General features: G+C 38.6%; 1 protein-coding gene across 1 annotated transcript; it reads right to left on the bottom strand.

The window, feature by feature from the left end:
- Positions 1 to 37,045: 37,045 nt before the first annotated feature.
- EDNRA (endothelin receptor type A) lies at positions 37,046 to 125,532 on the bottom strand. Its single transcript, XM_027866913.1, has 8 exons — positions 125,193 to 125,532; positions 120,100 to 120,583; positions 78,126 to 78,253; positions 59,453 to 59,651; positions 48,446 to 48,598; positions 43,097 to 43,230; positions 42,283 to 42,391; positions 37,046 to 40,214 (listed from the first exon to the last, which is right to left on the bottom strand). The coding sequence occupies exons 2-8, from the start codon at positions 120,517 to 120,519 to the stop codon at positions 40,074 to 40,076; spliced, it is 1,284 nt and encodes a 427-aa protein (XP_027722714.1). The 5' UTR covers positions 120,520 to 120,583; positions 125,193 to 125,532; the 3' UTR covers positions 37,046 to 40,073.
- Between the last annotated feature and the right edge of the window lie 18,647 nt (positions 125,533 to 144,179).

The following is a 144,179-nucleotide window of genomic DNA, read 5'->3' as shown; positions in this document are numbered from 1 at the left end:
AACACCACAAGGCAACATTTGGCTCCAAGGACCCATTTCTCTTTTTTCTCTGCACCCTTTGGCATACCCTTTGAAGTTGAAGAGAGCTCTGCCCTAGCTTTGCTTCTTAGGATGTGAAATCAGGATGAGCAATGAGCCCAGTGTTTGCTTGGGTTTTGTTGGTGTAAAAACAGATCCAGAATCATGGAAAATAAAGATAGGCGACATTATTCTAGGAGCAGTTTTGAGATTTGGGGAATGTCTCTCGTAGAGGTTTCACAAGTCTTATTTCCTGGACACATCTTTTTCTAGACATGTCACTTTCAAAACTTTAGTCCAAGTACAATGTTTAACTCTTTCCTGTGTACAGCATTACCATAGTATATTGAAAAAAAAAAAGATGTTAGAAAAAATCTGGAGGTGCCATTATCTAAAAAATTTGGCTTCAGCCAAATGCTATTCTCTCTTGCTGCTTTTGAAAAGGAACTTTTTAGAAAATTTGTGGAATTATTCTTGATTTCGAAGAAACAAAACTACTGCTCAGTGTTGAGTTGCAGCATCTTATTTTTAGTCTGCCCTTACTTCAAAGTATCAATCATTAAGAGCCAAAAAGGAAAAGAAAACTTTGAAAGTGAATGAGAAGAGGTGGGAGGTCTATGGATGTGAAAAACTGCATATATCTTCAGGTTTTTTTTTAATTATAATGATTGACTTTGTTGATTTTTTCCCCTCTTTAAAAAAAAAATTTTTTTTTTATTATGTAGGATGACTGTCTTCGAGGGAGAAGGGAGAGATATGGGGGAAATTTAATTCATATAGAAACAAAAGATATCAAAATTTTGTTTAAAAAATAGAAAAGTGAATGAAATTAACTATAGAGGGAGACTATGAAATGGAATTTCGAGAGTTCTAAAAAAGGTGACAGTTCATGGAAAAAAAGAAATTAAAATATGGCAAACATCAAAAATGACTCCTCAAACACCAATGCAACCCAACACAAACAAACAAAAAATCCCTGAGGAAAAGTGTATTTCAAGGTTTAAATTGAAATGCTATATAATTTTTAAAATTAAAAACTTCCCCTTGTCTTCTATTTTGTCAATCTCCTTCTTATGTTACCCTTCTTGACTTAAATGTGAAACCCATCATAACAAATGGGAATATAGTTAAAACCCAATGCACAGTTGAAGGAGAATGGAGTTAAATTTCTCTTTCATATCTTTCAGGAGTCCATTATTCAGGTAGATTTGTTCTTGACATTTCCTACCCAAAGTGGGCTTAAATACTTACTAAAACATCTAATAACCCTGATCAAAACAATAACATAGAAAACAGCATCCTTTCACTTCCTGGATTTGAGGCTATTACTCTACCTCACTGAAATAGGATAAAAGTAGAACTCTAGTTGGCCCAGTGGATAGAACACTGGGCATGGAACCAGGAAGACTCATCTTTCTGGGTTCAAACCTAGACTCAGACACTGACTAACTGTGTGACCCTGGGCAAGTCACTTAACACTATTTGTCTTAGTTCCTCATCTGTCAAATGAGCTGGAGAAGGAAATGGCAAACCACTCTAGTATCTTTGCCAAGAAAACCCCAAGTAGGGTCACAGAGAGTTGGACACAACAGAACTCTTGGGAAGAGGAAATGGTTAAAGGCAATGAAATCATCAGAAAAAATATCTGGGAGCTGGGAAAGGATGAGTGGGAAGATATTCTGCTACATTCCCCAGGGAATGGGTGTGGTCTTTTTCTGTTTTTCCCCCAAATTTAGTGGCTAACCCTGATTGACAATTTGTACTGATACAGAAAATTCTACAGAATTTTAATCAGGAGGGAGAGAGGAAACAGCAAGTGGGTGTGGAGGCAACTTATCTGGATGAATCACTTCTGAACAGTAGGGTGAAAACCTGTTTCAACTAATGTTTCTAGCTCCTATACTTTCGCAAATTCCATATTTGCCTTCAGCAACCCACAGGCAGCCAGCTTAGTGAAAGAGGCTTTAGGAACTGTGATGATGAAATCATGGGTTTAAATTCTGGTGGGCATGGTCAGTTTTTCATCTTTTGACAGCATACATATTTTGGATGTGTGATAATAATAGCTAGCATTTATATGACACTTTAAGATTTGCAAAAATGTTTTACAAATGTCATTTCATTTTATCCCCATTTTATAGATGAGAAACTGAGGCACAGAGAGGTCAAATGACCTGCCCAGGGTCATTATGGCTAGTAATTCAATTCAATTCAAGAGACATTTATTAAGCGCTTACTATGTACCAGGCATTGTGCTAAGTGCTGGAGATACAAATAAGAAAAAGAAAGACAGTCCCTGCCCATAAGGAACTTACAGTCTAAGGGAGGAAAACAATATAAGAAAAGAAGCTTCTAAGTATCTGGGGCTGGATTTGAACTCATCACTTCCTGACTCCAGGCCTAGCACTGGATCCACTAAGCTGTTGTTGAGTCATTTTTCAGTTGTGCCTAACTCTTCATAACCTTATTTGGGGTTTTCTTTCTTTCTTTCTTTTTTTAGGCAATTGGGGTTAAGTGACTTGCTCAGGGTCACACAGCTGGTAAGTGTCAAGTGTTTGGTCTGAGGCCGGATTTGAACTTGGGTCCTCCTGACTTCAGGGCCAGTGCTCTATCACTTCGCCACCTAGCTTCCCCATTTGGGGTTTTCTTGACAGAGATACTAGAGCAGTTTGCTATTTCTTCTTCAGCTTATTCACAGATAAGGAAACTGAGGCAAACAGGGTGAGGTAACTTGCCCAGGGTCACACAGTGAGTAAGTGTCTGAGACTGGATTTGAACTCAGGTCTTCTGACTCAAGACCCAGGTTCTATTCACTGCACCATCTAGATGCTACTAGACGCTCACCTACCACTGAGCTACTAGTGCATAACAGAGACGGTGACTCCCAGACTGTTTGTTTAGCTGTGAAGAGGTCTTTTGAAAAGAGGTCATAAAGAGTAGAATTCTGTCTGCAATATAAACAAAGCTGTAACTGGGTGGGGTAGCCAGGGCTTAGCTCTAGGGTGATGGGTTTGGAGGACCGGCAATACTTTCAGTCTCTTAGCTGTGTAGAAATAATTAAGCTGAGCCTGTAGTTAGAATAATTCTCTAAAATAGTGAACTGGAGAGAGCTCCTTCCTGTCTTCCCTGCTTCCTCCCTGTCGTCTCCACCTCATTTGGTAGGTGCTTACCCCAAGTGCAAAAATTTCTAGATACAGCTCTGGATAAGCACTGCACACATGTTGCAGGCTTTATGTCTCTTTCCATTAACTAACATTTCATCATACACTTAAGCAGAAAATAACCAGATTCTCTCCTCTATCCACTAATATTAATAATAACTAGCATTTATATAGCACTCAGTTTACAAAGTAATGTTATATCATTTGATTCTTTTTTTAGTATCATTTGATTCTTAAAACAACCCTGGGAGGTAAGTGCTATTATTATCCCCATATTACAGATGAGGAAACCAAGGCAGATGGAAGTTAAGTGGCTTATCCAGAGCCACATAGCTAGTGTCTGAGGCTGGATTTGAACTGAAGTCTTTATTCCAGGTCCATCGCTCTATACGCTGCATCACCTAGCTGCCTTGATGTACCAGACTCTATGAAATATGATTTAAAGTAATGATACCAGCTTTTTGACATACTGGAATCTGCACACCCAGACAAGAGTCAGTTCTTCAGAATGGTCCTCTGGGAACATGAGCTATTTATTTGGATGGTATATACATAGTGCCTTTTCACAATAGGTGATTAATAAGTTTATTGAGTTGAACTGAATGCTACCATTGTAGAACACATTTTTAGAAAGTCTATGAGAATGGCCATCAGAATCAGTTGAGGAGTTTCTCAGATCAGTCTTAGGACTTTTCAGTTATACATCATTCATTCATTCATTTATTACCCAAAATTACATGACCCAATTTGTTCATTCCCCTGGTTTACCAGACTTTTGATTGCTACTAAATGCTGAATCCACTGTCACAGGATAAAAGGTGAGCTTCTTGAGGACAGGCACCATATTTTGTGCCTAGCACAGTGTCTTTCATATAGCAGACACTTAAAAAATGCTTATTCAACAAAGATTTATTAAGTGACTACTATGCATAAGAAACTGGAGATAAAAACAAAACAATCCCTGACTTCAGGGAACTTATACTTTTACATTACTGGGGGAATACAACATGGATACAATTACATGTATATGAAATAATACAAAGCTAATTAAAGAGGGAGATAATGCCAATAACTGCTCATGTTGAGGTTTAGGGGTTCAGGCGTGCTGGGACCCCAATATCACAACACATGGGTCCTGCCTAAAAGAATTCAACCCAAGCCTTCTTTCAACCAAAGACAAGGTTTATTAGAACATCCATCATATTGGGCAGACTCTTAAGGAGTGTGAACATTAGTGAGTTATTGCCTAGATTTTAAGAATCTAAGCATCTTAATGGAGACAAGATGGATCTTATATACAGAAAGACTGTGGGAGGGATCTAGGAGTGGCCAAGTAGTTTGGGGTGACTGGAGGAAGGCTCTAAGGAAGATCTGAATGGGAGTGGCCAATAAGCTGGGATGAATAGAACTCCTGGGACCTGGATCACCATGGCCAGGGGAGAATGGAGCCTAGCTAGGATTAACGGTGGGAAATGGTGGGGCCATAGAGAGGTAAGGCAATGGAGGGCTAGGCTAGGTTAAGGGTAACAGAATTGGGCGATTGGGTGTAGCCACAGTGAAAGGCCAGCTGATGGCCTCAGGGGAACGCCAGAGATTTGGCCATGAGGGAAAGTCAAGGGTTTTTCTTTTCTGTGGTCTAGATTCCATCCTCATCACTAAGATCAGGAAAGGTCTCATGTACAGTCACCCCGAGCTGTTTTCTTTTTTTTTTTGTTGTTGTTGTTTTTGATGAGGCGATTAGGATTAAGTGACTTGCCCAGAGTCACACAGCTAGTCAGTGTTATGCATCTGAGGCCCGATTTGAACTCAGGACCTCCTGACTCCAGGGCCGGGATACTCTATCCACTGTGCCACTTAGCTACCCCTTCCAAGCTGTATTTTGAAAGAATCTTGGGATTCTCTAAGACTGGGGTGAGGAGGAAGTGTATTCCAGACATGAGAGATCACTTGTGCAAAGGAACAGAAATGAAGAATTGAACTGAAGTAAAAGGACCAAGATTTGTCACCTCTGAGGATATTCAGAAGAATGTGCCCCTGACTCTGAAGGCAATTTAGAAAGAGGAGTTTAGATCCCCAACGTTTTCAGAAATTTTATAAATTCTAGATTTTTTTTTAATTGCTAACATTACTTTATAGTCACACATCATACATGTGAATATATGTGCTGGCAAGTGGGAATCTGTTTGTGCTGAAAGGCTTAATAATATAAGGCAAATGCTGGTATTTAAAAGGGAATCATTGTGAGGTCTTAACTATGAATTCCGCGGTGCTCACTCTTGGGCTCCAGAAGGTACTGAAAAAAAGAAGGAAAAATAAAAAGGCCTTTGTTACTCAGACCATGGCAGTGGTTTCCCACATGGCTTTGTTTAGCTAAGGTTACTGCAGCAGCTTATGTATATGATTAAATCTAACCAGTCATCATGGAATAAAATTATAAAGGCTGTGGCTTTAGTCCATTTGGGAGAAGTAGAAGCAGAGAGAAAAGATGGAACTCATGCAGGATGAATCCAGACCTTGACATCAAGCAAACACAGACATAAATCACAAATAATTGATAGGATTGCTAGGATAGGATTAAAGAGATAAGAATAAAGACTTTAGTCTTTAAAGCCTCTGCCCCTCTCTGTCCCTTTTGATCAGGGGAGGACTTTGTGACCTTTATAGAGTAAGTGGATTTGGACTTTTCATGATGTCCCAGTATGTCCCTGGAACAGAAGTGACTGGTGGAAGTATACACAGGAAGTCGAGGACAAACTAGACACAATGAGTAAAGGCATATTCAGAACTTCTATAAGGAGCCCAGCAGAAAGCTATACTATGCTTCAGGGGAGGTTCATGAGTACCCTATGAGGGTCTAGCACTCCTGAGCTGTGAGCTACTCTTCTGTTCCTTGTGTTCTCTAAGCTGGAGCCCACTTTTCCTTGGACTTCATATATTGGTGAGAATGTGTCATAGACTTTTTGGGGGAAATTATTCTTACTCTACCACAATAGTAAATACTACAAAATAAAAGCTAATTAAGTCTGATGGGCTAATGGGTATCAACTGATAATCAATAGGGGCAACAGTAAGTTGCTAGGGGCTCGTGTGCTAAAGTGTTAGCTGGTCCTCAACTCCTCTGGGTTACCCCTAGAGTACTAACTAACTTCTTCTTAGTGACCTGACCTGGGATTGAGATTGGGGGTTGGAAGAGTAGCTTCTGAACCTGTGCTACACAAGGTACATTATTTTATCATTTCAACAACCACTTTCATACATGAAGAATCTCAGGCTTAGAGAGATGAAATGACTTAGGATGACATAGCTCATAAATGTCAGAGGCTGGATTTGAACCCAGAACCACCTGACTACAATTTCAACCTTCTTTCTGCTATATCACAACTGTCTTGAAATAGAATGTACTTTCTAAGCTAGACCTGTGAGGGAGAAAAGCTCCGGACTGGGCCTTTGGAGGAGGAAGACTTATATTTTGTAGTGTTTTTTGTGCCTCCTGAGTCTTTCTGGCATACCATTCTCAGGCCCTCATGGACTGGGATTCTGCCAAATTCTTTTTCCCATAAAACCTCAGTAAACTCTGAGGCAGGGCTGGCTATCAGAGTGTGGTATATTTCCCAATAAAACAATATAATATTTCAAATGACCCAAGTTATAGAAAAAGAACTTATGGACATATCCAGGCTCTGTGGTGGTGCTTCCATAAAGGATAAACTCAACATCTTTGTCTTATCTCATACTGGTAATTTTCTCATTTCTGTTTTGAAAATGATTTTGGAATTGATTTTATATCAAGTTATTCTCTATAACTAGGAAGTCTCTTTAATAAAGCCCATGAATAATTTAGTTGGCACCCAGAGACATGTTTGCTTTGATTTTTATCAAGACCTAAAGGGCTTTTTTTATGGGTAATTACACTTCTATCCTTCAGGGCTGCATGACCTCCTTCCTGGTCACAGCCAGGGGCCCCAGCATGTCATTTCAGTAAGTTGAGGAGTAGGCCAATCTTTGGAAGAGGAAGGGCAGTCTTTCTAATCCACGCCACTGATAATAATAGCTAACATTTATAATAACCTGTGGCCTCGAGGCTACATGTGGCCCTCTAGGTCCTCAAGTGTGGTCCTTTGACTGATGACATAGGGCAGAATGTCTGGAGGAAAGATGTTTTTCATATAAAAGTTGAGTTTTGAAGTTCCCTCTTCCTGGCCATATCACAGAATCATGGATTCTCAGAGCTGAAAGAGATCTCTAACCCTTTCTTCCTCTTTGGGGTCCATTTGTAAGTCTCCAGACTTCTTTCACTGTTATGCCACATCCATGTTCTCACCCTGGAGGGTAACTCTTCCCCTGTGGCCCTTTCCTCTGCTTGGTCAGTTTTTCCTAAAGCCTCTGTTTTAAAGAACAGATCAGCCAAGTTCACTCTTTCATTCCTCTGCAGGTCCCCTCTTCCTGGGCCCTCCTCTCTCTTCAGTTTCCTTTTATGGGTTCTCTTTCTCCTTTAGAGAAAGTTCCTTGACAGCAGGAATTGCCTTTTTTTTTTTTTTTTTAAATTGCTGGTATTTTTATCCTCAGAGTTTAGACCAATGCCTGGCACCTAGTAAGCACAACAACCATTTGTTGCATAGGTTCCCAAAGTGGGCAGTACCGCCCCCTCGGTGGTGCTGGAATGATCAAGGGTTTGGGGTGGGGTGGGGTGGTAGTAGCCTGGGGGGCAATTGGAGGGTGTTGAATAAAAATAAGGGGGTGGCAGAAGCATAGGGAAAGAAGAGAAGAAAATTTTGAAAAACCTTTGATACGTTTCATCTGTTGCGTAACAGAGTTAAAGTCGTAGTGATTATATTGTTTTCCAAATAAACACAAAATGCAAGTTATAAATAATCAGTGGTCAAGTCCACCCATGGGTCTTAACAATCAAGTGTTGGCAGGTGTGCATGCATCGGCAGGAATATTTGCGTGTAATGACTTGTTCATAATACGATACTATAGGGTTACATGATGCAATATTATGTCATCAAAATTTCTATGCAGGAAAAACCCCACAAATTTACAATAAATTATTAAATTTAAGATGCATAATTTTTAAAGAAAATTCACATTTTTTTGAAATAACTCATATTTTTAAAAAAAATTGTTAAAGGATTAAAGAAAGATTTCCAGAAGGGTGTTGAGTAATTTTTTTTTTTCAAAAGGGGGTAGTAGGCCAAATAAGTTTGGAAACCTTGGATTTGTTGACTTCTCTAGCCCAACCTGGACCTGACTAACTAAACAATTAAGAAGCATTTATTAAATTTTTCTTATGTGGTAGGCACTGTGCTAAGCAGTGGTTGTAAAGACCAAAAAAAAAAAAAAATCACTGTCATAAGGGAACTTGTATTCTATTGGAGCAGTTCACATGTACACATATAGACATATACAGAATAAATACAAAATAAATACAAGGGAAGGAGGGAGGGGATTAGTAGTTGAGGGAATCAAGAAAGTCTTCAAGCAGAAAGTGATGCTTGAGCAAGAATACATCTGAACCAGTAATCATTCATCCTTCAGGAAGGGGGAACACAGGGAAGTAGGGACAACCTCTTGTGTCATGGACCCCTTTGGAAGTCTGATAAAGCCTATAGACTTTTTCTCAGAATAATGTTTTAAAATGCATACGACAAACTTTGGTTGTTGATTGTTGTCCTCTATTCTGAAAGAGTACCAAAATGGCATCACTATGCTAGAGTCAAGTTACAATGCGATTGACTATGACTGATCAGACCAATACAAGCTCAGACTGCTCTACCACAGGTCTGGAACAAATAGTCCGTGTGAACCTTTGGGGTGGATTCTTTAAATTTGCACATCTCGGGTTTCTTTTGAGCTACTTCAGTTCTGCTTTGCTCACGGAGCACACACCTTCCCTAAAGAGGGCATGTCATGTTAAGCGGTCCTGTGCTTGTCTCCCATGTCACACAATCAATTCCAAAGTTCTTAAGAGAGACCTCGAGAGTGTCTTTTTATCGCTTCTTCTGGATCACCATGCCAACACTTGCCCTGTGTAAGTTCTCCATAAAATAGTCTTTTAGGCAAGCATACATTTGGCATTTGAACAACGTGACCAGCCCATCGGAGTTGGGCTCTCTGCAGTAGAGTTTGAATGCTTGACAATTTAGTATGAAACCAATAATATACGTTTATTATAAATGTATAAACATTATAAACGCAGTATGTTTATCAACGTATTTTTTTTTAAATTTCCCAGACCCCAGGTTAAGAACCCCTGTGACAAGAGGCAGCTCATGTCATCTTAGAACCTCTTCACTTGTTAGGAAGTTTCTTCTTACACATGAATCCTATCTATAGCTTCCTCTATGCAATTTCTACCCAATGGCCCCAGTTGTGTCCTCTGAAGCCAAGCAAAACCAAACTAATCCTTCTTCCACACAATAGTCCTTCAAATACTTGAAGACAGCTTTCATGTCCCCTTTAAGTCTTTTCTTCTTCAGGCTTACCATTTTCAGCACCTTCAGTCTATATATTATGGGAGGATCTCGAGGTCCTCACCTACCTGGTTCCTCACTCCATTCTGGGCACTCTCCAGTTTATCAACATCCTTTCTAAAATATGGCACCCTGAATCAAACACTATGTACCAGAAGTAATCTGACCAGGGTACTATTTATTACCTCCTTCATTCCGAATTTCTACTTCCATTAATGCAATAAGCAGTTAGTGGTATCCCTCCTTCTAAATTGCCCTTTCCCAATATTTAATTCAATCCCATAAATATTTATTAAGTACTTACTACATGCCAGGCACTGTGCTAGGCACTGTGGATAAAAAAAAGTCTCTACCTACAAAGAACTTACATTATCCTGGGACATATTGGACAAAATGGACATTTTCAGAGCAAATTTGGATTTTCTACAATGCTGCTTGTGAACCTGCCTTTGTAAACTTTGGGGACTTGTCCCAAAATAACTTTTTATTTATTTTAGATACATAGGCAGATCCCAGAGTAGTGCAGAAAGAACACTGGATGTGGTTTTCATGCCTTGGCCCTGCTACCCACTCCCTATGTGACTCTGAGCAAGTAAACCCCTTTCCTTTCTTGAGTCAAGTTGGTTGATATTTTTCCCACTGGTTACTCTCTTTGGATGAAAACTTTGAAGGCCCTTGCCTTAAGAGGAGAGTATCACTTTCAGTATCACTCATTAACACCTTTACACTAATTAGTTGATCAGACTAGCCTGCTTGTCACTTAGCACAGCCCTGAGGGAACTGGGTAGGAGAAATACTTTAGTAAGAGAGCTATGAGGTTAGTAAAAGTTCAGAACAAGGGATACTGCCTGAAAGACCCTGCAACTCGTGTGTGTGTGTGTGTGTGTGTGTGTGTGTGTGTGTGTGTGTGTGTTTAGGGGGCATTGCTGCTCGGGGAAGGGGTGAAGAAGACCCTACTCAGGCAGCTTAAGAGCATCCTGGACTGAATCGGATAAAGGGATGAAGGGGAGCTGAGGACAAACCCTGCTCTCTTCAAACGCGTAGGCTGGGTGCGGCTTTGGGGCAAAGCCTAATTAATAAGCCAACAGGCTTCTGCTTAGCTGCCATCATTTAGGGCTTGTGCACAGGTTGGCAAGGGGAGGAGAAACTAATGAGAGGGGACCTTCTTCTAGTGTGAATGTGCCCCTCACCATGCACAGCAAATTAAACCAAGGCTCTCCTGCCTCAACCCTCCCCTTCCTCCCTCCTCCTTGACATTTAGCACCAAAAAATAAGCAGCCTGACCAGGAATTCTTGCATCTTTCCCTGTTATTTGTTCAGGTGGGCATCAGAGGATCTGTTGGAAAGATGGTGGAGAAGGACAATGGCTTCCAGGCCCAAATTCCTGAGTAATTAATACATCATAAACTATTTGGAGTCATTACAACTACTGGATGTTTACTCTTAATTATGATTGCACAAGGGCACCCTGGTTGTTGCAAAGAAAAAAAAAAAGAAAAAAAAGGAAAAGAAAATCCTATTCATTCCCCTACACCAATTCATGAGATCAACGCAAAAACAAAAACAAAAACAAAATACCAGTCTTGAATCATTCCTCCCCACCCCCATCACACTTTTAGGCAAAAGCTGAGGTGAAATAATTTTTTGGTATTTGCTTCTGAGATCCTGTTCTGGTTTCACATTCTGGGCCCTCGAGGAAAAACTTCAGAATCCCCTACTCCCCACCCTCTTTGCTTTGCTGAACTGCAAATTAGTCAGCTTTCCTCTGAGAGGAATCCCCGCTTTTGTGGGGGTGCCCAGGGAGTCCCTGAAATGCAGGGACAACATGGGCAGAATTACTCTCCAGTCCAGTGGACCACAGGAGACCCAGTCTCCTTTGACCACTTTGACCACTAGCTAGGAACAGCTTTGTGGGGCTTCAGTGTGGGTTTCTCACTGGTTCTTTTCTTTGGGTAGGAAAGAATGAATTGTCTAGGGGAAGAAACACAAACAAAAGCAGCCTGTAGGAGCAGTTGCCCTGAGAGGGAGTTCTGGGGAGCTGACCTTGCTGACTCCTGCCCTTTTGACACAAGGCAGAGGGGAAATCCAGGGAGCCTCTGAATCCAGCAGAGCAAGCAGACTGTAGCTGTCTCACTCTTGAGCCCAGGCATGATGTTTCCTGTCCTGGGCACAGCCCAGAAGAGAGGACTGAACCCAGCTACCGTGCAAAGAAATAGCTGAAGTGGGGTGGGGAGGAAAGCCGTAAACAGTGACAATAAAATGGTGTAACTTGATGTAAAATCAAGTGAGTTATTTCTATGTTTCCTTTTTTGGACAGGAGGAGGCAAAACAATTTTTTTTTTCTGGTTAGGCAATGGGGTTGTAACTTGCCCAGAGTCACACAGCTAGTAAGTGTTATATGTCTGAGGCCAAATTTGAACTCAGGTCCTCCCGAATCCAGGGCCGGTGCTCTATCCACTGCGCCACCTAGCTACCCCACAAAACAAGTTTTTAGTGAGCTGTCTACAGTATTTGGTTCGTTTTGATGGTGGTGCCTTAGAGGGGATGCAGAACAACGTAGTATAGGGATCACTTTGGCTCTTCCTGTAGTGACGAGGATTTGACAGTTCATAGGTTGGGTGGGTCAGGCGGGACCCACCACCACTTTAACAATAGCAGGCATTTATTAAACACCTATTGGGTATGTGCAAGGCACTGAAGATGCAAAGACAAAAAAATTCATAGAATCAAAGAATTGTCATAGACCTCAAGCTGGAATAAGTCTCATAGGCCAGCTGGTCTAACTGCCTCATTTTATAGATGCAGAAAGTGAGGCCCAGGGAAATTAAGCGACCTGCCCAGAGTCACGCAGGTAGTCATCGACAGGTGGGTTCTGAAGTCAGGTTCTTTTAAGTCCCGGAGTTTATATTCTACTTCTAAGGAGTTTACATTCTCCTGAGGGGAGGGGATGGAGGTAGCGAAATAAAGGATAGTTTTGCTAGGAATTGCATGGAACTTAAATTTGCAATCACATTTGTATGGAATGGGAGTATGTAGTGTGATATAGTATATAGCCACTCCTTACAGCAAAGCGTAATGCCATGCCTGAGCTCCCAAAATATAATAATTTAAAAAAGGTTTAAGAACCATGAAAATGCACAGCTAAATAAATACAAAGTCCATAAAAGAGGGATAGGGGCTAGATTTGTGATTTCATTAGTAAAAAGAACTCCCAGATGAGGAAATTCTTTTCACCAACGTAGGTTGGTACCTTCTCTGCAATTAATAGTCTTTTGTTGTTGTTGTTTAGTTGTGGGGGTTTTCTTCGCAAAGATATCAGAGTGGTTTGCCATTTCCTTCTCCAGCTCATTTTACAGATGAGGAAACTGAGGCAAACAGGGTGAAGTGACTTGCCCAGAGTCTCATGGCTAATAAGTATCTGAGGCCATATTTGAACTCACGAAGATGAGTCTTCCTGACTCTAGGCCTGGCACTCTAGCTTACTAGATGCCCCCAATTAATAGTCTTAGAGAGCTGCTTAGAGCAGAGGTGTTAAACATGTGGCTTTCAGGCCACATATGGCCCACATGTGTTCCGCAACACTCCCCAAGTATGGCCTGAACCAGATTGAAATGTAATTGGGAAAGGTTTAACAAAACAAATTAAAATACAATAAAACATAGATAATATTACATTTTAAAACTAAGTCAATATGTGGCCAGCAGGGATTGTTATGTAGGTATAGTTTGAACAGCCCCATTTCTATTTGAGTTTGACTCCAATGGCCTAGAACACCAAGGGTGCTGACACTGGAGCATTTGCCCCTTTAAAGTCACACATCTAGAATGTACTAGGTCAACTCTGTAGCTAGTACAACAGTGGTTCTCAAAATTTCTTTTTTTTTTTTTAGTGAAGCAATTGGGGTTAAGTGACTTGCCCAAGGTCACACAGCTAGTACGTGTCAAGTGTTTAGTCTGAGGCCGGATTTGAACTCAGGTCCTCCTGACTTCAGGGCCGGTGCTCTATTCACTTCGCCACCTAGCTGCCCCCTCAACATTTCTTGTAAATGGATCTCAGGACTCCTTTATACTCTTAAAAATTATTAAGGACCACTGAATAGCTTTTGTTTGTGTGGATAATAGCTATTGATATTTACTGTAATTTGAAATTAAAATGTTATTATTATGGAAATAGTTTTGATGTCTCAGACTCCCTAAAAGGGTCTTAAGGACCCCCACAAGTCCCTGAATCACATTCTGAGAACTTTTGTACTATTTAATGCTACCTCTCAAGAAAGAGAGAACACTAATTTTCCTGGGGGATCAAGAAGGGCCTTATTGTAGGAGGTGCCATCTCAGGTGTGCTTTGAAGGAACCCAGGAATTCTATGAAATGGAGGAGAAAGAGTGCATTACAGATAAGAGGGACTACCCAGACAAAGGCTCAGGGGCAGGACGTGGAATATCGTGTCCTGGGAATAGGTAGCAAGCGAGTATGATGAACAAAGAATGAGGAAAGAACTCACACAGGATTTGTGGCTTTTACATTAAAAGATTGGATGGCTTGGAATACGATATTCCTTAAGGCAAAGGAGCTTCGACTACAATCAAGGATCAACTACCCAGCAAAACTGAGCATAATCTTTCAGGGGAGGAGATGGACATTCAATGAAATGGGGCACTTCCAGACTTTCCAGATGAAAAGATCAGAGCTCAACAGAAAATTTGATCTTCAAATACAAGACTCAAGAGAGGCATAAAAAGGTAAAAAGGAAAGAAGAAAAACCAACATATTATTCAATAAGGGCAAACTGTTTACATCCCTACATGGGAAGATGATACTTGTATCTCTTGAGAATTGTATCTTTATATGGCATTTAGAAGGGGTATACACAGACAAGGGGCGTGGGTATAAAATGACTTTGATGTGATGATAAAAAAAATCTATCCCTGTCAGGTTCCTCCTTTTATCCCTTGTTCTCCTAATTGGATTTGATTTGTCCTGACACACTATCGATGCCTAGGGAGCCAATCTGGCAAAGCAATGAGTGGTAAAGATAACTGGGAAGGTTAGAACAGGGAATTTATAACTAAGGCATTCTAGGTAGACAGTCTCCCCCTTTATTCTCCAATACCTTTGACCAGACTACTACCATTTGATAGAGGCACTGGACAGCTCGGGATGCAGCTGGGTCATCGATGAAAATTCAATAATGTATAATTTATATAAAGCTGCACATTTTCAAACATTTCCATGTATTTCCTGTGAAAACCCAAGAAGTGACAATAACTTTTCTCCTGTAGGAAAGAGGTGGAAAGATCAGAGACTCTTGAAGGATGGAAGGGACATCCAAGGCTATCCTCAGTCCCAGCTCTCTTCATCTTTTGCACCCATGTTTCAAACCTTCCTGTTCCAGCATAGCTGTTACTCAGAAGCATGATAAGTATTTCAACAAAATTTGACACAGAACAGCTGCTCCGTGCAGGTAAGCACAGCTGTTGCAAGCTGTTCTACATAAACATAGAGCACATGGAGTAGTGTGGTTTAGTGCTAGAATATTTCTGTAGTCAAAGTAACATTCCTGGGAGACTGGGAAAATGAGAATAGTCCTAGCTTTGGGTTCTAGTCCTGTCTCTGCCATTAACTTGCTGTGTGACGTTGGGTAAGTCACTGGACTACTCTGGGCAGTTTTCTCAACTATAAAATGAAGGTCTTAGACTACATGGCTAAATCCCTCTCAACTCTAGGGTATAATTATATCTCAGTTGTGAAGGAAACCTATATAGTGATGACTCCTTGGAACCAAGATAATTTTTCCTGAAGTCAGCTTGGCAGAAAGGGAAAAAAAAATAGCAAAAGTAGGTGTTTTTTTTGTGGTTCCGTAAATAAAACAGCTCAGTGCCCAGCTTCTGTTTATTCCTGCCCAGTTGACCATAAGAATGGCTCAGGCAAAACTGGAGTCTTTACAGTTGGTTTTCTGGGTTTCAAGTTTTCTCTCTTTGTGTCTTATCCATTCCCCAACCCCACACCATCCTCTCTTTTATGGACTTCTGGTTTTCATGATTGCTCTGGCTGCTTCCACCGCTTGTTAATCCCAGGGAAGATCTGATAACCAGAGGTAGTGCCTTGGTGAATAGCGCAAGACCTAGGCTCAGGAAGACCTGTGGTCATCATCCTGACTATGACATTTACTGGCAGTCCAACCCTGGGAACATCAGTTCAACTCTCTGACTCCCAGATTCCTCCTCTGTAAAATAAGAATAATATGACTAACCCCACGGGTTTTTGTGAGGAGTAAATAAGATAAAGTGCTCTGCAAATTTTATATTATATTATTATAATATATTATGTTAATACATTATTATTACAAATGTCAACTATTAACATCAGTTATTGAGGATTATTGCTTGACTAATTCTTTGGGTGAGATTCATTCACACAAAAGTTACTTCAAGTTGACCATTGTTTTATCTTTTATCTCTAATTGTAGAATGAAAATTTCCTTGTTAAAGGAATTTCAGATGCCAGATAGTTTGTTAGAAGGGTTTTTATTTTCGGCAGGGGGTGGGGAACGGAGGTCTCTGAAATCTTACTAGAGCTATTCAGCCGGCCAAGGAAGATAAACCTGAGTTGGTTATTTTAGGGTGACTATTTTAGGATCCCTCCACAAAAAAGTTCTTCTTAGATTATGGCATAAAGATGACCCTGAGCTCTGGAAGGCAATGACACAGGACTGCACGTGCTGGCAGGTACTATTGAGTTGGAAAGGTTTCCACTACATGTCTGCCCTCCAAGGGTCAGTCTCACTAAGTACGGAGAGACTCAGCAGGATCTCAGAGTAGTGAGGCCACAGGAATTCTTGAAAACCCCAAGAAGTAGATGGGTTACACCTGTTTGACTGGAGGAGGTACCCCTACCAAGATATGCAGTCAAGTGGCTGGATGTCCTTTTCCACCTCTAAATCACATATTACTAAAAATGAATGGGGTCAGAAGGGCAAGTTCCCCCCAAAAGAGCCCTTGTTCCCTTGGGGGAATAAGCCGGGGACTATAGCTGGGTTCAGGCTTTTGAAGGCCTAGTACTTCTGCTGGAAGAAGATGCTGACTTCCCTTTGCTGGCAGGTTCTTCCAAGTCCCTGACCTGAGGTATATTAGCCTACTGGTAAACCCTCTCCCTGTAGACTCCTTTTTTTTCCTTTCCCTACCTAAAAAAATAAAAAGTTTGGGTCCCCTCCCACATCCCCATGATCTAAATCTAGCCCCTGTCCTCATCTTCCTCTTTCTTATGATAGTTGATTTGCATATTTTATTTTTTCTGATGCATTAGACTTCATTTATCATTAGGATTATCTCAGTCAAAGTCCTATGTTGATGTCTCATTATGGTGTAGAAGCCACTCTGGGTTCTTGGAGGTAATACCAGGGCATCACACATTCTGGTGGGCCTTACCCAACTGGAAAGTCTTCAATTTTGGGCACAATGGTAGACTTTATTGATGCTACCAATACTAGCTTTGATAAGTTTGACAAGGCTTATCATGGGTTGATCTTGGAGGGATGAACTTTTGACCACAGCAACACATGAGCATACTTTCTTGCATATAATCAGGCAAGATATAAGTGATTGATAATCTATGTGTCTGGAGGGAATAAGTCAGGTTATTCCAGGAGCATTTACAGCTGAAACTGGAAGGAGGGCAACAAATAGAAGTGAAATGGAACTGAACGGCCAATGTTTCTGTGGCAGTTATAGGATCCTATCTATATAGGATATAGATTTATGACTGGAAGAACCAATAGAGATTATTTAATCTAGCTCTATCACTTTACAGATGAAGAATGAGTCCCAGGAAGGGGAATTAAATGACTTTCTCAAGGCCACATAAGTAATAAATGAGAGTTGAGATTTGAACACAAGTCTTCTGACTCCAAATCCAGAGTTCTTTCCACTAGGCTATACTAGACTAAAATGAATCACAAACAAAATTTCAAAAATATACTACTGCATTAAGAGGGATTTACCTTTATTTATAAAGTTATTTTTAGAATGCCAGTTAGAAAATTCTATAAAGATTTCTAGCAAGATGGTAGCATGAAAAGTCATAAAGGAACCCATTTCTCTCACAGATATTTCAGCAAAGATCTCAATGGGCACTAAATCAAATAATTATCAGCTAATCAAAAGACAAAAATAAACTCCTTTATTCAGCCTAAGACTGAAGAGAGACATTGAAAAGCCTGTAGGCACTGGGAGAGAGGTCCTGCAAGGAAAGCCAGAGAAAGCTCAGATAAACAGGCAAAAAGCCTGCTATTGCTCTGACCCGAAGTCCCCGAAGCCCGCAGTTCTTGAGAGATCAAGTGCGGCAAAAAGATTAGAGTGCTCTAATAGAGGAGATCTATGTGTATTTGAAACCTGCAATACTCTGTGTGACTAGAAGCCAGCATGTCTCAGCTTAGGATGCCCCAGGGGCCCAGAAGATCACTGTGCTCTGACACGAGGTATTTTAAAGGGTCCTAAAGACCAGAGTGTTCTGACCTAACATGCTTAAGAAAGATTGACCACTACTCTGACCCAGGATGATTCAGGGAGGGCCTGAAATCAGCTAGAACTCTGAGCACTGATACATCAGGGGAGGGGGAAGCCAGTAGCAATGTTTCAGGAAATTAAGTTTAAGACTAAACAGGGTTGGAGCACCCCATTGAAGAATACAAGAGGGGGCAGAGCCTGATACTGATGCAAAGTCCCAAATTCTAAAAATCAAAGAAGAGAATACAAAAAGAAAAATACCATTCTTGTAACATATGCATAGTCAAGTGCAGTGTGGAGATAAAATCATTCTAGCATATTTTAGCCTTGATATATATACTATATGAGGATATATTTCAATTAATCAATCATTCATAGTCCTTCGACTGAGTGCTAAAAATTTTTTCTTTATAGTGTTGTTATTAATAAGTCAATTATTCTAGATCCTATTTTCTGAGGGGGAAAAACCTTATAATAATTCAACTGTTACCTAATGTGATTGATTGTTTTAAAAAGAGAGGAAAATGAAATTGCTAATATCAAAAAACAAAAAAGGCAGATTTCACAACAAAAGAAGAAATTAAAGAAATTATTATGAACCATTTTGCCTTTTTATATGAAACTAAACTGATAAATAAATTAAATGGTTGAATATTTATAAAAATACAAAATACCTAGATTAACAGAACAAGAAATAGAGAATTTAAATAACCTAATCTCGGAAAAAGAAGAAAAATTCATAAATAATCTCCTGAGGAGAATAAAAACTGCAAGGATCAGATAGGTTTACAAGTAAATTCTATTAAACATTCAAAAAACAATTCTAATATTATATAAACTGTTTACAAAAATAGAAAAAGAAGGGATCTTATTAAATTACTCTTGTGGTACAAATATGGTCTTTATACCTAATCCAGGTAAGAAAAAGCAGAGAAGGAAAACTACAGACCAATATCTTTAATGAATATCAATGCAAAAATTTTGCATAAAATGTTGGCAAGAGGCCATAGCAACATATTGCGGTTTATGAATTAATGGAATACTATTGTTCTATGAGAAATGAAAGGAATGGATTCAGTAAAGCCTGGGATATTTCTGTGAACTGATACAGAGTGAAGTGGGTAAAACCAACAGAACAAATTTAGGTAATTTATATACAATATACAGTAACTACAACACTGTAAAGAAAAACAACAGTGAAAGACAAGAAATCTGATGCAATGATCAACTGTGACTCCAGAAACCCAATGATGAAGAATATTTCCCTCTTCTTGACAGAGATATGATTGATTAGGTGCAGAATGAGACATAGATTTTCAGAAATGGCTGAAACATGGATTTGTTTTGCCTGACTCTGCTTATTTGTAATGTAATAAATAGTCAGATGTGGGTGGACCATCTGAGATACACATTGCTGACCCATGTGTCTAATGGATAGATATCTCATCTGTAATCTGATATTTCCACCTTTGTGGGGGCCATAGCAGAATATTTGCTCCTTCACTGTCTTTTCTCCTAGAAGATTATCAGACTAGAATTATATCTATACATCGAATATCAGTAGTCAAGAGATACAATTCTTTTGAGATTTGGGAGAAATGCCATTTTCCTTGATCACTCTCAAGAAGAGGGTAACAGCTTACTCTTGATAGCAAAACTCCCACCAAATACTCGTTATATGTAAGATAATCATAAATAGCTTGTAAACCTCTTTATCAATTTAAGCTGCAAACAGGAATTAGGGAAATTACATAGATTGGAATGAATGATAGAATATATAAATAAATGATCTGTTCAAATAGGAATAAGATCTCAGCTCAACCAAGGAGATATCTCCCTACGAGGAGTCTGCTTTCAGTAGCCTCTAGGGTTACAGAAATCAAGAGGGAGGCCACATAATGTTGGGGGCCAGATTCCCCACATGTTTGTAGCCCTGAGGAGATGTTCAGCCCATTCTTCAAAAGGTTTCAGTTGATTTTTTTGAATTCCTGCAATTCCTTCAGTAGTTCCTTTGAATCTGAAGAAGTACCTTCTCCAATTACACAGGTACAAAGTATCATAGATTCAGTGGTCTTTTACCCTATCAAGAGCCATATATATAGCATGCATTGCCACTGGGCTGGCCTTCAGAAAACAGCCCCAGGTTGGGCAGGGAATGGGATTACATTCACAAAGGAAAATTTGTCCCCTGTAGTGAAAAGAGGTGGGGCTAATGTTAGTGCAAAAAAAACAAAAACAAAAAACCCAAATACAGAAAACAAAGAAATCAACGTGTATATGTGTGTATATATGGGTATATATATATATATATATATACATATATATATATGCATACACACACACATAAAAGGATAGCAATGAACAGAAGGAACTTTAAAGGGATACAACAAAGAAGAAAGCTTTGGAGCTGACATGTTGAATTTATTATATACTTTCAAAAACAAGCTAGATATAATAGAAATCCAAGGTTTTATCTCCTATCCCTTTTTTTTCTATTCTTTTGCTTTTGCTGCTGCTGCCCCTGCTCAGCATTCTTTCTTCTCTCTTTCTCCAGACCTATTCAAACTTCCCCAGGTCAGCCCAGAAACCCCACCTCTATCCAGTCTCAGAGTCCAGCATGTATGGGCCAAGTGGGATTGCTCTTTAAGCCACTGTACTATATCTCCGAAGAGTCCATGCAGCTAGTCCCTACAGACTTGCCCTACATGCAGGTGTGTCTCCAAAGAGTGTAATGTTCATGTATGGAAGTGTCCATATTTATGGATATTTGTCAAATTCAGGGCAACTGAATTATTAAATTATTAAAATTAAAACCTTGAAAAAATTCTTTTTATTCCTCATTAGAGGTGGCCTTATTATCCTTGAGGATGAAGTTAATTTGTTTTCATTACAATTGCTATGGTGAGTCAGCATACACTAATGTGATAAGCAACCCTTCTTGTTTTGACTCATTTCCTATGGTGTTAGCTAGGTTTCCAAGATTCCTATTAAAAAGGTATTAGGAGCTTGAACGTTTGGCAGCATTCTGTCATTTAGGACCTGGATGTCTAGTGTAGATCATGTGACCTCTTTGTTCTTTTCTTGACTGCCTATTAGTCATTTTTTTTTTGTTTCTGTAGACAGTTTATTTGAGGTAGGTTTGAATTCTTCAAAAAATTTGTTGTTCAGTCATGTCTGACTCTTTGTGACTCCATTTGGGGCTTTCTAGGCAAAGATACTGGAGTGGTTTGCCACTTCTTTCTTCAGCTCGTTTTACAGATGAAGAAACCAACTTGGCCAGGGTCACACAGCAAATAAGTTTCTGAGGTGGGATTTGAACTTGGGAAGATGAGTCTTCCTGACTCCAGGACCAATGCTCTATCTACCATACCACCTAGCTACCCAGAAAATTGCTGGGAGATAAACACACCTAGGCTGTTTAGCTGACCTGGAGTAGGCTGGGTACATACTGAATTGTGAAGGAAATCTTGCGAGTCTCTTTTTTTTTTTTTTTGTGGTAGGCAATGGGATTAAGAGACTTGCCCAGGGTCACACAGCTGGTAAGTGTCAAGTGTCTGAGGTCAGATTTGAATTCAGGTCCTCCTGACTCCAGGGCGATGCTCTATCACTGCGCCACCTAGCTCCCCCAGTCTGTCCTTTTTTGAAGGTCTACGCTATCCCTAAAATTGAGGATCCTGGGGTTGCTCTGTTCATTTGTCCTATGATTCTGCACTCATGCTTGCTACATGACCTGCCCCACAATGGCCCAGGTCTAAGCCCTTTTTTTTTTTTTTTTTGGAGGCAGTTAGGTGATGTAGTAGATGGAACACTGAATCTGGACTATAGAAGACCTGAGTTCCAGTCTAGTCTCAGACACTTACTACAGTGACCCTATGTAAGTCACTCAACCTCTGTCTGCCTCAACTCCCTCAACTGTAAAACCAGGATAATAATACCCAACTTCACAGAATTGTAGTGAGGATCAAATGAGATAATATTTATAAATCACTTAGCACAGGTCCTGGTACATAGTGGGCTTTTAATAATGTGTGTTCTCTTCTCCTTCCCTTTTTTTTCCCTTTACTCTTTCAGCAGGAAGGCTTCAGTCAGCACAAAGTAAGCTAAGCAGTTTCATCCTTGCCCCAAATATAGGAAATGTACATCCACACAGTACATTCTATACCTTCTGAAGACCTTGGAAGGAGATGAAACCATGGGTCCAAAACCATACAAAACTAGTCAATGGCAGAACCAGGCAGGTTTCTGATGACCACACTGGTTCTTTGATCATTAGTTATCATTCTGAAGCTTAATTGTCTGGATTGGGATACCCAGTCTTAGGATTGCTCTGCTTGGTAGAGGTGATCAGGACTGCCATACTGAATGATGTGTTCTCTCTGTGGTAACCTTTTCTAACAAAAGAAGAAACCCACCATCCTCTTGGTGTTTAACATCATCCTATCCAGCTCTAAATTTGTGATCCTACATTACAACCCTTTTTCTGTTTTCACTATAAACCCATGTCCTATGACTTTCTAGGATGTTTAGCCTGGAAAAGAGAAGACTTAGTAGGGGAAATGATGGCTGTCTTCAAGTATTTGAAAGGCTGTCATTTAGAAGATTGATTCTACTTGTCTCTGGAGGGTAGAGTGAGGAGCAAAGTTGGTGGGGGTAGAAGGTGGGTCAGGTAGTTATCAAGAAGCAAATTTAGGTTTTTTTTTTCTTTTTTGGTCAGGAAACATTTACTTCTTAAAAAAATTACCTTTTTTGGACAAAATTAGGGTTAAGTGGTTTGCCCAGGGTCTGTGTGACCCTAGTAAGGGTTTAAGGCTGGATATGAACTCAGGTCCTTCTATCTCTAGGGCCAGTGTGCTATCTGCTATCCCTTACCCCACTTAGCTAACCCAAAGGAACATTTTCTAACAATTAAAGCCATTCCAGGGTGGAACTGGTTGCCTTGATAAGTAGTGAGTTCTCTATCTCTGGAGGTCTTTAAGGAAAAAGCAGATTCCCACTCATTGGATGTTAGAGAGGAGTTTCTTGTTAAGGTATGGGTTTGACCTAGATGGTCCCTGAGGTCCCTTCCACCACTAAAATTCTGTAATTTTCTGTAAGTCTATGAAATAATCAGCACAAGCAAGAACTCGTCAGAACTTCATGCTGCTACTGCTATAATTTCCTGAAAGAGAGAAATCTGGCTTGAAACCATAGCTCTGTCCTGGGGTGGTGCTACAGCCTGAGGGAAGGAATGAGTGAACAATCCATTCAAAGGGTTGCTTTGTCATTTTATAGGGCAATTCCTTGGACTGGTTGTGAGGTTAAGCCCCTATGACCCTTCTCCCTTTCCACTGAAAGAGACTCAGAACATTGGCTGACATTGGCTGATTATAGAGGTGGTCAGGGCATCTGGAAATGGTGTAATTGGAGGCAGAGTGATTGATTCCCTTTTTTTTTTTTAAGGACAAACTTGGAAAACATAGTAGTTATGGAAAGAATGGTGAACTTATGAGATTTATAAATCTAGATTTTGTGTAAGGGACAGAATTGGAACAAAGTAAAAAAAAAATGAAACAATCCTTGCTCTCAAGGAAATTACATTACATAAGGTGTGGGGAAAACAACATAGACATTAATAAATACATATAGGACAAATACAAATTTTTCAAGGGCAGAACTAGAAAGCACCAGACTTCAAACTCGGGCATTTGAGCTGAAGAAACTAGGCAGAGGAAAGATGGGCATGTGTCCTAGAGGTAAAGGGCAAAGAGACTGAAGATGTTTTGTATGAGGAACAGGAAGGAGGCCAGTTTGGCTGAACCATCAATTGGCTGTGCCAGTTATAGTTAATATAAAAAATGAAAAAAGGAAAATTCACAACAAAAGAAGAAATAAAAGAAATTACTAGAAACCACAAGAACTAAACTGAAAAGTCCCTAGTTAATAGGTGGTACAGTGGATAGAGCGCTATGCCTAGAGTCAGGAAGACCTGAGTTCAAATGTGACCTTGGACACATGCTAGCTGTGTGACCCTGGGCAAGTCACTTAATCTTGTTTGCTTCAGTTTCCTCATTTATAAAATGAGCTGGAGAACAAAATGGCAAACAACTCCATTATTTCTGCCAAGAAAACCCCAAATAGGGTCAGAAAGAGTTGGACACAATTGAAACAACAACAACAATAGGGAGCCATTGGAAAATATTGCTTTCCTCCTTTTCTCCCCTCCTTACCTGCCTACACCAAGATCAGAGAGACTTGAACAGAGGGAAAAGAAACAAGAAGAGGGAGAGATTGAATGTGCTAAAGAAATAGAACACTGTTGGAACACGGTCCCAAAGAAAATAAGAGGGATAGGATCAAGAACACAGGTGGAAAAGTTAGCCTTGGAAAGGAAGGTCACCAGTGTAAGTGGCAATTGGGGTTATAGCTCTAGTGCTTATGCTATAATATGCTCTAATCAAAGTTCAATCCATTATAGACACAATTGATGATCTGATAGTTTAAAATGTTATAGTTCAGCATCCTCTTTTCATTAGAGAAGTGGTGAACTGTGGGGTAGGAATATTGCATTCACTGCCAGATGTGGTTGCTGTGGTGTTTGGTTTTGTTTAACTGTCCTTTGTTATAAGAGAAAGCTTGTGTATGTTTGTGTGCATATATGTATGTATGTGTTGCATAAGCTCTTTTCACTTCTTCCTCTCCACAAATCTCCCTACTTATACCCTTAAATTCCTTACTTTCCTTTTTTCTGGAGAATTGATTGCAAAGTGAAAGACTTAAGCTTCTAGGAAACTTCAAGCCATTACCAGTTCTGGCAGAATCAAATTAAAAAGCAAACTATGATGATCAGGCTTAATGAATAGAGGCTTGGCCTTGCTATTATAATCTTCTCAGTTCTTGAATGTTTCCAGGACATCATCTGAGTGTAGTGGCCTTTCTCCTTTCAGCTTCAGACAGCCAGAGTGAAAGAGCATAAACCCTGACCAAATAAAGACACTAGTACTGCTTAGAATAAAATCAATGACAGACAAATTGTAGGATTAACTAAAATCCCTTGATTTTGCAAAGTAAAGAAGTCATTGGTGATGCTGAGATGGAGAAAGGCGCTCATTTGTGCTGTGACCCAACTTTCTTTAATGTTGAAAGTCTGTAAGAAACATCAATAAACACAGCATTGGACTCAGGCTAAAAGCGAAGAGAGTTGAATGTAGGATGGAAAAGGTCATTCAGTCCATTTCTTTGCCTCCTGGAGGATATGCTTTTTTAAATGGTCCAGTACAAAATTAAGAAAAACATTCACAGAGTGTGCTGTTGAAAGATCCAGATATATTTGAGTATGGCCTGATCTTGGCTTCCTGAATCACTTAATGTTTTATAATATTCTGAATGATGTTTTAGAGCAGTAGGACTACGGAAACATATGGACTCATTGACTTTTAGAAATAGAACATAATGTAGAGACAGTGTTCTATTTACATTCTGAGGCTACTAGGGAGCCATAATTATTTAGAAACCCTGTTAATAATTTAAAGGAAGGAGATTCAAATAAGGATAAGTCTTCATGCTTTGGCAATGAATGGAAACTAGTTGGGACTTAAAGATTGCCGATATGAGATACATTTGGAATACTTAATATTAATCATTTTGTATATAGCAAATATTTATTAGGCATCTACAGAGCACTGTGGTAGGTGTTGGAGAGACACAAAGTTGAGGTAAGACATCATTGCTGCACGGCATTGTAGTGGAAAAACAATCTTGAAAGATTTTAGATTTTACATTTTAGATTTAGATATTACAATACAACGATACACTGTAAATCCAGAAGACTGAACATAAAGCATACTTTTCACCTCCAGCCACAAGGATGATGAACTTAAAACACAAAGAGAGACATACATTTTGGGGCTTGGTCAAGGAATTAATTTTTTTGGACTATGCATGCTTATGAGGAGATTTATTTATTTACTTTTGTTCAATGAGGGTGGGGCAGAGTACTGGGAAGGACAAATTATAAATGCATGTAAAAATAAATAAATTTATTTTTAAAGAAAATATGTGTTTATTGTCCTCAAGGAGAGATAGTAGGGGGTTAAACACTAACACAATTTATTAACTCTTATTATCATCATAATGAATATATATTTATATAGCTATACTATATATGTAAATGTAACTTTAGGTTTGCAAAGCAAATTACATTATTTATTTCATTAGTTTCCAGTCTCCTCCCCAATTGTCTCTGTGATCGTCTTCAATTTATCTTGTCTGTATCTTGTTTGCATGTTGTCTTCCCTATTAGAATTTGAGCTCCTTGAGAGCAGGAGCTGTCTTTTTGCCTTTCCCTGAATCCCCACAGCTCAGCATAGTGCTTGGCTGTGTGTCCCTGGGTGTATCACTTAACCTCTCACTGCTCTAGAGAGTTCTCTTAAGTCTTTAAGTTCATATGCCAATGAAAACCCAGTTCTAAGCCCTGTGCCTCGCCTATGGTGTTTGTAAGGGTTTTTGAATGACATACGCCTTGAAAGAAAAGTGACATTGAGTTATCTCCGTATATAGCTGTTTGATGCTCTATAAAGGATCATTGAATATAACAACTGGAAAGGGGCTTTGTTGTTGTTTAGTCATTTTTAGTTGTATCCGACTCTTTGTGACCCCATCTGGGTTTTTTTTGGCAAAGATACTGGAATGTTTTGCCATTTCCTTCTCTAGCTCCTTTACAGATGAGGAAACTGTGGCTTGCCCAGGGTCACTGAAGGTGGGTGGGAGGCTTAGAGTTCATCTAGCCCAGCCCCTTCCTTTTAGAGGTGAGGAAACTGAGGCCCAAAGATGAGAAGTGACTTGCCCTAGGTCACACAGGTAGAAATCAGCAGATTTATGCTTGAAACCGAGTGTTTTGAATTCAAATCCTATTCTTTTTACACTGAAGCATACAGATAGGGAAACTGAGGCCCAAAGCAGGGAAGTGACTTGCCCAAGATCTGGTTGCTTTACTGTCTCAGGCACTTTCATGAGGAGTCAGTTTAAGATAATAGTCTCTCAGAGTACCCCTTTCTCCAAATGTAGCCTCAGAGTTGGGTTGGTAAATGTCCAGGATGAGTCAGGAGAACAAAAATGAATGGCTGAAAAATTAATCATATGTTCATAGAAGGTCAAGACTTGCCCTACAATTACACTTGGCACACAGGTACATGGTGGATGCCTGGACATCCAGGTTAGACCTTAAGGAGCTGCTGCCTCTGCAGAGAACTAGTGGAGCTGTTCTTTAAAATGCCACAAAATCTTTCTTTTCATGTTAGGATTTGGGTTAGATATCCCTGCAAATTCCAGTTCAGGAAGGCCTAGAATGAGATGAAAACAAATGGAACATACAAAGGGCAACACTGGGTCACACGAATTACTGCTGTAGCAGAAGAACAAGAAATGATTTTATTTTATTAGGCAGTTGGGGTTAAGTGACTTGCCCAGGGTCACACAGCTAGTAAGTGTCAAGTATTTGATTTGAGGTCAGATTTGAACCGAGGTCCTCCTGACTTCAGGGCTGGTGCTCTATCCACTGCACCACTTAGCCATCCCAATGATTTTATTTTAAAGGGAGAAGCCAGTCTAGCCCAGAGAAGTAGTCATCCTGCAGTAAATGGAATTCAGATCACGTGCAGGCCCTTGAGAGTCAGAGGGGTCCTTTGGAGAGAGACCTGGATTTGGAAGAAGGGTCCTGGATTGAAGCTCTGCCTAAGGCACTTAATAGTATAGGCAAATTGATTTGCTTCTCAGATCCTCAGTATTCTCACCTTTAAATGGGCATAACACTACTTGAACAACTTGCCTCATAAGGTTGTTAAGAAAGTACTTTGCAAACCTCAGAATGCTATACAAATGTGAGTTATGTTGTTCTTTGAAATTTTCATTGTAGCCCATCATTAATTATTAATTATTATGCCATGGACCAGTATGGCCCTGGCAAGGGGTTGGGGAGGGCCTTAATAAATCAATTATCAAGCACTTATTAAGCATTTACTATGTGCCAGGCACTGTGCTAAGTACTTGGGACACCAAGAAAAAGCAAAAAATAATTTTGCTTTTAAGGCGCTTACATTTTATGTGGGACCCAACATTCACGTAATTAAGTACACATAAGAGCCATAGAGAAGAGATGGAAGGTAAGCTTGGAGGGCACTAGCATTAATCAGTTCAATTTGTTAAACATTTCCTAAGCACCAACTAAGTTCCAGGCATCATGCTAGGTGCTGGAAATATAAAGACAAAAATAAAAGCAGTCCCTGCCCTTGAAGATGCCCTTACGGTCCATTAGGGAGATTCATCATTACACAGACAAATAAACACAATATAATCTGAGAAGGGAGAGAGTGAGTGGTAACCACTAAAAGGAATCAGAGAAGGTGGAATGCCCACCAGTGGTGGCTGGTGACTGTAGCTGAGCCTGAAGAAGGCAAAGGATTCTAAGAGGTATAGGTGAGGAAGGCAAGCATTCCAGGCAGGTGGGACAGATCGTACAAAGGGCATGAAACCGCATATGGAATGCTAAATTGAGGAATTAGTAAATTTGGCTGGAACATTGAGGGATGTGTAATTAGCTTGGAAAGGCAAGCTGTAGCCAGATTGTTGAAGAGCTTTATATTTTAAATCCGAGAGTTTGTATTTAATCGTGGAGGCAATAGGGAATCTCCAAGGCAGGGAAATGATCAGATGTACCCTAGGAAGTTTATTTGGCGGCTACTCTGACAGTAATCAGAAGTGGAAGAGTGAGGGGGCTGTGGGAAGGTGGCTTTGTGCTAAGGGATCTTAGATCCCTTACAAACATAGGGATGCACCATTCCGCAGAGAAATTCACCTCTAGACTCACCCACCTAATGCAGAAATCCACAAAGTGAACACGTGCGAAAATCCTGGGAAATATAGTCCTGAGCCGAAGCTCAGAGACTAGAAGGCAGAACACAGTGCGCACGCAGATATCCCTGGAGAATTAGAGCGGTCCCAGCACTTTCAGCTGTTGTTCGACACATTGTAGCACAGCCAAGCCTGAGGCTTCCCCAGGACCCTGAGGCTGCAGGAGACTGATTTTGGGGCATTCTGGGTGGAGAGCTAGGTCAGGCCGGGTCCCCAAACCCTTGGCTTGAGGGAGCAGCCTTGAGGCGGCCCTGGTCGGTCCACCACAGTACTCCAGGGCCAGCTTGAGGCCAGCTCAGTTCCCAAGAGGCCCGCCTCGGCCTCAGCCTGGCTGAGAGAGCAGCCTCCCCTCGGGGAGTTCCGAGAAGGATCCTGCAGGGTCACAAGTGGTCTCAGCCTAGTAGCAGGAAGAAGGCCTCAAGTAAAATCAGCCTGAGAAGTCTGAGAAGCCTGTGGAACTCCATACACCCTGAGCCCAGCAGCTCATATCAGGGAGAGGTCCAGGAGCACTGTGATAAGAGAGAGGCCCCAGGCAGAACCCTTGAAGGAGAGGCCTAGTCTGGCCCACTATACTCAGAACTGGGCAAATACCACCAAAACCATTCAGGGGCAGAACTTTACCTTAGTTTGAGCCATACCCAGTCGATAAATCTCAGAGGATAGCAACCTCCCAAGTCTAGATGAAGACAGGGACTACAGGAACAGGAGTACTTGGAGAAAATGAAACAATACAGAATAGATAGAAAATACAGATACAGAATAGAAAAGTTAGGGAGAAAAGAATGGCAAAGAAAAATGACTGAATGAAACCTTCACTTAAGAACTGAATACCCTGGAAATTAAAATGAGCCAGGCAAAAAACTAGTTGAACTATACAAGAAGAAACATAAAAACAAACAAGAAATTAAAAAAAATTAAGAAATATAACATGAAAAACAGCTGACTTGGAAAACAGATAAAGGAAGGACAATCTAGGAATTACTAGATTCTCTGAAGAATTATGATGAGAAAAGAAATCTGGTTACCATATTTAAAGAAAATATAAATGAAAATGAAAATCCTAGAAACAGGGAAAAAAGGAAGTGAAAACCAAAACACTTTTAGGGGAAAAATCAAAATCCTAATGAAAATTCCTAGGAACATCAGAGCTAAAACCCAGAATTTCCAAGTCAAAGAAAAATTACTTCAAGCAGCCAAAAGAAGGAGTTCAAATACCAAGGAACTACAATAAAGATTATGCTGGACTTAGCAGCTGCCATTATAAAGAAGGGTAGAGTTTGGAGTATAATATTCCAAAAGGCAAGAGATAAAGACCTACAACCAAGGATAACTTATTTGGCAAAATTAAGTATAATCCTACAGGGGAAAAAATGGATCTTCAATGAAATAGAGGATTTCCATGCATTCCTGATGGGAAGATCAGAACTGAGTAGGCATTTGGAAATTGAAATTCAGGAAACAAGAGAAAGGTACACATATTTATATAATTGGAAGGGTATATGTGAGGATGAATTGTTTACAGATTATTGGAGGATAAGAAACAAATGTCTTCTCAGAATTCTAAAATCTTTAAGGGGCATAGAGAAAAGTTGAAATGACATGGATTGTTTTGTTCTGTTTTAATGGTCTTAGAAGACAGAAAAAGAGAAGGGAAGGAAATCACTATTGCATAATAGAAGTTCATAAGATGAAGAGTATTTAACAATGGGTGGGTGGAACAGGTATCCTATTTGGATAATGCAAGATTGAATATAATTACCCACTCCTCCCACATGCACTCAAAAGGAAAATTGTAAGGAGTGGGGACTAAGAAGGGGTAAAGGAAGTTTAATAGGGAGGGTAGAATAGGTAAGGGAATAATCATAAACAAAGCAATCTTGAATGTTTGAGAGAAGAATATGAAGGGAAGATTAAAAGGAAAGGAAGGAAGAGTGAAAACTTGTGTTCAGGAACATGGTAAGGAGAAGAGAAGAGCTATAACTGAAGAAAGAGGTTATTTCTCTTGGATCTCAAGTGTTGGGTAAATTCCTTCTCTACTCCACCTGCTTATTTATAGTGAGAGAAGTTAGGATAAAAAGAGGGGGAACGTATAAGAGGAGAGGATAGAAAGAAATACATAATTGTAAACCATAACTATAAACATGAATGGTATAAATTCAGTCATAAAATGGAAGAGGATAGCAGAATAGATCTGAAAATAGGATTTGACAATTACATCATGCTAAAAGGTTCCACTGATAATGAATCAACATGAATTCTTAATATATAAGCACCCCACAATATAGCATCTAAATACTTAAAAGAAAAAGGTAATCAAATTGGAAGGAGAAATATATATTAAAACTGCAATAGTGGGAGACTTTAATGTATCCCTTTTAGACATAAACAGCTAATAAAAAGATAAACAAGAAAGAAGTTAAGAACAAGTATAGAACTTTAGAAAAATTAGAGATGATGGGTATCTGGTAGTTACTAAATGGGAAAAGAAAACAACTTATATATTAGTCAGAAGTGCCTGGCACTTTTGCAAAAATTGACTGTGTATTAGGGCACAAATACTTCAACCAAAAATGTAGACAAGCAGAAATAGTAAACATACAGTTTGCTGATTATAATGCAACAAAAATTGTATTCAATAAAAAGTCCTTAAAGAAAGAATTGGAAAGTAATTGGAGAGTAGCTAACATAATTCCACAGAACTGGTGGGCTAAAGAATAAATTATAAAAATAATAGAAAATTTCACCAAAGAAAATGACAATAATAGACAACATAACATAACTTGTGGAGGTGTAGCTAAAGCAATTCTGGAAAATTTACATCTTTGAACTCTTTTATCAGTAAAACAGAAAGAATAAATTAATAAATTAGGCATGTGATAAAAAACTTGAACAAAAATAATTTTAAAGTCTCCAACTAAATGACAAAATAGAAATTCTGAGAATTAAAGAAGAGATTAATAAGATTTAAGGCAAAAAAAAAACCCCTTTGAATTGATAAATAAAAGTAGGAGCTGATTTAGAAGACTCTGACAAAATACATCAACAGTTGGCTAACTTGATAAAAAGAGGAAAACCAATTGTGTCAAAAATTAAAAAGGAGAACTTATCACTAAAAATTTAAGAGGAAATGAAAGATATAAATCATTTTTCCCAGCTATCTAATAACAAACCTGATACCTTAGAGGAAATAGATGAATACTTTAAAAAAATATAAAATGTCAAGATCAACAAAAGAAGAAATAGACAATTTAAACAATTTAATTTCAGAAAAAGAAATGGAAAAAGCCATAATGAACTCACAAAGGAAAAAAAAATAATCCCTTCAGGTCCAGATGTATTCACAAGTGAATTCTATCAACTGTTCAAAGAATAAGTAATTCTAATTCTACATAAACTAATAATAAGGAAATAGATACTATTCTACTTTCAAGGCTACAGATATGGTCTTGATACTTAAACCAAGGGGAGGCAGAGGGAAAAAAAAAAAAAACAACTCCAGACCAATATCCCTAATGAGCATTAAGACCAAAATTTTAAACAAAATATTAGCAAGTAGTCTATAACAACACATTGGAGAGATTATGCCCTATCACCAAGTTGGGTTTAAACCAGGAAAACAGGGCTAGTTCAACATAAGGAAGATTATAATAAGTTGCGTTAATATAAATAATAAAAAATTATATCAATAGATGCTGTAAAGGCTTTTGATAAAATCTAACTCATTTTTATAAAACACACTACAAATAACAGAAATAAGTGGACCTTTCCTTAATGTAGAAAATAAAATTTGTTGAAATTGAAGAGCAAACATTATATGTAGTGGAGAAATATTAGAGCCCTTTTCAATAAGATCAGAGGTAAAGCAAGATGGCCATACTTAGAGAACTATGGAGAGCAAACTAAAAGTTAATTGAAATAACTAAAAACTCCAGCAAAGTTGAGGGATATAAAATAAATCCACATAAATCATCAGTATCCATATATATGTATAAAATCAATAAAACCCTGCAAGACGATCTAGAAAGATAAATGTCATTCAAAATAACAGCAGAAGCTTTAAAATGCTTGGGAGTGCATATTCTAAGATTCACCAAGGAACTATATAAATCTAAGTATAAAAGAGTAACTGCAGAAATTGACAGGCTTAATCAGAGAAACATTAATTCCTCATGGGAAGATCAAGCAATTTAATAAAAATAACAATACTACTTATATTAATTTACTTATTCAATGTTGACCCGATCATGCTTTTAAAAGATTATTTTATAGAGCTAGAAAAAATAATAAAAATTATATAAAAAAGGTCAAGAATCTCAAGGGTGATAATGAAGAAAAGTGGGAAGGAAGGGTGGCTATCAATACCAAATCTCAAACTATACTACGAAGCAGTAATCACTAAAATTTTATTTGGTACTGATTAAAAAAGAGAGGTCGATCAATGGAACAAACTAGGTCTACAATATATAGAAGCAAACAAACATAGTTGCACAGTGTCAATAAACCTCCAGTTCCTGAGGGAATGTCTCACTATTTGACAAAAACTGCTGGGATAACTGGATGGCAATCTGGCAGAAATTAGGTCTAGACCAGCACCTCATACTGTATTCCAAGATAAACTCCAGATGGATACATGACATAGATATAAAAAGTCAGATCATAAACAAGTAAGAAGAACAAGGAAGAAATTACTTTTTAGATGTATGGATAGGGGAAGACTTCATGACTAAACAAGTGATAGTGAGGATCAAAAAAGATAAAATAGAAAATTTTCGTCATATTAAATTATATTTTTGCTTGAACACATCCGATGTAGTGAAAATAAGCATGGAAACAGATGACTGGGAAAAATAATCGTTTCAACAAGTTTTTCTTTTAAAGCTCTCATTTCCGAGATTCAACTGAAGTGATTCAAATTTATAACATGATGAGCCATTCCCCAATAGATAGTCAAAGGATGTAAGAGACAGTTTTCAAAGGAACAAATTCAATCTATTAACAATCATATGTTCTAAATCACTAATAATTAGAGAAATGCAAATTAAATCAGTCTTGAGGTTTCACCTCATACTTGTTACACTGGCTAAGGTAGCAAGAGAGGAAAATAAAAAAAAAAAACTATTGGGAAAACAGGTAGACTAGCACACGGTTGGTGGAGTTCTGAATTTGTCTTGTCATTCTGAAAAGTAATTTGGAACTTTAGCCAAAAAGTTGCCAAATTGTGTATACCCTTTGACCCAGCTGTACTACTGTTAGGCCAATACCCTGAAGAAGTCAAAGAAAGAGGAAAAAGATATACATATACAAAAATACTTACAGCAGCTGTTTTCGGCTAGTTGTAAAGATATCTTCCTATTGAAGAATGGCTAAACAAATTGGGGTATTTGAATGTAATGAAATAATACTGTGCTGTAAGAAATGTTGAAATGGATAATTTTAGAGGAAAGTGGGAAGATTTTTATGAAATGAAGCAGAATGAAATGAACAGAGCTAGGAGAACACTTTATAGAATGATACCCAACATTGTAGAGTAAAATACCTTTGAAAGACTTTAGAGCTCTGAGCAACAGAATGATAAACCATGAATCCAAAAGAAAGAAGATGACACATCCTACTGACCTCCTGATAGAGAGGAAATGGACTTAAAAGCAGAAAGAGACATCTTTTTCCTACACATAGTTAATGTGGGGCTTGATTTTGGCAGATTATGTGGATATATAAGGGATTTAAAAAAATCTGCCTAGCTTTGGGGGTCAGGATGGTAGGAGGGACAGATTAAAAACAATAAGGATAAACAACATATTACCTGAAATAAAAAAGTGGTATGGGACTGTGGTATGGGAGATGATGGGAGAGTGGCATGGGAGATAGATTGGAAAGCGGAGATTAGAAGCTGAGATTCCAGTTTGGAAGCTATTATACTTCTAGGCATTAAGGTCCTGAACTAGGGTGACAGCCTTGCAAGTGAAGCAAAGGGTGGTGGTGATGGTGGATTCAGGGTGTGTGGTAGAGATAGAATTGACAAGAGGTGGCATCTGATTGGATATGGATGGTGACAAAAGAAGAAGAATTAAGGATGACTCCAAGGCTGCAAATCTTGGAAGAATGGTAGTGTTCTCAAAAGATATGGGGAAGTTAGGAGGAGCTGCAGATGGGAAGGAAGATGATGAGTTCTGCTTTGGATAAGCTGAGCAGACTTATGGCAAGCAATTGGCCTATGAAAGCCTGCATATTCCTTGGCATCCTGATCTTGTTTTGGAGATAACTTATTTTCTTTCTTCAGCTTAGATGTCACTATTAACGTAAATTTAATATTCTACATGAGTTTTGCCGTAAAGCCTTTTTGGGTTATCTCTCATTGTCCACAAAGAGGGGATGTTTACATGGGGCTGCCATTTCTGATTCTGCCTCCTCTAGGAAGCCTTTCCTGACCACCTTAGCACAAAATGACTTATTACTCCTTGTTTTTAATCAATCAGCAAACACTTAGTGAGTGTCTACAGTGTACCAGGCCCTGTGCTAGGCACTGGGAAACAAAGACAAGACTGAACGACTCCCTGTCCTCAAGTTACTTGTGTTCTACTAGAGAAAACATCAGCTACATTTATAAGTTTATACAAAATCGCCTGTAATGGGGGAGAGAGAACAGTAAAGGCTTCATGTAAAGTTTCACTTTAGCTGAGTTTTGAAAGAAACCAGGAAATCTTAGTAGAAGAGGTAAAACATAGGGCACAGCCAATTCAAAGGCCCACGGTCAGGAGATGGAGAACCATGTTTGAGATACAGTAAGATTAGCTTGAACTCTGTTGGAGTTTACAATCTATACCACCCATTGACTTGCATGATTAGCTGTACTTCAGTCTTCTTCTACCCATTAAGCATCTTTCCATTACTCTTTGTGTTATCCCAGATTTTGGTTCTTTGAGAAACCTTGTGTTTCTTTATCTGTGCTGGGAGAATATTGTACCTATTATATTTTAATGTTAAAAATCTTGGAATTATTCAACATGCCACATATTCTTAAATGAGATGCAACCTGATCTTCTCCTCCTAAGGCTAGGTTCAGGTCATTGTCCATCTCTGACACTTTTCTGAGATGTATATACTGAGGAAATAACTCAGTAGGGTGTCATTTTCTTATCTTTGTATATAAATACCACATAGCACAGTGCTTTGCACATAGAAGGTCCTTAAATGTCAGTTTAAGGAATTTGTATTCATCCTTTTCAATGTTTGTTGAGCTGGAGGCAGGAAATATAATTTAGTATAAAAATTATATATATATATATATACACATATATGTATGTATATAGTATATAATTTAGTTGCATTCAAGACAACAGCGGAGTAATTTTCTAAAAAGTCCTGACCACAGACCAACCAACAGGTATTTGTTAAGCCCCTACTATGTGCCAGGCACTGGAGAGACAAAGACATTGAATTAACAGATTTCACCAGAGAACCACCTGCAGATCACAGAACTTGGGGCAAACAAAAGGAGCTTCTAACAATGATAGAGCCTTGTTCTAATTCCTGATGTGACTGACTCTGTGTCTTGACTCCTTGGTTTCAGTTTCCAGTCTTGTTCTTTGGTCTTCCCTCATTAGGAACCTTATCCTTGACTTCCTTGACGTCACTCCTCCTGGAATGGCAAAGTCAGAGGCAGGACCTGGAATTCTGATTTGGGAAACACTGAGTAAGCCACTTTGGCTGGAGCATAGAGTGCAAATGGAAGTAATGTGGTAAGGAAATCTACAAAGGTGGATCCATTATAGCCAGACCATGAAAGGCTGCAAGTGACCAAGCTGAGGAGTTTGCATTTCTTGCCTAGTAGCAATAGGGAGCCACTGAAGTTTGTATAGTTGAGGAGTGACGCAGACTTGTGTTTTAAGAAGATTATTTTAGCAACTATGTGCGTGTAAAAATGATTGGTGAGGAGAAAGAAGAGAAGCGGGGTATTTTTCCTATGGAGAACAAAGTGGGAATAATCATCAAAATACCAGCAATACTTGTAGGAATATCTGCTTTATTTTACATTTCTGGGCCACTTCCATCATGGGACCTTGGCATCTGGCTCATTTCTATAGGGAGTCACTTTGCTGTATAGATATGATAAATATTGTGGAAATTAGCCTCATCAAAAGCATAATTATCTCCTACTAAGCTTATTGACAACCCACATACTTAAGCTCATGCAATTACTATTTGATGCCAGAAATGTGTGACGTTCTGGATTTATAAAATACATTTTATCCATATGCAAGAAACCATGTATTTTTTTTACAATTATGATTGTCTAAACAAAATTCTTGTAATACTATAGCTTATGTTATAGGCATATGTCGTTTCATGTGCTGTACCAATAAATGAAGGGAATGTGACAGGGTAACACTTGAATAAACACAAATTTCTAGCCTCTCAGTTTCAATGGCAGAACCTAGGATAAGTTTTTAGGGGGAATGGTGTCTGGGATCATGTCTAAATGAAGCACCATAAATAAGCTTAGCTCTGTGTCAGCAAAGCAGGATTCCTGGCACTGTCTTCTAGCACTACTTGGCATCCTCATGAATGTATTGTCCTTTTTTTTTTTTTCTGGTCCAGATGACCTCATCAGGATAGGGAAAGCTGTGTATGGAAACTCCCTCTACTATTGCAAATTGTGTCAATTAGTCTGAAACATATAGTTAGCAAGAAGTTCCTGGGCACTGAGAGGATAGGTGACTTAGTCACCCAGCCATGATACGCTAGAGATAGTACTTGAACTCAGGTCTTCCTGACCCCAAGGCTTATCCTCTATTCATTACACATAGCTGCCTATGTGTGCCTATGGACAGAGGGGGGTGGCAGCAGGAAGTTATTATAAGAGAATGCATTCCTGTCACTGTAGCACAGGAGGTGACACAACCCAATGTTACTTCATCAAAAAAATTAGTTAGAAAAAAAAAAAGAAATCATCTTGTTGCATTGGCCTTGTATATCACAGCCAGTCATTTGTTCAATGTATTGGATCACCCCTTTGGAATGACAAGCCTAGTCACTAACTTTGGGAACAAAGAGGCTTCTGATGTAGAATTAATCATCCTGGTTAAGTGTCCCCTAAGGACATTTCAAGGTCCACTAGGGGGCACTACTCTTGAACAATACTATCAGGTTATGGTTTGGTACACAACAGCATATATTATATGCACACATATGTACATACACAAAGACACATCATGGACATTTAATCTCAAAAAAATTCTGCAAAGAAATTTACAAATGGTGTTTCTATGTACACTTGAAGGCTCTCTGCTGTGCACAGACTGTAAACATCTGGGAAGTTGCCCAGAATAAGTCATTGGAAGCACTTTGAAATGGTGACCTTGTGAGCAGGTTAACGTGAAGAAGGCTCGCGCTTTGGACCCAGGACATGAAGAAGTCCATGTTGGCATTTAGGATGGCTACATTTCAACCTGGCATGTAAAACCCCGTCACTCTTCTAGCAGTCTTCTGTAGCAGAGAGAAGAGGCACTGAAACATAGCATGTCTAATGTTCCATGTCTAAGGATGGACATGGAACACTCAGTAGCTAAGAACTGGTGCCATCACTTAGCCATTTTTGAGAATCACTGAGAGTTAAAGCATATATCCAGATGTAGCAAAAGAAATGCTGCTAGAGTTTGGATTACTAGGCTTCAAAATTGAAAACAAACAAACAAACAAACAAAAACCTCCAATGAAAATGGGATACTTTGCTTAGACTTTGAATTCCATATTTCCTTGCATTTCCTCTTAAGTCAGTGACAGTTACTGAAAATTTCAGAAATAGTTTAAGTGCTTTGTCTTTTACTTCTTAGTACATTCTCTTCATTTTGTAGGAGAAATAGATACTCCCGAAGAAAGGAATGGGCTTGTGGAAAATGACTATTAAATCCAAAAGTAACTCCAGCATTTAGTAAATGCCTGTGGAATTGAAATGTGATTTGGGAATTTATGATGAGTTTCAGTATGCCCTTTAGCTTAGAAAGGACCATTAAAAAATTTCCCCAAGAGGTTTCTTTAAAAGTCCTTAGACTAATACTTAGAGTTGCAGCCTGACAGAACACTAGATTGAGAGACAGGAAGACCTGGGTTCAAAGCCTGCCTCTTATATTTCCTAGCTTTGTAATCCTGAGCAAGTCACTTCTCTCTGAGCCTCGGTTTCCTCATCTATAAAATGAGGACAATTCTATCTGTAGTAGCTACTTTCTAGGGCTGTTCTGGAGCTCAAATGGAGTAACATTCATAAAGCACTTTGCAAATTAAAGCACTAAGTAAATGTCTATTAATAGCACATCATCGTACCTTCTGGCGCTTTCAGTTTGAGTTTTAAGTACCTAAATTTAAGCTGCTTTTAAGACATACATTTTTATAGATTCATCATTGCTTAGTGAAACCTTACCTTCTGACTGCTCACTAAATCTACTGCTTTCTTTACAAAATGTGTGTAGAACAAGAGCAAATGATTGTGACTATGCTACTAAGATATGTAACTTTTTAAGAAGAATACTGGTGTGGACTGACATTTAAAACAAAGGTGGCTTAAACCCATACTGTGTTTTATAAGAAAAACAAATTTCAACACTCAAGAGGCTGGAGATGCACTATGTTGTTCACAGTCTTCTTTCTTGTGGCCCTCACCAGCATTTCATGGTGCCGCTTCCCAGCACAGCTCAGCCAGAAGGTGCACCTTATGCCAGTCACACATATGGGGAGAACTCTCACTTCCTGCAAAAGCAACAGATATGTCCCTGGGGGCAAAGAACTCTAAGAGTTCTTTCCAGATTCCCCCCAACACTGCTGAATGGCATCTCTGAAAAACGTCACGTCAGCTGAAAGCAGTCAGCTTCACAGGACTTAAAAGACATAACCAGGTTACTGGATGGCAATTCTCAAGTGCATTCTTCAGGGGCAGGGGCAGGGAAGAATGAGAAAATTGGTAAACTTCCTGGCAAAACATCTGTGGGGATCAGTCTTTCTTTTTTCATAAGGCTTGAGGCATTGCTGGTATTCTGGGAATCAGTTTATGCTGTCCTTGTGGCTGCTTCTGTCTGTGTTGTGGTGGTTTTGTTCATGGGTTTTCCACTGAATGCTTGTTCCATTCATAGGTACTGAGGTCATGAGGCTTTTTGACTGGTAACAGCAACAGCAGAGGCATGACTGGAAAAGAGGAAAGTATTGGAAAAATGTAATTCTATCAGTTAGTTCCCCCAATGAGTCAATAAGTTATAAATAAACTATAGAATAACACAAGTTTAACTCTTAAAAAATACAATATGCGTTTAATAGCAATAAAATAAAAAGCTGTTCCTTCCAGTTATCCAGTCAACAGTCATCCTGTCTCTCTCCTGATTAATTCTTTCTACTTGCAAAGAACAAAGGAAGACCATGTAGTTTAATGAGAGAAGGCTGAGTAAAAAAGTCACAAAGTATGCTTTCTATTTCTTTGGTCAAGTTAGGGTACCAGCTTAGCTCTCAGTGTGCTGTTGTAATGTAGCCTTTAAAAACCAAACAGAAAAATAGCTGAATTCTGAGCAATGCAGCAGTTAATTATGATGTCAGTGGACTGCTGGTGGTGTATTACCTCTCTCCTCTTTGAAGAGAGATAAGCGAACTAGTCATGGGATGAGGAGCGCACTGTCAGGCACCATCATTGTGTTGATTTGTTTTGGTCTTTGTAATACTCTAGGGGCAGCTAGGTGGCTTGGGTGCTGGGCCTGGAGTCAGAAGACTCTTCTTGAATTCAAATGTGGCTTCAGATGGAGTCTGGGAAAGTTGTTTAATCCTGTTTGCCTCAGTTTCCTCATTTGTAAAATGAGCTGGAGAAGGAAATGGCACACTATTCTAGCACCTTTGCCAAGAAAACCCAGAATGGGGTCACAAAGAGTTGAATAAGAATGAAATGATCAAACAATAGCAATTAGTAGTACTTTGCTACAAGGAAGAGATCTACTGGGGATGTTGGGCAGAGTCATTGGGAAGTAATAGTGTTCAGGGCAAAATGCACATGAATAAAACATTTACAGTATTTTAAAAAAATAAAATGGCCCTTAGATCAATAGATCAACCAAGTGGACTGTCCTCCGCCTCCCTGTCTCCCCAGGATTAATTAATTAGCATTTGTCTAGCCATTAATGTTCCTGGTTAATGGACAGTTTTATGACTATTATAAATATTTAACAATTTGAGCATCAACTCCAAAGATTCAGCTGATGGAGCGACAAGTAAAATTCCATATTATGGGCTGCTATGTTAATTATGATGCTTTCATGCTAAAAACATAATAATTTAATTAAGATTAACTATCTGTAATTCAGATAGGAGTTACTTTCTAGTTTCTGGCTCTATAGGTGCTATGTCATCTATTTGAAACTTTCCAGCCTCCATGTTTTTGTATATAGCACAAATCCCCTATCTGGAATGCACTCCTTCCTCACTTCTGCCTTGGAGAAATCTTCAAAGTACAGTTCAGGTGTCACCTCTTACAAAAAGACTTTCGCTTGATTCAACCAGTTATCAGTTCTTTCCTTCTTGAATTTACTTTGGATTATCTTGTATATGGCTTGTCTTTACTTATATTATTTACTTACTTTTTGTATTTACTTGTCATACTTATTTGTGTACATGCTATATTCTCCATCCATCCATTTCTAGTAGAATATAAGCTCATGAAGAGCAGGGATTATTCCATTTTTGTCTATTAAAGGCTTAACACAATGCCTGGCACATAGAGATGCTTAATAGATGTTTGACATATTAAATTAAATATATATATGTATTATTTTATATATATTGAATATCATCTCATCTAATTTCTTTGCAATTCTTCCAGCTGGTAAAAACAATATTTTAAGGTTAATATTGTCAAGGTCTGCTATTCATTTCCCATGCTCTGGGCAGTTAGGTGTCATGAATAGAGCATTGGATCTGAAGTCAGGAAGACCTGAGTTCAAATCCTGCCTCAGAGACTGGATAAATCACTTAATCTCTGTCTTCCTCAGTTTCCTCATCTGTAAAATGGAGATAATAATACACTAAATTCCCAGGGTTGTTGTGAGGATAAAATGAGATAATGTTTGTAAAGTGCTTTTTAAACCATAAAGCATTATTTGTTAGCTAATATTATTAGTATTAATAATAAAATCAATAATGACAATGTCATACATAATGCCAGCTATTGTTACCTATTTTTCATTTTTCTTAAAATCACCTCCTAAAGAGCTCTTACCTGGAAACAATTTTTAAACTTTTTGCTGACAAAATATAGTGCTATCGGGTTTATACATGAATTCATAGTTGCCAAGTTAATGCTGATGTAATCCATAAGCAATAAGAAACTAGAGCAAAAGAAAATAAAGTAGAATAATTAGAACATACATTATTTTTCATATGCTAACTAGAACATATTCCTGAAGTAAGCATTCTTTCTGCCCAGAAGCCATTTCCAACAAATCATTTCTATAGTCTAATTTTTTTAGGATGGTAGTCTCAGTTTCATAAGGGGTTTTTTTTTTTTGGCCCCAAAAGCTGCTACATAGTTTGGATAGCACCCTTAAACATATTAGCAGGAAGACTATAGACAAGGAGGGAAGAAACTACTCTTTTCGTCTCCTTGCATGTTGTAGTGGGAAGATATTGGATTTGGAGTTGGGGATCTGGGCTCTAAACCCAACTCTATTAGTTACCTGTTTGACCATGAGCAAAATACTTGACCTCTCTGTAATTCAGTTTCCTCATCCACAAAGTGAGAGGATTGAATGACCTAATGACCGAATGACTTAAGTCCCTTGTGCCTTTAAATGTCTGATTCCTTTAGGGAGGTTCTCCCCCAAAGGGATGGCAGCTAAATGATAGGAGCCTTGTGGGTTTTTTTTTCAGGCTTGAAGAGAGTGGACACCCAAAGGGACAATTGAAGTGTGCAGAATAGAGTCATGAGAACCTTAGTCTATTGGGGGATGCCCTAATTTTCTTCTAGGGAAGTTTGTCTAAACTTCATTTTGCTCATTTTGAGTGAGGAAATAGGTAAATGGCTGGTACAATACCTAAGCAATTCACACCGGTTCATGTCCCTTTCGTTGTACACAGTCTTCTTCAAGATTCGGCTGAGATGAAGAGGAAACCAGCAAAGAGCAAAAATCACAACCAAACAGAACACTGTTTTTGCCACTTCACGGCGCTAAAGAGGAAAAAAAATATAAAAGAAAGTTATGCTGAGATAGATGAATCATACCACAAAGTGACTATAGCCATGAGAGAAAGACCTGTCCCAGCAAAGGGTCAGATAAATAGTTTTCTGGAAACCTTGTAAAGAATCTAGATATCAGTCAATATTATAGATGAACTCTTTGGTAATTTAAGAAAAAAAAATAATGATTTTTGTTTTTATGTCACAATCATTCCTTCCTTGCCCAGCTAATGGCCAGAATTGCAAACTCCCACCCTTTGCCCTCCTCACCTTGGGACACAGAAAAATAGTTAAGCAGAAATGCCTGAAGCAGATACTTTGTCTGACGATGTATTCAATATTCTGCTTTAGTAGTCCCCTGCCTCTCAGCCAATAGGAAGGACAAGGGTATATATTTCATTATCTGTTCTCTGTAACCATGACTAATTTTGCATTTACTTAGCATTCAGATTCCTTTTAAGGAACTTTTCATTGGTGGTGTTGTAATGTGGGTTTTTTTTAAAAATTTTTGGGGAGGGGGGGCAGTCTCCCAGAAATGAGGCAGAAAAGGACAAGAGGTGAGGAGGGCTTAGGGGAGATAAGGGCAGTAGAATCAAAGTTGTAAAATGTGTAAAACTCTGGCTGAGAGTGTTATGCTGGGCAAAAAGACTGTATTTGATCTGCGGGCAAGAGGCTCTCACTAACCTCAGGTAGCAGCTGTATACGGAGAAATGTTGTTAATCACCCAAACGAGTCATGCACCGGAGGGGAAGAGGTAAAGGTTACCTATTCTTCTGACACTACATTCTGAAAACCGGCAATTAGAGCTCTTTTGATGAAGACCAACTTTAGGTAGCATCATGCAGCAGACAGAATGCTGGGTTTTGAGTCAAGTGGACGTTGGTTTGAATCCTATTCCTGGGAGACCTGAGCCAAGAAAGTCACTTAACTTCATTGGCCCTCAGGTTCCTTGTTTGTAAAATAGAGATTGGGTTAGGTACCTCCCAAGGTCTGTTTTACTTCTAAATCTAGGATCCAATGATTCTTTCTAATCAGAGAAGTGTAGTGGACAGACCATTAGGCTTGGAGTCAGAAAGGACCTGGGTTCACAGATGTGACTGTGGGCAAGAGAATCATCTCTAAAACAGGGATAGTAGTATCTACCTCTCTGGGTTGTTACAGACCTCAAATGCTATAATGGTTGTAAAGTGTCTTGTTGTTAAATGCTTACTATGTGCCAGGCACTGTGCTAAGAGCTGGGGATACAGAAAGAGGCAAAAGACAGTTCCTGCCTTCAAGGAACTTACAATCTAATGTGGGAGACAACGTGCAAACAAATACATACAAAGCAAGTGCTCTCTCTCTCTGTCTCTCTCTCTCACAAACACATACACTCACACACATAAATAGGAAATAAGTAAGAGAGGGAAGGCACTAGAATTAAGAGGAGTTGAGAAAGCCTTCCTGAAGAAGATGGGATTAAAGTTGTGATTTGAAGACAGTCAAAGAAGCCAGGAGGCAGAGATGAGGAAGGAGAGCATTCCAGGCATGGAAGATAGCTACAGAAAATGCCTGGAGCCATGACATGGATAGCCTTTGTTCGTGGAACATCCAGGAGGCCAGTGTCATTGGATAAAAGAATACGTATTGGTGAGTAAGGTGTAAGAAGAGTGGAGAAATGGGTTAGGTTAAGAAAGGCTTTGAATGGCAAATGCCATTTATTTGATTTTTTATTTTTATTTTTTATTTGAATTTGATTCTGGAGGCAATAGGGAACCCCTGGAGCTTATTGAGTAGGGGTTGTGACATAATCAGATCTGCACTTTAGGAAAATCACTTTGGTTGCTGAATGGAGGATGGATTAGAGTGGGGAGAGTCTCGAGGCGGACAGATCCGCCGGCAGGCTACTGCAAACAGTCCAGGTGAGGTGATGAGGGCCCGCACCACAGTGGTGGCAATGTCAGAGGAGAGAAGGGAGTGTGTTTAAGAGCAATTGAAAAGGTGAAATTCACAGGCTTTGGCAACAGGTTGGATATGGGAGGGGTGAGAGAGTGAGGCGTTGAAATTAACTCTTTAGTGAGTCCCAGGTACCGAGAGGATGGTGTTGCCCATTACAATAACAAGGAAGGTAAAAAGTGGGGGGTGGGTTTAAGGGGAAAGATAATGAGTTTAGTTTTGGAAATGTTGAGTGGACATCCAGCTTGAGATGTCTGGAAGGAAGCTGGAGATGCAGGATGACTATAGCCATAACATGTGGGATTCAAGCAATAAGGTGTGGTTGAAAGAATAGTACCATACATACAGGTCTGTGGCTGAAAGGGCCCTGAGACATCATCTACTTTAACAGATCATTTTATGGGTGAAGAAACTGAGGCCCAGAACCAGCAACCATTTGAACTATTAGGTAAAGGGCTGCTTTATGAAGCAGAGGAGCCAGTGTGGATTGGACTGGCTTTGAAGGTCTGGGCACTTCAAAGTCTATACCAGATTAGGAAAATCACAGGTTGTGATTTTTCTTTTGGCCATTAACTGGGACACATTGTGTTTATTTTCTAAGAGTGTGTACATTTAGAAACTGAGCTAGCCATGTAAAATACAGTCTGTCTGCAACTGGGATTAGCCAACATTAAGAGAAAACTGATTGAAATGGGGATGGGAGGCATAACACTGCCTTGCCCCTAACCACCTAGTATTAGGTGTGTGAAGCCTATAATAAGCCCACATGACTAGTACAACCACACAAAAGGTTTTCAGGAGAGTCAGTAAAGACAGGGTTGCGCCCCTCTACCCAATGAGTGTTTATTTGATTTTCTGGAATTGCCAGTTAAGCTGAAATATGGAGAAACAGTAGTCTCAGGGAGAACATAATAGAATAGAGGTATCTCTTGCAGAAAGAAGATCCTACGTGTGGCCTATTTGTTCTTATTGGTATTGCTTTTTAAAATGACCTAAGGGTGCCTAAGGGTGGGCAGAGTGGTATAACAGAGTATTTGCTAGGTATCAGAAGAAATTAAGAGTTGGGTTCTAGAATTAGAATGCAATAGATCATTTACCAGCTATGTGATCAAGTCACTCAATTCAATTCAGTTCAATTCAATTCAATTCAATAGATTATTTATAGAGTAGCTACAGTGTGGGAGGCATTATTCACCGAACTTCTCCGGACATCAGTTTTCTTATTTGCAAAATGGGGTTATTTTCCCAGCTCTACAAATAACTTGCTGTGTGACATTAACTTCTTCAAGTCTCAGTTTTCTCATCTGTAAAATACTGTTCAGTTAGTATACTGTTTGGGGTTTTCTTGGCAAAGAGATTGGAGTGGTTTACTATTTCTTTCTCCAGCTCATTTTACAAGAGGAAAGCGAGACAAACAGGGTTAAATAACTTGTCGAGAGTCACACGCTACGTGTCTGAGGCTAGATTTGAACTCAGGAAGATGTGTCTTGCTGACTTCAGGCAGGGCACTCTATCCACTAAGCCACCCAGCTAATGGAGAATGAGTTAAATGGATATGTCTTAATAAAGATTTGTTTCTCTCTCTCTCTCTTTTTATTTTTTTTAGTGAGGCAATTGGAGTTAAGTGACTTGCCCAGAGTCGCACAGCTAGGAAGTATTATGTGTCTGAGGCCGGATTTGAACTCAGGTCCACCTGAATCCAGGGCCAGTGCTCTATCCATTGCGCCACCTAGCTGCCCCAAGATTTGTCTCTCTTCCATCTCCTTCCTCCCCACTGGGAGAGAAAAATAAAATGTGTGTTAATTGGAAAAAGAAAAGCTATCATGCTGCATTGTTTTCCATACAGTGGCAAGAAGATAATCACATTTATAAGCTTTCAGATGTGGGATGCATACTGACTGTATGACTCATGTCAATTCACTTAATCTCTTAAACTGAGGTCTCTCAGGCAACTCTCTAAGTCCCTGAGATGCAAAAGAGTTGCCAAACAATATAGGTACAGGGAATTTCTTTACTGGGAGTTGGAGTTTCAATCAAGAGCAAAAAATAAATAAAAAACATAGTGCCTTAAGGGTTTACAAAACACTTTCTTCATAGCAACCTGTGAGGGAGGTGGGGAGGGTAAATATTATGATTTTCATTTTGTAATGAAAGTTCTCAGAGATTTAAATGATTTTTAATTGAGGATCAGGAATTTAGAGCTAGTCAGTCAGTAAACGTTTATTAAGTGCCTACTATGTGCCAGGCACAGTGCTAAGCATTGGAGATACAAAGAAAGGCAGAAGACAGTCCCCTGCCCTTAAGCAGCTCACAATCTAATTGAGGAGACAATAAGAAAACAAATGTGTACAAAGAAGCTATATATGGATAAATAGGAAATAACTAATAGAGGGAAGATGCTAGAATTTTTTTTAAAAAAGGGGGATTGGGAAAGGCTTCCTGTAGAAGATGGGATTTTAGCTGGGACTTGAAGGAAGGCAGGGGAGTCAGGATGTGATGAGGAGGCACATTTCATACTTAGGGATAGCCAGTGAAAATGCCCAGAGTTGGGAAATGAAGTGTCTTGTTGATGAGACAGCTAAGAGGAGAGTGTCACTGAATATTTTATAGATGAGGGAAATGAGTTCCACCAAAGAGGTTAAGTAGCCTGACCGAATTCTAATGAGTAGCAAGTAGCAGATCCTAGCCGTAAACCCCTGTTCTGGGACTCAGAATCCAGTGTTGTTATTATGATGCTTCTCTCTTTGCTTCGGGGTCACAGGAGATGATGGAACTGGGATCCTGATCCAGGAGTTTCCTAACCCCAAGTCCAGTGCTAATGATATACCATGTGTGAAAATGCTTTTAAAACAGCAAAGCACTGTGCAAGAACCTGCTACCATATCCTTCCATGATTTGGATCCATCCAATATGGCGGGAAGCTCTCTAGCAGCTTCCTCACATTGCTAGATACCAATGTGGGCTGTCCATTGGTTATCTCTCTCTCTTGCTATATGAGTAAGTCATCTTTTCCTTAGATCATACTGTATTATGTGACATTCTACATTTGTAAAAATGGTACTAAACTATCTTGTGGTTTGGCTTTTGAGGTCATAGGGATACCTGCTTACTACATCCACAACTTTATTTGGACCATGAAGTATTTCAAAGCATCCTGCTCAAGAAGGAACTCTACTGCCAGCTTTTGGTTCTCTTTTCTGTTTACCTCAAATGGGATGACATTTGTACTGTACTGTACCGTATAAATGCAAATCATTACCATGATTATTACCTGCTTAAGGTGCTCGCTGAGTGCAATTCTCAAACTGCCATTTCTTCTGTTGAGCATCTCACAAGTCATTAGGGTATAAAAGATGGCAGTACATGCTAACGGTACACAGAAATAGAAACCGAAGAGCCACCAGTCTTTTGCATCTCGGTAAAACTGTAAATAGAAGAGGGGGAAAAAAAGAGAAGAATAATCATGCAAATTAAGTGCAAAGTATCCCTGAAATATGCTAATGGCAAGGCTGCAGCAGCAAGATCCTTATAAATAGAGAAAAGTTTGTACCTCTGCTCTGGTTGTGATAATTCGGTGATGACAAGGGAGCAGAAAGTCAATTCTTAAGTCGAAAACTCAGAAAATTATCTTATTCTTTTACTAGCACATAAAAAATGTAGAATTTTAAACTTATCATATGCTAATGTTCCATCATGCTGTAGAGGTGACCCTGGATTCTTGAAGGCTCTCTCAATGGAATGCAAACTTTGGCAGGTGCTCCCAAGTTGGAAGGGCTTCAAGTCCTGGTCCTAGTGATAGAAAATGTGGGAATTGTCCAAGGACCAGCCTTGCCAAGCACACAGAAACTCAGCCCTGGAAGATTAGCCTCCAAGTGATCAAATTTTCTTTTAGCCACAGCAATTCAGGAAATGTAAAGGGACTGTAATTTACACCAATTGTGGTAGTACCTCATGGATGAAATAATGAATTTAAGAAAATACTTTTAATTAAAAAAAAAAGTAGGTTTCAATTGAATACCTTTGGATAAAGACCTCTCTTGGGTAAAAAAAAAAAATTAATCTGTATTTTGAAACATGTAGTCATAGCTGTGTTATGTAGCATATGGCAAGTGCTTAAAGTGTTCTCTAAATACCAGCTATTACGATAAGAGGCAGTATGGCGTAGTAGATAAAGCCAAACTTGCAGTCAGAAAGACCTAGGTTCACATCCTAAGTCTGGCTGTTATTAACTAGGTGACTATCAGCAAATCATTTGACTTCTCTAAGCTTCAGTTTTCTTATCTCTAAAATGGGGATAGTTACTTGACAAGGTTATTGTGAGGCTCAGATGGTATGATGTAGGTAAAGTGTTTTACAAACTTTAAAGCATTAAATAAATGAGAATGATTATTTCTTTACTCATTCACAATTACAGTAGAGCACAAACTCTTTGAGGTCATGCACCGTTTTGTTTGGGTCTTTGTATTTGCAGGTCCTAGCAAGTGCCCAGCATGTGCTAGGCACTTAATAAATTCCTAGTAAATTTTATTGATGCTGGTTTGCTTTTGTCCCCTGAGTGAATGGACTATATGAAGCTGATGAATGGTTGATGTGACTACTTTGGCTTCATAGGCAGTTAACCCCTTGTTTGGTATGTATGCTATGTGACCTCGCTGCTGGAAAATTAGAGCCATCAATAACTTTTTTCCACGGTTTTTTAAAATGCTTACCACCTGGAAGTCATTTGAAGAGAATACCATCTCTAAAGGAGAACTAAGCTTAACTTTCCTACTGGGTTAGGTAATTGGTCATACTAGCTAACTCAAGGATTGTTCTATTTCCTTTCAAAAATGGAAACTTTGATTTTCAATGAAGATGGAGATTGAAACACTATACTTAGAGACTTCCTGCCTCCAAATGATTAATCTGAGAAGGAAAGAAACCCCGTCTTTCCCATCATTTCCTTCCAGATTGTTTATTTAGCAAGAACATACCCCACACTGTCACATCAGTTCCCACAATAAAAAATGATGGGACTAGTCTATGAAGATTTAGGTAATTTCTGATTATAATACAAACAATGAGAGGCCCACTGGGCAGTATTTACAGTATTTCTATTAATGACTTCTGAGTAATAAAAATGTTATGCAAAATTATGAAGAAATTAACTTATTTAGAGCTGTTTATATAAATGTTTCCTTGGAAGTATTTCATTCTACATCAGTTCAACAATGTGATACAGTGGAGAGAGTGAGAGGACCAGGGTTCTTATCCTTTCTCTACCAGTTGGTTCCTGGGCGATCTCAAGCAGGTCACTTCAACCTCTCATTTCATTCATCTGTAAAATGAGATTGGACTTGATGGCTTTTAAGTTTCATTCTAACTTTGTGATCCTATGGTTCCACAAGCAAAGAACTGACTGAGTGCCTTCTATGAGTAGGACACTGAGCTAAGCCAATGACGTCCATTCAAAATCATTCTATTCTCTTAAGCAATAAGCAAGTAAAGAGATGAGTAAATCTAAGATCATTTGCCGAAGGAGCGAATGCTAGGGTATTGTGTTCTCTATCACAATGGTAAAGACTGGTGGAGAAAAGGAATGCCAAAGTGGCATATTTAGGCCACAAAGGATCTCTGCTAAGTTTAAGCTATGTCTTCCAGAACATAAATTACAGAAAGGGTCTTCTTTTCTTTGGACTCCAGTGAATCTAGGATCTCAGTGATGTTAGTATTCTTCCCAATTTCGTAGCTCATAAGCCATCCATGCCTACCCAATATATGCCGCTCTAGTCTACATCCTCTGTAAATGCACTAGAGGAAATCTGCCCAATGTGCTGAGGGCACTCCTTTTGTTCTCTCAACAGCATAAGGATACCAGAGGAGTGAGTGACCAATCGATGGAACTATCAGCTGTGCCTCAAGCTTGTCATGTGACTAGCCCACCTTTTTCATTCATGGATTTCTTTGATGATATCTTTTATTTTTCTTTTCACACAACCTTTTACCTTTGTAATGGTAAAAAAAATCCACATCAGAGAGAGATCTTCTTATTTTATTATCTGTCCTCCCAGAAATGTGAGGGCTATGTATATGGTATTTTTCCCAGTGCCCCCTGTCCTGTTGTCAAATGTAGAAAGCTGGATGTTGACCGCGTGATTTTTAGAGAGTAGGCTTACTAGCTCTAGGATGGGAAAGGCTACATCATGTCTCCAGAACAAGGGTCAGAAACTTTGTCTTATGGGACTACTGCCAGCATAATTAAAATGAATGGAATGTGGGGAGTTGGGTGAGGGTAGAGAACGGCAGGCCTAACTTGTTGGTAGGGAAGAAGGTAAAAAGAGAGTATAAGAAAGAGATGAGAAAAAAGATTAGGAGAGAGGAATCACGGAATCTCAGAGACCAGTTAGTCTAACCCATAACTAAACAAGAATCTCCATTAAAACAGACTCAAGTGGTCATCCAGACTTTTCAATCACTAAACATTTATCAAGCACCTACAATATGCCAGGCACTGTGTTAAATACAGTAGATACAAAAATGGGCCAAAGACAGTCTCTGCCCTCAAGGAGCTTATAATCTAATCTATTGATTGATGGAATTTGAGCTCCTTGAATACAAGGATCATGCTTTTTGCCTTTCTTTTTGTCCCCAAGATTTAGCACAGTTCTTGGAACACAGTGGTTGATTAATAAATGCTTGTGGACCAAATGACATAGTTGGTGTGTCAATTGGTTTTATTGAACTGTTTTTCTTAAAAGGGCTGGGCAAAGTGGGGAGGGAACAGGAAGGGGAGTATTATCCAGAAATGACTATGATGTAAAAACAAAAAAACATCAATGAAACCTTATTTAAAAATTTTTTGAATACTTCTAAGAGAATGGCAACCTACTGTCTGCTGAGGAATCCTATCGAGTGGTAGGGACAGCTCTAAGGGAGATTTCCCTCATATCAAACCTAAATTTTCCTCCTAGCAACTTCCATCACTTTTGCCCACTGGAACCAAACAGAAAAAGTCTGCTTACTCTTCAATATACTCTTCAACAATCTTTAACTTTTTGAAAACAGCTAAGATGCTCTTCATTGGTCTTCTGAAGGCTAAAAATCCCCTGTTCCTTCAACTGATGCTCATATGGCATGATCTCACCATAATGGTTACAGTTCTCAGATCACATTCCAACTTACTATTCATGTCCTTCCTAAAATATGGCACCCAGAACTGAACACATAACACCAGATAAAGTCTAAGGGAGGAGAACTAAGAGAAAGAAGACGGGGAAAAAAAGAGAATAAAAAAAAAGAGATGTATGTGTGGTAGGGCATTGTAATCTGACCCTCATAACTGTTTAGGATAACCTCATCATTCTGCAAGATTTCATCAGCCTTGAGACTTCATTTGATTGTGGTAAGGACACAGGTTGATGGCCATTCCTTGGAGAGTAATTTCTGCTACTGGGTTACAGACTTGCTTTCTCATTTCCATAGCATCTTGGATCTTGGTATTTGAACACTAGATTGTAACAGCTGGAGATGGTATACTCATAATCATGTTACTTTTATGCTTCAAAATCTTTAGTAGTTTCCTATCATACCCTCTCGAATAAATTTCAAACTCCTAGGTCACCCTACTTTTGAGTCATTTATTACCCACCATGACCCATTCCATGCTCCAGCTAAACTGGACTCCATTCCACCACACTGAAGATACATTGCATCATCCTGTTGCTGTCCCCTTACTCACACTGCTCCCTACGCCTAGAATGCCTTCCCTTCTCCTCTCTATATACTGATGGTTGATTTCCATTCACTTAGAAATCTTAAAAAAATTAAAAATGAAGTTTCATTGGTGCCTTTTGTTTTTACATCACAGTCATTTCTGGATATCCTTTAAGCCTACTTAAATGTGACTCTTTGATGACACTTTTCCTTCCCTCTGAGTAAAGTAGGACTTTATCCCTGAGAATTTATAGTTTTATACTTTCTAAGGTACTTATTATGTAAATTAAAATGTATGCTGCAAATTATAGTTATCTCAATTCAATCAATAAGCATTTATTAAGCACCTACTATGTGCCAGGTACTATGATAAGCCTTGGGGATACAAATATGTAAAAAGAAAGACATTCCCTGCCCTCAAGGAGCTTATATTCTAATGGGTGAAGTCAGCACAAAAAGAAGCTGAAAAGTGGGGGTAGGTACCCCACAGGGGAGCATGATGGAGAAATCAGGGAAGTTTCAAAGTAGTACAACTAGGTGAGAAATGAGATGTCTGAGCTGAGCTGTCTAAGTACGTGGAAGTTATGAGTTCATGGCCCCATCCTCTAATCAGAAAGGCAAAGGGTAGTATAGAGTTGGGCTATCAAGGTGGGAACAGTGGATTGAGTGCCTGGCCTCGAATCAGAAAGACTCATTTTTGAGTGTTGGAATCTGACTTTAGACACTTACTAGCTGTGAGATCTTGGGCAAGTCATTTAACTCTGTTTGCCTTGGTTTTCTCATTTGCATAATGGGCTGGAGAAGGAAATGACAAACTGCTTCCAGTATCTTTGCCAAGAAAACTCTAGATGAAGTCATGAAGAGTCAGATATGACTAAACAACAACCACGGAAACTTCAAGGCTGATAATATCTTGCAGGATGATGAAGTTATCCCCAAAATGAGTTTTCTGGGGCAGGGTGGAGAAGTCAATCAGAGAAGTCCCAAAGTGGTACAGCCAGTTATTTGTGCTGGTATCTTTTCTTTTTACTAATCTATAAGTTCCATGAGGGAAATGACCTTGTCCTTTTCTAAACTTTGTGATGATGGTAGCCAAGAGGACTAATGCCAACTTTGGTGGCATTAAGAGATTCATAGACTTTAGAAACTTTAGTCTTGCTACATTTGACTCTTGTCACACCACATGTAGATTAAAGCATTCAGTTCTGGGCAATGCATTTTAGGAAGACCATTGATAAGTTGGAGGGTGCTCAGAGGAGGGAAATCACGATGGTGAACTGTTTCAAGTTCATGACACATGAGAATCAGGTGAAGGAAATGGGGATGTTTAGCCTGCATAAGTCAAGAGCTAGTTGTCTTTGGGGCAGCTAGGTGGTGAAGTGGATAGAGCTCTGGCCTTGGAGTCAGGAGTATCTGAGTTCAAATGTGACCTCAGACACTTGACACTTACTAGCTGTGTGACTCTGGGCAAGTCACTTAAACCTGATTGCCTCACCAAAAAGCAAAAACAAAAGAAAACAACAACAACAACAACAACAAAAACTTAGTTGTCTTCCAATACTGAAGGGCTGCCATATGGAAGAGAGATTCAACTTGCTTTGTTTAGTCCTAGGGGACAGAACTAGAAACAACTGGTGGAAACTGTGGAAGCAAATTTAAGTTTGATATAAGGAAAAAACCATGAACAATTAGAACTATTAAGAAATGAGATGGACTGCCTCAGGAAGGAGAAGATTTCCTTGAGGCCCCCAAGCAAAGATTGGATGACCAACTGTGGGATATATTATAGAGAGGATCCTTATTCAGGTGTGGGGTAGACAGGATGGCCTCTTGGTCCTTCCCAACTGACATTCTATGATTCAGCACATATTAGATAACTAATATATGTTGATCTCTTATCACCATGACAACCCTAAGGACCAATTCCAGTTTAAGAATTTTTTGGCCGGATGAAAAAGTGAAAAGAGACCATTAGTACTAATTCTTTTATTTTTCTTCAAAAGAAAGCATTTTTTGGAGAAGAATTCAGTTCTCTGAGAGAGCTCTGACATGCTATTTTGGAACTTAAACTGACACATTGGCATTATGCAAAACAAAGGCCGAGTATCTCTCAAGTACAAATTCAGGCTGAAAATACTGCTCATGAGTTGAATCTGTTTTCCTCCACTGGCTGCAGGATTTCCTCTTCTTTGTTTCCATGAAGGATAGATAGAAGGAGACAATTTTTTTTTTCCTTTAAGCACAAGTTTCTTGGAGAATAGTCCTTCTGAGCAGCTCTGGAATTGCTATATAGAAGCCTCTAGGGTACAGTTGTTAAAGTTGAGTTTGCCTTTAAGTTTTCTTCCAAGTGCAAGAGAAAAAAAACATTGAGCATGGTAAAAGATGCCTTGTTTTTTAGAAGAGATTAATTCTGAGAAGTATTTGCAGATTTTAATTCCTTAAACTCAGCAATGATACTTATTGAACATCATTTAATAAGTATTTTTATGAGGTCAATTTTATGATATCATCTATGAATCTTTTCTTTCTCGATTTGGAATTGGGGAACCTGGGTGGGACTAGAGTCTTGGGTTCAAAAGAGTCCTCTCTCTAGCTTTGTGATTCTGGTCAATTCACTTAACTTCTTTGGGTCTCAATTACTTATTAAAAAAAAGGGTCAGATTAGATATTCTTAAATTTTCTATGAACTCTAATATTCTATGAAGATCATTTTTATGAATACTATGTATAAGGGATTTATTATGTTCTGGTCTAATTATTTATGTGGGCACAAAGAGGTCTTAGGTTAAGTAACTTGGTCAAAAAATTGGATGGACTTTATAATTACCCAAATAGAAAGTGGCCCAAGAGTACTAAATCAAGAATACAAATTTCCCTTCCTAATAATCTATAAACAGATAATTCATTAGACACAAAGTCATACTCAACTTTCCCTTGTTAGTTCTTAAGGCTATAATCCCCAAAATCAATTGTTAAATTAATCAGTTAATCCTTGAGCTCTTGGAATATGAACATGTGGGATCCAAGCTCAGCAAGGTGAATGTTTCTTTCTGCTCGTTCTCCAAAATAAAGACACATACTGTCACATTTTTCCTCTTTTCTCTCTTTCATATCTTTCCAGCTGACCTACTGTAGTCATACCAATGGTATTTCTGACCTCAAATGACATCATTTTCCCTTCTCTGTGGGCTCACATGATTCCTTTTAGGAACACCATTCTTAATGCAATACTGTAGTAACATTGAGGAGGTAAATGCCAATTTCAACTGGGACATCAACCCAATAGAGGCTTCTCCAATTTCTGAATTATATCCAACTTCTTAGGCTTACCAACTTCAGAGCAGATGATTCTTTGCTTTTTGCTTCTGTTTTCACCTTATTTCCTGAGCAACTTGGACTCCTTTACTTTCAGCACTACTGTATTAACCAATTACACTGTACTAAATTTTATTCATTTGTAATCTGAGTGCTCTGTTTCCATCCATTTCTGCAGGGAATTAAGAGAAAGTCTGCATTACCATGGCCACACTTTTAAGGTCAACTTTACATTATTGATTGATTGATTATACAGATAATTATTTAACTATAAAGATCGTTTATATAGATAATTGAGTTGAAAGTGTAGAATTTTTTAAGTAAAATTTTCAGGTTATTTGCTCACGTTGACCAGACATAACTGCCAACTTTTTTTACCTTTTGTGGGCCATGTTCACTTCATTTATCTATCACCAGAAGGTTGGCTGATGATGATGAATTTTTTTTGATCATAGGACCCTTGAGGACTATCTACCTGAGGCATATAGGTAGAAGTATTCTTGAGCCAGCTTTTAATGGCTCAAGAAAGTGTTAAATTTCAGCGTGAACATGTACACCTTGGAAATCAGCATGTGCCACAAATCAGGGCTTGCTTTTATTGATCATCTTGACTTTAAAAAGTGGTGGAGAAAATGTTAGTAATGCAGATTAAACCTAAAAGCATGTTATGATACATTTTCCCCCCAGAGAGCTGATTGTTAAACCCCCGTGTGGAGGGGATATAATCTCTAATGGTGAAAAGAGCCCCCACATTAATGAAATCATAGGTCCTTTGAAGTTGAAAGAATATTTGACATGAAAATTAGTTGAGAAACAGAAGATTTTAGTTTTCAGGAAAGCTACTTTGGCAACTCCTGTGAACTTAAAAAAAAATGTTTTACAAACTGGATAACCTGTAAAACCACTAAGTTTGAGAACTTTCTAAGGTATGAAAACATACCTTGACCTGTCTGTGAATGACAGTTTTGGAATTTTTGTAGCAGGAAGCTTACATTGAAGCAGTAAATAATAATTATTTAAAAAAATAGTTATCCCTTTGGTTTCCCTTCTTAGTTCCATATGGAACTTGTTCTCATAGAGAATGTGTATTTTAAAAGAATTTTCCAGTGCACTTGAACTCCTTGGTTGAATGAGGTCGAGTTTCTGTGGTCAGGTATGTTTAAAAATTTGGAATTAAAAAAAATCTAAAATGTTTTCATTTAGTTATGTTGTTATGATGTACATGTGACCATAACAGGAGGATAGATTCTTTTACATACAAACCTTGTAGACTTTGCTGACTTAGTAAGAAAGAATGTGATGGAAGAATGTGGATTTTCCCAGGACATGTGAAATTTGTAACCTTATTTGTGGGACTGACAGATTATTGGTTCATAGGTTTAGAACTGAAAGGTATCTGAAAGATCATCTAGAAACTCCTCCTCCCCTTCCCTCCCCCTCATTTTACAGACGTTGAAGCCCAGGAAAGTTAAAAAGCTTTTCCAAGGCCATATTATGGCAAATAAATAGTAGAGTTGAGATTTGAACCCAGATTCTCTAACTCCAAACCTAGTATTCTTTCCACTGTACCATGTAAACTGCCATACTATGTGTTATAACAACATAAAATATTTTTATAGATATAGCTATAATTTTTTTTGAGGGGGGAAGGAAGGAAGCAAACATTTATTAAGTGCCTACTATATTCCAGACACTGTGCCAAGCACTTTATAAATATTATTTCATTTTATCCTCACAACAACCCTGGGAGATAAATGCTATTATTATTGTCATTTTACAATAGAGAAAACTGAGGCAAACAGAGATTAAATGACCTACCCAAGGTCACACACCAAGGAAGTGTCTCAGGTGAGACTTGAACTCAGGTCTTCCTGACTTAAGGCTCAGTGCTCTATTCCACTGTATCACCTACCTGGCAGTGGGAACGGGTTCTAGACTTGTGATTTTATTGGTAGAGAGGATCCCTGATGAGGAAACTCTTTCTTACCAGTAAATACCAACAGCTGTTTTGCAATTTACAGTTTTATAGAGCTGCCTGAGACGTTGAGGGTTAAATGACTTGGCTGGAGTCACACAGCTGGTATATTTCAGAAGTTAGATTTGAACCCAAGTTTTTCTGCTCTCTAGCCACTAGTCTAGGCTCCCTCTCACATAATAGTGAGCAGTAAATCTTTTCATCTAGTAGATTTACCTGGAGGTCCTCAATACAATGCAAAATTACTTGGTATTACTATAACTGAGTGAAAAAAGTTAATAAATTTCATTTTGTTTACAAAGGTGGTAAGTATTAGACGTATGATTTCATTGATAGAGAGAACTCCCAGGTGAGAAAACTTCCCTTTAGCAATGCAGGTGTGGAGCTTCCCAACAGCTTACTGTCTCCGAGAGTTGCCCTGAGCAAGAGGTTAAATAACTTGTCTAGGGTCACACAGACAGTATGGGTCAGAGGAGAGATTTGAACCCAAGACTTCTCTGCTCTTTATCCACTGACATAAAATAAATCTGATTATTTACAAAAACGCCAAAAGATCCATTTCACTCATTTTTTCACAAGTTGACAGTTTCTGATTTGCACTAGCTGAATTACCCACAGATCCTGGAATCACACAAGCATTCCAGAATAATAGAATTTTATGGTTCTAGGGGCCTCACTGGCCATCTAGTCCTACTCCTACCTACCAAGAATCCTCTATTCAACACACTCAACAGGTAGCCATCCAGCCTTTTCTTGAAGACTTCCAAGCAAGAGAAACTGACTCACCTCCCAACATAGCCCATTCAACTTGGTGTAGCCCTAATTGGAAGTTTCATCTTACATCATTTTTTAGTTTACCCTTCTGCAACTTGAACTCATTGCTCATAGCTTTGCCTTCTGGGGCCAAGCAGAACAAACCTAATCTGTCTTCCATGTGACAGCCTTCTGAAGATAGCTATCACATCCCTTGTAAGATTTCTCTGCTCTTCTCTGGTCCCACCCCCATCATTATGTTCTTAACTTCAAGATCTTACACCATTTTGGTTGTCCCCCTCTACACATTTTTCAGCCATCACTACAGCCCAAGTGCCTACATTGTCAATGCTTAATTAGAAAAGAACAGTTTTCCATTAGATTATGTAAAGTTAAGTTATTAAGTACCTCTTCAAGGTCTTTCACCATTTTGGTTGTCCCCCTCTAGACAATTTTCAACCTCACTACAGCCCAAGTATATACGATTAATGCTTAATTAGAAAAGATCATTTCCCAATTAGACAATGCAAAGTTATTAAGTACCTCCATGAACTTGTTTGTGGGGTTGAGCATGCAGGTTTTGTGTTCTTTGCCCCTATACTCAAAGGGCACCATGACGAAACCAATGGCTTCAGGAATAGCCAAGACAAACGACAGAATCCAAATGGACACAATTTCAATTGCAGTGATCAAGGGAATCCCAATTCCCTGAACTCTACTCCAGGAGGCAACTGCTCTGTACCTGAAATAAATAGGTGAAAGAACAACTATTAGATCATTGGGGGTTAGGTAAAATAATGTAACCCTTAAAATGGAAATATATATGAAATCAGCCTAAAATTATTAATAAGAATGTATTGCCTATTGTGTGTCCTTACATGTCCTACTATGTGATAGGTATTAGGGTTACAAAAACAAAAACAAAAAATAGCTTTTGCCTTCATGGAGGTTGCATTCTTAGGGAGAGGATTCAATATGTACACAGATAAATAAAACATAAAGTAATTTGGTGGGGTGTTAACCACTGGGCAATCAGGAAAGGCATCCTGTAGGAGATGACACTTCAGCATTGAGTGGAGGTAGGAAAACATTTCAGATAGAGGGGACAATCTGTACAGGGAGAATGGAGATGGAATATTACATACAGGGAACAGCAAGTAGTCCAGTTTGGCTGGGGCAGAGTGCATGATGGGGAATAATGTAGAAAAAAAAGTCTGGAAGGATAAAGATGAATTTCAACAAGGGGCTAAAAGTGCCATCCCATTGGAAGTATCTCTACTCAAAATTGGCATTTTTTTTTCTGTGAAATGAAGGGGTTGGACTAGGTCAGGGCTAGGGAACCTGCCGGTTCCAGTCAAAGGGCCACACTTGAGGACCTAGAGGGCCACATGTGGCCTCAAGGCTGAAGGTTCTCCCCCACTCCCCGGACTAGGTATCTCATGTATCTTTTAGCTGCAAATCTCATGATCTGAAATATAATTAATTTGAAATAAAATGTAATTTTAAAGTGAATAAATGAAAAAAAATTATTAAATGCTTACTATGTGTCAAACACGACATTAAAACCTATGAGTACAAAAAACAAAAGTAAAGAAAAGTAAAGGCATCATGGAGTAAAGAGAGTGGTGGCCAGTGAGGAATGTTTTGGTTTGGAAAGTTACAGTGATGGTGATACTATGCCTTTCATGAGGAAGTAGAGGCAATGACAAGGTTTTAGAGAAAGTATGGTATGATTGAAAAGGTCTGGATCTGGAGTAAGAGAGCTGGGTTCAAATCCTGACTATATTATTGGGGTCTGTGTCCTTGTCTGTTTCTTTGGACTTCAGTTTCGTTACTTGTAAAATGAATAGCTTGAATGAGACAACTTCTCCATTCCTGGCGAAGTAGAAAGAGCTGTTAGGGGACCTGGATAAAAATCTTAACTTTTCTAGTTACTATCTGTGTGAACTTAGATGAATCACTGTCACTCAGGGCTTCAGTTTCCTCATTTGTAAAATGAGGAAGTTGGACTACATGTCCTCTAACTTCCCTTTAAACTCTCAATCCAGGGTGCTTTCTATCCTTGTAAGCCTATGGAAATTGATAAAAAGATAGTTAGATGGGAAGAATTTTTCAGGGTAATTTATTCTATTGATCAGCATTTGTTATAGAGATAACAATATCCCTAACCAGAGGTAAGTATAATAAAAATATCTAAGAATATCTTTAGAGACTTTGGTCCAATTCTTTGCTTATCAAGAAAGCTACAATTTGGTGTTATAACTGGTGGACCTGTCCGACAGGAGGGCGTGACCAATGCAAATAACTGATAGAATACTGGTTATCCAGTCAGCTAGGTCTCCCATTGGAAATGAATAAATTGGCATTCAGATTCACTAATCAGCGTATGAATTGGGTTAGTATGAATTAGTTCTTCAGTGCCTGATCACATCTGGGTGAATTCATTTATTCAATAAACATAATTAAACATTTCTTATGTGCAAACCACCTGCCAGGTGCTGAAGAAGATAAAAAGATAAATAAAGTTTCCCTTCAGCAGCTTACTAACTAGTAGATGAGATAAGACATTTGTACAATAACCTCCAGCTACATACAGTAGAGTTTAAAGGATTTCAAGGAGCTTTATAAACATATTTGTTCCTTCTAATAACTTTGGTATGTACTACAAATATTATTAACACCATTGTATAGAAGAGGAAACGGGCTCAGAGAGAAGCAATTTGTCATTGGTCATAAAATGAGGATATATCAGAGGCAGGATTTAAATCCTGGTCTCTTCTGCCTCCAGGTCCAGTGTTTTCTCCCTCTATCTCCTCTAAATGAGTAACTTAATGCAGAATGAAATAGGATAGCTACCTTGTTTAATATAGACATTTCCTCCTTCCCCCCAAAACAAACTGTAATAGTTCACAATTTCATATGCCACCTTATTTTATATCCTTCTTTGCTTTTCCTGATTCTGTGTGTGACTCCCCCCTATTGTGTATCTTTTTATTTTCCTGTTTATATTGTGTTTGTACATAATTTGTTTGAATGTTGTTTGTTTCCCCCCATTAAGCAGGGTCCGTTTCATGGCATCCCCAGAGGTCAGCACAGTGCTCCTAGTTGGCTCTTAATAAATGCTTGCTGACTGACTGATTCCATTTAATTTAAAATGTCAACGTTTGTGAACGATTGAAGGTCATAATTTAGAAAAATAAAAGAACCCTACAAAATAAAATAAGATAAATGAGTAAGAGAAGCAGAAACCAAGGATCAGGGTTTCCTTAGGTAGTTAATATGCCAGAGTCTCATCTGTCTGAGCAATTCCAACAAATACCTTTTAATCAATCAATCAAAAAGGGTCACACATCATATTAGGACAGATTGACAGAATCAAGTTCCTGGATCTCAAATCCCTAGATCCATCAAGGTATTGCTCCCTTTTCAGGCCAGGCCTAAAAAGTCAATTTACTGACAATTCTTTAAATGCCATCTTTTTTTTTTTTTCTGGTGAGGCAATCAGGGTTAAGTGACTTGCCCAGGGTCACACAGCTAGTAAGTGTCAAGTGTCTGGGGCCAGATTTTGAACTCAGGTCCTTCTGACTCCAAGGTCAGAGCTCTATCCACTATGCCACCTAGCTGCCCCTAAACACCATCTTTTAAATGCAACAAGGATTTCCTTCCTTTAAAAATACTTCTCAATTTTCAAGTCATCTAGTGGGTGAATTTCTTGATCTGGCCAGATTTTGTTGTGCCAAATATTTCCTTAAAGTTACTAGCAGAAGCCTGGAAGAAGCAAGCTAAGGTGTGTCACAGGGCTAATAATAATAATGACAATGATAATAATAATAATAATAGTAACTACTAGCATTTTTATAGTGCTTTAAGGTTTGCAAAATAATCCTTTACATATATTATCTCATTTTATCCTCACAACAACCCTGTGAGGTAAGTGCTATTATTTCCCCATTTTTATAGATGAGGAAACTGAGACAAACAGGTTAATTGACTTGTCCAAAGTCACATAGCCAGTAAGTTATCTGAGGCAGGATGTGAACTCAGTTCTTCTGATCCAGTCCCCATGTGCTATTTCTTAGTCACCTAGCTCCCCTGAGTTAACTGTGCTGGGAGCTGGGGTGGGGGTGGGGTTTATAGAAAGATAGTTGGTTGGGGCAGGACCAGGTAGAATGCATAAATGTGGTATAGGTGTGTAAGGGGGGAAATGAGTAATTAGCTGATAAAAAGGTTGTCTGAGGGCTCTTTCCAGTGAGGTTCTTTGATTTCCTGGCTATTGGTCTTCCCACACTTCACTTAGGTAAGGTTTTTGTGATTAGTCAGAGGAGAGTCAGAATGAATGACAAAAAAAAAAAAAAAATCAGTCTTCCTGTTCTGTTCAAAGGTGCCTGAGACTGTGCAGGTGTTCCCTCCCTTTGGCCAGCAGTCAATTATCTGGCTCTGTTCTTCCATCTAATGAACACCTGGAAATGTGGGCTGGGAGACAAGAACCAGGAGAAGACACCCTGATCATGCTGGCTGTTCTGGCTGTACCACCCCCTGGAATTCCAAACCAGGATGTAGAGATTTCTTAGGACTCTCCTGTTAGAGTGGGCTCTTTCTGTAATTCTGAGAACACTGAAGAGTAACCTAGATAAACACTAAGGGAAGCACTAGGAAGCAGGAGGCAAAGGTTCTGCCTGGAGGCTTTGTCACTGGTTTTCTGCACAAATTTAAGGCAGCTTTCTTAACTACTAAACAAGTTATTCACGGGGCCATAGTTTAAGAGCTGGAAGGGGCCTGATGAGTCATCAAGGCCAGCTCAGTCATTACAGTCTAGGTCACTGCGTTTCCCATCTTCATCCCCCAAATTCCTTTGCCTTACTTATCTGTCTACATGTTCTTCCTTAGGCTAGAAAGGAAGCTCCTTGAGAACAGGAAATGTTTTGTTTCCATCTTTGTATACCCAGCACTCAGCATAGTGTCTGGTACATAGTAGGCACTTGTGATTTGATTACAGAGGAGGAAACTGAGGCCGAGAGGAGTGAAATCACTCGTCCAGGGTCACACAGATTATCAGGACATGGATGTAGGTCTCCTGACTCCAGATCTTCTTTCGTGCATCAAGACTGACTTTTCTTCTCTAGTGGAGTGAGAAGAGAGAACCCTTTGGAAACTGCAGACAGAGCCAAGTCAAAGTTCTTTGCTATTTAGAAAAATCTCAGGGAAATTTAAAGGAGGCATTAATAAATCCATTTGCCTAAATCTTCTAGGCTATAAGCAGACTTGAGCATGTAGCAGTTGCTAGTAGTAGTTCTAGGGACATCTTGCTCCATTTTCTGCTCTGCAAAAAGTAAGATTTGGGGTTTTAGAGTATATGTGGATACCCTTATAATAGTGATGAAAACAATAGCCAACATTTACATGGGCTTTAGGGCTGGCAAAGCACTTTACATACATTATCTTATTTCATCTGCAAAACAACCCTTCGACATAGATGTTATTGTTATCCTCGTTTTACAGATGAGGAAATGAAGGCAGGCAGAAGTTAAGTGACTTGCTCAGGGTCACACAGATAGTGTTTTTGGCAGGATTTGAATCCAGATCTTCCTGGATCAGATGAGATAATGTACTTGCTTTTCTCATTTCTAACTGAATAAAATGCTCATGACTAATTATATACCAGCCTAATTAGCTGTCTGAGAATAAATCAAGTGATTTCCTATCTTTCTTAATAGAGCCCTGTGCTTGGTAAGGGGTTAAAATGATCTGTTCCTTGATTTCTAGGAACTCACAATTCATCAGCTAGGACAGACTTGGACAGACACAAAGTATAATTTGAATATATGTTTTGCAAGATCATAAATTAAGTAACATATATTGGCCTTATGATGCTTGGATTATGTTTTGCTTTAATGTTCTTCCAGTTACAATATTCAGATTTCAAAGTTCAACTCCAAGAATTAAAAAAATAAATTAAAAAAAGCTGATCTCCTGATCTTTGGCATGTCATGTCCTTTGGCCCTGTGTGAAGGTCAAATAAAAACTACTTTTGGACTTACTGTTAGAGAAAGGCTCCATAGAACAGAACATGGAATGCTTGACATGGTATTTTCATGGCTTTATACTTGAAATTTTTATTGCTTTTATAATGGGAAACTCACCCGTCCCCTTCTGTCCTTCCATCCTGTTCTTAAAATAGAATGTGTTTCATAGAGATATTTTGCAAAATAATAAAATGATTTTTTTGTTTAAAACCTGTAATTTTATCCTGTTGCAGAAACTCTCTCTACCAATACAAGATGGACACCTCATCTGCAACTTGCAGTCCTAGACAGGTACATCGGCATTAAAAGGTTAAATGACTTATCCATGATCATAAGTGAGTTTAAGTCAGAGGTGAGACTTGGAACCAAGTTTCCTTGACTTTGTGGCTGGTCCTCTGCCTACCAGCTCCTGCTACCTCTGATATAAAAATAGAGCACATTAGAGTTAATTATTTCTTAAACATGACTGTTTTCTATACTGGATGTATTTTCTCAAAAGTAGATCAAGAACTGTACAGATGAAAAGTATCGGTTCATATAAAGTATTTATTTAATTCAATTTAACAACCATTTATTGAGTGCCTTATATGTGCCAGGCATCAGAGATGAATGAATGAAATTGTTCCTACCTTCCAGGAGCTGGGTTCTCAAGGAGTTTCTGCCACAAAGTAGAGCAGCATTCTCCTGGGGAGGTAGTGGAATAGGGGACACATCCACAGATATGTAAAGTATAAAATATGTACAAAGTCATTTCAATGGGAGAGCATGGACAACTCATGGGATCAGGAAAGTCCTTTTTTAGGACATGATACTTGAGTTGAATCTTTTTTTTTTAACTCCCTTTTTCATTTTATTTTATTTTTTCAATTAACACGCATTTACTTTCTCTCCCTCTTGTCCTTCCAATATAAAAGAAAAGGAAGAGAAAACCATTGTAACAAAGAAAGAGAGCAGAATGTAGAGATCCATATAATAACTGTAAAAATATTTAACTTTGAAAGACTTAATATGTCTGATCAAATCAATAACCAACCAAGATTCCAGTTGAGTTGAATCTTAAAGAAGGCTAAGGATTTTGACAAATAGGGATGAAGAGAGACAACATTCCAGGTACAGGGGACAAGAGGGAGATGGAATGCCAAGTCTGGGGAATAGGAATGGGGTCAGTTGGGCAGGAATGAAGGGGGATAATATGAAGTCTGCCTGCAAATCCCTCAATTAATGAGCATTTGCTAAGCTCATGCTAATGCCAGATACTGTGTGAGGCACTGGTTGGAGCCAGATTGTGAAGGGTTGTAAATGACAAATGGATGAATTTGTATTTTGTGGAGTATTATGTAGAGTGCTGTGTTGGGCACTGAGAAGGGATATAAGCACAGATGAAACACGTTTCCTGGCCTCTCAAAACTTATTATCCATAGGGGATATAAGATTTGCTACACATTAAAACCCACAGTATTACATATTCACTTGTTTGGGTCATATCAAATGGAGTTCTATTGCACCAAGTGAGGCTGCATTTTCTTCACTAGATGTATTTTCTCAGGAAAGCTATGGGACTTCTTGACCCTTGAACGTGCAAGCGCTGGATAAATGTGCTGGCATTATTATTTTAATTGCAGATTAGCACAGATTATCTTGCACGCAGAGCATGTATCATATGCATTCTTCGTAGTTTGTTGAAGAAAGGTTCAGAAACATATGTTTCTAAAAGAAAACAAGATCTCTGTGTGTTGGAATAGGACATTGCTGAAAAAAAATCCAGACTGGGCCATAGGTTAATAATAGCTTGTACTTAGGGCTTTACAAAATACTTTCCTCAGAATAATCCTGGAAGGCGGGAAATGCAAATATGAATGAGCGAATGAAAAAAACATTTATTAAGTCTATACCATGTGCTGGGCACTGTGCTAAGCACTGGGGATAAAAATATAAGCAGGTGAGACAGCCTGTGCCCAGAAGGAGCTTATATTCTAAAGGGGAAAGACAATAATTGCTAGCATTTACCAAAATTGTTTAAGGTTTGCAAAATGGTATCTCCTGTGGTCCTTACAACAACCTTTGAAATAATAATAATACTTTGCTGTCGTTAAGTTGTATCTGACTATTTGTGACCTCATTTGGGGTTTTCTTAGCAGAGATATTGGTGGTTTGCTACTTCCTTCTCCAGCTCAATTTACAGATGAGGAAATAGGCAAACAGGGTTAAGTGACTTGTCACTTAGCTAGTAAGTCACACAGATAGTATCTGAGTTTGGATTTGAACTCAAGTCTTCCTGACTCCAGGCCTGGTGCTCCAGCCACTGTGCTACCTAGTTGCCCAACAATAGCACTTACTAAGTTCCAGGTACCGGGTTAACAGTGTTACAATTATCTCATTTGCTCCTCAAATAACACTGGGAGGTTCGTGCTATTATTATCCCATTTTACAGATGAGAAAACTGAGGTTTAGATAGGTGCTTAGCCCACAGTCACACATTATTAAGTGTCTGAGACAGGGATGTGAATTCAGGTCTTCCTGACTTCAGGTCCAGAACTCTATCCACTGCTCTACCTAGCTACCTCATCAACATATGTAGGGGAAGGGTGTTTTGGACAGCACCCCCATTTTACAAATGAGCACATTCAGGCTGAGAGAAGTGGCCATATATTTTAGAGCTAGCTAAGATGTGAACCTGTCTCCATAGTCCAAGTTGAATATACTTTCAACATTACCATTCTGCTTACAACTTAAATTTACTGCTCAGTTTTAGGACTTAAAATTACTATTTATGACTTAAAATAGTCATATGATTTATGACTTAAACAGCACATCAGGAAAATCTTTAACGTATAAGTCGAATCTCCATTTCCTATTTTCTAGACCATCCCTGGTAGTGAGCACCAGGGCTGCTGTTACTTAGCTTTCTGTTTCTGTTGACTTAACTCTTTTTATGAATTCTGTACTTGTAACTTATAGCTTTGCAAGAAGGGCAAGGCAGAGAGTGGAAGCCTGCATCTCCTGTGGAGCGGTTGCTTCTATTCTATCCCTGGGTCAGGCACTAGGACATCTCATATCTCCTAAACTCAGAGATGGTATGAGAAATGTATATGGACTACTTAAGGAGGTGTGACTGCCACAAGCTATTAATAATTGGTTATAGATAGTGTGTCAAAGAGATCTTATACTCTTGGGCCACCAAGATCTAAGAATGAGGGTCTTTTGTTTGTGTTTTTGTTATCACATATTAGATAGTTATGACTTTAAGTAAATTCACATAACAATGTGTTTACTAAAAGAATTTTGAAAGAATTCAAAGTTCTAGTTCAAAGACTTGTTGAGGAAAATATTGCTTCCTATTGATAGGAAAGGAAAAATAGAGAGCTGCTGTCCAAACATCACTTGATAGCTTCATAAAAAACGTGACAAAGGCGAGTTGCACTGGGTGAGGAAGGGCAGCATAATGCACACCTGCACATACTTTATCATTAACTTTGACTTTCATTTCATAATTCTGTTTCTTATCATGGTATAGTATTTAATATGTCTGCATTTTAGTACATTTTATGACTTGCATAAAGATATCATTTTGTGTATGCCTTTGTTATATAGGCTAAATGAAGTGGGTGGGTAGGACAAATTCACATTACATAAAAACCGTTTTACGTAGAGGTGGAGGTGGAACTTTGGTAAAGTGAGAACTGTCTATATAACAATCCTTTCTTCTTCTTAATGTCTAGTTAATTATTAATTCACACTTTGTAGGACAGATATTTTCCAGTTTTTTCAAGTCAGTTCTGAATTGGAGAATATATATGCTATTTAACTACTGAAGGATCTTAGGATTTAGAGTTGGAAGGGGCATAGCACAACCTGTTAGGAAACTGGGGCCCAAGGAATAACTTGCCCTAAGCCACTTGGATAATATGAGGCAGTTAGGTGGCACAGTGAATAGAGTGATGGTCCTGTAGATGTCTCAGCCTCAAAATGACCATACTCATTATCTCCTTTCTTCCTCCCCCACTCCCATCATCACTCTTCGCCAAGGCAGCTAAGTTGCTCCTTGGATAGAGCACTGGTCCTGGAGTCAGGAAGACCTGAGTTCAAATTTAACCCCATATACTTATTAGCTGTGTGACCCTGGGCAAGTCACTTAACTTCTGTCTGTCTGCCTCAGTTTCCTCATCTGTAAAATGTGGATAATTTTTGTATGTACCTCCCAGGGTTGTTGTGACGATGAAATGAGATATTTGTAAAGCACTTTGTCAATCTTAAAGCACTACATAAGTAGCAGCAGTAGCAGCAGCAGCAGCAGCAGTAGGTAATGAAGCTGGGCTAAGAACTCATGTTTTTAGAATCCAGAATAAAGGACCACAGATATAGAGCTACAAGGGATCTCACAGGCCATGTAGTCCAACCCTCTCATTTTAGAGGTGAGAAAACTCTGACTCGAAAACTAATACTCTGCACTGTATCACACAGCCTCATGCTTTTTCTTTTCTTTTTTCTTTTTTTTTTGGAGGCAATGGGGGTTAAATGACATGCCCAGGGTCACAGAGCTAGTAAGTGGCTAGGGCAGGATTTGAACTCAGGTCCTTCTGATTCCAGGGCCAGTGCCCTATCCATTTGTGTTACCTGTTGCCACATGCTTTTGCTTTTTTAAGTGACAAGTATAATAAAATAAAACTATATATATGTATATATATGTATGCACACATACACACGCACACATACACACACACACACACACACGCATATGTGTATGTGTGTATTCCACATTTCTTTTATGTCCAAAAGTCTACATCACCAAGTTTCTAAAGATAGACATTTTCCATATTTTATATGGCATGATTCCACTGGGTACATGTTCAGTGAATCTTTAAAAAATTAACTCAGTAAGGGACTTTTTCTACAAGAGTTTGGGAAAATGCAAGTAGGGGGAAAGAATAGGGAGAGAAGTCCTGAGTTTGTCTGTTATTCTAGCTCAAGTCTAGCAGGAATAATAGCATTTAGAGCCGTAAGGAGTCTCAAAGATCATCCAGTCTAATCTACTCCTTTTATTGGTGAGGTAACCAGTCTCAGAGTGGAGAAATGCCTTCCTTCAGGCAAGGAGGAGCAGGGATTTGATGCCCAGCTCTTTGGACTCCAAGTCTAGGGTTCTTACAACTTCACTGCATCACAGCAATTACAGATGGGAGCCCTGTTGGTTTTAGAGCTGGGCTGAATCTCTGGGAATCCCATAGGAAATGGTGAGCTGTGTGTGAAATGATGAGTAGAAGGACAACTGACATCAGCCTTTTTGTTTGAGGCACATAAAAAAAAGCTATTTCTTTGAACGTTGGCGGTTGCTAGATACCTAATTATATAATAGTAGTAGTTAAGGCAGCTGCATCTTGTCTCAGCTTCCCTTACTACACAACATTTTATGGGAATTTGGATCAGCAGTCAGACTGTTTTTCAGGGATGATCTCAGTCATTTAAAAATTTCTTAAATGATGCTGTTAACCTGATGAAGAACAGGGTTGAATAAACCCTTATTTAAAAGGAAACATACTTATCATTTACGTTTTAAGAGTTTTTATTTTGGACTAGACCTATGATATCATTGGTCTAGTGAACTTCCAGTGAGAAGATTTCCTTTACCAATGTAGATTGGCTGCTTTGCAATTTAGTCTTAGAAAGTTGCCTGAGTTGCAGAAAAATTAAGTGACCTGCCCAGGGTCACACAGTCAGTATGTGTCAGAAGCACTATTTAAGTGAAATCTGTCTGACTCTCTCTACTGTATGATGCTGCCTCTTGGTGTTTTATGTATTGTTTAAATTATTGGCAATGAGCTATTGTGCCCATTTTTCTGAGGAAAGTCTTATCTTCCTCTCAAGAATCCTTCCTTAGCATTTAACTAATTCCTTTGACTAATAAAGTCATTAAGGAATGACAGATAAAGACAAAGCATTTTCCTAAGGTCACACTGCATTTTCCAAAGTTCTTTCTTTAAATGTTTTCTTAAGTGATCAAGTGTATAATTTTATTTGACCAATAATTAATCCATAAAGCACAGATATTCTCATGGGTGATAGAGATATAAGGAATGACTCCTTTTTTATGCCTTTAACAATGTTTTTTCCCTGATTGTATGTAAAAAGAATTTTCAACATCCTTTCAAAAAAATTTTTGAGTTCCAAATTCTCTTCCTTTCTCCCTCCCCACCCCCTTCCTTGAGACATTAAGCGATTTGATATAGGTTATACATATGCAATAATGCAAAACATAAAGAAATGATTCTTACTGAGAATATTTTGTATCATATGTAAATTCTGCTACTTTCACATCTTTGTCGTACAGTGAATAAAGAAGATCTAAGTTCAAATTCCTACCTCAGACATTTAATAGCTGTGTGACTCTGGGCAGGTCACTAGAACTCTCTAAGCCTTAGTTTCCTCATCTGTAAAGTGGGGATAATAGCACTTATCTCCCAGGGATGATGTGAGGATGAAATGAGATAGTATTCATAAATCACTTTGCAAACCTTAAAACACTATGTAAATGATAGCCATTATTATCATCCATCCATTCAACAAGCTTATAATGAGTAGCCCCTATTTGTGAAGCATTATAGTAGGCTAAAAGTCCAGAGACAAGATGAAACAGTTTCTGAACTCACTGAGCTTACATTCTACTCTAAGGAAACAACATTTTCACCAATAAGTAAATATAAGGTAATTCGAGGAGGGATTTGGAACTTTAACAAGCAGATAGGACTCTAGAAAGGCTTCCTTTCCAGAAAAGGTGGCATCTGAGTTCGGCCTTGGGAGAAACCAGGGATCTTGAAAAATCTAGTTGAAATTTGAGTTTCATTCCTTTTTCAGCATTCTGTTCAGCATAAAACTTTGGTACATTTACATATTAAGAGTATGTGTATTTTTTTTTCCATCTGTAAAATGAGAACTTTTGATTGGATGACCTCCAAGGTCCTTTCCAGGTCTCAAGCCCAGGATCCCAAATGTTGAGAACAATTAATAATAAAATTCACATCTGGAACCTATATGCAATTTCTACAGCCATTCCTTAGGAGTTTTCGCTTTTTTTTTTTAACTACAGATAAAGTTCAGCCCTGGTTGGGACATAACAAATGTCACAGGCCACCAATATACTATACTGTAAATTATTGCTTGAAGACTTTTCACTATAATTGGCTTTACCTCGTAAAGCTAAAAGCTCCGGGCTTTTTGTGTTTCACAAACTACAGAAGGATTTACCGAAGATTCCCAAAGCTGCCCCACTTATCCCAGGTCTTATCCATTGCAGGAAAATGGTAGAATCTTTTTAGATCAGATTCATCCAAATAAAGACCCAGAGCAGACATTATCTTATCTGTAGGAATTAACTGATAATAATTCTTGCTATAGTATGAAAACTTTAAAAATAAAAATATCAGCATAGTGTCTCAAGGTGTTAAGTCCCAGAGTTGAATGCCTAGGGTACTGGAACATACAATGGGCCTGAAGCCAGTGTTTAAGACTCTCGGACTCTGATCTGTGTGATTGGGCAAATCACTACATAACTCAGCATCAGTTTCCTCATCTGTAAAATGGGTACAATAAATAAGGCTTACATTACTGGTTTCACTGGGGTTGTTCTGAGGAAAGTGATTTGTAAACCTCATAGTTCTATGTAAATTTATTATGTTAATTATAATTGTTGTTTAATTGTTTTTTAGTTGTGTCTGACTCTTCATGATCCCATTTGGGGTTTTCTTTCTTTTCTTTAATGGGGTTAAGTGACTTGCCCAGGGTTACACAGCTAGTGTCAAGTGTCTGAGGCTGCACTTAAACTCAGGTCCTCCTGACTCCAGGGCCAATGCTGTATCCACTATACCACCTAGCTGCCCCCATTTGGGGTTTTCTTGAGAAAGATGCTGGAGTGGTTTGCCATTTCCTTCTCTAGCTCATTTTACAGATGAGGAAACTGAGGTAAACAGGGTTAATTGACCTGCCCAGGGTCACACAGCTAGTAAGTATATGAGTTTGGATTCGAACTCAGGTCTTCCTGACTCCAGGCCTTGCATTCTATCCACTGTGCCCCCTACCTGCCCTGAGCTATTATAATACAGGTTGGATTATTAAAATAAAACGTAGAGGAGCAGAGAAAAAAATGGAGAAAGCTTTATTACTTTGGAAAAATCTCCTAAGTTGATGCAGTTTTCCAGAAAGAGAATGTGAAAATGATTTAATTTATTTGTTTAAAATTAGGAATACTTCCTAATAGAATGGATTCTGCATAATTGTTTCTATGCAAAATGGTTTCTGTTACTTTTCCTTTGAATATCACAAGGTGGTTGGAAAGAATCTATGTGACTATGTATTTTACTTCACCTGATGACAGGGAAGTTTTAGTAAATAGAGTCACAGAAGTTTCTAGTGCTGGAATGATAATGATCACTGACATTTACTTAGAGTTTTAAGGTTTGGAAAACACTTTACATATACAGGGTATCCCAAAAGTCTTAATGGAGTTTTAACTTAAATTTAGCTGTACTGAGACATTTGAGATCTTCTGTATTATCAACCTGGAGACTTAGAACAATACAGTGAGGTGGAAAGGAGAGATATTATTATCCCTATTTTACTGTTGAAGAAACTGAGGCACATGGAGTTCAGCTGACTTGTCCATTGTTAGGTAGGCTGGTAGGATTTGGACTCTGGTCTTTCTGATTCCAGGTTCAGGGATTCAGTCAAAATACTACACTGCCTCCTTGGTAGATAATTTAATATAACTTACTCATTTGACGATTCACTGTTGTTGTTTTTGAGTTGTGTCTGACTCTTTGTGACTCCACTTGGGGATTGTTTGGCAAAGATATTGGAATGGTTTGCTATTTCCTTCTTTCCAGATGAGGAAACTGAGGCAAACAGGGTAAAGTGACTTGCCCAGGGTCATACAGCTAGTAAGTGTCTGAGGCCAGATTTGAACTCACAGAGAAGGGTCTTACTGACTCCAGGCCTGGCATTCTCTCCTCTGCACCACCTTAGTGCCCTTGACAGTTCATTATGTGTATTTACTACGTATTTGGGTTTGTGATTAAGGAGCTTCCAGGTCTGTTTTAGGAGTAAAGACACGACAAAATAAGCATCTTTGCTACCTCAGTAGCTCCATCAGGCCTGGATATCACGGGGTTTGGAGGAGCCTTAGGGCCTCTATTTGTCTTCTGGGTGTGGAGCCACCAAGATTAGGGAAGGGCAGTGGTCTCAAACTCAAATAGAAACTGAAGACCCCAGAGAGTGCTTACAAAACCACAAATTAACATTATCTGTGTTGTATTGTATTTTGTTTTATTTTGTTAAACATTTCCCAATTATATTTTAATCTCTTTTGGGAAGATTTTAAGGGAGTTTAACCTTTCTGGAGAAGAATCTCTCTTAGGTGTTGTGTAGACAGAAAGATACCGGGTAGAGAATAGTGTAGTTGTCAGATTGTAGGACATGGGGTCAGGAAGATCTAAGTTTAAAACACTGACACTAACTCTGTGACCTTGTTATTGTTATTATTATTATTATAAACAACTTTATCTGGATGTCTGGCAACTATAGAATAAGTAATCATTAAAAAAATAAAATCTGCTATTATAAACATGAGATTATATATAGTTACTTGAAATTAAAGTTTGCAATGCAAAAATATAGTTTGATAGAAATCTGGCTGACAGAAAAATTTTCATTTCTATTAGTGTGGCAAACAGAAAGTTTTCCATCCTTTCTAGATAATATAGAATACAGGGCAGACATGTGTGAGGAGAAGGTGAGGGGCTTGAGATTGCTGCAAAAAATCTGAAATACATTGATACTGAGTTTAAAATTTTGGAAGAGTCACAATCAGTTGAATTCAACTATTTATTTTTCTTTTGGCTAGGCAAAGTGACTTGCCCAGGATCACACAGGGTCACACAGCTAGTAAGTGTACTCAAGTGTCTTGAGGCTGCATTTGAACTCAGGTCCTTCTGACTCCGGGGCTGGTGTTCTAACCACTACGCCACCTAGATGCTCCTCAACTGTCATTTATGAAGTATTAGCTATAGGCAGCTCTATGTGGGGATGTATATGTGGGGATGAGAGTAGCTGGGAGGAATATAAACATTTATGGTATGGTCTGTGCTCACGCAGAGCTTATAGTGATGTGAGCCAAATCTGATTTTCCTCCTGTAATAAGGTTCTTACTGATTCTTGCAAATGACATTCTATCTCTGGTCTCCAGGCCATTGCAGAGGCTGGCCCCCCTGCCAGGAATGCCTTCTCTCCTTCCCGCCAACTCTTAGAAGCCATAATTTCCTTCAAAACTCAATTCATATGCCACCTCAAATATAAGGCCTGATTTCCTCTAGCTAATAGTGCCTCCCCTCCCCCAAAAATTGTTCTGTGGATATTTCACAAATTATTTGATTTACTGAGGGTTTTTTTTTTGGGGGGGGGTCTTGAGGGGAAGCTTGCTTTCTCTCCTTAGATAATAAGAGCTTCCTGAGGTTAGTGAGGTGGAGCAGTGGACAGAGTACTGGACTTGAAGTCAGGAAGACCTGAGATCAAAATAGGCCACAGATACTTGCTGGCTATGTAACCCTGGGCAAGTCACTTAACCTCTGTTTTCCTCAATTTCCTCATATGTAAAGTGGGAAAAAATAATAGCACCTACCTTTTGGAGTTGTTGTGAGAGTCAAATGAGATATTAATTTTAAAGTGCTGAACACAGTGCCTAGCATGCAGTGAATACTGTATCAATGTTAGCTATTATTACTGTTATTATTAATATCTTTGCATTCTAGGTATCTAATGTAATGCTTATCACCTAGTAAATGCTTAATAAATTATTGTTGATTATTTACAGTTGGAGGGGGTCTCAGAGGTCACCTAGTCTAACTCCCTGATTCTACAACTGAGGAAATTGAGGCCCATAGTGGTGAAGTGATTTGTCCATGGTTTTATAGGTAGTAAGTAGCAAGAGCCAGCCAGGAGCTGAACACAGGTGCTCTCCCTCCAAATCTGAGAGTTTTAGCAGTTTTTTCCAAAGGCCTCTCTTAATCCTCTGGTATTCAAAGTATTCTTTTTTTTTTTTTTTTTTAGGCAATTGGGGTTAAGTGACTTGCCCAGGATCACACAGCTAGTAAGTGTCAAGTGTTTGGTCTGAGGTTGGATTTGAACTCAGGTCCTGACTTCAGGGCCGGTGCTCTATCCGCTGCGCCACCTACCTGCCTGTCTCCCTCCAAATCTGGCATTCTTTCCATAGTACTATGCTATGCTCTAATCAAACATCAATAAGTGTATAATGTATAATTTAAAGATTTTTGAACTTTTAGAAATCAATTTGATAGTTTAATCTAGTCACCACTCAAGCAATATCATAAGCAATCACGTGGCATTTTATTCAACATGACCCAATATCAGAATGTACCCTACCCAGGTCCTACTGATCTCTTAATTGTTTGCCTTCTTTACTTTTTACCTTTTGTTGTTCGGTCGGGTCTGACTCTTCGTGACCCCGTGGATCGTATCACGCCAGGCTCTTCTATCCTTCACTATCTCTAGAAGTCTCTACGGCTTCATGTTCCTTGTTTCCATGCCAGTAGCTTATTGGATATCTTCTGACCTGAGAGGCTCATCTTCTTTTTGTATCATTTTTTATCATTATAATCATTTTTTCATTTTAATTTTTTATCATTATAATCATTTCGTCATTTTAATTTTTTTATCATTTTAATGTCGTCCATGGGGTTTTCTTGGCAAATATACTCGAATGGTTTGCCATTTTCTTCTTTAGTGGGTCCCCTTTTGTCAGAACTCTCCACTACGACCTGTCTGTCTTGGGTGACCCTGCACAGCATAGCTCAGGGTTTCTTTGAGCTGTGTAAGCCCCATGGTCCCAACAAGACAGTGATCCAGCAGGTTTATTTGTTTATTTATTTTTAAGATTGAATACATACAGAACTTTAGTTGAGGGAATTCATATCAATGCAGATTAGCACCTTTTCTGCAAATTTTAATCTTAGAGAATAGCATGGTTAAGTGGTTGTGATCTAGTTAGAATCTGTTAGAAGCAGGACTTGGTGTACTTGGCTTGCATATAAGGTTGGTTCTCTATTCTTTACACTATGATACTTTTTTATTTTTACTACTTATGAGCAAAAGGTCAGGGAATTCCATCAGGGTTATCAGATTCAGGAGTATTTGGGGAGATTTTGACAGGCATCCTTGTGGAGTTGCTTTTGGAAGACTGAGGACCACCTCCTCGATTTTTGAGAGACTGATCTAGGGAAGATCATCTTGTTTCTGTGTTTTCTCACTAAAACCATCTATAGGTATTAGAGAGATATTTTTCTGTTTCTTTTGAGGCTGGGATATAGTTCCTCAAAACAGGCAGAAGGAATGTGCCGATTTGGACACTATGGCTTTACTGAACAGCATTAAATAATGGCATGGTCAATGGTATACTGGTAAATGTTTAACAACTGGCTCTTTGTCTAGAAAAAAAGTACTCACAATCTACTTTTAAGTTTAATTTGCCTTATTAACATTTTCTCCATCATTTTAAAAGTCTTAGTCAACAAAACAATAAGTCAGGCCTTGATTTATAGCATTTGCTGATTTCTAAGTTGTCAATACTGACACTGAAAATTTAACAATCAGCTTTTATAAACTGGTTTAAGTTGCCTCTAGCATGCCTTTAGACACGGCTAGAATTGATTGAATTAAACTAACTCAGAGCCTGCCTGAGTCTGGAAGGGATAGAAATCAGTCATAAAAGGTAGTAAATCGATTAATGTTTCCTCTCATTCCAGAACAACTAAGTTGCTTCTGGATTACTGTCTAGGCTATTCTAGGAGTCTAGTTTTCAAAATTAAAACGGTGTCATCTGGTCCACCTTGATCAGCAGGTAGGTGGTGCAGTGGATAGAGTCAGGGAGACAGAAATTCAAAACCAGCCCCAGACACTTAATAGGTTAGCTGTGTGGCCTTGGGCAAGTCACTTAACCCTGTTTGCCTTAGTTTCCTCATCTGTAAAATGAGCTGGAGAAAGAAATGACAAACCACTTCAATATCTTTGACAGGAAAACCCCAAATGGGGTGACGAAGAGTCAGGCATGACTGAAACGACTCAATAAACAACAGCAATCTTTGAGAAAAAAATTAAACATTTCCCCAAGTTCAAAATGAAGGAAGGAAAAGTAGTACCTGTCCACACTCAGAGCACAGAGATTGAGGACCGTGATCCCGACTGAGGCCTTCTGCAAGAAGGGAAACAGCTTGCAGAGAAAGACTCCAAACTCATTCTGCTCGAAAGGCCAGCGCTGAGCTAGGAGCTAAAGAAAGGAGGGACAGTGATTAGAACCACAATGAGTCAAACCTTTAAGACCACTAAGAAGCATGAGGCCAGGTGTGTGTTTGGGGGCCTCTGCAAAGAGCTAGGTGTGTTATACGTGAGCATGACTAACACTGGCAAGCTATTTGTGCTCACTGATCATTCTTTAAAATTTTTTTTTCTCCTTATGTCTCTGCATTCAGTGAAAAGAAAGGAAAGAAGGAAGCAAAAAATAGAGAATTCGTATCATATAACACTTTTTAAAAATATTTTTTAATTTATGGAATAATACAAGCAATTCTCTAACATAGTATAATAAAAAAGATGATTTCACATACAACTGCAACTCTATTAGGGACAACTTGCTATTCCTTTTAAATATATAATAACTTTATTATATAAATTTCTTTTTTTATGACTGAACAAGTTGTGGTATATCATTGTGATGGAATACTACTGTAAAGACTACTAATATAAGAAATTATGAGCTCAATGATCATAGAAAAACATGGAAAGACTTGTATGAAATGATCAAGAGCGAAATGAGCAGAACCAAGAGAACATTGTATACAGTAACAGCAATACTGTTTTAAGAATGACTTTGAGTGAATAAGTCTTTTTGACTGTCATAAATACCCAAATTAACTATAAAGGACATATGAAGAAAGATGCTATTTGCATCCAGAGAAAGAACTGATAGATAACATTTGTACATAAGCATAGTCAAGTAAAAACAAATTCTTGAGATTGGGTGCACTGTTCTTGCCAAAGCAGTCAGTGATGCCTGGAGAACCGTTTATCTGCTGATACACAGCTATGGACACAAGGAGCTGCTATTGGAGAAGGGAAGTACTTGAGTTGTATTGATCCTCTCTGATCCTCTGTCAGCTAAGTAATGACCAGCCTTTCTTCTACTGCTTCAGGGGCGTTAAAGGATGTGGGGTGTGAAGGCACCATTCCTAAACTATCAAAGTTTGTTTCAGCTTCCAATTTCCCTGTTTCTCTCCATAGGCTGAGCTATGTTATCACTACTAGTCCTGGCCGCTTACAATGAGCCTGGATCCTTAACTTTTTGGAAAAAGTCCTTTCTTCCACTAACACAATGTCTTCGTTTCAAACGAAAGGGCTGGCTCCATCCTTTGGACTAGGGTGGGTAGGAAGAGAATAGACAGCAAGAATAGCTGTAACAGCACCTGGATGAGGTACACGTGTTTTCCTAGGAAACTATTTTTAATCAATGGGAATAAAAGTATAGACTGTCCAAGCTTCCCTTACCCCAGATGATACAGGAAAAAGGAACCAGAGGCATAACTAGCAATTCTGGTTTTGGAGCAAATTCAGTTGTAAGGTAGAGGCTTGGAGATCTTGGGAAAAGCTTCAGTCATTCTGGTGTGAGGGTGGTGGAATAGAGAAGGTTGGATCTTGAGAGACCATTGCCTGGGAAACCACTGAATACAGAGGAAATGGGGCGGAGTGGGCCAGGAAGGATTGGAGGCGGGGGTTGGGGGAAGGAATTTAGGGAAGAAGTGTGCCAATGGGAGCTTCTTAAATTTATATTTTGAAAGTTAATTAGTTTATTTGTAAGCAGTATTTTATTATCTCTCCCTTCCAATTCCCTCTCTGAAATAGAACAATACAAGAAAGACATCCCTCCCCCAATTACAACAACCACCCAAACCTCCCTCATAATGACTGTGCAGAGTTGGTCAAAACAAATCCCCACATTGGCCTTGTCCATGTTGCTTCCTAGTTTAAATAACTATTCCTGCTAACTAGGGACTAAACTCAGTTGCTTCTACCTGCTAAAATAATATATGGGCTTTCAGTGTCTCCTAAATTTTGGCACTCTGGAACAAAGCCCGAGAGCTATGCCTTCACTATAGGTCTTGGATGGTCACTGTTCCTTCTTCTGAACATCAGTGGATTTTGTGAATAATGAAAAAAAATAGAGACTTTTGCTCAATATTTTGTTTGGCGACTGTATTAGAACTTACAACATGGAGTAAGAATCACCATGAACATTATTGCAGTGGAAGCAAACTCTTGTTTATGTCTAGTATCTTTAGCAATCAGAAGCAGGTTCTGGTCTTTCTGGTTACCATTTTTTGTTCTGTGAGGTAGGTAGTTTAGGCTATCACTCTGTTAGGCGGGTAAGGAAGAGATGGTGATAATTTCAGCTAAGAAGGCACCATTCACAAGTCATGAGGGTTCATCTCTGCTCAAGATTTCCCTGCTGAACATATTGATTTGTGTTAAACCTCGTCACCATGATCATTAGCAGTGACTCTCTGTGCTTGATCATAAAACAGCCTAGGACCACATGGACTTGGAATAAGAACTTTGTATTTGCTTATTATATGCCTCCAGCATATAATAAGGGCATGGTCAGTCCTGTTTTTGTCTCTGTTTGTGTAGAGCCTAACACATTACCATGCATACAGTAGGTGCTTAGTAAATATTTGTTGAATTGAATCTCAGTATTTTGGAAGTGTCTAATCCATTATATAGTTATTTTTTCTTATCTTTTTTTTTTCCCTACCCAAAGCTCCATCTAACTCTGTTTCGGGAGTTATTTCCTTTATTTTTCCTTTCCTTTCCCTTTCCTTACCCTCACTAGGAGACACTATATTTTTCTACTTCAGATGAGAAAATGGATATAAAGAAATTTGTAAAGTACTATATACATGTCAGCTCTTGTTATTATTACAGCCACAATACCCTAGACACTCAGTCTCTACTCCTCTACAAATGACCTTCAGCTATTTTTCATCCATTCCCCGCCCCCTTCCCACCAACAATTCCCTCCAGTTTAGGTATCTTTGTATTCTGTATCTCACTTCCCCTGTGCCTTAGAGGAAAGAGGAGTTCTATTTCCTGTCCCTTAGAAAACCTTTTTGTAAAGTCCTAATGACCCTTTGCAGACTGGGAGGGACCCTGCTGCATATTTTTTCTTCAGAGGGCATCCAGAGGGATCCAGCCCCATCTCTGGCCTCTTATTTATTTCTTCAACTATAATCTAATTCAATTTCTAGTTCTTCAACTCCTGTGTATGTTCTGAGACTTAAGATGTCCATATAAAACTTCATGACCACAGGGCTTTTTAGGAAATAGGGTACTGGTAATGCCTGCTTTCCATAAAGACTGCAGATAATTAGTGCACTAAGGAGAATCCCTTTCTAATGGCTGGTTGTCAAAGATTTTGACAAGTAGAGACACCTACAAAGCACTTCTCCAGGACTGACTCACATCTTTGCAAAGAAAAGGAAACTCCAAAATTATTTTTGCAGCATGACAGTGCCGTTTTCTTCAAAACAAAACAAAACAAAACAAAACAAAACAAAAACAACCTGAATGGGAATTTCTATTCAAAGACTTCCTTGAATGTAATAAAAAAATGTGTTGGGGATGCAGAGTGAAGAGAGAAGTACAAGAAGAAAAATTTATATTATGACACCAATGTTATAAAATGAACAATACTGGAAGATTTAAGAGCTTGCGCAATGCAATGATCCATCATGACTCTGGAAGAACAGTGATGAAGAATGTTACCATTGTCGTGACAGAAGGGTGACTAATGTGCAGAATGAGATACATCCTTTAAAAAATATCTAATATGGGGATTTGTTTTACTTGACTACATTCATTTGTTACAAGGGTTTTCTTTTTCAGAGCATGGGGGAAGTGAGAGAGAGAAAAAATAAATGCTTGATAATTGAAAAAAATTAAAATGATGTCTTGGAATTATAAATAAAATAATTTCCTTACATAAAACCTTCACTCAGAAGCAACATGGGGTAGTGGATGGTTAGTTGTCCTTAGAGTTAGGTACTTCCTCTGACAAATACTATCTGTGTGACTCTGGGCAAGTCATTTTGTGTCCTAGTTGCTGAGGTAATTTTTTACTGAGCCCATTGGAAGAAAGACTGTCCTTACAACCAATGAAATCGCAGGTACGGTTAAAAAAGGAAAAAAAAACCAAACCAAACCTTCCCTGTAGGTACTCCCTCTGTGGTACAGGCCATAACTTATACGTACATTGTTTCTCATTCTTTGTGACTCTTGTGAGCATAATTACTGGCCTTTCCCTAAGATATATGCATATGCACTGAACTTTATTTCCTAGTCTGTAAAGAAAACCATTATCCATCCACTTGGTTTTTCCTGTATGGTTTGTTACATTGAACTGTCTTGCATAGCTGTGGATCTCATTGAGGAGACTTATAGTATGCATCGCTTCATGCAGTCCAGTGTGATGTCATCCATAGTGGACCATCTCGGAGATACCGCCTTTCATAGAGGATTCCTTTTCCATTTGAATCTTGGGCAAGACATTCTCCATGACAGTGGTAATTCCTTTTGGCCATCATATGTCTCCTTTTTTTACATATAACTTGGTATTAATAATAGAAGATCACTGAACAAAGTTATCTTTGTGTTTATGTCAATGGAGGAATCTTGTAGAATCTTAATATGTGCAAATAAGGATGCTTTTGAGGGTGTATTTCTATATTGAATCAAATGCTTTTGATAATCAACAAACAGATGAAATAGGATATTCCATTTTTTTTTGTACCTTTCAGTTAAGTGGTGTTACTATAAAGATGTGTTCTGCTTTGTTGGGAAAAGTCCATCTGTTTCCTTCTCCTGTTTTCATTGAGGATGTTCCCAATATATGTAAACCATTCTCATAAAGAATTTATAAAGATGAGAAAGTTGGCATGTGAATCAGTAGTTATTGCTAACTTCACCTTTTTGGTTAATAACACACGATATGATTTTCAAAAATAATCATAGGCTTATTGGTTCATAGATTTTGAACTGCAAAGGTTCTTAGAGGTCATTTAGTCTAACCTCCTTAATTTGTAGATAAGGAAAGTGAGGTCCAGAGAGGTTGTGATTTGGCCATTCATTTGAATCAATAATAACAATATTGATACATTTTACTTTCTCCAGTAATAATATAAACTTGTCTTTTTTTGGGACAAGGAACTTACACATTGAGTACCAACAGTTTAATTATTTTTTATAGATGGTGCAAAAATTGCATAGTTCTTAGCATATTCTGCCCGCTTGTTCACTATTATGTCATTAGCATTAGAAAAACAAAGGGGACACATCTGGCTGAGAACCATTTAAAATTTTTTCTTTGTTTTATAGGTTGACATGACTAAAGACTCCATTACTTAATGGCCAAACTACTGGTGGTGCTTTTGTAGAACCTTTTAGCATCCTGTGGAGGATGACCAAAATGATTAAGGACCTTGAGATTTTGCCATATCAAGACTGGTTGAAGGATATGAGGATGTTGAGGTAGCTAGGTGGTGCCTTAGTGCACAGAACACTGGACCTGGAGTCAGGAAGACCTGAGTTTAAATCTAACCTAAGATACTTATAAGCTGTGTGACCCTGGGCAAGTCACAATCTCTGTATACCTCCTTTTCCTATAAAATGGGAGTAATGATAGCACCTACCTCCCAAATTAGAGGATAAAATTAGACAATATTTACAAGGTACTTTGGAAACATTAAAGTATATTATTATTATTATTCTGGAGAGATAAAATTAGGATAAAATTAGATAATATTTACAAGGTACTTTGGAAACATTAAAGCATATTATTATTATTATTGTTATTCTGGAGATACTTAGGGAAGATATATTAGTCGTCTCCAAGTATCTGAAGGGCTATCAAATGGAAAAGGATTAGATGTTTCCTGCTTGTCTGGAATGGGCAAAACTAGGAGCAATGTATGTATGTTGCAATTAGAGCTATTCACAAGTGAATAGCCTTGGGAATTAGGAGTTCTCCCTCAGTTGGCACCTCCAGGCAAAGGTTGGATGTCTACTTGTTGGGTGTGTGTGTGTGTGTGTGTGTGTATGTGAGATTAGTGACATGCTGTATTAGATAGTCTTTATGATCTCTCTGAATTCTGGAAATCCGTAACATTGTTATTGATTCATCTATATATATTTATGTTGATATTCCCTCTGATAGGACTGAGAGAGTCTTGAAATCCAATTTCTTTGTTCATTTCCACCAAATAAGGGAAATACGTGTTTTCTGGGGTGGAGAGATATGGTAGATAGTGAAAAGACAGTGATGCTGTGAGATTGTAACAAACAAGTGGCAACTACTAAGAAAATATTCCAGATGATACACAAATCTTCAAATTTTGTTTTAGACTATCTTTTCCTCAATGAGATGCCTTTAATTTTAGATATTAGACAGAATTATACAGTGTTTTTCAAGAATTGCCATGTCCAAAGAATTTATCAGCTAGTGGCCAACCTAATGGTTGATGGGAATGCTTATGGAAAACCTTTCAACATCCTGAGAAGGATGTCCAGCATGGGGAAGGGTTCTACTATAGGGCTCAGTATTATATGAGGGAGGAGTGTGGGAGGTTGGAGCAGAAAGAATACTGAATAAGAATTAAGAGACCTGGGTTCTAGTCTGTCCTCTCAACAAGCAATTATTCAATATCTATTAGATATTAGGCACTATGCTGGGTGTTACAGATACAAAGACAAAAATGAGAGAAGCCCTACAAGTAGCTTAGAGTAACTCCATTTATGCTAAGGGCCTAATGAGCTGTATAGTTCTGTATTTGCCACGAACTCTTAGAACAAGTGGGTTTGATTAAGTGATCTTTTAGGTCCCTTCGTACTCTATGATTGTAAAATCTGACGTGTTTCTTCTTTGCCATCTGCACATCACCATCCACCAACACTCAATGAGTCTACCGCTTGTCCATTTAATTATAAAAATTTATTATATTGTCCTATATCTGCGAACTGAGAACTTCATTCAGGTAGACTGGGGGAGAATGATAAAGTAATCATGGAAATGAGAGGCATAGTGTTCCTATGAACATTGCATCATGGGGTCATCATGGACCTGACAAATGTTTGTTGAATTGGTTATCTGATTAGCTGACTCACTCACTGATTAGAATAATTGATTACATTACCAAAAATAAACAAGTTTTCTTTCCATTTGGACTTTCCCTTGATGATTCTAACCTTTCAGTCTTTAATCTTCTCTGATGCCAAAGGGAGGGCTGGAATGTAACTTTTTTGGGTGGTAAGGGTGGAGTGGATAGAGTGAGGAGAAAAGGATGATATGGAGGCCACAGCTGGGAACTGAAGTGGGCAAGATTGGCAACTGCCCAAGACACATGTGTATGTGTGTGTGTGAAGAGCACATAAAACACAGTGTGCAAACAAGAATTTTTGTGACTTATTGCCTGACATTTGAGGAGGAAATGACCTGTAGTGGCTATATTAGTGTCCGTAAGTCTGGTAAATATAGTGAAAAGCTTTATTTTTAGCTCCCATCTTTACAACATTAAAAAAAAAACCAATGTAAGTTTCCCCATCTGCTATAATCACGGAATCACCACTTCTGTTGCACATGGCAGATCATTCCTTCCTTTCTTTCACTCTCTTTGAAAAAGTAGCATCAGAAATTCAATTCAACTAGAAATTCTACCATGGGCATGATTATGGGGGTATCTAATGCTTTAGAAATTGGTGCTGTACTTTTATACCAGTCTCCAAAATGGTATCAAAATGCATCCTAGTGCAATGGAAAGTGTGCTACATTTGGAGTAAGAGGAAAAGAGTTCAAATCCATGTCTGGCAAAAGTTACTATTTAGTTCGACAAAGATGGCTGCCACTTTTGTAAAGGTGGCAGCTAACAGTCTGACATCAAGGAATGAGAGAAGAAAACTGTAAAAATAGTCACAGTATTAAAAAAAAGCTGAGCAGTCTGGGAATATTTAGTGTTTGGTTTTTTTTGTTGTTGATCAGTCGTGTCCAACTTTTTGTAAACCCATTTGGGTTTTCTTGGCAAAGATACTGGAATGATTTGCCATTTCCTTCTCCAGCTCATTTTACAGATGAGGAAACTGAGGCAAACAGGGTTAAGTGACTTGCTCAGGATCACATAGCCAGAAAGCTTCTGAGGCCGCACTTGAATTCAGGTCCTCCTGACTCTAGGGCTGGCATTCTATCCACTGCACCACCTAACTGCCCTAATATTTTTTAGTGTAGGGATGAACAATAAATAAGATCACTAATGTTTTACAGCTCAGTATAATAACTGGTTAATAACAGTGAAATTCATCATATTCACTATGCCCCAGAGAACACTGGCTCTGGGTTTAAAGGATCTGGTTTAAATTGTGCCTCTGAAAGTTACTACCTGTACTGCCTTGGGTAAGTCATTTAAATTCCCCGGACCTCAGTTTCCTCATTTGTAAAATGAGGGGGTTAGACTGGATGGCCACTGAAGTTACCTTTAGCTCCAGGTTTATGATACCTAGATCTGGATTTAAGAAAGCACGGGGTCTTTCTCTCTTCCTTAGGATGCTGGATGTAGTAAGCGCATAACTAACACATGTTATTGAGTGAACAAATTAGAAATGGCTGACATTTTTAAAAAAAAAAAGTATCTGCATTTAAAAAGATAAGCTTCAGTTACATGGAAAATTTACTTATAATGATGCCAGATAATTTTTTTGAAAACATCCATATTTGGTAAATGTTACAATAATAAACAAACATATATCAAAACTAACTAAAAAAATCCCAACTCTGAATCCCCTTCCTTTGTTTCTTAGAATTACACAAACAGACTTTGCCCCTAGCTGTGATCACTCGGTAGGCATGACTCCAAATTTCTACTGCTTTGGATTTGCATGGCTTTGCCCGGGCCAGTCCGTGTTTCTGCAAAGTCCTTGTGTCTGCCATCCTTCCCAGCAACGATCTTTCTGTAGCGTTGATGTGACGTGTTGTGCTTATTCTTTCCTCAACCACTGAGCGTTTGGACGAATTCCAGGTTTTTACTTTTATATATAGAACAACTATAAACATCTTTGTACAAATACAGACTTTTTTCTTTTGACTTATTTTCCTGGAACAGAATCTTAATAGTGTCATGACTGAGTCTAAGGGAATGCCTCGTTTTGAGGCTTTTGCTGTGCATGGAATCATAGATTTAGAGCAGGATGGGACGCAGAGGACATCTAGTCAAAACTTCCTTCTTCTACGGATGAGGAAACTGAGGCACAAAGGGGTTAATCCGACTTGCCCAGGGTCACACAGCTAGTAAGAGTCTGAGGCAGTACTTGAACCTGGGATGTATGACTCCAGAATAAGTGTCATATTCCTTTATTGATCTTCAAGAAGACTGTCTCATTTGCAGGTCACTGGCAGTCTAGGAGTGTCCATGTTTCTTTAATGTCCCATGGATATTTTTATTTATTTTTGCTAATTTAAGGGGTGGAAAGTTTGCTCTGATTACAATTTTTAAAATTATTAGTCAGGTTGAACATTTTCCCAAACAATTATTTACATTTTGCATTTCTTCTTTTGCAGTAGTTACTGTCAAACTCATTGACCCTCTGTGCACTAGAGACTGAGTTTTTGCCAATATAGATTTGTTTCCATTCTGGAAATAAAATTTTTATTCATAAAATCTATAGCAAATTAAATGAATAATTTGAAACCATTATCTAAAACATATCACAAAAAGATATCAGAATTCCCATAACACACAGTGTCTAGTTAACCTTGCTTCTGGAGAACTGATTGATGAAATATGCTAAGTACCGCCTTAAAGGGAGGTGGCAGACTATGGGGGTGAACTGTAACCTAATGAGTTATTCAAACTTTACCTTGTACAAGAGTAGGGGAGTCTGATTTATGTTACATTCATACTAATAATAGCTGACATTTATATAGTGCTTTAAGATTTGAAAAGTGCTTTTCAAAATTATTTCATTTGATTCTCACAGAATCCTTATGAGGTATTATCTTCCTTTATGTATAAAGAAATTGGGGCTCAGAGGGTCATAGCATAGTAAGCATCTGAGGCAGGATCTGACCCCAGGTCTAATTCCATCACTCTTTCTATTACGCCATAGAGACCTACTGTGGTCATATAATTATTATTTTGTTTTGTTTAACTTTTTCTTTGTTTAGAGCTCAAAAGGACCTTACTGTCCATCAAGCCCAAATCCTTCATTTTATAGATAAGAAACCTGCAGCACAGAAAGAGATCAAGCCACTTACAAAGGCGTACCACTATTAAGTGTTTGAAGCAGAATCTGAATCTCTCTCTTTCTGACTCCAAGTCCGGTGCCCTATCCTCTCTGCCACATAGCCACTCCAGAGGGTTCTGTGAAACATAAAACCCAAAAAGCATCAATAAACCATTTTTTAAAAGAATGAAAAAGTATATCGTGCTTCCTTAGCTACGTGGAAGATGACATACAGCTTGAATATTTCATTTGAACATTGTTTTTGAAAAAGCCATGGCATCACGAAACATTACAAAGAAAATGAGTGGCACATTTTTTCCCCTTTGCTAATTATCTTTTCCCTCTTTCCAGAGGATTCCCACTTCCTTCCTTTTTTTTTTTTTACCTCACCCCCTGGACAGGGATTAGGAATTTTTGGGTATAATTTGGAACAGCTACTAAAACATTCTAAACATCTCTAATTTAAATAGAGCCGGCTGATTAGATTGGAGCTGAATATGACCCAACAGATTCCAAGACTCAGAAAGTAAGGTTTTTAAGGTATCATTTTTCCTCCCTGTGTTTTTTTTGTCTCCTCTTCCCCTTGGCAGGCCAGGATGGAGGCCCAGATAAAGTTGGCACAAATGTTGAACTGGCACTAAATTAAAAAAATACTCCAAAAACAGGCTGAGATGATTATATAGCCTGGGATGCCTGGGATCAGCCTTTAATGAGAACATGTTCTCTGGCACTTACCAGTCTAAAAGGCAGATACTATTAAATAAATAAATCATATCGCGTGACTAGGAACAAATGTTCTCCGGCCATCTTTCTGTAATTATTTCAGGATTGAGGCCCATTATCTCCAGTCAAGTACTGAAAGTAGATGCCTTTGCTGGGCAGGGCCATCTGATAGAAAAGCATGCTAGATATGGGGCCAGAGGATCTGGGTTCATACCCATGCTCAGCCACTTAGAGGCATGGTGACCATGAAAAACTCATTTAACCTCTCAAGGCCTCAGTTTCCTCATTGGTGAAATGAGGGGGCTGGAATAGATGACCTCTAAGATTCCTTTCACCAGTTCTAAGTCTGTGATCCTTTGACTCTACTGTCAAATTCACTCTTGTGAAGTTTTACCCAACTAGACCATGAGTTTAGAGGCCATGGGCACTATGAGAAGAGTATCACAATAATAATAATGGTGGCTTATTTGATTATTGATTATAGCTCTTTAAACTAAATGACACTTTAATAGAGAAGATCTAACTCTAACTTTATAACAATCCTGCTTAGTAGGCACAGAATACATTATTATGCTAATAATAATTCCATTTCTTTAGCACTTTAAAGTTTATAAGACACTTTCTTTGCAATGAGTCCATGAATTTAGCACTATGAGTGTAGTGGCAAGTGTAGAAGTCCAAAGCAACTTGGGTTCGAATCTCACCTCTAACACTTACTACCTGTGTGCCTGGGGAAAGTCACTTAAAACCTCCCCACGTCTCAGTGTCCTCATCTGTAAAATGGAGATAGTAATATTTGTAGTGAGTGGGAGCATGGCTTAGTGAGTGGACAGAAAGCTGGTCTCAGAGCCAGGAAGAACTGAGCTCCAGTGCCATCTGCTATCTGACACATACTATACTGGCTGTGGGTCCTAGGTAGGTTATTTAACATCTTAGTGCTCCAGGTAACTCTCTTTAAGTCTCCAAATCTCTAGGCTACAGATCAGGTACCAATCTGTACTGGTGGAGGGAGTTTCCTTACTGAGAATTCCTTGTATTAATCAAATTACAAGTCTGCCCCCAAGTATAGTACTTACATCCTAAGGCAGTTTTGAGGATCAACTGAGAAAATTTATGTAGAATTCTTAAGCACTAAATAAATGCCAGTGATTGAGTGAGAGGCCCAGAATGGTTGTTACCTGCTCAAGTCATACAACTAGTAAGGGTCAGAATCTGGGAATTAAACCAGGGCTTTTGCCTTGATGACCAGTGTACTTTTCACTACTACACCACATTAACATTTTCCTGGTATTGGCACCTAATGCACCATTTTGTGCACCAATGCAGCATCTTCTCAGTCCTGATAGGGGAGGAAGACCTGAAGGATCCCGGAGAGTCAGTCAGTCGCTCAGCCAGTCAATAAGCATTTATTAAGCACTCTGTCTCAGGCACTTGCACTAAATATTTAGGATTCAAAGAAAAGCAAACATTCCCTGCCCTCAGGGAACTAGAAGATTGAGAGCTGGAAGGGATCACAGAAGCTACCCACTCCAGCCCTCTCATTTTAAAAATGAGGACAAGTGACTTGCCCAAAGTCATACAGTTAGTAAATGGCACTGTACCACACTGCCTCCTCCAAGAAAAGGTCCTTTTGCAGAAAAGGGGAACATAGAGAAAAAGGTGCTCTGCTCCTCAGGGCAGATGAAGAAATGATTCTCACCTAAAATAACAGACCAGAATCTGGGCATGCCCTAGGCAGTACGATACTTTTCTTCATGTGTCTGTCACCTAATTCTTAGACTATCAAAGAGATGGCTAGTTATCGTGCTGCTTGCTCAGAATGGGAAAGAAACCTAAGATTTCTATAAATTTTAAAATATAAAATATTAAGTGGCCAAGATGTAATATGTTATAGGGTATGGAGAGTGCTCTTTGCCTGTCCTTCAGTCAAGAAGACCGGGGTTCAGGTAAATATTAGTTGTATTTAAATTCTCAGTGCCCCTCTCCAAGACTGATCTCCGTTGGTAGAGAGAGTTTTTTCATCCTGCAGTTCCCTATGCCAATAAAATCACAAGTATGATTAAAAAAACGAACCAACAACAACCAAATTAAAGAGTAGAAGAATGTTACTCTTTTAACCAGAGATCCTGAAATGGGTTCTGACAGTAAACCAGACAAAATGTAAGTGCTGGATATACAAATAGGGAGCGAGCAAAGGATGTGTTTTCCTCAGCTTAGGCAACTTCTTATGTGGGGAACTGCTACTACCAACGAATACTCTAACAGGGACAGAGAGGTCACTAAATTGCCCAGGGTCACAGAGAGACAAAGTAAGAGATGCAACTGGAACCTAGGTCTTTCAGAATCCCAATCCAGCACTCTAATGCTATGCCAGGCTGCCAACAAGATTTCCAGAATTAATTCAGCCTTCGGAGATTGTGTTTAGAGAGCTGTGGAAGATATGTTCACAGCGCTCTCAAAAAATGAGAAACAGCCGAAGTCCTCTTCCCCTATGACTTCAATAAACACAGCTAACTTCAGAAGGTTGGTGCCTTGACTTTCATGCTTTGCTCTGTATTTTCCAATTTCTCTCCTGTTTTCTTTTTGCCCTTTTCTCCCAATGATAATAAAACATATTCCAATTCCATTAGCCTTTTTCACCAAAATTTAAACACTAACCCTAGCCCCAAAATGTGGAAGAATTTTCAAGTCCGTCAGTGAGAAAGAAAGCGCTCTTGTGGTAGAATTCTGTTTTTATTTTATTATATTTTTAACTAACATTTTCTCAATGAAATTAGACTCCTATTTGAGCCCAAAGAAACTTGTGTCATCAGGAAGGCACTGATTTAGAGGGAAAAAGTGGAAGCCAATGGAGATAGATTTCAAAGGTACGCAGTGAATTCTCTAATTTAGCCTAAGGCTCATTTAATGACTTAACTTATACTTTTTTTTTCATTGTAAAAGTTCACTCTGTATTGCGATGTATGTCATGTGGTCATAATTAGCCCCGTGTGTTGGTGGAAACAGTGAACCATTCAGTTCACAGAGATATAGTTTCCAGCATGAACAAAATGCTACCATATGTTTCTCCTTGAAGGAAAAGCAAAGTAATTGATGCCGAAGGGGGTATTTTGTAGTAAACAAGGGCTGAGGTGACTTGATCTGTGCAAGGCTAGACATTGGACCAGAAAACAAAACCCCACAATTATCTACAGCTGAAGCATGAATAAGAAAAAAAATCAAGGTAGCAGAAATTACACTGGTTATGAGTCATGACCATGCACCAGAATGGTGGACTCCTAGAGAAATGACCCACCTTATCTTTCCCTAGGAGGCAGTGGCTCACGGTAGAAAGAGTACTAGATTTGGAGTCAGAGAATACTCAGTCAACAAACATTTATTAAATGCCTACTTTGTGCCGGACACTGTGCTAAGCTCTGGGGATAAAAAGAAAGGCAAAAGACAGTCTCTGCTCTCAAGGAGCTCGTAGTGTAATGGGGGAGACAATGTATAAACAGCTATGTACAAACAAAATATAGACAAGATAAGTTGAAAATAAACAACAGAACGAAGGTACTAAAATGAAGAGGAGTTGGGAAAGGCTTCCTGCAGAAGGAAAGATTTTAGCTGGGACTTGATGGAAACCAGAGAAGCCAGGAGAAAGAGATGAGGACTGAGAACATGCAGGCGTGGGGAACAGCCAGTGGATATGCCTGGAGATGGCAGATGGATTGGTGCCCCCCATCATCTCCAGGATCAAATGTAACACCCCTACCCACCTTCCTGATAGCTAGGTGGCACAGTGGGTAGAGCACAGGCCATGGATTCAGGAGGACCTGAGTTTGAATCCTACCTCAGACACTTACTAGCTGTGTGACCTTGGGCAAGTCACTTAAACTCAATTGCCTCCAAAAAAAAATCTCAAAATCAAAAACACCGTTCCCCTGCCCCAGGTTCTTGAAGGAGACACTCTTGAAGGAGATCCTTCCAGTCTCTTTATGCCTTATGCCCCATCATGTCCACTCCAATCCTGTGACACTGACCTTCTTGCTGTTCCTCAAACAAGACAAGGACATGAGTTCAAATCCTGGCTCTCCCATTTACTATCCAAGTGACCTTTATGAGAAGTCCTGAACCTCATTCTCATCTAAAAAATGAGGGGGTATGATGAGATAGCTGCTGAGGCCCTTTACAGCTTCAGTTCCATGATTCTATGAAATAGTGAGATCCCCTTTAACTTATTCCCTACCAACAGTCATTTGTTTTGAATAAAAAAAAATGAAAAATATATTATTTTTAAAGAAAGGGAAAAAAGCCACAATTTTTGCAATTGCTTTGTATGAATCACAGAATGGCAAGCAGGCTTATTTATTTGTGTAATACAGGAAAAATATGATGTGAATGCCGTAGTAAGTTTCAGGACCTCAAGGCTCCATTATTAATAGCATCTTTTTAAGAATACTATTTTCAGAGTAGAATATTGTAATGTAAAGGTTTAAAACTTTTTCATCTGGACTTGTGATTTAATCGGTATAGGGATCTCCCTGTTTTGGAACTCTGTTCAGAGATGCAGTTTGGCAATGGTCTATACCTTGTGGTTTTAGAAAACTGTGGAGGGTGAGGGAATATTGAGAAATCAAGTGACTTGCCCAGAGTCACAAAATCAGTAGCTGTCAGAGGTAAGACTCAAACCCAAATTTTCCTTACTTGAATTTAGTCTTTAGAGAAGACAGCCATGTTGTCTCATTCCAGAGTAGAGAGGAAATTGTATCTATATATCTATATCTATATATATCCTTTGGGTTTGGAAAAGATACTCTTTAACCTGTTTACTATTTCCTTCACCATTTTTATAATTTTTGTATACTTAGTCCTACTATGTGAACAAAACTCACTGTCACCCTTGGTTAGAGCCATGTTCCAAGGAAACCATTGTCCATTTCTGACATTTTGGAGGAATACATTCTTTTCTCTGATATCAACCTCAGTAGTACAAGGCTCTATCTTGAAACATCCCTAAGTTTTAAAAAATAGCATATATGAAAAAATAGTCTATATGATCATTAATGAATGATCCAAAATCATTCCTGATGCAGAATGAGACATATATTTTTGAATGTGGCAAGTGTGGGAATTTGTTTTGCTTGATTATGCATACTGGTTATAGGGCTTTTGTTTTTCTTTTTTATATGGGAAAGGTAAAGTGTGAGGGAGAGAAAATAAATGCTTATTAACTAAAAATATAAAATAATTAAAAACACTATACCCATCCTCTTAATGAAATCTGTAGATTTACCACCTATTTTGTCAGTAGCACTGCCTTTCATTTGTTCTACATTGACTTCTTTTAAACTTGAATGAATGCCTTTTAATTAGAATATTCTGGGACATGATGAACAAGTCTATATTCAATCTATTTCTGTACTTCATGATTTTCCGAGGTGGTCACATTTCTGACTCTGTCTTTTTAGACAGAAGAGTCCTCCTCTTTTTAGTCATGTGACACTTCCTCCCTCCCTACTTTATCGTTTTAATTATCTTTATCTTTTTTTTTAAAGTTTTTTTTGATGGCTTCTCCTTTTTGTCTACCCATCATTTTCTGATATATCTCTTCCCCATCCCTTGACTTCCTACCACCAAAACCTGTTCTAATAACAAACAAATACCAGTTAAATGTAGCATGTGTTGGGGACAAAACCAACTGGCATGGTGATCATGTCTGATAACATATTTAACATCCTGTAACTGTAGTCCCCAAAGAAGGAAAGTGTATTTCATCATAAGATCATAGGCATACATATGGAAAGGACCTCTTAGAAGTCATCTTGCTCAAATCCCTTACTTTATAGATAAGGAAACAGAGGGTTACAAAGCTTAAATGACTTGCCCAAGGTTGTTCAGTCGTTTTGGTCGTGTTCAACTTTTCATGACCACATTTGGGGTTTTCTTGGCAAAGATAGGGAGTGGTTTGCCATCACTTTCTTCAACTCATTTTATAGATGAAGAAGCTGAGGTAAACAGGGTGAAGTGACTTGCCCAAGGTCATGTAGCAAGTGAGTATCTGAGGCTGGATTTCAGCTCAGGTCTTTTTAACCCCAAGGCCCAATGCTCAACTCATTGAGCCACCTCGGTGCCCCACCTAAAGTTACATTGGCAGGGATTTAAACCTACCTCTGACTCCATTTCACATTCAGCACTTATACCATGTCATCCAGGACTAAAATAGCTTATTGAATTTGATGTGAAATCAGTTGCCTTTTAATCTCATTTTCATTATTTTAATCATTAGTTTAGCTAGTATGTCCTCTGGGTTCTGCTTTCATTTCCTTGCTGGAGCGTAACTTCCTTGAAGGCCAGGACCTTGTTGTCTTTGTATCCTCAGCACCTTGAATAGTGCTTGGCTATATTAGAGGACTAATCAAGGTTTTTTTTTTTTTGTTGGAGTGGTTGATTGTTTTCACTTTCTATCATTTCATTCAAATTTTCCCACTCTTCTCTAAATTCCTCACATTTGTCATTTCTTATAGCACAATAGATTTCATTACAGCCACATACTATAGTTTGTCTGACTTGTCCTCTCTATTACCTTTCCTCCTTTGTCAGCAATTTCTTTTTGTAAAGATTTTTAAAAAACAATAATTTATTTTTTCCCAATTGCATGTAAAAACAATTTTTAACATTTTTTTAAAAATTTTCAGTTCCAACTTTTCTGTTTCCCTTCTTCTGCTCCCCGCAACTCGATACAGGTTACACGTGTGCAATCATGCAAAACGCATTTCCATATTAGTCACATTGCAAAAGAAAACAAAGACCAGAAGGATCCCATAAAAATAAAATGAAAAATGGTATGCTTCAATCTACATTCGGACACCATCAGTTATTTCTCTGGAGATGGATAGCATTTTCATCATGAGTCTGTCAGCTCTTTCTTTTTTTTTTTTTGCTTTTTGGTGAAGCAATTGGGGTTAAGTGACATACCCAGGGTCACACAGCTAGTAAGCCATCAGCTCTTTCTTAAAATGTGAACAGAAGTGTATGTAATATTTCAGGTACAGACCCAGCTCTGTATGCGATAAGGGCTCAATGAATGCAGACTGACATGGAAGTCAGCAACATGGGTAAATGTTACCAAGAATTGTGGCTTGAGAGGGAATCAACATCTGTCTAAGGGACTTCTTCATGCTATTTTCAACATTTTGTTCTCTTTAATAGTCCAATCAAAATCATAATTTAACTCTATTGTCTTTTTCTCCGATTAAACTCCAAAATTCCAGTGTATTTGTGATCTCACCAATGTGGGTATTCCCTCCAATAACGCAACTCACAATTGATGCATGCCTGCTCATCTGGTGGGACTCTGATCCATTTACTACCATGAATTTGCCAGAGTGATTCCACCCAATGTATTGGGGGCTTTCCATGAGTTCACACATTGGGTAAACACCAACGAGCACACAAACAGGTCCATCTATTTTTTTTCTTCCAGTTACATGTTTCAGATGTCCTCAGATTTCAAAGCTGCAAAAAAATGAGTTTTCTGATATGCAGTTGCTTCAGTCTTCAAGTTGAATAAATCTTTCAGTTGAGTTCAACAAACGTGCATGGACTACCCATTCATGTAAATAAAAAGATTAGATTTAATGGCCTCTAAGGTCCCTTCTAGCTGGAACAATCTTTGAATTTATGCAAAAGCAGGAGCAGGTTTTGAGGGAAAGGTGATCATTTCAGTCTGGGACCTGTTGGCTTTGGAGTTCTAGCAGGATATCCAGGTGAAAAGGTCCAGTAGATAGTTAACAGTGAGTCTGGAGCTCAGGAGACAGGTCAGATCTGGAGACTAAGGTTTGGGGGTCATTTGCATTCAGGAGGTCATTGAAACTGAGAGAAGAGATAAGATAGCAGAGAGACAGAATATAGAGAGAAGAGGGCTAAATATAGACTCTCAGGGGAATGCTTGTATTTATGGGGTGGGGGAAGTAGACAGAGTTAGCAAATGATGGACAAGCTGGCATAGTGGAATGGACACTGAATCTATAGGCAGAGGACCTGGGTTCAAATTCTGGCTGTGCTACTTATGACATATCTATTTGCCCTATCCCAACACAACAAGCACTTACTTTGGGCTATGTGCCAGGTGCTGGGAATACAAACACAAAACAAAATAGTTTCTGACCTCAAATAGCTTATAGTCTACTGGGGCAATACAACATGTAACTAGATAAATGATTATTTGAGGAGAATTAGAAATTAACTACAACGGTGTCAGGAAAGGCTTTCAGTAGCTTCTTCAGGCCTCAGTTTCCTTATCTATGAAATGAGGGGCTTGGACAGGGTGATTTCTAAGGTATCTTTGTTGTTTAGTAGTTTCAGTTGTGTCCGATTCTTTGTGCCCCATTTGGAGTTTTCTTGGAAAAGATACTGGAATGATTTGCCATTTCCTTCTCTAGCTCATTTTACAGATGAGGAAACTGAGGCAAACAGGATTAGTGACTTGCCTAGAGTCACACAGCTGGTCAGTGTCTGAGGCCAGATTTGAACTCAGGAAGATGAGTCTTCTTGACTCCAGGCCCAGCACTCTATTCATTATGCCACTTAGTTGCCCCAAAGCTCCTTAAAGTTCTAAATCAATGATCTTTTGAGACAGATAAGGAGCAGTAAAGGAAGACCAGGAGAGTGGAATGACCTGGAAGTCAAGGAAAAGGATTAAGGAAGAGGGGTTGGTCAAGATTGTCAAATGCTCCAGAGAGGCTAAAGGGAATGAGGACTGAAACTAAGTCCATGGGATTTAGTGATTGAGACATCACTGGTACCTTCTGAGAGAGGTTTCCATGGCATGAAGGGGATAGAAAACAGATTGCTGGGGGCCTAGGAAAGAGTGGGCGATGAAGCAATGGAGGCAGGCAACTTGGTCAAAATACCTCCACATGACATCATAACAAGAGGATAGTCTAATTACAGAAAATTCAGAGGTACTTTGTTTCCATGAATTCAATGGCTTGTTGTGTGGCATACGAAATGTATAAAATTTCTTGCTCACAACAGTTAGGTCCCAATCATCTGTTTGTGCTGGGGTTCATTCCCTGCAGTGGGCTGAGGTTCTTGTCATCTGGAAGGGTCAGGAAATGAATGGAGCCAAGGCCTTGAATTGATCGAATGGATTGCTAGTGATTTACACCAATGCTCCCATGCATTAAAGGAGATAATTGAGAACTGACTGTGTGTTTTTCAAATCATAAAAAGTAATGAGAAAGAGCATAGCATAGTGGATAAAGAGATTGTCTTAGAGTCAGAAAGACGTGGATTCAAATTCACCTCTGACACATACTAGGTGTGTGACCTCTGGGTAAATCACTTAACTTCTCAGTGATCCCAGGCAACTTTCTAAGACTACAAGTTACTGAAGAATTGTTGTTCTACATTGATACCCATGTTGAAGAGATCACAGGCCTATGCCAAAAGAAAAAAAAATGAAGGCATTAAAATAAAATAAGGCAAGTTATTTGCAATTGTTTGATAAATAACATAGGCTGGGTTTAAAAGTGAATATAACGAGGATGATTTTTACAAACAAGTCTCTTGAGCCTGAAAATAATATCACTCTTTGTCGACATTAGTAACAGATTGAGGCTCACAAAAAGCTGATCCAAAGAAAATTATTTACAAAGAACAGTTTCATTACTGGAACCAATCAATGGAATAGTACCATTATTCTTATTTGGCTTTCCAAAATATCCTGGGCATTGTATGAAATTAAACAAACTAAGTATAACAAAAGAAAAGCTTTGGCAAGAGATTTGTAATAATTTTTTTTTTGTAAATCTGAGAAATGAAAAGCATTGTCAAGTAATAATTCTCCTCAAGGCAGTGGAAAAATAAGTTCTCCATCAAAGGATTATTAAATCATATGAATTTAGGCACAGGAAATAAAAATGGGAAAGGCAGTGTGAAATAAGTGGATAGAGGGCTGGTCTTTGTGTCAGGAAGAACTGAGTTCAAATCCTATCTTGGACACATAGTGATAGTGTGACCTTGGACAAGTCATTTAAACTCTTAGTGACTCAGGCCACTCCTTCCAAGTTACAAAGCAGAGGTCTATTTGTAAAGAGAGAGTTTACTCATTGTGAATTCCCTATACCAGTGAAATAACAGGTCTGGTCCAGGAAAAAGATAAAAATATCTTTTCTAAAGTCAACCTCAGAACATATCCACGCAACATCAAAACAAACCAGGTAACAAACGAGAAGGTGAGTGAGGTCAAAATTCAACATCAATCCTAGTGTTCCAGGACTTAAGTTAAAAATTTAAAAAATTCTAAAATATTAAAAAAAAAGTAGGCACTCAATAAATATTGGTGATATTGTACTGGATGAATAAAAGTAGTTAATGTGGGTCAATTTCCTTTACTATGACTCTGTAAGATAATGTGATCCAGCAATCTGAAGTTGAAATATCCTAGCATCACTGATGTCTAGCTCAAAGGGACTCTATTTTTCTTGGAAAGGGGAAGGACCAATTAGTAAGTCAGAAGCTTCTCTTCTGACACTTGAAAAAAAATGCCACTGGCAATCGCCTAGGTGGCTTTAGAGAGGTCGCTGAGAAGCTAGCAGTTTCTGAACTGCTATCAGGTGACAGGAGAACTTAGTTGTCACCCACCTAAAGCCGGTTTTTGAAAAGAAACAGATCTGGATTCTATTCTATTCTAGTCCTCAATGCTTGCCTGACTCAGAGGAATAGACAGCATCCTTTTACAGCTGAATTCTCACCTTTCATGGGCACAGCACAATGTCTGATCCTGACGTCTGTGAAGAAATGGTAATAAATATGTGCTTAGTGGGGGCTACTACAAAATACAAATTCAGTCTCTGCTTGAAAACTAATGTCCAAAACGACTATTCTTGGAGACCAAGTCAGTCTGCAAATGGTGTTCTGAAGACGCCTCGTGGCTTCAATATGACAAAGAAAATAACGCAAGAAAACTTCTGTGTCTCCGTTACTCTTTCTCTCTGTCTCTCTGTTTTTCCTCCTTCTTCTCTCCCTCATTCCTTCTTTCTCTTCCTTTCTTCCTCGCTCTTTTTCCTCCTCCTTTCTCTTTCTCTCTCCTAGAGAAGGCGTATTAATCTACTCTCCTAAGTTTGCACTTGCCGTCCCTAGAACTTTCCAAACCAAAATATTGCTTCCTTCTACTTCCTTATATGTGTTGCTTCCCAGATATGGGATGTAAATTCTTTGAGGGCAAGAACTGCCTTTTTTTTTTTAATTTGAATTCTCAGTTCTTAGAACGCTTTTTAGTATCCGCTTTCCTAGAACTGAGACTTGTCCAGGGTCAAACATCTTTTTATATGTCAAAGGTGAGATTTGAATTCAGGGGCTCCTGACTCCAAAACTACATCTCTATCCATTACATATCCACACCGCCTTTCCAACAAGCACAGCATATATGAATTCTACTAGCAGAGGAATCTGCAAATTGATTTTTTTTCCCTTCAAAGTAGAGGGAGTGGAAAGGCAGAGAAGATATATTCAACTATTATACTGGCTTTCAAACAGGCTTTCTTGCCTTTAATGCCCCCATTTCTAAACTGTCCTAATCACTGCTACTTCTGTAATCTTCCTAATGCACAGCTCTGACCCTGCATGTGTCTGCTAAAAAAAAAAAATAGCTAATGGTTCTCTATTGCCTACTGAATAAAATGCAAACCCTTTAGCCTGGAATTCAAGGCCTTGTGTGATCCCATTCCAGCCTACCTTTCCAGCCTTATCTCACGTTATTCCCACTCATTTACTCCACGCCAAACTGGACTGCCCATTTTTTAAACCCACTCTCCTTTTCCTACATTTTTGTAGTTGCTCACATTTGCAAAGCCTCCAGTGGTTTGTATTGATTGACACAATCCCTGTATCTGAAATGCATTCCAGATATCAATCATTAGTGGTTAAAAGTCTTTTTTAAATCTTTAAGAAGACTGGGTCTAGGGGCCATCATTTTTTTTTTTTGTAAAATAAACTAAAAATGTGTAAAAAAAACCCTTGAAATCTGCTTTTTGACACCAAAACGAGAGGGAAAATTATTACTGACACTGTGACGTGCTCCTAGTTACATAGTAATTTGTGGGAGAACCACATGTGTATGTATATATACTTTTTTCCATTCCTAAACAGGAACTATCACAGAACAAGCCTAGTTTCCTGATTTATTGCCCTAGAATTCCATCCAGTGGTCCCTAGACACATTTCTTTTTTGGCTATGAACTATTGTAATGTATCAAACTATTATAGCAAACCAAAGCTAGTTCTTAAATGTATCCATAAACAGGATTAGACATGAAGTCAGTGGAGTTGACAAAAGTCAGTAATGATGGAACAGAATAAGGACTAAGGATGGGTGACATTAAATCCTGTTGATAGTTTATGATGCCTGATACAACAGAGAAGTCAAGAAGGAGCAGTAGTGGTTAGTGCTAACAAGACATATGGGCTATTTGAAACCACTTAGTTGTCAGTAAAGACTTGCGAGTTAGAGACTGGGGGTGGTATGAGGAGTGAGAAAATGCAATGGTGGAAAGATTCTTTTTCTGGTATTTGGGCTATGGCTATGACAAATGTCAGTCTCTCTTCAGGCAAACTTCGTTTCGAACTGTGCTGATCTTTTTCCAAAGAAGTGATTTTTTTTTTTTTTTGGTTTTCATGTGGATGCCGTATTTTGATAATTATATTTTTTTCATCCTTAAGGCAAAGAATCCCATTTTTCTTCATTCTTGCCTCTTTTTCTATAGGATAATAACCCAATTCACTGTACTAAAACAGTTTGAACCCTGCTTCTGTTACTTGCTGCTTATATGATCTTTCCTTTCTATGGGCCTGTTTCCTTATCTATAAAATGAAGGGGCAGCTAGGTGCCACAGTGCCTACAGCGCCAGGCCTGAAGTCAGGAAGACCTGAGGTCAGATCTGGCCTCAGACACTTACTAGCTGTGTGACCCTGGGCAAGTCACTTAATCCTGTTTGCCTCAGTTTCCCCATCTGTAAAATGAGCTGGAGAAGGAAATGGCAAGCCACTGTAGTATCTTAGCCAAGAAAACCCCGAATTGAGTCATGAAGCGTTGGACACAACTGAAATGACTGAACAATAGCAATAAAATGGGAGAGGGGAGGGAATTGGACTAGATGATCTTTAAGGGGTCTTCCAGTCCTATATTTATGATTCTCAATTTCCCCCAGCAGTTGATAAATGTGATATATAAGAAAAACTTTGTATTTCCTAAACATTTTAGTTCAGTTAGTTCAAGAGTAACCTTAGAAAGATTAGACAGAAAACTATCTCTGACTACCTCCCCCATGGTACTTATTATTTATCATACTTATTATTTATCTACTGCTTTGTAGCACTAGTTACCTTAAAATCTCATACCTATAAGTTCCCCTGACTAGATTGTAAAATCTTTGAGAGCAGAAAACTTGTCTTACACTTCTTTGTATCTACTATAGAACCAGCCCTTTGAATTGCACACATCATGTGCAAATACTGTTTAATTTACAAATGTTATAATGTAAATAGAAACTCTTTTAGGCATCAAGGGAGACCCAGGACTGAGAATGGGCTCATATATACTTTGGCATAAGCTCTAGAGAAGGTTTTGCTAAATAGATGAATAACTCTTTATAGGAATGTACAATTCCGATAGCGTTTGGGGATCATGTTATGCCAAGTGTGGTTTTCCATACCAGCCATATTATGGAGAGCTTTATATGCTGAATTCAAGAGTTTGTATTTAACTGTGGAGGCAATAGGGAATCTGAAAGATCTTGACCAAGGCAGGGAAACGATCAGATGAATCCCAGCAAGGTTATTCGGCTTCTACTCTGATGTTAACCACTATAGAAGCAGAAGGGGAGGTGTGGGGGTGTGGGAAGAGGCTTTATGTTAGGATTTAGAAGATTCTAGATCTCTTGCAATCAGGCCACAGAGAGAACCCCCTCTAGACTTACCCACTAGTGCCGAAATCCACAGAGAGACCCCACCCAGGGTCCTGGGAAAATCCTGGGAAAAAAGACCAGGGGAGGGATTTTTCTGCATCATTCACTATTCTAATTAATTAATTACCTTTGCTTTCAAATGAGATATTTACGAAAAGCACTGAGCTTAGTGCCTGACACACAGTAGGTACAATACAAATGCTTACTCCCTTCTTTTCAGTTAATGCATCCCCTAGTTTGGTCTGGAAAAAAGAAGTATTAAGTAACAGGCTCATCTACCATTTTTGAAGAAACGCTTACCCAAAGTGTCCAGAAAACAGATGTAGGTTTCAGGTGGCTATGTTTAAAGGGAAGCTTTCAACGTTGTAATAGTGAATGAAAATATTTCTAAGATAAAACTTATGTGCTTTCCTAACATGTATTCTAAAACAAACATTTTTACTCTAAAATCCTAACTCATAAATGTCTCCTTTGTACTGAAAGTTTGTGGTAATTAGAATTTAATTTGGTCAGGACCTAATAATCTCAAGGTTGGAAACAAGATGACTAAGGGGGTAGGGGTGGGGGGGAAATTGGACTACCAGATCCCTGGCAAAAGAAGGAATTGTTCCTTTCTCTCTCAAATCTTCTCATGGGCCAGTAGTTCAAATATACCTTTTACTATCTGACCTTTTACTTTAGAACACAGAATGAAGTTTCATATTCAATTATTTTACATGTCATGGTACATATCTTTGTAATGACTTCACAATGATGATGTTTGGGGAAGGATTTCTGATTTTTAAAAAGGACTTTTAAAAAGTGATCCATTTAAATTTATTTCATTATCTTTAATCCTGTCTTTGTTTTTATCCTTTTAAAAATAGCATTCCATCAGGTTAACATAGATGACAAAACTGAGCAATGATAACAGTTGAAAGGACTATGGAAGGACAGGTACACCAATGTACTGGCTTGTAGAGTATCAAATGTTCGAACCATTTTAGAAGAGTTTGGAACTAGAACCAAAAAGTCATCAAGCTTTCACCCTGCAAGACCAAAATTAAGCTTATACCCTAAAGAGATCGAAGAAAGAGGGAAAGGACTCATAGATACAAAATATTTACAGCAACAAATTTTGTGCAAGTAAAGAAATGGAAACAGAGGAGGCAATAGGAAAATGGCTGAACAAAGTGAGGAATAGTTGAATATAATGGAATATTATGCTGTCTGAAATGATGAAAAGGATGGATTCTAAGAAAACTGGAGAACTTGTATGAACTGATGCAGAATAAAGTGAGCAGAGCCAGGAGAACAATGTATATAGTACAACATCATAAAGAAAAACAACTGTGGAAGACTCATGAACTATGGTCAAGGCAACAATCATCATGATTCCAGAAGACCAGTGATGAATCATGCTTTCTCTCTCTTGAGACATATAATTGCAGACACAGCTAAGGCATGAATTTGTTTTGTGTGATGATATTGGTAAGTGTCAAGGGAAAGTTTTACTTTTTGGGGGGATGAGTTAGAATTGGAAAGGCAATAGAGGTAGAGATACTGAAAAAAGAAAAAAAAGGGTATCAATGAATCATTAAAAAATACACAGAGAGCAGAAGGAAGTACAGAAAGGGACAGAGACAAGAAGGGCAGTGTTGGAAATAATATATTGAATTTGAATTATTTTTTTAAAAGCACCAAACTATGCATGATGAAAAAACTGTACTTAACTGAAGTTTTCAGTTTCAAATATAATTTCCTTTTTTGTTTGTGTTGAAATTGTATATTGAAATGTTCAGGTTTGTTGATATTTATTAAGTTAATAATGAAAAAGAAAATTTAAACAGAAACTCTGGTGTTCTACAAATTATATTGCAGAGATTTAGTAATACATCTAAAGTGTTTGAGGCTCTCAAGGCTCAATATATGTTATATGTTTGTTGTTTGTATTACATATTATATTATTAATTATTATAAATTATCATTAAAATTACTCTTGATTGACAATATGAGAATGATACTTGTAGACCTTTGTTTTAGCCTCGTAATCATAGACTCATCACCACTTAAATGAATAAATGGATAGGACATCACCTTGGCAACATAGATGCTTGTGACCAGCTGTCCAAGAACAGAAATTTGGTTCATCAAAGAGCCCCACTCTTCTTTTCAGCTGTTCTTAGAGTTTCTGGCCATCTTTCTGTCATTTGACTTCACCACCATGAAAATGAACATGAGAGACAAAAATTCTGCTCACCAGATGTTCCGGGGCAGTCTACAAACTATTAACCTTGCTACAATATGCAAAGGAGGGATTTCTATGCTAAATGCTGCTGCCATTGTCCCCCAAAACTCCCTCTACCAAAAATATTGGTACTATTGTGAAATAAAAATCAGTCAGCAATTTTGAAATTAAAAACAATCATTTAAAGTTACTTGAAGAACCAAACCAAAGGGGAAAAAAGGTGTTATTTCATAACCCCAAGTGGTTCATCAAAGAGGCAACACTGCCCAGTGTAGAGAGGGCTAGGCTAGCCTTGGAGTCAGGCAAACTTTGGTTTTAATCTCACCTCTGATACATACTGGCTATGTGGCTCTGGGTAAGTCATTTAACTTCTCAAACCCCCAGGTAACTCTCTGAGTTACATATGACTTGTTCATCTGCACTAGTAAAGAGAGTTTTCTACATTTATGAAAATCGTATTGTAGATTTAGGTTTGAAAGAGACCTTAACTTCCTTATATTACAGATGAGGACACTAAGGATCAGAAATGTGAAGCAGTTTGTACCAGGTCACTTAGCTGGTATTGACATATCTTAGTGATGAACTCAATTCGTTTTGACTCTAAAGCTAACACACTTTCTACTTTGCCATACTACCCTGAACACCAAAATAAAATAAAAATGAATTTTCATCGAAGTAATCCTGGGCAAATAACAAAACCAAACTAAATACACAACACACACAGAGCACTGTTCTATGGGGGCTGGCGTGCTACACAGAGGGATGAGTGCTGGATTGGGAGTCAGAGGGCCTGTGTTTTAAACCTAGATTTGCCATTTATTACTAATGTGACCCTGGACAAGTTATTTCCCTTCTTTGGACCTCAATATGAAGGGGTTGAACTAGGTGATCTCCAAGGTCCCTTCTGATTCTACATTTAATTATGAAGTTAATTCTGTGAGTTCAATTATTGAACAAAATATTTTAAAATAATGTATGTCTATGTGTGTGTGAGTGTGCATGCATGTGCATTTAGGTTTGAATCAATTCTTTAATTAAAAATTCTAACTTTCGGGGTCTGAAGACAACACATTGGAGATGCAGAGTAAGATTTTCAGGGTCATAGAGCTCTCCTTCAAGATTTCTACAATGAGCTGGGTACTGATAATTGTTTTCTAATAACTCTTTAAAAACTGAACTTGAAGAAGGGAACCTCACTCTAAAAATAATAGCTGATATTTACAGAGAGAGTTATGATTTTCACAGCATCTTCCTCACAATTTAGTGAGGTGGACAGTGCAAATACTCTCATCCTCAATTTACAGAAGAAGAAACCGAAGCTGAGAAGTAAAGTGACTTGTCAAAGAACTAATAAGTATTCGACCTGGGACTCAAACCTAGGATTTCTTTTATTTTTTTAATATTTATTATTCATTTAAAGCATTTAAAATTTTTTTAAGTTTCAGATTCTCTACCCCTTTGCCCCCTCCCCCACCCATAGAGAAGGTAAGTATTGTCAATATCTTAGCAATTATGCACGTGAAATCACATAAAACATATTTCCATATTATCCATACAGTGCCAAAAAAAGGCAAAAAAAAATAAAGAAAATGAGAAAACTAAATTTCAGTTTGTACTCAGAGTTCATCAGTTCTTTCTCAGGAGGTAGATAGCATTTTTCATCATGAGTCCTTTGGAATTTTCTTGCCTGATTGTATTGACCAGAGTAGCTAAATCATTCACAGTTGATCATCATTACAATATTACTGTTACTGTGTTCAATGATCTCCTGGTTCTGCTCACTTCACTTTGAATGATTTCATATATGTCTTCCCATGTTTTTTTTGAAGCCATCCCCTTGATATTTCTTACAGCACACGAGAGCTCCATCACAATCGCATGCCACAACTTATAGGCATCCTTTCAATTTCTAAATTTTTGCCACCACAAAAAGAGCTACTATAAATATTTTTGTATATATAGGGCCTTTTCATTTTTCTTTGATCTCTTTGGGGTACACACCTAGTGGTATTGCTGGGTCAAAGGGTATGCACAGTTTTATAGCCCTTTGGACATAGTTCCAAATTGTTCTCTAGAATCAAACTCAGGATCTCTGATGAGTTGCAAGTTCTTTCCACTAAACTATAACTGCATTGTATTTGGTCATATACTTGGAATTTGCATACTTGGCTCATTTCATTTGCTAGATCATAAGCACTTGGAGGTCAGAAACTTTGCGTTACATACCATTGTATCTTCACTGCCTTGAGCTCAGTGCTGTATTTTAAAATACTAAATTATATAATATTTGTTAAAATGAACTGAAAAACAATTGCATGTGTATGTTGGAACACATAGACTAAGTGGTCAGTTTTATGCAATTTTAGATATGCATATTAGAAGCTAAGGGAATTTTTGAAAACTCTGACGTTGTATGATATTTACATGCATATCTATTATTGGATATTATCTCTAATACATGTGTAACTTGGAACAGTCTTCCCAACAAAAATCAGACCTAGTCAGAAAACAAAACAAAAAACAACCAAACCCCCCCCCCCAACAGATTGTGGTGTAGAAATCAGTAATTCTTGCTCCCAAGAGTATGATGTATACCCAGAAGGCAGTTTTACAGTTCCTAGCAGTATGTCAGATTTATTTTTGACAGTGTTACTGAGAATGTTTTTTACTGATCTACCATATTACCACCAACAAACTTTAGAGGGAAGGTCACTTGAATTTTCTCCCCAAGTTTTAGTTCCTATTGTCCTGATGAATAGAAATATTTATAAAGTTATTATATAAGCTTAATACTAATGGTGCCAGACCATGTTAATCATTAAATCAGTATAATACCGCACAGAAATGTTTTAGATAAAAGTGGGTTACAGAAGCACACATGCGGCAGAAAACCTCAGGGGCCACGTGGTCCAATCCATCTACCTCAGTCAAATGTTACTTCCTTCAAGAGTCCTCTCTTGATATCCCTAGTTGTTAGTGTTTCTTCTTTGCTGAAATTACTTTGCATTTATTTTTAATCTGTGGGCATATTATTTTCTTGCAGTAGAATATAAGCTCCCTGAGGGCAGGGACTGTGTCATTTTTGTCTTCACCTCCTCAGCATGTAGCACAGGGAATGGTATATAATAACTAGTGCTTAATAAATACTTTGTATTGAATCAAACTCATTCTTTAATGAGAGTTGCCTCCTTCCCTCAGCACCTTCCTCACAATTTAGTGAGGTGGACAGTGCAAATACTCTCATCCTCGATTTACAGAAGAAGAAACCAAAGCTGAGAAGTAAAGTGACTTGTCAAAGAACTAATAAGTATTCGACCTGGGACTCAAACCCAGGATTTCTTTCACTTTTTTTAATATTTATTATTCATTTTAAGCATGTAAAATTTTTTTAAGTTTCAGATTCTCTACCCTCCCCGCCCCCGCCCCAGCCCCATGGTTTAGAATCCTTCCTATTTGGACAGAAATTGAGTCTTGAAGCCACTCCTAGTGTAAGCCTAAATCAGTTTAAAATTATTTGATTGAAAGGTGAGTTGAAAATTGCATGCTTTTTTACATTTAAAAATGCATACTGCGATGTAAAGCTATTTTCCCAAGGATTTATAACGTTTATTACTTTTTAATAATGGAGGAACAAACTCTCAGATCAAGCAACTCCTTCACATGCCCAGTTGTGCAGCAAGGTAAGGAAGTGCATAAAATGATTTACATCTTAACACCTTTGTAATAGGAACCGGATGGAACCTGGGCTCCTGACTTCCTGGCCTCCATAGTTCATGGGAACAATCTGTTAGCTATGAAGATTTGCTGTGACCAGTGGCGAAATGGGAATGGCTCTGCCTTAAACCAAATGCTGCTGGTTAGGAGAGTAACCTCACAAGAGACTAATTACTTAACATAACTATGAGAAAGCATGAGATTCCCAGACACAGGAAATGAAAAGTCAGATGTGGAGGTATGGGTGGATGGAAGGGGCTCTGAAAGCTTCCAGACAGTAACTTTTAAAAAAATAGACAAAAGTGGGGTAATCATTTTGCAACTCTGTCATCTCACTTAGAGTCTGCAATTGTTGGGTTCAGAAAACATATTTTGCAATGTACGCTTGTTATACATAGCCCAAGTACAGCAAGTGAAGGCTGCATTTCTCTATGCTTCATGAAGAAAACAAGGCAAACCTTTGGTGATATGCATGTTTGTTCTGATCATAATGAGTCACTGCTACATTTCAGGGCTAAATCTAAGCCATATTTCCATGTGTGTATTATAGAGAAATCATGGAAAGCGCCATTTTTGCAGGGGAAGGGCTGGGGGGGGGGAGCTGGGGAGACAGGAAATGAATTCAGCCCCCATGCAGACTGAACCATAGGAAAAGAACTTTTGACATTTCAGAATTTTACTACAAAGGAAAGAGAGTTTTGCTTTTCGTAAGCTTCTCTCAGATTTATGAACACGAAGGCACTTTCCAAGTATGGAGGATGAAATAGAAAGCTGAGAGAGAAGGAGTCCCAGATAAAGCTTGCTTTTAGGATTTATCTCTGAGAAAGATGGGAACTAATATTGTATGAACTGTTAATATGGTGAAAAAAAGCTGATCATGTAAGTGATATACACAATAACCACAATAACTTCAATAAAACAAGACAAAGAGAAATAAGAATTCAGATCAACTGCAATGACCAACTGGCTTCCAGAGAACTGAAAATGAAACACTTTGTTCCCCTCAACAGAGAGGTGGTGGACTATAGGATGGAGCTATGGCATATGCTGTCAGATGCAGTCACTATGACGATTTGTTTTCCTTATTGCAAGGTAGGTTTCCTACCTTGCAAGGGGAATTTATCAGGAAAATAGCAAAATATAAAAACCAAAGGCATCAAGAAAACATTACAAAATTTAACTTAGAATTATGAGTGTGTGAGAAAAAAGGCTCTTTCTCCTGAAACAACTGCAAGATGCTTTCTTACAGTACCACATACTTCCTGGGCAAAGTTCCAGCTGGAATGCATCTCACTGCAAAATGGACAGAAACCTCAGTTGTGGGAGCAATTTGATCCTTCTAATCTCAGAGAATACTGTTCCAATATTTAGCCTGTGATTGTGATTACAGCTATGCTTTTGGAGCAAGTAAGAACAAAGCCCTTTCTCTTTCTTGAAGATGTAGGACAGGAGAACCAATATGTACATTACATATGAAACTATTGGGCAATATGATTAACTCAGATATATAGTGTGCCAAGATCACACGTGAGTCTCTAGGTGCAAGCTAGAAAAAAGAATTCCATCTAGTAGAGATAGTATAATGGAGTGGAAAGTGTTAGACTTGAAGTCAGGAAAGATCTGGATTTGAAACCCACTTTTGTCACTTACATTCTCTGAACCTCAGTTTCCCCATCTGTAAAATGGAGACACGAGTACCAACCTCAAAGGCTTGTTGTGAGAGCCAAATAAGTCAAAATTTGAAAAATAACTGGTAAATCTTAAGGTGCTATATAAATGTTAACTTATTTTTTAAATTTAAATTAATTTATTAAAGAAATTCATTAGAGCAGTGTGGGACCTGATCAAACCAAATCAACAAGCATTTACTAACCAGCAATTATGTGCAAGATAGCAAATGACTAACTAAATAACAGTTGAAATAAAAATCTTCTAAGCGTAGGAGAAGTATGGGAAAGGACCAGTTTTAAACAGGAGAGATGTGTAGTTTTCTAAGATGTTAAATAGCATATGAGAATCAACCCCACAGCTGCTGAGGTGGTAATTGGCTTCCTGGTGAGGTAGGCAGGACTGCTTTTTGGAAAGAACACCAGATACAGAATTAGAGAACCTGTATTCAAATCCCAGTTCTTTTGCTCATTCCCTATGAGACCTCTGGGTTTCAGTTTCCTCATCTGTAAAATGAGGGGGTTGGCATAAGTGTCCTCAAAGGTCACTCTTCGCTCTGTTATCACCCGCTGGCCTGCAATTTCTACATTTGCTTTAGGGTTTCCACCAGAAAATTTCTCGAAAACCTTGTAAAATGGATTACATTTTCCCATCAGAAGGATGTTGTAATTGGGTATTGTGTTCTTGGCTAATTTTTCTGCATTAAAACAGCAACAACAACAACACGTTGGTATCACCAACAATGGGACAAAAACAAAGAGGGCAACCATTCTATTGTAACTTGAAAGAATAACACTGCGCTCCAAGTCTAATAAAACGAACATTTAAATCAAGCTTAGGATCATACATTTAGATCTGGGAAGGGCACTAAATGTCATCTGGTCCAAATCCCTCATTTAATAAATGTGGAGAAGTTAAGGAACTTCGCCAAGGTTACACAGGTAGGGGCTGTAGCAGGTTTTTAATCCATGACCTTTGACTCCAGAGACAGCACTCTTCCTCCTATACCACTCTTCCTCTCAAGCTTGTTCTGACTGGTCTCAAAGAGCAGAATTAGGAGTATTGGGTAGAAGTTGTACAGAAGCCAAATTAGGCTTGAGGTCAGGAGATACTTCTTGATAAACTCAATCTACCTAAAAGCTGAATAAGCTGCCTCGGGTGCTAGGGGGAATCCTGCTCCCAGGAGATCTTCAAGCAAAGGCTAGATGACCACTTGCCGGATGTGTGGTAAAGGAGATTTCTTGTTCGCCTGGGAGGCGAGACTATTTGGTTCCTGGGGCTCCTCTAACTCTTATGTGATTACTCTATGAAGTTGCTATATAGGTCTTAAAAACACTTCATTGTAACATAAAAGTCACCTAAAACAATAGAACAGGATAAAACCATGACATCTGAGAGCTGGATGGTTCCATAGAGATCATCTAGTCTGACTCTCTCATTTTATAAATGAGGAAAGTCAGTCCCCAAAAGGTTAAAATAACATCCTCAAGATGACATAGTTAATGGTAGGGTCACTCTAGAACCCAGTTCTTCTCCCTCCTAGTCCTGGGCTCTTTTCACCACACAACACTGCCATGACTATAACAGACATTACTTAAACATTTAATTAATAACAATTTTTTTGACTGAGAATTTAGACATTGCTATTGGGGGATCATTTTAGATGGCTTTCTGCCAGTGTAAGCTCCTAAATATACTTCCCAGGCTGGGCTATCTCCTTGTCATCAATTTCCTTTTCTTCCAAGGACTCAAGAGATGGCTTTGCTGTTTTCCTTTTCCCTGTCACCACCTGTTGCTTCTAGGCAGGATTTTTCTTTCCTTCCCTGGCTCTCGGCCTAGAGAACAGATCATAGAATCTCAGAGTTGGAAGGGATCTTGGAGGCCATCTAGCCCAACTCAGATATTGGAGTGGTTTGCCATTTCTTTCTCCAGCTCATTTTACAGATGAGGAAACTGAGGCAAGCAGGGTAAGGGACTTGCCCAGGGACACACAGTTAATAAATGTCTGAGGCCAGATTTATACTCAGGTCCAGTGTTCTATCCGTTTTGCCACCTAATCTGTGCCATGGCATAGTTGGCAGCATATTGGTATCATTCCTAAATTATTACTCCCAGAACTGAGCACAATATTCTAGATGTTTTCTGATTAGGGCAGGGTAAAGCAGGACCATCACCTCTCAACCCACCAACTTACTTATTTTTTGCTGTATTTAAGATAAAAGTATAACAGTAAAAAGAAAATCCTTCTTAGGTTTTCTTTCTCTGTTTTTTTCCACTTAAACTCTTTTGGCAATGACAAAGACATCAGGAAGTGATAATGGTGGGGTCTTTGAGAAAACGAAGGACTGAAGAAATATTTATAGACTGACATGGACTCAAAGTAAAGTCTTCTGAGCTTTGTTGTGGGGGTGAAACGGGAGTCTCTGGAGTAAGGAACAAGAGATGCCTCCTATGGTGTAGCAAATAAGAGTTCTGGGCTTGAAGTTAGGAAGACAGTTCAAATTTTGTCTCAGATGCTTACTATCTGTGTGACCCTATGCATTCTTTGCCTCAGTTTCCTCATCTGTAAAACAGGCTTGGATTCCATGGCCTCTAAGGTCCCTTCCAATTCTGAGTCTATGATCTTATAATGACAGAATTGAAAGCACAGAGATCATGGGGAGGGACACTCCAAAGGGTTCTACCTCCATAGAGTCTCAATTCTGGTTCTGAACCAGTATGTGGTAAGAGACAGGAGGAGAGAAATAGCAAACTATAAGGAAGGAAAGTTTATTGAGTTCCTCTGGCCACTCTAGATTATCCATCTGCATGTAACAAAACAGGTAAAGTGGAACATAAATAAGATGCCTATAGCTTCAAAGTTCCAATACTGAATATTCCACCTCACAACCCATCATGCAAACCAAGAGCCTAATCAATCCTTAAAGCCACCTTGGAAAAATTAACCCCACAAGTTCTTTTCTTACAGTATCATGGGAAATGGGAAACATATGTTCTGGCTTAAAGGGGTGTGCTCATTCATGTTTGTGCCAGATACATACATATATATATATATTCACTAACCTTCACTATGTGAAGCAGCCCTTTATTTAAGTCATCTTTTGTGTCTTGATCCCAGATGCTAGCATATAAAAGTCTTGGTTGAGTATGAAGCTTGTATAACGTAACCCATATTTTATGTATAAATGGCCACTAATGACCTACATTTGAGCTATAATGCACAAACATACACGGAGAGCTTGTTTGTAGCGTGAATAAAAGGATAATTCATTAATTTGTTTATTGTTTCCTCTACTTTGATGAGTAGAGACATCTGTTCTTTCTACATATAGGAATCGTAGATCTAGAGGAGAAATCATAGGGTAGTTGACCTGGAAGGGACCTTAAAGGTCATCAATTCACCTCCTCATTTGAGAGATGAAAAAACTTTTGGGTTGGTTTTTCTACGTACTATGTGCCAGGAACTGTGCAAAATGCTGAACCTACAAGGAAAGGTAAAAAAGACAGGCTTTGCACTCGAGGACCTCTAATGGGGGAGACAACATGGAAATGTTTTAATTCTTTTTGCCATTGTTGATGTTCTGATGGACCAGTAAGGCTACAAACGTTTTATAAATAGACCAATTTCTTTTTCTAACTTTTGTATTTCCCCAATTCTACAACATCAAACGGAATAATTGCTTCATGGAGAGAATATATAATCAGTTTAGGCTGAAGAACATGAATTAGATATTTTAGTCATCCCAGAAGGTTGATGCATCCTCCTGGATAAGGTTTTTATGAGCCTTTTGCTCATGGTGCTATCACCAGACTCTTCTCTTGAGATGCCAAAATCACACCACCACGGGCCAAGATGGTACAACCGGGAGGAGGAATGTGAGAAAGTGGGAGACTGATGTTCTTTCACTTGTTTTATTCCTCATTTAATGCTGCCTGCCTGATTTATACTGTGTTTGGTCTGGTTCTATAAGCTCATCACTGAGGGGCACTCCCTATGTGGAACTATTTGCCAAAGCAGATTGGCAACTGGTATGCAACTTACAGCCTTAGAAAGTTGCTTGGGGTCACTGATGACTTAAAGTGTCATGCTCCTAGTCACATAGCCAACTCTTCCTCACTTCCAGGCTGGTGCCCTACCTACTACCCCATAATATTAGTTCATAGAATAGTGGAAAGAGTTCTGGATCAGCAGTCAAAAGAGACCAGAGTTCAAATCCTACTTTTGTCACTTACTGGTTGTGTGGCCTTAGGGAAGTCCCTTCATGTCTTTGACCCTCACTTTTCTCATCTATAAAAACAGGGATAATAATACTTGTCCCACGAGGTTTTTGGAAGAAAAATGCTTAGCAAACATTAGGGTGTCATATAAATGCCAGTTATTTTTAGGCAGTAGAAAAAAATTTGCTTTGGAGTCCGAGGGCTTGGGTTCAAATCCTGCGTCTTTCACATTCTACCTGTGTGACCTTGTATAAGTCCCTTAACCCTTCTTTGTGTCAGTTTTCTCATCTGTAAACTGAGGAGGCTGAACTACGTGACCTCTGAACTCCCTTCTAGCTTTAGATCTAAATTATTACTTTAAGGCTTATAAATCCTTTGTGTAAAGCAATGTGTAGCTTCCTTTGTTTCTTTCTAAGACTATCTCTTGTTATATAGTATTTTGTCCTTCCATTCTCCATAAAAAAAGAACTTGGAACTGAGAAAGCATATTACACAGAGAAACATAAATCCAGCATTCTTACCAACAATAAATTCTACATTTGGCTGCTTGACAAGAAACAAACAGAAATAATTGAAAAGCAGCCTGCTGTAGTGTAAAGAACACTGGAATGAGACACAAAGGACCTAGGTTGGAGTCTCTGATCTGAGACTTCCTAGCTGATTGACACTTAACCCCTGGCTCCATTCCCCCCCCCCCCCATGTTTTTGTGCAGCCTCAAGATTTCATAGGTGAGTTAATCTGCTCAGAGCAAGGCCTCCTCCTTAAGGCTGAGCTTTCTGGATTGATGAATGAGGGCAAAGTTGTCTAACCCAGTATTATGTGGCCAGTCCCAGACCAGGCTTCATGTCCACCCACCCTGGACATCCTGCCATCTGCCCTGTCCTTCTTCCCCTTTCTACTTCTTAATGTGGAAGGAGAACAAATACAAGAGGAATAGAAGACTTGGTTCCCGTCCTTAATGAGGTTATAATCTTCTTAGGGAATAGACTGGCCCACCGAGGCTGTGAGAGAACAAAGAAGTATATATTAGAGTGTTAAGCAGAATAATAGAAAATAAAACGTTAAGCAGCAGGGCAGAGGGATAACAGCAGTTCCAAGAAAGGAAAAGTCAAGGTCGGCTGTGGAATTGTCTCTTCACAGAGATGTCAGGACTTGAACTGAGCCTGGGAGGATGAGTTTGTTTGGGAGAATGGGCAAGACACTTCAGGCAGGGAGAAGAAAGGCCCAAATGATCATGATGTATGAGAATGAGACTAGCCTAGCTGGGGACACATGTGGAAGGTCAGTGGCAGACTGCACGGGACAGGTAAAACAGGACCTGATCATGAGGGCCCTGAAGGTCAGCACAAATCATTTAGACTAGAGGCAGTAGGAAATAGCCATTGAAGGTTCTTGAACAAAGAGAAAAATACAATAGCCTGGCCCTAGCCATTCATGCTGATTCACTGACAGATTCATTCAATGCAGCTTTGGGATGGTGCTTGCTTATGAAAAAACATATCTGTAGGGAAAAAAAAAATTAGGGCTAAGTAGACCAACGCATACCATAGGTATGTTTAAAGCCTTGAGACTTTCTGCCTGTGTTTGAAAACTGATCTTTCCTGTGGTCCTTCTGAATATGGTGCATCAATTGATTTATAGCACTATGTGAGATAGCGGTGGCTTAAGCTTTCCTTGAGTAGGGTTCACCAAGGCCATAGAACACCCGTTATTTTTACAGTTATCATGGAACACTGATAAATGAGGTGGGAGGTTTGGTAGATGTTCTCTGGCTTTGAAGTATAGAAGTGAGGCCAAAATGGAGAGACAATTTTACAGGGAAAAGTAGATTACAAGCTGTAGCATGCTGGACAAGTCATTTACTCCCCCCATGCCCCAGATTCCTCATCTGTAGAAGGATAGGGTACACTCAATGGCCTCTAAGGTCCCGTCCAATTCTGGGATTCTCTGGCCTGAAAGCACCACCAAAAACACTGCAAGGCCTGGCCCCTGAAAAAGGACAAGCGACCTCAAAGTCCCATGGCCTAGAAAGATTTTCAAGTATTTCAAGACTTTTCTTGTCCAAGGATTTTCTTCAGATGGCAAATTCAACCTACTAACTCAGAGAAAAAACCCTACTAAGAGTTAGGAAAGGTGGCCCCAAATCTGAAGGTTTTAAGTCATTGATTGGCCCACCATTACTCTTATCATTAGATTGATTGGCATATCACTGTGCCTCTAGGTAGGGCTGAAGTTACTACAAGGAAATTGCATACTCAAGAAGGAGGGCTATATAAATTCACTGATGGTTAAGTGGGTCACTAAATTTGCAAAATAAGATTTGATTAACTGCTCCTTTGTAGAAAAAAGACCATGAGATTTTTCCTGGTCCCCTTCTCCTCCCCCTAATTCTCAGTCTCTGACTCTCTCCAGTACCTAGCATAGAGCTTGGCACACAGTACATTAATAAATGCTGGTTTATTGACAAAACACCAGAGCCAAATCAATGGTGTGGAATAGCCCTAACATAATTTACTTGATACCTTGTCAAATTTATGATCAAACCAAAATGTGTTGGAAAAAACAGACGCATAAATACCGGTAATTGATATAGCTGATGTAGATTCTATAGTACAATTCCTTTTTGTGTCCACGTGATTTCAATTTTTAAAACTGTTGTCATTAAAATATGGACATGGACATTATTAGTTCTAATACTGTTTGAATCACTGTATGGTCACGACTGCTCTGAAAAAGAATTGAATTTATTTTGTGGAATATTCAGGAGACATTTTAGAAAAGAAAAATAAGACTTAAGTTTTCTCTAATGTATACAAAGCATTTTAAATTAATTCCACATTTTCAATTTTTTTTTATCAGAGTTCTGTTTGGAATTCCTATTTGAAATTCCAATGGGAAACATACGAGTTTGTCCCCAGGGTGGGAAAAAACCCAATAACAAAGCAAACATGTAAAGTATTTGATATAGTCTAACTTTGCCTTGTTTAATGTGAAATGTTCTTCTATTGTTTGGAAGACTTTATCATTTGTAATGTTTGTAAATTGCAAAATAACAAATGTAGATTTTGATCATCATTTTCATTATGTCAATCATGTTTTTGGTCTGAATCAATGATTGCATTGGTTTAGAGAATTCTCAGTGTTTAGAGAATTGTTTCACTAACACACCTTGGCAATTCATTTTAGGAACTGGACCAAAACACTAAGAGTTTAGACCACACAGCTAGTGAGTGCCAGAGACAGAACCTAGATCCAGGTCCTTCTAATTCCATTATTTACTTCTTCACGTTGCCTCCCATCATTATGACAGGGGTTTAATCTCCCAACAATATCAGCATATCCATTGTTAACTAAATAAAATTGATCACATATTTAACAGATCAAACTTGCCACTTAAAGTAATGTTTTATGGAGGGTCTAGATTATACAGTCCTATTTATTATTATGTTCCTATCCACAATGAAATGAAGAAAAATATGAAAGACAAAGACCTGGATTCAAAACCCGTTTCTGTCACTACTTGTTTGGCCTTAGGTAGCAATGATGTAAATGATAAAACTTTGGACTTCAAGTCAGGAAGACCTTCATTCAAATCTCTCCTCAGACACCTGTTAACTGTGTCACTCAAGGCAAATAATCTCTTCACTTCTCTGGACTTCATTTTTCTCCTCTATTAAAGAGGGAATTGAACTAGACAGCCTTTGAGGTCTCTTTGAACTCTAAATATATGATTCTATGACAGTGACCCAATAGTAGGGTTTTTAATTTTGTTTAGGACGAAGAAGTGGCACTTTGGTCTGAGTAATGTGATGATAAACCACAAAGCCAGAGGTCTGAACGTGAATCACTCCACCTATCGTCAGCCAGAGAGGTAATGGACTAAAAATCCAGAATGGGACGTGCAATTTTGGACAAGGTCAATGTGGGAATTTGTTTTGCTGGACAATATATACTTACTGTGAGTGGGTTTTCTTACTATTCTATGGGGGTGAGGTGAGGCAGTAAAAAGGAGGGATAATGCTTGTAAAAAGAAAAGAAATGAAAAAAATTTTGTAAAAATCTCACGAGTCAAGCCCTTCATGTACGATCATAATTACTCTTAAAAAATTGAATTTAAATGTTATTTTGAATTTTCTTGTAGTCATTTAGAGAAAAATTGTCTTAGATTTTTGACCTGTGGTTGACACAAATAAAAATTACAGTCTCCTTTTTCTCTTAGCATGTTCAGGGTGAAAGAACAGAGAATCAAATCTTTTCTGGCGTGTGTCAGTACTAATAGTGTCTACATTGGTAAGAGGATAAGCTATTTCAAATCCTTTATGCAGTTAACACAATTACAGAAGGATCTGTGAATTTTTCAGTGTGGGAATTCACTCTATTAAAGCAGATCACAAGTTGCCCATGGCTTATCTCTTTCATGGAGTTGTTTGAGCCATCCAGATGTTATGTGACTTTCCCAGAGTCAAGTAGTATCAGGGGCAAAATCTGAATCCAGATCTTTCTGACTTTAATCTAAGCATTCTTATCATATTCCAAGCTGCCTCTATGAAGTTTAATAAATTTAAATGTAAAACCTTCTACCTAGGGGCAGCTAGGTGGTGCAGTAGATAGAGCCTTGGAGTCAGGAGGACCTGAGTTCAAATTCGACCCTCAGACACTTGACACTTACTAGCTGTGTGACTCTGGGCAAGTCACTTAACCCTGATCACCTCACCAAAAAGCCAAAAAAAAAAAAAAATTAAAACCTTCTGCCTTCCTCAAATGACTGTAGCTTTAAGGGCACCAAACTGATCCATATTTTGGGAGATAAATAAATGATAAAGTAAGTCCTCTGCCTAGTCTACTAATACTGTGCAATCAGGTCAACACAGCCACAACATTATAATAATTGCAATAAACCTGATTCTTTCCCTGAATTATTCAGACAATTGAGGAGAAAAAAAAATGTGTCTCTTTTCCTGAAAATTCATTAGGTCTTCAAAAGGCACTCCTTTTTGTACAACATATACTCAGCAATCAAATTAACATTTCAATTAATATTGGGGACTTTGAAACATTTATTTTATGAAAGACTGTGCTTTCAAAGATACTTTCCAAAAACATCAATGTTAACACTAACTAGGAGAGAACCAGGATGTTTTTTTTCCCCTTTCAAAATAAAACTTCTCCATCATAAAGCACCAGCGGATAGCTCTTAACATAAACAGAGGGGAATGGCCAAGAGATAATGGAGATAATGGAGATCACGACTGTGGAATCACAGATAAATAAGTAATAGTTTAATCTACATTGCTCCTTACCTTAAATACATTGATAGGGATATCAATGACAATATAGATTAGGTCTCCCAAGGCCAAGCTGGCTATCAGTGCATTAGGGCCATTCCTCATGCATTTGTTCTGGTAAATGATCCTCAGCAGAGTCGCATTCCCCACCATTCCAACGATGAAAATAGCACAAGATATCACTGTGTTGATGTACTTGAAAGCTGAAGTGATTTTAGTCTTCTGAGGGCAGTAGTTACGCATGGAGCCGTTGCTTGGCAGGACCAAGGAAGTAGGGCGGTGGGTAGTGAAGGGGAGGCTGGGCTCTGTCCCACGAAATGTGGTCAAGTCATCCATGGGGTCACTCAGATTTGTGTGATAACTTTCAGGATTGTCACTGACCACACACCCAGCCAATAGGAGCCAAAAGGAGGCCCTGAGATAAAAGGTTTCCATCTTGAAATCAAGCAGAAGTGTTCTATCTTTCACAAGACTAGTCTTGTGCAGTCACTTTTTTCACCTGGATGGAGAAAGAAAAAGACACTTGATTTTAAAATCAAACCCCCATTATCAAAGGTCTGAGAGAATCTTTTCTAGCTAGGTAAGGCATTTCAATATCAGACTACCCTAACCATTTGACAAAATATCTAAAGAAAAATCCAATAGAAAAGACCCCTGCTTCTGACAACCAAGTAGTATGGCCAGATTTCTGGAGTCAAGAAGACACGTAAGTTCAAATCCAGTCACTTAACTAGCTACATAATTCATTTCAAGTCATTTAACCTTTCTCAGCCTCAGTTTCCTCATCAGTAAAATGGGGATCGTACTAAAACCTACCTCACAGAGTTATTACAAGGGCCAAATAAGATAACAGATGTAAAGCACTTTACAAATCTTAAAGTGCTTTGTAAATGTTGTTATTGTTTTTATTATTAATTGTTATACAATAACATGGTGCTGAGGAAAGAGTACTGAACCATATGTGTGACCTTGGGCAAGTCACTTCTCAGGGTCTGAGTTTCCTCATCTTTAAAAAGTGGGGTTGGTCTAGATCACTGTAAGGTCCTTTCCAACTCTCAATCTATCTTGATGTTATAATCCTCAATGATATAGGCTAGTACTTGTCAGCACATGTTACAAAGCCCTTACTTCACAGAGAGGACTTGTTGCTAAGTTAGGGCATGTAAGAAAATGAATTTTTAAGGATGATGATAGAAGAAAGGCTATTTGTTAATGAATAATGGTCATACAATCAGCAAACTTCTAAAAAAGTAATCAGAATTGAACTTAAGATATAGATTATGAAATTGCAATGAAATGGTCAGATTCCTTAAAAGTAAGCTCAGTTTTATAAAAATTTCTTTTTTATCCCTGTAGTAGCACATTTTTACCTTGATAAAATTTTTTAAAATTCTGATTGGGTTCAGCTCAAGTGCCACACTTAAAAAAGATTTTTCTTCATCTCCCCAGTTATTTGTCCTCTCTCATTTAAAAAAAATTACTTCTGTTTTATTTATAAGATTATACATTTAGAGCTGAAAGGGACTTTTAAAATTTTTATTTTTTATTATATTTCCATTTAACAAGCATTTATTCTCTCTTGTGCCCATCTACCACCCCATTTCATAATTAAAAAAAGAAAAAAGAAAACTGAAAACTCTTCCAACAAATTTGCCTAGCCAAGCAGAGCAAATTTTCCCATTGGTTTTGCCCAAAAATGTATTTTTCATTTTAAGACCGTCAATTCTCTGACAAAAGGGGTAGGTAGTATGCTTCATTTTTGGTCCTCCGGAATTGTGGCTTGTCATTGAATTGATAAGAGTTTTAAAATCTGAAAGGGACTACAGAGGCCTATAGAGGCTTTTATTTTACAGTTGAGGAAACTGAGGCTCAAAGAAGTTAAATAATTTGCCCAAGGTCACATAAGTCATAAATGGATTTGAATCCAGATCCTTTGACTGAATTAAATGCTCTTTCCAATACACTATATTGCCTGTCTGTGTTTATGTTGTTTTTTCTCTAGTAAAATATGTGGAAGGGACTACGTGATTTTTTATCCACCTATCATAGAGTCTAATTGAATATGATCTAAAGGAGCACCTGGGTAATGATTTCACTCCTTTATCCAACTGTGCTTATGAGTCTTGATTCATGTATCCTTAATAAATGCTCAGACCCAAGAGTTTGGTACAAGATGAATGCCCATCATAGCTTCTGTACCTTACAATGTAAAATATGTGAGGTTTTTTTCCAATGAAGTCTATGAGAAGCAAACATTTCTGAGGTGTTGAGCAGCTGTAAGACCCAAGGAAAAGCTGCATGGTGCTTCAGCTCAAAAAGAAGGGGGCAGGAAAGACTGACTTTGCCCTACTAAAGCTTCTTAGTTTGACCACTGCAGGTGAACCCTGTGTGCTAACTTTCTAAAAAGAGATGCAGTTTCTGAGAAGTGGAATGGGCTGCTTGCCCATGACCACCTTCTAAGAGGATCACAGTTAACATTGCCTGACACTATCATTTCTTTCATCAGAGCTGCTCCAGAGGCTTTGAACATCACCATTTTGCACTGATTAGCTTTGGCTGATTACAGCAGGGTGCTAATGAGGCCGAGGTTTGTGGGTTCTTATCCTGGGATCAGTCCAACTTCACATATCACCCTCTCTCTCTCCTCCTCCTCCAATTTATAACCAAATACTGCCCCTACGAATCACTATTTCTCTGCCAGGTCACTCATAAACACACGAAGCTAGTTCAAGGCAACATAGTGGGTTGGGTTCCATGAAACCAATCCTTGCTTGCTCCAGAAAATCCTCTACTCAGTCAATTCAAGTGGCTTCCTTTTGCCTCTAGGATAAAATATAAACTCTTCTGTTTAGACTTTCAAAACCTGGCCTCTTTGAACTATCCAGCTCACATCTGACACTCCCATCTCCCGTTTTCAGGCCTTTCTACTATCAATGTACTCCTGGTCTTTGCCTGATAAAGCCCTTCAAGCTCCATCTTTCTTGATCTCCTCAACTCCTTCCCTTCCAAACTACCTTGAATTTAAGTACTATGCACATATTTGTATTTTAGATACATATATACATTATATATATATACACATACATATGTATACACACATAAAATGTTCTTGTCTTACCCATTATAATATAAGCTGTTGAGTTCTTTGCATAGTATCTGGTATAGTATAGTAGGTGCTTAACAAGTATTTATTGATTGATGAATTGAGGTTGGGTCTGTGGCTTATCTTGTGCTTAGAAGATGGTATATGATTTATAAATCAGTTCAACAAGCATTTATTAAATGTCCATGTGATGGCCTTTGGGAATACAAAGACAAAAAAAAGTGCTGGCCCTCAGGGGGTTTACATTCTCCTGGAGTGAGGCATTAAAGCAGTAACAAAATTCTCCCTGCCTCTATTAAGACAACTCCAGGTTTCCACTGGCAGTCTGGGACAAAAATGTTAACAGGATCAGTACATCTTTTTTCTCTCAGAATCATAAGATCTCAAAGTTGAAAGGGGACTCAGAGGCCATCTCATCTGACCATGAACATCCTGAACAAATGATCATGCAATCTCTGCTTGAAGTTCTTGAGGAGGAAGAGGGAGAACCCAGGAAGTGCCTCCTTACAACCAAGCTTAAATATACTTTTATTCAACTTCTCTGCATTGTTTAAGTTTTATCCTTCAGAACCAATCAGAACAGGACTAACCCCTCTTCCATATTGGGAACACCAGGGTTAGAAGTTTGTGCCCAGTTATAGGATCATAGATTTAGAGGTGGAAGGGACTTTAGAAATTGTCTGATTCAACGCCCTCATTTTGTAGGTAAAAAATCTGAGACCCAGAGAAGTAAGTTTCAGATGGGAGCCCAAGTCCAGAGCTCTTTCCACTGGGCCAAATAGAATCTTCATGCTCTGAGACTTCAATTATAAAAGAAACATCTTTGTTTCTCAGCAACTACAATCCCCTCTAATTAGCAATTTGGAAACCCCCCCCCTTTACAAAAAAGGCAAGGTTTCTCCTGAGAAATTAAAGTGAAGGTGGTTGGTGTTATTTGATTGACACCTTAAAATGAAAGGGGATGGATAGAGAGGAATTTTTTTTTTATATTAACTCAACCCCATGGGGGAAAAATCCAAAACAAACAAACAAACTTTCAGAAAATTTGAAAATTCTAACTGGTTGGATATCAGGGCTTTCTCTGGAAGGAAACTGGGAAGGAAGGACTTTAGGGAGAAGAGTGAAATTGGTTACTGCCATGTGTGAATTTCTGAGCAAACCCAATGGATGATCAGGGCATGTGCTTACTTCTTCTGCTAGACTGAGTGAAAGTAATTGGAGCCCAGAGAAGCTAGGTCTCTTGAAAAAAGGCTGCATCTCTGTAAAGTCCACATATCTCTTAAATTCAGTTCCGCAGTGAACACAAGAACAAAACGCCTGAGACTTCAGTAGGAGGCACGCCTGTTCAGAGCCAGACGGGTTCCCAGGCAGGGCTATATTCCCAAAAGCGCAGCCCTGGAGTTTGTAAAACACTCTCCTTACCAACCCTCTTAGATCAGGCACCTCCTACCGTTCCACCAAACCTCTACTGGAGAGAATGGGGGCAGGGGGGTAAGAAGATACAGCGAAATCTATTCAGATCAGTGTGTTCAAGCAGGAAGGGGGATAATACGGCTTTATGGTAACTCTTAAGTAAAGATGATGGAGAAAAAGTTCCAGTGAAAAGACAAAAGAGAATGAACCTTGGCTTTCCAAACGATGATTAAAAGTTGAACACCCTTCTCCCCCTCCTCCCAATCTTCAGTAGCTTTTGATCAATATCACCTTCCATTGACAGCAATATCCCTCAGAATCAATATCAGCTGGGCTAATTTGCATTGAGTTCATCCCTCCGCTCCCCAGACAGGACTGGTTTCACTCTGCAGGTATTTGGGTCAGCCTCCAACAGGAGGTTTTTTATCAAACTAAGTGGCTTTGAAAGTAGACGCTGCATGGACCCCCACCCCCACTCCTATCCTTTATCTCTCTCCTTCCCCACCCCCTATAAGGCTGGCTGTCCAAGCGTCTCTCTATCTCCCCTCCCCTTCTAGGTCGGAGTCCCCAAAAGCATAAGAGTTTCAAATACCCTGGAGGTCCGCGCCGGGCTCGTTTTCCGGGCACTGGCAGCTGCCCGAGTCCCCGTTTCAGGCATGAGATTCACGAAACCCAACAAAGTCAAGGCGAGCAGGGATGTCCTTCCAGGCGCGGGCTCCAGGACAGAGGCAGCAGCGGCAGAAGCGGCAGAGAAGAAGTGGCTGCAGTCTCTAGTCCTTTCAGTTGCTGCTGCTGCCGCTGCCGCAGCTTCTGCAAACTTCCTCAGTGTGGCTTTTTGGGGGAGGTCTTCCAAATTCTCCCGTCTCAGTCTGGCTGAGTGGAAATGAGATTCTCCACCTCTGCTGGTCACCGAGAGAAAAGGGATGAGTGTGTGGGAGCGAAATCATGGGAGAAAATGAAAACTCCAAAGCAACACCCTCCTCCCTCCCCCCACTCCCCCCAAAGACTTCCCTCCTCCACCTCCACTCCATAAAAACAAGACCAACCCCAAACCTCCAGCCCCAAGGAGGCTGCCTATATTAAACACTAGCATGTGCCTCCCAGGCACTGGAGTACTCAGAGTTCTTTTAACCATTTCCTCTCTGAAATGGTGCCTAGGAATGAACACTGAAAGTAGAACCCGGGTTTGATTTTTCAGCTCTGCTGCTGACTTCCTGTGTGGTCTTGAACAAGCCTCTTTCTCTTTCTGGGCCTCAGTTTCCTCATCTGTAAAGTGATGGGGTTGGATTAGATGGCCTCTAAGATCTCTTCCAAATCTAAATCTCATGATCCCAGGGGCCCTTGAATGGAAGAGATTATTAACCAGAGGCAACAGTTACGCAAAGGAGAGATCGCTGGATTAGGAATCAGAAGACCTGGTTTCTAGTCCCTGTTCTGCCGCTTACTACCAGAGTGACCTGGAGCCAATCACACAACCTCTCTGGGTCCTGTTTTCTTCAATTTCAAATCAACAGGCCTGGACTAGTTGATCTCTAGTTTTTCAAGTTCCAACATTCTGTGAGGTAGGTCTTATTGCTCAACAATGTCCTTCAAAGACACCCAACCCCTTTAACCATACCTTCAGATAGGGTTGAAGTTTCACTACCAGACCTGAAGGAGAAGAAACAGTGACCACCAGCAATTCATGTTCCTTACAAACCACAGCCTTTTAACCATGAACCAGTTAGCTCATTAGAATTAAGTCAAGGTTGCCACAAACCTTAGCTTTGTTACCCAGGCACACCTACGTGTTCTCCTAATGTCATCATAGAGTTGTTCCTAGGTATATTTTGTGAGAGAGCATAGGGGGCTCAATTCAACCCATAACCACTTTGGGAAGAACCATTCAAGGTCTCCAGTAGTCAGTAGCATTTATCGTAAGGTCCTGCTACTCCTTTAGGCAGCTAAAGTGGTCAGAAGGATGGAAGGGGGTGGGGAGAGGAGAGAGGAGTTATGGAATGGGGAAGCCAGCTTATAAAGACAGATTGAAAGTGGAGATGACTGCTATCTGCAAAATTGTTGTTTTTCAGTCATGTCCAATTCTTTGTGACCCTATTTGGGGTTTTCTTGGCAGAGATACTAGAGTGATTTGCCATTTCCTACTTTAGCTCGTTTGACAGATGTGGAATTGAGGCAAACAGGATTAAGTGACTTGCCCAAGGCCACAAGCCCAGTAAATGTTAGGGGTCAGATTTGAACTCATAAAGAGGAGTCTTCCTGACTCCGGGCCCAGCACTCTATCCACTGTGCCACCTAGCTGCCTGTCTACAAAATTAGCAATTACCTTTGATTGTACAGTAAGATGGCAATATAAATTGTTTCTACTAGTGACCCTTCTTATTGAAGGACTGCAAATGGAGAGAGAGGGACAAAGCATTTCTATCACTTAGGCTTTCTGTCTCTCTTGATCCCTTTTTTTTTGTACCACCTACATGACCATGAATAGATCACTTGACCTGATCTAGGCCTCCTTTCCTCATCTGTAAGTCAAACGGTTTGGAGAGAATGATGTCTAAGGTTTTTTCCTAGGTCTTATGAAGCCGTGACCCAGTATAGTAACTCCCAGGTTCCAGGTTCCAGGTTCCTCTGCTGCCTGCTCCTTTTATATTAATGGCAGAGTGAGCAATATGAACTTTTCTTCCTCCTTCTTCCCTCTGTTGCCTCCCTGCCTAATCTAAGGAAAGAGAAAGATTAGGTCCATCTTTTATGACTTCCAGATTTATTTGTGTGTTGGAGAGAGTCCTAGCCTGGCACCCTTAGTATTACTGATAGTAGCTAGATGGCACAGTGGATAGAGCTCAGCAGGGACTTGGAGTCAGGAAGACCTGAGTATGAATCTTACCTCAGACTGGCTGTGTGACCTTGGGCAAGATACTTAACCTTTTCCTCAGTTTCCTCATCTATAAAATGAGGATAATACTAATAACTACCACACAGGGGTTGTCATGAGGATCACATAAATTAAAATATGCAAAGTGTTTTGTAAACTTTAAATGCTATTCTATAAATGCTAGTTAGTTATTGTCATTACTGCTACTAGAACCATGGCAATCAACTCTAGAAAAAGGCTCCCTCCTCCTGCCCTTAACCTGGGAATCATAAGCATGGAACCCCAAACCCCCTTCATTCCTGCCAGTTAAAATCCAACCCCCTTTCAAGGCTCAGCCCAAATGCCTACCTCCTTCCAATTGCCTCTCGGGTAAAATATAAACTCCTACTTAGCTTTTAAAGCCTTATGTGCTTTGGCTCCAGTCTATCTTTCCTGCCTTGCTGAACTTTACTCCGCTTCCTGCACTCTGCCATTCAGGTCAAGTGGTCTTCCCTTTGCTCCTCCCACATCCCGGCGCATCTCCCATCTCCAAGTCTTGGCAATGGCAATTTCCTATGCCTAAAATAAGCCCCCTCTTCACCTCTGCCTATAGAATCCTTCTCTTCCTTCAAGGTGCAGCTCAAACACCACCTTCAAAAGGAAACCTTTCCTGATTCCCCAATGCTAGTGCCCTCCCTCTCAAACTACTTTGTATTAATTTGTATTTATTCTAAATATAATTCTACAAGTACTTGTTATCTTCATCTTAGAAGGTAAGCTCCTTCCAATTAGGGATTATTTCATTCTTTGTACTTGGATGCTGAGCACCTAGTACAAGGTCTGGGGCACAGCCGGGGCTTAATCAATGCTTGATTGAAGCCTTCGCCAGTCTCCCCACACTCAGTGGTCCCTCTTCTTCCTCAGACCTCATGTAACATTTTGTACTTGTTTGTTTAATTGTCAGCATTTATAAGAGCAAAGGCAATGTAGGATGTTTGTGGGTTGGGGAGTAGTCCAGTTTGATTGTAGCACAGAGTGTGATCAGTGTGGGGTGTTGTGTGAAATAAGACCAGAACTTTGAACTGGTGCCAGATTGTGGAAGGGCCCTAAAGCCTGGGTAAGAAGTTCGTATTTGATTTGTTCGGCCATAGTGAGTCATTAAAAAGTTTTGAGAAGAGGCATGCATGATATGTACAATGTGGTTGACATAACCTCTTCAATTAACCAGTGTAGTTGGGGAGAGCTAAATGAAGGAGAAAGAATTTTTTTTGTTAATAGAGTTTAACCAGCTCATTTATGTAGCAGCATTGTAAAGGCAAGAAGGCTTCTTTAAGTAGGATAAGTAGGGACCTGAACCTTAGGATCTCACTTTCACAATTGCACAATTGTATCAGTTAATCTCTCAATTATTTATCTTTAGAAATGCAGCACTTTTTCAACCACAGATCTCTAGTCTAGTAGCCAGACTATTAGTCTCAGCAAAAGAGATTTTGTAAAAATCTACCTAGCCCTAGGCCAAGTTTTAAGGAGGTGAGATTTTTCTTCAGTGGTCTCAGCCTCCTCCCACTAATCTCTTTTTAGCTATTCTCAACCACCTGGGCCCCAAGTTCTTTTCCATGAGATTCTCTCCCTGCCTCCCACATACACTTCTCCCTTTTAACTTACCTCTAAGCTTACCTCCCAACTAAAATCCCACCTTCTACAAGAATCCTTTCCTAAGTCCCATTAATGATGGAGCCTTTCCTCTGTGATAATCTCTAATTTATCCTATCTGTATTTTGTTGTATGTAGTTGTTTGTATGTTATTTCCACCATTAGACTGTGACCTTCTTGAGAGCAGCTACAGTATTTTGTCTTTCATGGTGTCCGCAGTGTTTAGCACAGCTTCTGGTATATAGGTGCTTAATAAATGATTGTTGACTGAATGCATATGGAAGCAGACTATTTGATCTCCTTTTCTTTTGTTGTTTTGTTTTATTTCTTCTTTCTTGTGGTTCCTCCTGTTATTTCTAATTCTTTTGTACATCATGACTAATGTGAAAATATGCTTAATATGAATGTATAAGTAGAGCCTACATCAGATTACATGCCAACTTGGGGAGGAGAAAGGAGCGGGAGAGGGAGAAAATTTAAAACTCAAAATCTTATGGAAGTGAATGTTGGCAACTAAAAATAAATAAATTATTTAAAAAAATAAATGATTGTTGACTTAACTCTCAGTCCCAATTAAAACTTGTATTCAGGTAATGGGTGGCACTGATTAAGAAGAGGAAATGGGAAATAGAGACTGGATCTTTAACATCATTAGTTATTTAGTCATTCAATTGTTTGTCTGACTCTCGTGACTCCGTGGACCATTTAATACTGTCCACGGGGTTTTCTTGGCACTGGAAGTGCCACTGGATTGGTTTGCCATTGCCTTTTCCAGTGGATCACTTTTTGCCAGAACTCTCCACTATGATGTTTCCATCTTGGATAACTCTGGGGGCATAGCTCATAATTTCATTGAGCTACTCAACCCTCTCTGCCAGGACAAGGCAGTGAACCAGAAGGGGAAGATCACTGGTGTAAAAAGCAAATGAGCAACTTTCTCTGCAGTTTATACAGAGCACAGAGAGATTAAGTGACTTGATCTGGGTTCACAACCAGTATGTGTCAGAGGCAGAATCTGAACCCATGTTCTCTGGATTTCAGGCCAGCTACCCACTATATATACAAGGTTAACTCTCTTGTTGTTTTTCAATTGTTTTCAGTCGTGTCTGACTCTCTGTGACTCCATTTGGAATTTTCTCAGCAGAGATACTGCAGTGGCTTGCCATTTCCTTCTCCAACTCATTTTACAGATAAGGAAACTGAGGCAAACAGGATTAAGAGACTTGCTTAAGGTCACAGAACTCTTTCAGTAAGAATGTGGTATTTAAAAAAGGGTAATTATTATTCCATATGAGAATATTTTTCACTCTAAGAGGATCAAAGTCTAAATTCAAACAATAAACTGAAGCTTTGAAATTCATTCATTCGACAAACATTCAGTGCCTACTATGTGTAAACTTCTGTACTAGGTACTAGCATAGATGATAATAATAATAACTAGCATTCATATAGTGCTTTAAAGGGTTGCAGAGAGCATTACAAATACTATCTCACTTTATCTTCACAACTACCCTAGGAGGTAGGTGGTAAGTGCTATTATTGTTCCCATTTTACGGAAGAGGAAACTGTGCCAGACAAAGGTTAAATGACTTGGGCAAAGTCAAGCAACTAGTAAGTTTCTGAAGTCAGATTTGATCTTAGGTGTTCCTGACTACTCACTGTACTACTTCCTGCCGCCTATATAGATGTAGATATAAAATTTAGGTAAGAAACAATCCTTGCCCCCACAGAATTTGCTGTCTAGTAGTGAGGATGAGCAGCAAACACGTAACTGTAAAAAATATTGCATGATAAATTGTAGAACTACCAATCATAGTGCTCTGTGAAGTCTCAAGGGAAAGGTGGATGAAGGAAGGCTTCCTGGAAGAGGTGGTGTTTGAGTTTTGATTTCTGAGTAGAAATGTAAAAGGTAAAGATAGGAAGAAATCACATAGGGACAGTGTGAGTAAAGGCACCAAGAAATGAGAACACATTGATTATCAAGGGCAGGGGAGTAGCCTCAAGGGAAAGATGAATGAGGGAAGGCCTCCTGGAAGAGGTGGTATTTGAATTGTGATTTCTGAGTAGAAATGTAAAAGGTAAAGATGGGAAGGGAAGAAGTCACACAGGGACAGTGTGAGTAAAGGCATCACGACATGAGAACACATTGATTATCAAGGGCAGGGGGAGTAGCCCAGGTCCTTTAGGATGTAGAGGCTTTAGATGGGAGTAATAGGAAAAAAAGATTGGAAAGGAAGGGCCTTGAGTGCCAGGAAAAGACATTTGATAATTTCAGGTATCAGCCAGATGAAGCAGAGAGGGAATCCAGATCTGGGCACCAATCCTTCCTGGTGTCTCAAATCAAACCTACCCTGACAAAGTCAAATTCATGGCTGGTACTTTTTACTGTGTTTACTCAACCTAGAGCAAAAAAAAAAAATATCCTCCCCCTCAAAAAAATTCATGTAGAAAGCAAATAGAAAACTTCAACTCCCTAAAAAATGACAGCTACTTCAAAAATGAAGTTTAATTAGAAATTTTAGTAGTCTCAAATACAATGGGGGTAATTATGAAGTATTTGTTAATCAATGATAAAAATATTATTTTTCTTGGTCTATCAGTGTATTAGGTGCCAGGCATTGCGCCGGGTGTTCAGGATACGAAGACAAAACCCAAATAGTCTCCGACCTCAGGAAGCTTACATTCTCTGGAAGGAAACAACATGTGCAAATATAAGAGAATACCAAATGTACACAGAGTAAGAGAGAGGCAAGAGACTGGTATACTGGACAGAGGAAGCTGGGAATACTTGGGTTCAAGTCATACCTCTGACAGCTACTCATCTACTGATTGTGCAATGCTGTGCAAATTCTTGTACATCTCAGTGTGCTAGGTAATTCTCTAAGTTACAGAGCGAGTGACATCTTGTAGTGGTAGAGCCTCGATTTGAATCCAGGTCTTTTGACCAGAGCTGTCACCTGCATGAGTGGAACAGAACTTTGCCTAAGGGCCCTGACTTAGGGGAGAGTGATTCTCTACTTTTTGTCCTCTTGATCGCTGTATCTGCCTCTGGGGACCTGGGGGGCAACTGCCCCCAAGGGACTCTCTGGTGTACAGGTTGCTGTCTTTCTGACTTAACTGTATTCAAGATGAAACTGATCTCTGAATCTCTACATTCCTTTTCCCTCATCCATGATGTCCTCAGGGTTTCCCAGGTACCCTTCCATCCACCTCAACTAAATTTCTCAGGTACAATTTAGGCTAGTGATAGCTTTGCTTTTGGCTCCAAATTCAGCTTTGTTTCTATTATACTCTGATATTTTGTAATATGGTGGACATACAGAAGGAGAAAGTACAAAGCTTTAGAGCAGGCCTGGTGTAATTTCTTTTGATTAATGGCAGTGTACCTAAAGAGAAGGAAAAAGACATATGAGGATTACATTAAAGTAAAACAAAACATTTCAGATGTTAGCTTTTTTAAAAAAGAGAAATATTCCATCTGCTTTAAATAAGAACAGGAACCTAAACTCCATTGAATGGTGCAAAAAACTCAAAAGAAAAGGTAATATAGGAGAGGAAGAGAGAAGAAATGGAAAAAAAGAAGAGAAACAAAGAAGAGATGGAGGGAGAGAAAGGATAGGCAAAGGAAGAGAAAGGGATATAGGAAGAGAGAAGGGGAGAAACAGCCAGGGGAAGAAACAGAATGGGACAGGAAAAATAAAGAAGAAAAACTGGAAAATAAGGAGGGGAAGAGAGAGGAGGAAAGAGGAGAGGGAGAAGTGAGAAGGAGAAAAGGAAGTGAAAAGTGAAGGGAATTTAACAATCTTCTAACATAACCCATTCATTTTCACAGATGAGGAAACTGAGGCTTATGTCTATGAAGTGACTTCACAGAATTTAAGAGTTGGAAGGGACCTCAGTGAACATGTAGTCCAACCCACATACGGAAAGATTCCCCACCTTTAACATTGTGATAAATGGTTTGTCCAGCCTCTACTTGAGGACCTCCAAGGATGGGGAACCCACCACCTCTAAAGGCAAGCTGTTTCACATTTGGGCAGCCCTAACTGTTAGGCCTTGCTCAAGGTCACACAGGTAGCACTGGCAGTTATCTGACTCCAAACCCAGCACCTTTCCACTGGCCCAACTTGTTCAATCAATCAATCACTTGATTTATTTCACCAACTTGTTAATAAAGGAATATCTAAATACAAATATATTAATAAAAATAATAGCTTTATTAAAACTTATGAAATAAAAAGGGGGCACTAGGAAGTGGGAGAAGGGCTCTGAATTGAAGATAAGAAAGGCATTTTTTAAGAAAACAGGAACTTTGTTGGCAAGTAGGCCTGGCTGGAATGTCAAAATGGAGAGTTTTGTAGAGGACATTATTGAAAATGAAGAAAGAAAGCCTCAATTAAACAAGGTCTTTGAATATGACTTTTTAATTTAAAAATTTTTTTTGAATATGACTTATCAAAAATTCAATTTGAGTGCAGTCTTTGTGCAATGAAGATGTACTATCAGGGCACAAAGACTGAATGGTATCAGTCTTCAAAAAACTTAGATTCTATGGGAGCTGGGTATTCCCAGATAAATGCATTTAAATGCAATTGCAGGAGAGAGGGGCAACAGTAGGTAAGGGAGGCGCTATAAGGAAGAGAGGGAAATTGCCAAAGCAAAATTTATGGACTTTGCAAATGTGCCCAGGATTAATCACAGTGTCTGGAACCTCTGGGACATTTTTATGGAGGTGAATCAGGATAAAATTAACATCAAGAGTGGCTTTAAAGAAAAGAGACGCCACCAAGGGGCTGCCTGAGGGAGGAGAGGACCAACTTGGGTGGAAGCAGCTAGGAAAGGTCAGAGAGGCCAATTTTGGGACGCCCTGGGATAGAAAAGTGTACCTTGGGGTTGGAGATCAGGAGGCAGCAACCATGCAGTAGATTGAATAATGGATGGGAAACCAGAGAACCAGACCCTTATTCTGCTGTTTACTAGCGGTTTGATCATAGGTAAATTGCTTAATCAATTGAATCTCAATTTTTTATTGCAAAATGGGTTGGATAATAGTTATACTACTTATGTTGGAGTTGTCACCAGGAAAGATTTTATAAATGTGCTACACAGAGTGTGATATGAATGCCAGCCATTCTTATTATTACCTTCACTAAGGTATACTTGAATCAACTTGAATCAGCACACAGCAGGCAATACTAGGATTGTTTTTATTCTTCAGAGAATAGGGTTGCCTCATTCCAAGAGCCTGAAGGTTATACTTGACAAAAAGCCCAGGAGTTGGGGGAATCCCATCAAGACCTGTTTCTCATTTATGCTTTAGAAGTTGAAATGACAAGTAGATAGATTCAGCAGAAAGCTTCATTAACCAACACCTGCCCCTCCCCCAAGATAACAAAGATCTTTCTATACTTACCTCATCCCTTCTCACTCTGATTTATGTGTGTTATTAACATATGTAAATGCCTTTTATGAAACTGTTCAAAGTGTCTTCTGAAGCTTGTTTCTTATTTTTTTTTTTTTTCTGGGAGTCGGGCCTTTGACTTGAACTTTTTGGATTTAATTCAATTCAAATGCCCACTAAGGTGCAAGGAAGAAACACTGAACAGTACCAGCCCTCGAGTAACTTACATTCTACTGCAAAGTAGAGGGGTACTGGGCATATACAGATAAGCAAATGTAAAATACAGAAAGAGGAATACAAAATCTATGGATCTGAGTTGGTCGGGGTTCCATATAGCTTCCATTTAACTTTCTATTAGCTTCTGATCACTTGAGGGTTCTGGTTGGTGGATTGCCAGATAACTATAGTGTTACTGTATTAATAGTTGCATTTATTTTGATAAACAAAGTGGTATTATTATTGACCCACACTGAGAAAATAATTGGTAAAGACTGTGAGGCATTTAAGACTTAGCTTTTTGGTTTTAGAAGGAGCAAAGACTTAGGTTCAGAAAATGCCCATTTGAGTCTAATCTCTCCCACTTAGTAGATGTGTGACTTTGCACAAATCTCTTTTCCTCTCCAGGCCTCAATTACCTCATATGAAGAATGCTGAGGGTTAGTTTAGATGACCTCTATGGTCTTTCCTAGCATTAACATATTATGCTTCAATGAAATCTTAGCTTCCTTGGGTTAAAGTGGAATTGATTCAGGTTTCTTAAAAAAATAAATGACAGATGCATCTTATAACTGGTAATTCCCACAGAGTAGTTCCTTGAACTCTGAATTCATGTGTTTAAGTATCACAATGCTTACTAGGAATATTGTGATTTAAATGGAGCATTTAGAGAAGAATCAGAAAGCCATAATGATTATTTAAAGGCTTAAAAAACAGGACTTGGAGGTACATTTATAAGAAATGATTCCTGGATACACAAATGGTATTATTGACTCTCATGATACCAGTCTTATAGTGATGCTCTGTCAGGTGACAGTGAATTCTGATGACCTACTTCCTTTTGAGCCCTGTTAAAATATCTTTGAAACACTGGTATTCAAGGGATTTTATTATTTTTATTTATTAGTTTTTATTATTCTAAAGTAGATGAAAATAGTAAGGTCCTCTAGTTATTCTAAATTGCAGATGACATTGTGCTGATGGCAACAGGCCCTGATTGAAAAGCCTTCTAAATGATATCCATAATTATTCAAAAAGAGTTCTTCCTAACTATCTATATGGGAAAAACCAAGTGGGTGAAGAATGTCTATTTTTACAACATGCATGTGGATGGATAGAGCTTTCACTATATGTATGGAGGAACCATAGAGCCAGTCCATCTCTCTCTCTCTCTATATATGTATGTATGTATGTATGTATGTATGTATGTATGTATGTATATATTGTACAGCAACCACAAGCATTTATTGAGCACCTATTATGTGCAAAGCACTGAGATAGCACTGATTATACAAAAAGGAAACAAAAAATAAGGAGCTTACATTCTACTGGGAGAATAAAACATGTAATCAAATAAGTATGTGCATGATAATTTGAGATGGTAGATAGAAAACTCGTTGAGCCCAGAATTGAAGAGGAGAGTAGGTTGGCTTGCCTTTGTGAAGTTAAATTTTTTTTTAAATGACCAATATATTACCAACAAAGTACAGCAGGAAGAGATAAAAAGAGAAATTCCATGTAAGATAACTATAGACAATATAAAATACTTGAGTCTACCTGCCAAGACAAACCCAGGAAGTATATGAACACAATTACAAAACACTTTTCACGCAAATAAAGTCAGATCTAAACAACTGGAGAAATATTAGTTGCTCATGGGTAGGCTGAGATAATATAATAAAAATGACAGTTCTACTTATATTATTTATTTAGTGCTATACCAATCAAACTACAAAAATTATTTTATAGAGCTAGAAAAAATAATAATAAAGTTCATTTGGAAGAACAAAAGCTAAAGAATGTAAAGGGAATCAATAAAGAAAATGTGAAGGAAAGTGGCTTAGCAGTAACAGATCTCAGACTGCATTATAAAGTGGTAATCATCAAAATAAACTGGTGCTGGCTAAGAAATAGAATGTTGGACCAGTGGAATAGATTAGGTACATAATAGACAGTAGTAAATGACCATACTAATCTAGTGTTTGATTAGACCTAAAGATTCAAACTTTTGGGACAAGAACTCACTATTTGACAAAAATTGCTGGGAAAACCAGAAAGTAGTTTGACAGAAACTATGTAGAGACTAACATCTTACACTGTATATTAAGATAAGGTCAAAGCGGGCACATAATTTAGACATAAAGGGTGATATCATAAGCAAAAAAGGGAACATGGGAAATTTGATCAGATCTATGAATAAGGGAAGAATTTATGACCAAACAAGAGAGAGAGAGCATTATAGGATGTAAAATGGATATTTTTGATTACACTAAATTAAGTTTTTAGACAAACAAAAACTGCATCCCATATTATAGAAGGAAAGCAGGAAATTGGGGGAAAAGGTTTTACAGCAAGTTTCTCTGATAAAGGTCTCATTTCTCAAATATATAGAGAACTGAGTCAAATTTATAAGAATACAAATCATTTCCCAATTGATAAATGATCAAACAATATGAATGGTAATTTTCAGATGAAGAAATCATTATCTATACTCATATGAAAAAATGTTCTAAATCACTATTGATAAGAGAAATGCAAATCAAAATAACTCTGAGGTACCACTTCACACCTATTAGATTGGCTAATATGACAGAAAAGGATAATGACAAATGTTGGAGGGGAAGTAAAAAAATCAGGACGCTGATACATTGTGGGTAGAGTTGTGAACTGAACCAACCATTCTGGAACTATGCCCGAAGGCCTATAAAACTGTGCATACACTTTGACCTAGCAATATCACTACTAGTTATGTTTCCAAAAGAGATCAAAGAAAAGGAAAACATACCTATATGTCCAAAAATATTTATTTTGTGGTGGCAAAGAACTGGAAATTGAGGAGATGCCCATCAATTGGGGAATGGCTGGACAAGGTGTAGTATATGATTGTGATGGAATACTGTTGTGCTATAAGAAATGATAAGCAGAATGATTTAAAAAAAACCTGGGAAGACTTATATGACTTGATGCAAATTAAACTGAGCAGAACCAGGAGAACATTGTACACAGAAACAGAAATATTGTAACAATGATTAACCGTGAATGACTTAGTTATTCTCAGCAAAACAATGATCCAAGACAATTCTAAAGATTTTATGATGAAAAATGCTATTCACCTGCACTGAAAGAACCCATGGAGTTTGAATGCAGATTGAAGCATACTTTTTTGCTTTCTTTGTTTTTCTTGTTTTAATTTTTTTTGTCTTTTTCTTTTGTGATATGACTAATAGGGAAATATATGTTGCATGACTTCACATGTATAATCTAATTCTATATAAAATTGCTTGCCTTCTCAAGGAGGGGAAGGAAGAAAGGGAGGGAGAGAATTTGGAACTCAAAAAAAGAATATTAAATTTTTACATGTAATTGAGAAATATTTAATGAAGTAAAAATATATTGGTAAAGATAAAAATGACAAATAGTTCCCTGTCCCCCAAAACAAAGGTTCTTTGTTTTAACCCCAATATACTTCTAGTGATGTTGTATGTCTGTGAGTCTTAGAATATAACAATTTCTAAAGAATTTAAGTTTAACAACACCCAAAGGGCAATGGAAAGGTTTCATAGTTGATATGAATGAGATGCCACAAATTACATACAGAGAATTGCCCTGGAGAAGCAGTGTGGAGGTTATCATCAGAGAAATGTATGGTTGGATTAACATATGGTCTAGTCACATATCAATAATGAGATAACCTTGAAGGACTTCTTTCATGTGCTCCATTGGCATTCACAAGCTGCCAGGAGATCTTGAGAAAGGCCCCTAGTATGTTCAGTGAACCTGGTATAGAAGATTCGCAAGACAACGTGGATAGGAGTTGAACAAGATAAGAAGGCATGGATGAGTTGTGATATGCACCAATTGAAGGACTGTCCACATTGATGAGATCCTAGATTCGTCTAAGTATTGATAATGAAAGTCTTATTCTGATGTCCCATCATGGCATGGTGTTCTTAGTTTGGGTTCTTGGATATAATGACAACGGACCATAAACTCCCACAGGTTCTAGAGATAGAGTGTTGGACCTGGACTCAGGAAGAGCTGAGTTCAAATCCTGCCTTACTAACTATGTGATTCTAGGCAAGTCATTTAACCTCTCTCAGTCTCAGTTTTCTCATCTATAAAATGGGCACAATAACACCTATCTCATAGGTGAGAACCAAATTAAATAATGAATGTAAAGTGCTTTCCAAAATTTTAAAGTGCTGTATAAGTCTTGCTGTTGCTGTTATTGTTATTTTAACAGTCTATAAAGGCTTTGAATACAATTCTGACAACAGATTGCTTTCTGAGGACAAGCCTGCAAAAGTATACAGACCACATCATAATAGACTGACCACTTGGTGATGTGTTAAACAGCTTTGATCATGTACAAAAGTTGAAAAATTAAAAATGACCCTTAGTCCCCTCTTGTTCTGTCAGTGATTATGTGAAAGTAGCAGAAAAGGGGGCAGAGGATGTCAAGAAATACTCAATTTTTAAACTGTTTATCAACATTAATTGTTGCTACTCTAAATATAAAATCCTTGTCCAATGAAACCTTTCTTTCTGTGCTGATCTCCATACCTGGAATGTCTCTGTTCCTCTTCCCCTCTGCCCATCCAAACAAGGATTCTTGACTTCTTTTGTGACATAGACCCCTTTGGTAGTATAGTGAAACCCATGGACTCCTCAAAATAATGTTTTAAATGCATTAAGCATAATGTATATGATTACAAAGGAAACCAATTATGTTGAAATACAGTTATCAAAATATTAACAAAACAAAACATCCAAATTAAGGATGCCTGACTAGAGGAAGGTGCCAGAGCGTGGAATAGATTTTTTTAAGAGGATTAATGGGAGGTCAGGGACAAAAATGGCTCAGAATGAGGAGGTCTGATTTGGTTGTGATTTACTCTATGGAAGAAGCTCTCATGAGGCCTTCAGGGTAGGACACCAAGAAGTTTTGGTTTATGTTGGTGGGAAAAGATTCATCCCTTTGAAATTACGGATGCTTGAAATATTTAAGTAAAGAGTATTCTAATTAAATTCTGAATTAAAGCTTGAATAAACTATCTAGAAGGGACCTTACAGATTTCATAGTTCAATCCCTTACTATTACAAATGAAGAAAATGAGGCCCAAACAGGTTAAATGTGACTTGCCTCATGTCACAGTATTAAGGGGAAAACTCAGAGCTCTAGGTCTTCTGGAACACCATGTGGTCATTTAATAATTAACCAGTCTTCCATTTGATGATAGGCAGGGAAAAATAAACATTAATTTTATTGACCAGATAATAGTGTCATGGAAAAAGTTTCCTCTTGAAGTCAGGAAGCCTGACTTTGGCTCTTGTTAGCTATATGATCTTGGGCAAGCCACTTAATAATGGCTTACATCTATATAGATATAGTGCTTTGTATTTAATCTAAATCAGGGTTCTAGCACTCAACAGCTAGAGGGATCAGGTAAGATCTCTTGTAGGAAGTGGTACTTTGAAAGTTGTTGGGAACTTTAAAAGGTGAAAGTGAAGATGGAGAGCATTTCAGGCATGGGGGACAGACAACCTGTGCAAAGCCATAGTCTTGGAAAATGGAATGCTGCACATTGGGAACAGTAAATAGGTTAGTTTGGCTTGAGGGACATAATTAAGCCTGGAAAGGTAAGCTGGGGCCAGATTGTAAAGGACTTTATTAAACAAGAATTGGATGAGTCTGTATTGTATCCTAGAGGCACTAGAAAGCTTCTGACTCTTCTTAAGGAGGCGAGTGACATTTAACAAATATTTATTGAGTGCCTATCTATGTCCTTTCATTGTGCTAGGGCTTGAAAGGAAAATAAAACAAATCCCCAGGAGCTTATAATTTAGTTGAGGAGAAAAGATATACACACATAAAAGAGATAAGCCATAAATATAAGGCAACATATAATGAAATGCACCCACTGGATGATAGAAATTATAAATGCTCTAGTTGTTCGGAGAAGGTCAATATGGGCTGTTATGATTGGGAGAGAACTTGGGTATATATTCCTAGAGCAGAGGTTCTTAATGTAGGGTTGATGAGCTTTTTAAAAAAATATTTAGGTAACTGTATTTTGATTTAACTGATTTCTTTGTAATCATATAAATAAAAAAAATACATTTAAAAACAGTACTCTGAGAAGGGGTCCATTGGTTTTGCTAGACTGAGGCCATGCCACAAAAGAGATCAAGAACCTTTGTTGTGGGTGGATAAGTAGAAAGAAGGAAGAATAGAGACATTCCAGGTGTGGAGACTAGCATAGAAACAAAGGTTTGCAACTGGCAGGGAGCATGGTGGCAGTCAGGAGACAAAGGAAAAAATGAGTTTGTCTGTGACAAAAACTTAATGTTTGGTAGGCCTGAAAGATGAAGTTGACTAAGTTAGGGTCAGATCAGTTAGGAAGAGGCTTGAGTGCTTTCCAGTTTGGACTTTATCTCCCAGACAGTGGGAGCCATGAACCATCAAGATGAGAGTGTTGATTTAGGAAGATTAGTCTGGCAGCAGGGTGTGGGTTGGATTTGAGTGGGGAGAGTCTTAGATTAGATGTTTTGGATTTAGAAACAAGTGATTCCATTGATGAAAGCCTCCTGGCCAGTGTACATAAAAAAGGATTTTCCATAAATACCCTATTAGCAAAACAATATGGAAAGTTATTGTTTTCTAGGGTCTCTATTTACAATAAATTTCCAGTACTGACATATTTATGGCTTTGACTCCACCTACAGAACATGCCCTAGAAACAAACCCTCTCTTCCTGGGCCAAAATTTGCATCTCATCCCTTCTTTCATCACTCTCCCAGGAAGCTTCATTCTTTAATGTGTCTAGTTTATGATTTGAAGTTAACTGAAAGGGAGGAAATCTTATTTTCCTTAATTTTGCAATAATTAAAACATAGCAATTCAAAGTCCTTTTAAATGTTGAAAATTCAACGGTTGTGATAATAATAAATGCTCATTCTCTAAAGTCTGCACAGACAGTCTGCATTCTTCTCCCCAGTAAATCATAATAATGGATTCTCTGGTGTAGCCAGAAAGACTTTATTAGGGAATTAATTGCTTTAAGGCAATTAATAAAGAAGATGAGAAGTTTTGACTGAACCTAGAGAAGACAGGATCCCTGCTAATGTATTCTGTACCTCCTAAGAAGAGACGATGCTGAAACTTTTATTATTTTTTATTTATTTATTTCTTTAAAAAAAAATGATGGTCCCTAAACCAAAAATCAATCAATCAAATGGCTCCTCATCTGGAATACATTCTTTCCTCACTTCTGTCTTGAAGATTCCCCAGACTCTTGTCATGCCCAGTACAAGTACCATCTCCTAGGCAAGGTCTTCAGTGATGCCCTACATAATGACCTTTTAAATAGCAACAACAACAACAAAGTTTCATGAATGTGAGGGAAAAGATTTATGGAGAATAATCAAATCTTTTGATTGAATTTTGCAGAGAAAATCTTCTATGAAATTCCACAAGTATCTATTTTTTATGGTAGAAGGTAACTTTTATTTATTTTTTATAGCATTTTTCCAATTATATGTAAAGACACTCTTTAACATTCATTTTTACAAAATTTTGATCTCCAAATTTTTCTCCCTTCCTACCCTCTTCCTAAAATGGTCAGCAGTTTGATATAGGTTATATTATATTTGTAGTCATGTAAAACATATTTCCACATTAGTCTTGTTGTAAAAGAAAAAACAGACCAAAAGGAAAAAAAACCACACCAAAAATAAAGTGAAAATAGTATGCTACAATATGCATTCAGAGTCATTCAGTCCTTTCTCTGGATGTAGATAGCATTTTTCATCATCCTTTGTAATTGTCAACAAGCATTTGTTGAAGGCTTACTATGTTCAAGGCACTTGTGCTATGTTCAAAGACAAAAATGGAAAAATGTTTCTGCCCTCAAGGGGCTTATGTGCAGGGACGTGATACAGCACAGATACAAATAAATACAAGGAGAGAAACTTTATAATGAATGAATCAGAAAAGGCTTCTTTCCCATGGCAGGAAGCACTTGAATTGAGCTTGAAAGAAGCTAAAGACTGGGGTGGGAAGTGTATCTTAGGCATGGGGGACAATCAGGGCAAAGTCCTGCCATTGGAAGGTAGAATGCCAAGTTTGGGAACAGCAAGTAGTTCAGAGGATATGTGAAGGAGATAAGGGAAGGGAAATAAGGCTGGAGCCAGATTAGAGAAAGATTTTAGATGTCAGATTGAGGTATTTGTATTTCATTCAGTAGGCAAGAGGATAGAGGCAGTTAGGTGGCATAGTAGGTAATGTATTAGATTTAGCCTCAGACATTTACCAGCAGGTATGACCATAGGCAGGTCACCAGACTGAGAGTCAGAAAGACCCATCTTCCTGGGTTCAAATCTGGCCTTAGACACTTACTACCTGTGTGACCCTGGGCAAGACACTTAACCCTGTTTGCCTCAGTTTTCTCAACTGTAAAATGAGCTGGAGAAGGAAATGGCAAATCATTTTAGTATCTTTGCCAAGAAAACTCCAAATTGAGTCATGAAGAGTCAGACACAACTGAAAATGATTAAACAAAAAATTGTTATTAATTGGGAAATCAAATAAATCAGTAGTATGTGTTGAATATGAAAGGGAAATGAGTAAGATTATGTGAGAGGGTCAGTTTAATTCCATCACCACTAATGGGAAAAAGGAATTTAAAATCAGCTATCCTTACTTGAGGTAGGTTAGTAGTATACATAATCTTAATACAATTTATAAATTGGTGACTACTTTTCCCTATTATACAGAAAGTGTGAAGAAGTATAGAGAAGAAATATACAGAAAGTATAAAGAAATGTATGCAAAAATCTTTTGTGGAGGTGGGAAATAGGGTTGAGAAAGGAAAATGTTTAGAAAAAGTAGAAAAGAAGGTAGGATAATGGAGACCTTGCCCCAGGCTGCCAAAATTTAGAAGGCACTGGCAGGACCTTCAGCTGTCAGAAGCACCTGAGTTTAACACCTAGTTAGTGAAGACAATGACTTATAATAGGAAACTAACATATGTTCCTTCCCCTACAGATGTACCCTACATTAGCTTCTCCCCTGCCTGGCCCTGCCCTTTGCTCCCCCATTAGATTGTAAATTCCTTGAGGGCAGGGAATATTTTTTGCCTCATCAGGCACTTAGCATAGTGCCTGGTACATAGTAGGTGCTTAATAAATGCTTATTGATTGATTGATCCTCTTTTCCTTTGTATAATTGAGTTACTTTTTAAAATTAAGATTAAAATTCACTAACTTCTTTGTATACTTAATAGTAAAAGCCATGAGCAGGAATGCATTCACAAGGGAGTGAGTGTAGAGAGTGAAGAGGAGAGGATGTGGAACAGAACCTTAGTGGGGTACCACAATTAGGAGGCTGAGTAGGGTTGGGTAAAAAGGGGGCTTGAAAAGATCAAGAGAGAATGTTCAGAAAAAAAGAACTGGCAAAGCTC

This window comes from Vombatus ursinus, unplaced genomic scaffold, assembly GCF_900497805.2.
Source record: "Vombatus ursinus unplaced genomic scaffold, bare-nosed wombat genome assembly UNPS02014784.1, whole genome shotgun sequence".
Lineage (NCBI taxonomy): Eukaryota > Metazoa > Chordata > Mammalia > Diprotodontia > Vombatidae > Vombatus > Vombatus ursinus.
This window is presented reverse-complemented; position numbering and strand designations above follow the sequence as displayed.

What these genes read in the sequence shown, in the direction of transcription:
- EDNRA (XM_027866913.1), bottom strand. Translation starts at nt 120,519, where the DNA reads ATGGAAACCTTTTATCTCAGGGCCTCCTTTTGGCTCCTATTGGCTGGG. An exon ending in TCCCTATCAATGTATTTAAG is followed by an intron (nt 78,254 to 120,099) that starts GTAAGGAGCAAT and finishes TCCTTTCTTTAG; the next exon opens with CTCCTAGCTCAGCGCTGGCC. An exon ending in CCACAAACAAGTTCATGGAG is followed by an intron (nt 48,599 to 59,452) that starts GTACTTAATAAC and finishes TTCTATTTACAG; the next exon opens with TTTTACCGAGATGCAAAAGA.